General features: G+C 40.0%; 4 protein-coding genes across 5 annotated transcripts; 2 read left to right on the forward strand and 2 right to left on the reverse strand.

Annotated features, from left to right (window-relative positions):
* Positions 1–3,293: 3,293 nt before the first annotated feature.
* On the forward strand, positions 3,294–20,463 carry wfs1a (Wolfram syndrome 1a (wolframin)). Its single transcript, XM_036583698.1, has 11 exons — positions 3,294–3,413; positions 4,274–4,468; positions 5,822–6,040; positions 6,589–6,668; positions 11,599–11,743; positions 12,130–12,303; positions 13,871–13,942; positions 14,182–14,330; positions 16,307–16,444; positions 16,997–17,685; positions 17,987–20,463. The coding sequence occupies exons 2-11, from the start codon at positions 4,279–4,281 to the stop codon at positions 19,212–19,214; spliced, it is 3,084 nt and encodes a 1,027-aa protein (XP_036439591.1). The 5' UTR covers positions 3,294–3,413; positions 4,274–4,278; the 3' UTR covers positions 19,215–20,463.
* A 1,731-nt stretch (positions 20,464–22,194) lies between these two features.
* Positions 22,195–38,666, reverse strand: ppp2r2ca (protein phosphatase 2, regulatory subunit B, gamma a). 2 transcript variants are annotated; one of them, XM_036583699.1, is made up of 10 exons: positions 38,443–38,666; positions 34,307–34,404; positions 33,645–33,819; positions 33,177–33,289; positions 32,707–32,884; positions 29,991–30,155; positions 29,123–29,292; positions 27,278–27,369; positions 25,171–26,851; positions 22,195–22,451 (listed from the first exon to the last, which is right to left on the reverse strand). In XM_036583699.1, exons 1-9 carry the CDS (start codon positions 38,504–38,506, stop codon positions 26,551–26,553), a joined length of 1,356 nt encoding a protein of 451 aa, XP_036439592.1. In that variant the 5' UTR covers positions 38,507–38,666; the 3' UTR covers positions 22,195–22,451; positions 25,171–26,550. The 2 variants fall into 2 exon arrangements, with proteins under 2 accessions (XP_036439592.1, XP_036439594.1); XM_036583701.1 differs by having other exon boundaries at positions 25,167–26,851.
* A 7,123-nt stretch (positions 38,667–45,789) lies between these two features.
* Positions 45,790–61,805, forward strand: pde5aa (phosphodiesterase 5A, cGMP-specific, a). Its single transcript, XM_036582870.1, has 21 exons — positions 45,790–46,049; positions 47,390–47,975; positions 50,298–50,387; positions 51,283–51,351; positions 51,888–51,977; positions 52,783–52,920; positions 53,073–53,140; positions 54,060–54,159; positions 54,308–54,374; positions 54,464–54,639; positions 55,516–55,566; positions 56,823–56,969; positions 57,410–57,538; positions 57,936–58,030; positions 58,135–58,222; positions 58,392–58,492; positions 59,350–59,427; positions 60,186–60,249; positions 60,334–60,408; positions 61,454–61,537; positions 61,686–61,805. The coding sequence occupies exons 1-21, from the start codon at positions 45,790–45,792 to the stop codon at positions 61,803–61,805; spliced, it is 2,676 nt and encodes an 891-aa protein (XP_036438763.1).
* A 7,552-nt stretch (positions 61,806–69,357) lies between these two features.
* LOC118816469 (NACHT, LRR and PYD domains-containing protein 12-like) lies at positions 69,358–115,305 on the reverse strand. The gene is made up of 11 exons (XM_036582871.1): positions 115,145–115,305; positions 101,888–101,993; positions 100,837–101,751; positions 95,888–97,786; positions 94,301–94,474; positions 88,941–89,114; positions 73,164–73,337; positions 72,452–72,625; positions 71,098–71,271; positions 70,009–70,055; positions 69,358–69,899 (listed from the first exon to the last, which is right to left on the reverse strand). Exons 2-11 carry the CDS (start codon positions 101,932–101,934, stop codon positions 69,358–69,360), a joined length of 4,320 nt encoding a protein of 1,439 aa, XP_036438764.1. The 5' UTR covers positions 101,935–101,993; positions 115,145–115,305.
* Between the last annotated feature and the right edge of the window lie 28,874 nt (positions 115,306–144,179).

Below are 144,179 nucleotides of genomic sequence, written 5' to 3' on the forward strand. Positions count from 1 at the left end.
AACATTCAGTCTGATCTGTATATTCATGTTTTTATAGGTGTAATGTTCGGTCTGATCTGCATATTAATGTTTTATAGGTGTAATATTCGGTCTGATCTGTATATTCATGTTTTACAGGTTTAATATTCGGTCTGATCTGCATATTAATGTTTTTATAGGTGTGATATTCTGTCTGATCTGTATATTCATATTTTTATAGGTTTAATATTCGGTCTGATCTGCATATTAATGTTTTTATAGGTGTAATATTCTGTCTGATCTGTATATTCATATTTTTTAGGTTTAATAGTCGGTCTGATCTGTATATTAATGTGTTATAGGTTTAATAGTTGGTCTGATCTGTATATTCATATTTTTATGAGTAACTGTCAGATCAGATTGTAAACAGTAAACGATAATGAGGTTATATACCTGCCCGTTGGTGTCGCGCGCCTCCTCTGTGCGGGCGTGGTGACTGCGCGCGCGTGTGGATTGATCTCCGCTCGGCTCGCGCTCGCGGCTCCTGTCTCTGCTGGCTGCGTTCGAGCTGCCGCTATGCAGCTCGACGCTGGTGAAGTCTCGCGCTCCCTCCGCGCCGCTGCGCGTGCCGACGGGTTTGTGCTGGTGGGAGGTGATGGGATTGGCCAGATAAACCGGCAGCTCGTGCTCGCGGTTCCACAGCCGACAGCCGGACATCACTGCTGCTCGCGCGCCCGCTCAGTCCGTTCCACCGCAGTGACCGGACAGACCGGCTCCAGACGGGACGTCTCTGTAGTGGGGGGGGGAGGGCGTTGCAATCGACGGGCGTGGCTTATCTTTAGATCCTCGCGCGGCCTCTCCAGGCTCCGCCCACAAAAGTGTTCTTTCGTAGCTGCTGCTGGACAAACTTTACAGAACCATTAATGAGAAACTGTAGAACAGACTCAGTTTATACCACAATACCTACATTTAGAGTCGGTTATTCATTCAGCCTAATGAGAAACTGTAGAACAGACTCAGTTTATACCACAATACCTACATTTAGAGTCGGTTATTCATTCAGCCTAATGAGAAACTGTAGAACAAACTCAGTTTATATCACAATACCTACATTTAGAGTCAGTTATTCATTCAAAGATGAGTAGGGGTTCACCAATCTGTGAAAGACTGCATAGGAAAATAATGCAACAATTTAAGAATGTTTCTTCATGTACAATAACGAAGAACTTTGGGATTTCATCATCTACAGTACATAACGCCATAAAAAGATTCAGAGAAACCAGAGAAATCTCTGAATGCAAGGGACAAGGCCAAAAAGCAGTATTGGCTGGCCGTGATCTTTGAGCCCTCAGACAGAACTGCATTAAAAACAGACACAATTCTGTAGTAGAATCACTGCATGGGCTCAGAAACACTTGCAAAAACCACTGTCTGTGAACACAGTTTATCACTTCATCCACAAATGCAAGTTAAAACTCTAAAACGCAAAGAAAAAAACATATATAAACAGGATCCAGAAATGCTTCCACCTTCTCTGGGCCTGAGCTCATTTAAAATAGACTGAGACAAAGTGGAAAAGTGTCCTGTTTTTCAATGAATCAAAATTTTCAATTCTTAAAAGACAATCCTATAAAACTGGATTACGCCTGGACTTCACTTGGAATCATTCTGGGCTGTTAATTTACTTAACATAGCAAAACTTGAATGTACAGCTGTGCGACTTAACCATACTAAGCACATGACTCTTGAAACATGGCAAATTTTTGTGTTACGTATTTTGGATTTCCTGCAAGGTATACGTTGAATATGGACATTTCATCCATTATTTAATTTTGTGATGTTGTACCTATGATCATTGTTGCTGTCCTTGTCTCTTGTGTGTGTTTTTTTCTGGCTATCTGTTGCCCTTTATCCCCTTCTTGATCAGAAAAAAATGTTAAATTCTTTTTGGAAATCATGGACACTGTGTCCTCTGGGCTAAGGACTATCAGGCTTGTTGTCAGTGCACAATTCAAAATCCAGCATTTGTGATGGTGTGGGAGTGCATTAGTGCACATTGCATTGGTGACTCCCACATCTATGAAGGCACCATTAATGCTGAACCATATTTACAGGTTTTGGAGAACATATGCTGCCATCCAGATGACATCTTTTTCAGGAAAGGCCTTGATTATTTCAGCAAGACAATGTCAAGCCACATTCTGCATGTATTACAACAGCTTTATTCTGCTGTAAAAGAGTCCGGATGCTAAACTGACCTGCCTGCAGTCCAGACCGGTCACCACTGAAAACATTTGGTGCGTTATCAAACAAAAATACGATAAAGGAGACCCTGAACTGTTGAGCAGCTGAAATCCTGTATCAGACAAGAACAAGAAAACATTTCACTTTCTAAACTACAGCAGCGTCTCCTCAGTTCCCAAACACTTACAGAGTGTTGCTAAAAGAAGAGGTGATGAAACACAGTGGTAAACAGGCCCCGTCCCAACTTTTTTAAAACATGTTGCCGGCATCAAATTCAAAACTGTCAAGATAACAAGATTTCTCCGTTTCAACATTTGATATGTTGTCTTTGTACTATTTTCAAATAAATATAGAGTTTAAATGATTTGCGCATCGTTGCATTTTGTTTTGTTTACATTTCGCACAGCATCCCAACTGTTTTGGAAACTGTTTGTAATTCAGTTTAACTCAATTTAACTCAGGTTAACTCAGTTTAAATTTGTTTAGCTCAGGTTAACTTTGGTTTAACTTATTTTAACTCATTGTAACTCAGTTTAATTTAGTTTAATCTGGTTTACCTGAGTTTAATCTGGTTTGACTCAGTTTAGTTCTGGGCTAATATTAATCAGTTTAGATTTCAAGTTGGCAAATGTTTAATTCTAGCCAATCAGTGCAGGGGGCATCCTGTTTTTATTTACACTTTGCACAACATCCCATGTTTTTTGAAAACAGTGTTGTAAATTAGTTCAATTTTAAAATTCCATTAAACTCAGTTTAACTCAATTTAACTCAGTGTAATTTGGCTGAACTCAGTTTAATCTGGTTTAACCTAGTTTAATCTGGTTTAACTCATTTTAAATAATTTTAACTCTGTTTAGGTCAGTTTAAGTTGCTGTAAGTCACTTTAACTCTGGTTTAACTCTAATTCATTTTAGTTTAATCTGGTTTAGTTCAGTTTAATCTGGTTTAGCACAGTTTGATCTGGTTTAACTCTGGGCTAACAATCAGTTTAGATTTCCAGTTGGCTAATGATTTATCCTAGCCAATCACAGAGCAGAGGGGCGGGGTTTGTCTGAATAAGGGTGGAGTAGATCTCAGTGGTTCTCAGACTGGGGCTGTGGTCAGTGTGAGCAGTGTGGGGGGCTTGTGGGGGGGAGTGTGGTTTATTTTAGGATTCCTGCTGGAGGAGAAGTTTCAGATTCATGACTGACCGACTGACCGTTCACACTGCAGTGAGTAACTCTGAGCTCTGAGTTGTGTTTAGTTCTGTTTACTCTGTTTGTGCTTTTGTGCTTTAGTGAATCTGAGCTGCTGAACTTTAAAAACACCTCAACACACACACACACACACACACACACACACACACACTCACACTCACATACACCACACACACCCCTCTCACTGCGGTATTGTGTGTCATCTGGAACAGACTAGAGTGTGTGCGATTCTGCTTAAAACAACATTAAATCCTTCTGTTTTGTGTATTTAAATAATATGAATTATATTTATATTATTCTTATTAATAATTGAGCTTATTAGTAATGGAGCTATTTTACCTCAACTTTTTTTTAAGCCAATTAAAATGAAATGTAAATAGATCTAAATCCTTTGATCCTTTTTTCATTAGTATATTTCAGAAGAGGAATTAAAAACAAACAAATTATTATTATTGTTATTATTGTTATTCTTAGTAGTAGTACATCAAACACTGAGATGTCATGGTTTAGATGATATAAACATTAATAAATGAATTCTTCTTCATTTGCAATAGAGCTTAAACTTGGCATCAAGCCAAAATCCTCATAAAATGAGTCAGTAAATTAATGAAGATAATAAAATATTCTTTAAAAAAACTCTTTCATTATAATTACACAGTTAATAACTTAATAATAACTTAATAAATTACATTGTCAGTGCTGTTCTGTATGAACACGTCTGAGTCAAATTCAGATGGTAATAAAATATCTCCTCCTCTGCACACTGTGGGGGTCTGTAGTGAGGTTAAAGAGACTCGGGAGTCTCCAGGACCCCAAACAAAGTCTGCTTTAATGGAGGCTTGTTTATGTGTGTTTGTTTGTGTTTGTCTCTACAGGTGAGATGGACGTTAAGGCCCCTCCTCCATCGTCCCCGGTGACCCCGTTAGAAAATGAGCCGACCCCCAGTGACCCCACAGTCGCTCCTTTACCCAAACCCGGCCAAACCTCCCCTGGGCTCCACCCCCCAGCTCCAGCCATCCAGAAATCCACCCCCACTTCTTCCACTTCTCCCTCCATCAGGGCAGATCTGGGTTGGTTTAGCTTCATTCTTCATACGGTTTTATTTAATTTTATATATCTGGTATTTTCTCTCTTATATCCAGTAAGAGTGTTTGGGTGGAGCTAACTGCTATGTAACAAAATGTATTCTCATCTCTATTGTCTAAAATGAATTTACACTATGTGGTCAAAAATATGTGGACACATGTCCATCACACCTGTATGAGCTTGTTGGACATCCCAGTCCAGAACAATAGGCATTAATGCGGAGCTGCCCCCCTTTACAGCTATAACAGGCTTCACTCTTCTGGGAAGCTTTCTATAAGATTTTGGAGAGTGTCTGTGGGAATTTGTGCTCATTCAGTCAAAGGAGCATTCGTGAAGTCAGACACTGATGTTGGACGAGAGGGTCTGGCTCACAGTCGATGTTCCAGTTCATCCCAAAGGTGTTCAGTGGAGTTGAGGTCAGGGCTCTGTGCAGGACACTGGAGCTCCTCCACACCAAACTGGTCACTCCATGTCTTTATGGAGCTGCTTTGTGCACAGGGGCTCAGTCATGCTGGAACAGGACAGGGTCTTCCCCAAACTGTTCCCACTAAGCTGGTAGTGTATAATTGTGTAAAATGTCTTTATGTGTTGTAGCATTAACATCACCCTTCACTGGAACTAAGGGGCCTGAAAAACAGCCCCAGCTCATTATCCCTCCTCCACCAAACTTTACTGCTGGCACTGTGCGTAGGTAGCGTTTACCTGGCATCCACCAAACCCAGCTGCTCAGCCATGGAAACCCATTTCATGAAGCTCCTGACACACAGTTCTTGTACTGGTGTTACTTCCAGAGACAGTTTGGAACTTTGTAGTGAGTGATGAGCGCTTGGCGGCCCCGCTCTGTTAGTTTGCATGGTCTACCGCTTTGTAGCTGAGCTATTGTTGCTCCTAGATGCATCCATTACACAATAATAGCACTTACAGTTGTCTGGGGCAGATCCAGCAGGAAATCTCACAAACTGGCTTGTGGCAGAGGTGGCATCCTATGACAGAGCCATGTTTAAAGTTACTGAGCTCATAAGTACGACTCTCTACTGCCAGTGCTTGTCTACACAGATTGTGCTTGATTTTATACACCTGTTAGCAAAGGGTGTGTCTGAAACCCCTGAACCCAGTTATTAGGAGGGGTGTCCTGATACTTTTAGCTATATAGTGTATACTGTATAGTATTATATATATATATATATATATATATATATAGTCTGTATAGAATACTGTGTGATGACAGATGAGTGTTGGTAAAAAGGACAAGTACTGCAAGTTAGATTTTGATGACGCCACCTGCTGATTGGAGTTCCACCAACCTCGCTCTCCATTACTCTCTCTCTCTCCTACAGCGTCCACACTAACACCCCCAACGCTGACCTCTGACCCCTCCACCTCTCTTACCCCAACCCCAACCTCTGACCCCTCCACCCCTCCTCATCCCACCAGTCTGGTGCCCCCTGCTGGCCCTCCGTCTTGTCGGCCGGTGCGCAGGAGTTTTGCGGCGGTGGCAAGGCAGGTGGTGCTGGAGGGCCGGATGAGGAAAGAACAGGCCAAGGCCCAGGAGGAAGGTCAGACTTTTATTTTAATTTATTTTATTTAATTTCAATTAAAATAAAAGTCTGAGGGGGAAGGTCACACATTTCAATTTTATTTATTTAATTTTATTTTGTTTTGTTCTAGTTTATTTTATTTATGAACAGTCCAAAGTATATGAGGGTCACATTTTTATTTTATCTACCACAGTGCCCCCCAGGGTGCTTATATTTTGCCTTTTTAAAAAGGTTTTCACACTAATCCAGTACCCTATCCAGTACCTGATCTATCTATCTATCTATCTATCTATCTATCTATCTATCTATCTATCTATCTACCTGTTATTAACCCAATGGTAAATGTGCCTGTACTGGCAAGTTTGGCTCATTTTCAGTAAATGTGTTTAGTTGCTGACACTCATTCCAACACGTGATTATTCTTTCACATTAATCAGTGAAGAAGAGGGTGCTGATGGGAAATGTTGTGTTCATGGTAGGAAGTTTTAATTTTCTTCAGTGTCACTGCAGCTGATTTTATTGTTGGTTTGTTGTTTTGTGTGTTTTGCTCCCTGTGTGTGATTTAGAGGATGAACCTGATGAAGATCTGACATTTGAGGAGCTGCTGGAGAAAGCGAAAGGAGGAGATCCTAAAGCACAGAGCAATGTGAGCGCACACACATACACACACACACACACACACACACACACACACACACACAAACACACACACATACACAAACAGGCACAATAAAACACAGGGGACACACCCTTCTCATTACCGAAACATTCTCAAACAGGACTTTTCATAAATTTGATTTAGTTAGAATGTGTGTAACTCAGAGCGTGAGTCAGTGATTTAGGCTGTGGGTCAGTGATTTAGGCTGTGGGTCAGTGATTTAGGCTGTGAGTCAGTGATTTAGGCTGTGGGTCAGTGATTAGGCTGTGGGTCAGTGATTTAGGCTGTGAGTCAGTGATAAATGCTGTGGGTCAGTGATATAGGCTGTGTGTCAGTGATTTAGGCTGTGGGTCAGTGATATAGGCTGTGTCTCAGTGATTTAGGCTGTCTGGTCAGTGATATAGGTATTGGATCAGTTATTTAGGCTGTTTGTCAGTGATTTAGGCTGTTGGTCAGTGATTTAGGCTGTAGATCAGTGATGTAGGCTGTGGGTCAGTGATATAGGCTGTTTGTCAGTGATTTAGGCTGTTGGTCAGTGATAGAGGCTGCTGGTCAGTGATGTAGGCTGTGAGTCAGTGATATAGGCTGTGTGAGAGAGTGTGTGTGGTCTGAGTGTATGATTCTATTTTGAGCTGTGTGGAAGACGAGCCTTCACACTCAATATAGCACACACAGTCTCTGTCTCAGGGCTGTGTGTGTGTGTGTGTGTGTGTGTGCTGCAACTGTCTCTCAGTGCTGTTTGTGTGTGTGTGTGTGTGTGTGTGTTTGTGTGTGTGTGTGTGTGTGTGTGTGTGTGTGTGTGTGCTGTAAGTCTCTCTGATGTGTGTTCAGCTACTTTTTCAGACTGAGCTACACTCACATTTACATTTACATAGATATGTTCTAGACACGTTCTACAGCCTCTGCTCTGTTGATGTTTTGTGATGTTTCAATGTTTGTTGCATTGCTGTTTTGTGGTTTGCTAAGATCTGAGATTAGAAATCATCATTTGATCCTTCTTCTGGCTTAGAGCCTGGCCCAACCTTCTGGCTGTTAGCCAAAATTAACAATAGGGCTGATGGGTAAAGTAGTCTTTACATTAACCTGCTGCATCCAGTCCTTTCCCATGAGCTGATGGGTAATGTAGTCTTTATATTAATCTAGTGCATCTGGTCTTTTGCCATGGGCTGATGGGTAATGTAGTCTTTAGATTAACCTAGTGCACCCAGTCCTTTACCATGGGCTGATGGGTAATGTAGTCTTTACATAAACCTACTGCACCTAGTCTTTACCATGGGCTGATGGGTAATGTAGTCTTTGCATTAACCTAATGCATCTAGTCCTTTACCATGGGCTGATGGGTAATGTAGTCTTTACATTAACCTACTGCACCTTGTCCTTTACCATGGGCTGATGGGTAATGTAGTCTTTTTCTTAACTTTCTTATGTCAGTTGTATACAGGATCTTTTGAGAGTCATTAGCATTAGCAATAGCTCTGCTCATTTCAGAAGGATTACAAATAAAGAGAATAAAAAATAGAAACATAAATGCTTTTTGGAAAAATATATTTAGTCAGAAAAAGAAGGAAGATAAATTTGAATGGAAGTCTAGGGAAAAAATGGATCTTTGAGATGAGACTGCATTTAAACCTTTTGTCAGGCTTTATTAATATTCCTGTGTAAAGCACTTTCAGATTCAGATTATTATTATTATTAGATTTTTTTAATCATCTAACCCCTTTCCTAAGCTCAAGGTTGCTTTACAAATTAACAATAGAACATGTGGGAGGAACTAAAAGACATTAGAACAATGCATATTAGAATAAAACAACATGGAGTAGCTCAGAGGAAAAATGAGAAGTGAGATCATGAATTAATCTAAAGGTTAAAAGTAAAAAAAAAAAGTCTTTTGTATTGAATATATGCAATAATTGAAAATATGAATAAGTAATAAACGATATGTGACATGTAGGGGTGATGTGGGGATGATTCATGTGGTGACGTGAGTTGGTGATGCATGGGGGTGATGCATGGAGTGATGCATAGGGGTGATGTGTGGATGATGTGTTGGGATGATGTGTGGAGGTGATGTGTTTGGCTGATGTGTGGGGGTGATATGAGGAAGTGATATGTGGGGTTAAGGCATGGGGGAGATGCATGGTGAAGATGTGTGGGGGTAAGGTGTGGAGGTGATGCAAGGGGGTGATGTGTGAGTGTGATGCGTGGGGGTCTGAGAGCAGACACAATCTGAAAGCTGGCATCAAGCCTGCAAAAAAATGTGTATACTAAGCAAATTCAAGCTGACTTTGTCAACATCATTGAGTATCCAGGCAGTGTTGGTCTACAAGAGTAAAGTCTACAGCTCATCAGCCACAGATGCATCCCACCCTACTGAACTCAGCTCATTCTATGCCTGCTTTGAGATCAACCAAGCTCAGCTGACCAGTGAAGCCTCAGGTCCTTCTGCAGAAGAGACAGTACTAGCGCTGTGTACAGACAAAGTGAAAACAGCCCTGTCCAGAGTGCACACATACAAAGCCACCAGATCCTAAGGAATCCCTGAAAGTGTGGCTACGGCTTCCACAGACATCTTCAACCTCTCTTTGGCACAATCCCAGATGCTTCAACCACAATAATGATAGCCATATCAAAGAAACCCAACGCCACATGCCTCATTGCCCATAACCTAATTGCACTCACACCCATCCTTATGAACTGCTTTGAAAGACTGGTCCTGACTCGAGTTAAGAACTGTGTCCCCAGAATTCTGGATCCTCATCAATTTGCCTACTACACAAAGAGATTCACTGACGATGTGATCTACCTGGCTAAGCACACTGCATTGTACATATGACAGGCAAGAACATCTACATAAGAATGTTGTTCTTTGATTTTAATTCAGCATTCAACACAATTATCCCCTCTAGACTGGTCTACAAGCTCGAGACCCAAGGAATCAGTCTCAAAGTTTGCAGCTGGATTCTAGATCTTCTCACCAGCAGGTCTCAGTACATTAGGATGGAAGGCCACATTTCTCCCACCTCCACTCTCAGCACAGACTCTCCACAAGGCTGTGTTTTATCAGCCATGCTCTACACCCCGTACAACCACGACTGCATCGCCAAGCACAATTCCAACATCATTATGAAGTTCACTGACAAAACATTGGTAGTAGGCCTCATCACTAACAACAATAAGGTAGCATACAGAGTGGAAGTGAAACTTCTCACAGAATGGTGCACAGACAACAATCGTTCCCTCACTGTAAACAAAACCAAAAAGAAATTTTTACCAGGGGTTTCAGTGGGGTGGCACCAGGAATGTGCAAGCTGGGTGTGGGGAGTTGGAGAGAGGTTGGAGAAAGCAGGACAGATGTGAATGTGTGAGTGGTGTTGGAATGGGGAGGGGCTGGACAGTTGTTCCACCAGTCGCCGATAGCGAAACACCTCTCCTCTTAAAGGTGCAAACTCCTGCCCCTCACAGTGAGGTGGAAGCCAAAAGTGAAGCAGAAATTTTGAGGTGGCATATGGGGTGACCACTCAGGTTTTATTAATGCTGGGTAGCCAGTACCCATCTTCTAATGGCTATTTCCAGCATAAAAATGCACGTCACAAAGCAAAAGTCATTTCAAACTGCTTTCATGAACATAACAATTCAGTGTTCTTCAGTGGCCTTCCAAGTGACCGGACCTGAAACCAATAGAACACCTTTGGGATGTGGTAGAACAGGAGATTCGCAGCATGAAAGCGCAGCTGAAAAAATTGCAGCAATTGCATGATACAATTGGGTCAACTTGGAACAGACTCTCAAAGGAAGGTTTCCAACATCTTGTGGAATCCACGCCACAAAGAATCGAGGCTGTTTTGACAGCAAAGGGCGGCCCTACCCAGTATAAGTGTAATGTTCCTTTGTGACCATGAAGGAATGAACAAGTCAGCAACAATACTCAAAAAGGATGTGACATTCAAGCTATAATTGATTGGTGTTAATGGGCCCAAAGTATGCCAAGAAAACATTCCCCACATCATTACACCACCTCCACAAGCCTGGACTGCTGAGACAAGGCAGGTTGGGTCCATGGATTCATGCTGTTGGTGCTACCATCTGTGTACTTAAGCAGAAATTGAGATTCATCAGACCAGGCTACATCATTTCCAGTATCCATCTGTCCAGTTTTGGCGATCCTGCGCCCACTGCAGCCTCAGCTTTCTGTTCTTGCCTGACAGAAGTGGAACCCAATGTGGTCTTCTGCTGTTGTAGCCCATCCACCTCAAGGTTGGATGTTTGATGCTTTTCTGCTCACCACAATTGTAAGGAGTGGTTATCTGAGTTAGCGTAGTCTGGATCAGTCTGTCTATTCTCCACTGACCTCTCTCATCAACAAGGTGTTTCCATCCACAGAACTGCCACCGCCCAGATGTTTTTCTTTATTGATTCATTCTAAGTAACTCTAGAGACTGTGGTGTGAAAAAATCCCAGCAAATCAGCAGCTGTAGAAAGACTCAAACTAGCCCATCTGGCACCAGCAATCATGTCATGGTCAAAATTTCAATGAGATCACATTTCCCTCATTCAAATAGTTAAAGTGAACATTACCTGAAGCTCCTGCCCAATTTTGCATGATCTGCACTGTTGCCACATGATTGCCTGATTAGAGAATTGCATGAATGAGTAGGTGTATAGGTGTACATAAAGTGCTCGGTGGGCATACATATTGTTTGTGGACCTAGTACTTGCGTACTCATTACCTTGTCTTAGTGTTTATGCATCAGAGAACCAGAGCGTTTGGTTATACTGTACTCCCTTTATGTATAATGACAATAAAGATAAATTGAAATTAATGTAATCTCAACATTGTTCCGGTAATATTCTCCCATTGACAGCTTAAGAGGAGTGTATCTTCACTGACCTGTCTTTCTGTCTGTCTGTCTTTCTGTAGTTGGGTAAACATTATCTGAAGCTGGCTCTGGAGTCGGATGCTGATGTTAATAACTGCCAGGCTGTGGAGTGGCTGATGCGGGCGGCAAAACAGGGACGCAGAGATGCAGCTCGACTTCTGCAGCGCTGCTGGATTCAGAAGAAAGGTACAATTATCACAAAATGTATTATGACCAGCATAAAATATTCCCTTTTAGACTGTTCTTACTAAACTTTCCCGCTCATTCCTCCTCTTTGTTAGAACGATAACGATATAAGGACTGAGGCTTGAGTTTTACTTAAATTTCATTTAGTTTAAACTAATCAGTCAAAAGTCCTGTTGCTGCAACATAGATCATTTAGGTGTTTTTATTCTTTCAGCTGTATCAAAAAAAAGACTCTGAAATTTCTTATAAAAAGGAGTCCAACTTTCAGCTCTTGACTTAACAGACACATCTCTTAGATTACTTTGAGTGTAGGAAATGCAATAAATCCACTCATTTAAATATCAAATTATGTTTTTCAATGATTCAGTTGACCCTTGACCCTGCAGGAATAACTCAGGAGAATGAAGCAGAAGTGCGCAGGCTGTCGACAGAGAGCAAGTTTGAGCAGGCAGTCCGACGGGCGGCGATGATGATGTACTGGAAACTGAATCCGGACAGGAAGCAGAAAATGACAATGTCTGAAATGCTGAAGAATGTCAGTCAGGTCAACGCTGGGCCAGGTTAACCATCAGACACCTTTACACACATTATGGAGCACTTTTTAAATTAAACAGTAGAACCCATATCGCCCCCTACACTTCCTGTAGTGTATTACAGTCTGTCAGAGTGACTGTGTGGATCATATGAACATTATAGAGCTTTTTAAATTAAACAGTAGAAGCCATATCGCCCCCTACCCTTCCTGTAGTGTATTACAGTCTGTCAGAATGACTGTGTGGATCATATGAACATTATAGAGCTTTTTAAATGAAACAGTAGAACCCATATCGCCCCCTACACTTCCTGTAGTGTATTACAGTCTGTCAGAATGACTGTGTGGATCATATGAACATTATAGAGCTTTTCAAATGAAACAGTAGAACCCATATCGCTCCCTACACTTCCTGTAGTGTATTACAGTCTGTCAGAGTGACTGTGTGGATCATATGAACATTATAGAGCGCTTATTTTTATTATTATTCTAGAATCAACTCCAAAATCTTACTTGAAATAAAGATGCAATGAAACACAGGTAACAAGGCATCAGACAAGATTCAATGACATAGGTAAAGGCATCTGATGTTAGGCTCATGAAAAATTGGGTAGAAATGCATCACGCAAAAAAGGTTGAAGCCAGAAACACATCTAACAATAGGGCATTAGACAACAAGGCATCGAGCAAAAAGGTCTCAGGCAACGAGGCTGTAGCACAGCATGTGCTACCCTGGGCTCAAGGAGGACGCTGGAGGCAGGAGAAACATTTGCAGCAGCCATATTTTATTTTCTCCAGCAAACTCACACAAAATAAACTCAACAAAACCAATGCTACACTGGTCACTTTTCAGTGGCTTTCAACTAGCTAGACTTTTCAGTCTTTTTCTTACTCAAGCTTTTCAGCTCTTCAGTCAGTCTCTGTTGCTGCTGCTCGTCCCTCTCTCTCTCGTTCCCTCTCAGCTCGGGTGCTTTTTAAAAAGAGCTGAGAGGGAACGAGAGCTCACTGCTCTGCCTCCCCGTCACCGCTCGCAGCTCGGCTGCCCAGGTCGAACGTGAGGTGTAGTGAAGTGGCCTTGCTGCGTAACAGGGAGCGGGGCCTGGGTGGTGGAGCCCGGGACTCACTCCTTGCCCTTATGCCTCTTGTTGCCGGCACCGTCATCCTCCTCCTCGATGTTCAGCCCTGCCTTCCGGCAGGCTCTCGCAGCCGCCACTGGGGGATGGGTGCACACCACAGAGGCATCTCGAAAATATGCATCAGGCAAAAAGTTTGCACATAAAAAGAAATTAGACAACAAGACGTAGCAAAAGGTCTTGTGCAAAAAAGACATCTGGCAAAAAGAATGTATAACAAAGCATCAAACAACAAAGTAAATCAGTAAATAAGCATCAGTGGAAATTAGATCAGGCAAAAAGGCGTCTACTAAAAAGACATCACAATAAAGCACAATGAAAAAGTCACTAAACAAAACGGAGTCAGGCAAAATCAGGCTGAGGCATCAAGTACAAACGATTTCAGTCAAAAAGGCTTCAAATGTTTTGGGAACAGTATCGGCTGGTGGTTCTGCTGTATCAGTATATGATGTGATCACACAGGTGCTGTAAGCTGTGGAATGCCCAACGTCCAGACACAGAAGAAGGTGCTGGAAACCATGGTAGCCAGCGAATGTAAGCAAGGATGTGTGTGTTTATGAATAGTCAAACGTTTGTGAACTCGCAGTGTTGGTTAAGTCTCGTGTAAGCATATCTATAAACGCTGTAAACATTAGAGCTCCTCTTCGTGTATTTATATGAGTATAATCTGTTGCCACTGCAAGTCTGCGGTTTGCATAAGGATTCATAAAGTTTCTGTTTGAAGATTTTATATGTTTGACTATAATAATGACTGTGAGTCTATCTGTCTGCAGCCTCTCAGTATGTAGACGTCGAGGAGTTTGTGGAAATGACTAAAAACTATGCTCAGGGCATCACCCCTCCCACCACAGGGACAAAAAACGGTTCAGTCCAAAACAACAGCCTGGAGAACCAGCCTTCAGCTTCAGCACAACTAAACCAGGCAGGATCACCATGGCAACATCATTCACCGTTTTTCATTGAACAATACATGCTGTACCAACACTACACGCCACACCAACACTACACACCACACCAACACTACACACCACACCAACACTACACGCCACAGCAACACTACACACCACACCAACACTACACGCCACACCAACAGTACAGACCACACCAACACTACACGCCACACCAACACTACACACCACACCAATACTACACACCACACCAACACTACACACCACACCAACACTACACGCCACACCAACATTACAGACCACACCAACACTACACACCACACCAACAATACATGCCACACCAACAATACACACCACACCAACACTACACACCACACCAATACTACACACCACACCAACACTATACACCGCATCAACAATACACACCACACCAACAATACACACCACACCAACACTACACACCACACCAATACTACACACCACACCAACACTATACACCGCATCAACAATACACACCACACCAACAATACACACCACACCAACACTACACACCACACCAATACTACACACCACACCAACACTATACACCGCATCAACAATACACACCACACCAACAGTACACACCACACCAACACTACACACCACACCAATACTACACAACACACTAACACTATACACCGCATCAACAATACATGCCACACCAACACTACACACCACACCAACAATACACACCACACCAACAATACACGCCACACCAATACATGCCACACCAACACTACACACCACACCAACACTACACACCGCATCAACAATACATGCCACACCAACACTACACGCCACACCAACAGTACATGCCACACCAACACTACACACCACATCAACACTACACACCACACCAACAAAACACGCCACACCAACACTACATGCCACACCAACCGTACATGTCATACAAACACTACATGCTGTACCAACCCAACACGCTGCACCAACACCACACACCCTATCAACACTACACTCCGCACCAACATTACATGCTGCACCAACACCACACACCCTGCCAACACTACACACCGCACTAACACTCCAGGCCGTACCAACAATACACTTTGCACCAACGCTACATGCCAACACATGACACACCAACACCACACACCATACCAACACAACATGCCACATCAACACCACATGCCATACCAATACTACACGCCAAATCAACAGAACACGCTGTACCAACACTACAAGCCACATCAACACTACACACCAAACCAACACATGACACACCAACACCACACACCATACCAACACAACATGCCTCACCAGCACTACACACTGCACCAACACCTCATGCTGCACCAACACCGCACGCCGCACCAACACAACATGCTGTACCAACACTACACACCGCACCAACACTCCATGCCACACCAACACCACATGTTGCACCAACACTACACACCACATCAACACAACACACCTCAACACTACATGCCACACCAACACCACATGCTGTACCAAGACAACACACCATACCAATATTAAACACCACACCAACACTATACGCCCTACCAACACCACACATTGTATCAACACTACATGCCATACCAACACTACACGTCATACCAACATAACACATTGCACCAGCACTACACACCATACCAACACAACGCACCGCACCAACATAACACACCATACCAAAACTACACGCCACACCAATACTACACGTTGCACCAACACCATACACCATAACAACACAACATGCCGCACCAACATAATATGCCGAATCAACACCACACACCATACCAACACTACACGCCACATCAACACCACACACCATACCAACACTACACGGCACACCAACACTACCTGCTGTACCAGCACAACATGTCGTATGAAAACAACACACTGCATCAACACTATACACCATACTAACGCTAGTGAGTAACGTAGTGCAGAGTGAGTAATGATTGTGAATGATGTTGCATGTTTGTAGGAGCAGAAGGGAGTGTCCCCCATCTCTCATAGGCGCATGCTAAAGACCAGTTGGGGGATGGGGGGCACTGGGATGATGCTGGACACCAAACGCAGCGGTGCCATGAAGAGAGCCGTAGACATCAAAGCCCACTTCCTGGTAAAACCTCCCTCACTTCGAACCTGATCTTGCATTAACATGTGTTTCAAGTCTGGATCATATCTCAATTTATTTAGTTTACTGTCCTGAGTAAAAACATCAACACATAAACAAAACATTATTTCCATTTTATTTCCATTTACTTTTTTTCTCTGCTATGGTACAAATCAAAAAGCTTGGCTTGGATGCTTTCAACGGCCCAGAGTGCAAGAAAGTGTTTGGTTTGGAGAACTTAAGCCTCTCGCATTCTCCATCCTGCCTTTCCTTATTTATCTTTTCAGCTTACGTAACTTTATGATATACAAAATACATTTCAGTTACTCTTGTGTTGAATATAGAGCTCCGTTTCTCTGACTGTATCCAAACGTGGTTGTACTGATCTGATTGTAATTTGATCACAATGCATTCTGTTTATGTTTACTCCTGTCATTTCATACAGTCAAGAGAAGTAGGAATGTGAACTGATCACTGAAAATACATATTAATGCAAGGCATAAACAGTTGAAGCTTTAAACGGCCTCTTCTTGGTAAAACGTGTATCATCTTTTTCAGGGTCTGCAGTACCCCCTGCACCTGATCCTGGAGATGAAGGAGCATTTGGTGGACTGGGCGTCTCGCGCAGGTGTTCAGTGGCTCAGCACCATCATCCCCACTCAGCACGTTAACGCTCTGATCTTCTTCTTCATTATCTCGAACTTGAGTGTTGACCTGTTTGCCTTCATCATCCCACTGCTTGTCTTCTACCTGGCCTTCATCTCCATGGGCATCTGCACCCTCAGAGTGTTCCGCAGCAGTAAAGGCTGGGAGAACTTCAGTGCACTAACCGCACTGCTGACCCGCTTCGAGCCCGGGCTGGATGTGGAGCAGGCCGAGACGCACTTTGGCTGGAATAATCTGGAGCAGTATGTGTACTTCCTGGTATCTGTGTGCTTTGTGATCTTCAGCTTCCCCGTGGCGGATAAGCACTGGATCCCCTGCTCTGAGCTGTCCACGGTGGCCATATTCTTCACAGCTCTGAGCTATGTGTCTCTCAGCCCGTCTGCAGCGGCGTATGCACGCAGGGCCCTAGTCATCGAGGTGGCTTCCTCGCTCTGCGCGCTGACCACTCGCTTGCCCTCAGAAATGGAGGCCTTGAGGGTCTTGGGCCAAACCTTTTCTGTGGTGCCTCTGGGAGACAGCGTGGTGCTAACGCTCAGCCTGCCATGTCTGCTCTACGTCTACCTGTTCTACCTGTTCTTCAGGTCAGCACACACTAGCTTAGAGGCGAAGGGTTCTGCTCATTCTGCAGTCCTCCTGTCCTGTATATCGCAGTGTTTTCCTGCTCTAACCTGGTTCAACAGCTCATTAGAGCTCATTAGAGCCACAGTGGCCTCTGCTGGCCACCCTGCACCTGTCATTAAATAATGATCTTGAGTATTTTGTGGTTATTCTTTATGTCTAGAAACTTCTAGAAAAAACTGATGTGTTGTATATTTTAATCATTACAACTACATTTCATATATTTATGTCTGTAATTCTGTTTCTGTGTTTATATCCCTGCAGAATGGCACGCATGCGTGGCTTCAGGGGTACCTACTGCTTCCTGGTGCCATACCTGGTGTGCTTCATGTGGTGGGAGTTCTCTGTGGTTCTGCTGCAGAATTCTACCCCTATCGGCCTTATCCGCACCTGTGTCGCCTACTTCCTGCTCCTGTTCGCCCTGCCTGTTTTGGCCCTGGGCCTGTCTGTCATGCTGCTGATCCAGATGGCCAAGTGGTTCCTCGAGCTGGAGCTCACTAAGATGCTGGTGACTCTAGCGGTTTGCGCCGTTCCCGTCATGCTGAGACTCTGGACACGATTCAGCCTGTCCATCCTCACAATTCTGCACTCCATCACCCACCGTGGCCCAGTGAAGCTCATCCTACTGTGCCTCACCACCGTGGTGCTACTGTGCGCCACATACGTCTACAACACTGAGGGGATGAAGGTGTACAACTCCACTCTCACCTGGCAGGAATACGGGACGCTCTGTGGGCCACCGGCGTGGGCCAGACAGGGTATGGCTCAGACTCAGCTCTTCTGCAGCCATCTGGAAGGCCATCGTGTCACCTGGACAGGAAAGTTTCGCCACGTCCGTGTGGCAGAGATGGAAAACGGCGCTCAGTCGGTCATTAACCTGCTACCAGTGTTTATGGGAGACTGGCTGAGGTGCCTCTATGGAGAGGTGTATCCCAGCTGCGAGCCAAACAACACTAGTGCACCTGTGCAGAACACTAACGGACCCATGCAGAACATCAGTGCGCCTGTACAGAACACCAGCACTTACGTGCAGGACCCCATAACTGTAAATGCCTCTGTTCTCCTCCAACAGCAGGAAGAGGAACGGCTCTGCCACATCAAATCCGTAGCCAGATACCAGTGCCATGTCAAACGCTTCGATAGTTACCGCTTTGAAGTGACCATCGGTCGGCCGGTGGACGGGGTCACAGAAAAGGATGACCCCACCGGTGACATCATCCTGTCTGCAAGCCACGAGTTTAAGCAGGTCCTCCTGAACCTGGAACCTGGCAGCATGGTGGAATTTAGCACAAAGCTGGAGGGGAAACTGGGGACTAAGCTGCCCGTGTTTGAACTGAAGGCCATCCACTGCCTAGCCTGCAAATCCTCACTGCTGCCCGAGGGACGGCAGGTCAAGATTGAACGCAACTGGAGGAAGAGTGCTCAGGGAGCCATGAAATTCGCCTTTGACTTCTTCTTCTCCCCTTTCCTCTCAGCTAGGATCAGCGTGTGATGGACAGAGGGACAGAGATGGATAGAGAGAAGGAGAGAGAAGAGCAGAGTTGTTTCTAAATGTTTGAGATCACTAAGTGCTATCCTATTTGGGGTTTATGTGACTCACACAAAAATGCATTGGTGGAGAAAAAATGATGGAGAAATAAATCTCCAAGATAGGAACTGGAGACAAAACAGACCATCAATTGTTCACTGTGGAATAGATCTTCATCACTCCAGGGTTTAAGTTCAGCAGAAGCTAACTGTCAGGAACCCTGATGAAGGTCATTGGGCTTGCGATAGCTCTGCTTTCTTCATGTATTCAGATTGCGTTTTAAATTTTATGGCCATGGAGATTAGCCCATCTCAGTGCTGAAATCACCATTATGTGCTAGCATTATTAGCAATGTTGGCTTATTCACAGTGGTGGGCATCCAAAGAAAAAAGCCCCCCCAAAAAAGAGGCAAAAAGCTCCTTTAGCATACTGACCCAAAAAGGTTGCTGCTTTTTTGATAAAGTTCATCTGGATGGCTTCATTCAGAGGAGGACTGCAAGCCCAATATGCAGATTTCTTATTTTAGGGAATCAAGACTCGAAACAATTGAATGTATTAAAATTCAGTTGAGTTAGAGTTAAGAATGAAAATCAGAAGCACTTTCTTTAGTTACCTTTCTAGAAGCACTGCTGCTGCAGAGTGTAGCCACAGCATGACCTGTTTGTGTGTTTATATTGCTCATGCCCAGCTGTCTGAAGGGCAGGATGGTCAGTATAAAGGTGAGTTAACCCCCCCAAAGCTTTAGTTTAAAGAAAGTCTCAGTGTCAAAGGAATAAATGTGTTGCATTGGCTCTCTGTAGGACTGAATTAGAGAAAAATGTAAAAGCTAGCTCTAAGCTGAATTTCTGTAATATTTACTTACAAGTGTGAGATGTGACTGAAGAGTTTTTGCTGTGACTGCAGAAGAGTTTTTGTTGCGTTTCAGTGAGTTTCAGTCTCAGACAGAAGTGCTCAGACAGTCTGATGTAAACTGCATGCTAAAATCACCACAACTGTTGGAATTTTACTCCTCCAGATATAAAGTGGATCTGGATTTCTTCCATCGTTCATTCGTCCATAATGATTGTTAGCAAGCAGTTTCTACCCACCAGTAAGTCTGTCAGAGTGAGATATCGGCTGAGTCACTAAATCAGGAAATATTCTAATAAAATGAATGTCCAGAATAAAGTTCTATCTGCTGTTAACATGAACACAATAAAATAGATATATAGAGTTTTGTATAGTGTATCACCCAATGTCTTCTATTTTTTGCTAATTTGTCACATTCAAATGTTTCAGATCATCTAACTGTAATATAAGACAAACACAACATGAGAAAACATAAAATACACCTTTTAAATGATCATTAATGTTATTGAAGATAAAGATTTATTCAAAACCTATATCACACCTGTGAAAAAAGAAATTACCCCCCTATACCTAATAATTGGTTGTGCCACTCTTGGCAGTAAGAACTGCAATCAAACGTTTGCGATAACTTGCGATGAGTCTTTTACATCACGTCTTGGCGGACTTGCTTGTGTGCTTCGGATCATCGTTCTGCTGCATAACCCAAATGTGCTTGAGCTTCAGGTCACAAACTGCCTGGAGGACATTCTCCTTCAGGATTTTCTGATAGAGAGCAGAATTTATGGTTATATCAATTATGACAAGTCATCCAGGTCCTGCAGAAGCATAGCAGCCCCAGACCATCATACTAGCACCACCATGTTTGACTGTTGGTTTTTAAGGTGGAATGCAGTGTTAGCTTTACACCAGATGTAACGGGACCTATATCTCATAAAAAGTTTCCTTTGACCTAAAGAAAAGACCTTCGACTCAGTCCACGGAAGATCATCCCCAAAGCCTTGGGGGTCATCTAGATGTTTTTTGGCAAATGCAAGATGAGGCTTTGTGTTCTTCTTGGTAAGCAGTGTTTTTTGCACTTTGCACCTCTCTCATTGATGTCATTTTTGCCCAGTGTCTTTCTAATTGGGAAATTGTGTACATTGACCTAAACTGAGGCAAATGAGGCCTGCAATTCTTTAAATGTCCATTAGTGACCTCTTGGATGAGTTGTCAATGCGCTCCTGGTGAAATTTTGGTAGGCCGGCCACTCCTGTGAAGGTTCACCACTGTTCCAAGTTTTCTCCATTTGTGGATAATGGCTCCCACTGTGGATGGCTGGAGTCCCAGAGCTTACGGCTCTGTAACCCTTTCCAGGCAGGCAGATTTCAACGATTTTGTTTCGCATCTGTATTTGAATCTCTTTAGAACGTGGCATCATGTGCTGCTTTTTAGATTGCTTGCTTCACATCGCCAGACAGATTCTATTTAGGTGATGGTTAGACTCAACAGGTCTGGCAGTAATCATGTCTGGGTATGGCTCGTGATATTGAACCAAATAGTGAGTTGAATTTGGTTAACTGTTTGATTTAGTAGCGAAGGGGGCAATTACTTTTTTTTACATAGGGCCAGGTAGGGCCGAACAGCATTTTTCCTTCAATAATTGAAATCTTCATTCAAATACAGCGGTTTGTGATAACTTGGGTGATCTTTGTCATTAAAAGTAGGGTGATGGTCTAAAGCATTCAAGTGTGACAAATACACGAAAATAGAAGAAATTATGGAAGGGGGCAAATACTTTTTCACAGCACCGTGTATTATTGCAGGATCAGTGGTGAGAGCTTCCACTGATGTTTTCTGATCATGTTTGGATACTGCAGGGCAAACAAATGTACAAAAAGTGTTAAGTACATTCTTTTTTTTTTTAAACTTTGAGAAATTAAGAAATTAAAGTTTGTAACTTGCGATAATATGTCTGTGGTCTATCTATTTAAAGGCATTATAATGAACATTGACACTTGTGTTACAACATATAACAATATAACAATAATAATAATAATAATAATAATAATAATAATCCTGTTCAAAAATATAGAAATAACCAGACTCTCAGACAGGGTTATATTGTCTTATTTACACATTCCTCCTTTTATTTCTCCAGCTTGTGTGGTTAGAATATGTTTATGCTTTAATATACATACATGAGTAACACTGTTTAATGGTAAACATGCGAGTGCCCTGAAAAAGTCCAACTGAAAAACTCCAGCTTCTTCCGCCTGATTGCTTCACTGTGCCTGTGCGTGTGGAGCAGGAATTGTGGGACGGCAGAAGGCCCGTTGCCATGGTAACAGGATGTGCAGACAGTGCAGTGTTACTCTATGTGAGGAAACATGAGAGAGAGTAAGAGAGAATGAGGGAGGAGCCTCATCAGTGAGTTCAGAAAACAAAATAACAAATCTGAACAAATTGAATTTAATGTCCTAAATTTTTCATTGTCCGTCCTGCAGAATCTCCTGCACCACAGTGTGTCTGTCCAGGAGATGACAACGTGACCTTTAACCTTTACATCCAACACTCAATCATGAAAAATAACAGGTGACTGTCAAAACACACACACACACACACACACACACACACACACACACACACACACTCACACACACACACATATACACACACATATACACATTGCTTTTTTAATTTGCAATCACACATTAAACCACATTGTTTTCTCTGGATTAGTTTTGGTGTTTCATGTTGCTCTTTGTAGTTCACCTTCATCTGCTTCATCTTACTCTGTCATTACTCTACACACATGGCTCCACCCACACGGTTATTGTTGGTTATTCTTGTACTCACTCTAAAAGAGTTTATTAGTGAAGGTCACAAATGAGAGGTAAATAAAAAGATTAAGAGTTTAGTTTAGAGTTAGCATTAGGATAAGGTTAGTGTAGAGTTAGTATAGAGATAGTGTAGAGTTGATGTAGAGTTAATATGAAGTTAGAGTAGAGTTAGTGTAGATATAGTGTAGAGTTATTGTGGAGTTTATGTGGCATGAGTGTAGAGTTGGTATAGAGTTAGTGTATGGTTAATGTGGCGTTAGTGTAGAGTTGGTGTAGAGGTAATGTGGAGTTGGTGTAGACATAGTGTAGAGTTACTGTGGAGTAGAGATAGTGTAGAGTTCATGCAGAGTTAGCACGGAGATGTAGAGTTAGTGTAGGGTTGTAGTAAAGATGGTGAAGAGTCAGTGTACTTATTGTAGAGATATTGTAGAATTACTGTAGAGATAGTGAAAAGATGTGTAGTGTAGAGATAATGTGGAGTTAGCATAGAGTTACTGTAGTTATGTGAGTTATGTGGAGTTAGTGTAGAGTTGGTGTAGAGATGAAAAAATAGTGTAGATTTAATGTGGAGCTAGTGTAGAGTTATTGTGGTGTTAGTGTAGAGTGTGTAGTGTAGAGATAGTGTAGTTAGTGTGGCATTAGTGTAGAGATAGTGTAGAGTTAAAGTTATTTTAGAGATTGTGTAGTGTTAGTATATACGTAGTGTTGAGATAGTATGTACATAGTGTAGTGAAAAAAATAGTGTAGATTTAATGTAGAGTTAGTTTAAAGTTACTGTGGAGTTATTGTGGTGTTAGTGTAGAGTTAATGTAAAGTTATTTTAGAGATAGTGTAGAATTAGTATATACATAGTGTAGAGTTAGTGTAGAGGTAGTGTGGATTTAGTGTAGAGGTAGTGCAGAATTAGAGTAGAGTTATGTTAGAGATAGTGTAGAATTAAGGTATCGTTCAGGTAGAGATAGTGTAGTGTTAATGTGGAGTTAGTATAGAAATAGTGTAGAGATGGTGTAGTTAGTATAGAGATAGTGTAGAGTTAGTGTGAAGTTAGTGTAGAGTCTAAAGATTAGTTTAGATGTGAGGTCATGTGAGTATGGGGTCAGTGTTTATTAAGGATTAATATTAGTGAATGGTTGGGTTAGTTTTAGTATTAGGGTTATTTAAGAGTTAGTTTAGGGTTAGTGTTAGTTTAGGATTAGGACTACAATACCCAGTTAGTTTAGGGTTAGTTTAGGATTAGTATTAGTTTAGGGTTAGTGTTAGTTTAGGATTAGTGTAAATTTAGGTTTAGTGTTAGTTATGGATTAGTGTTCATTTAAGTTTAGTTTCAGTTTAAGATTAGAGTTTGGGATTAGTTAAAATGCCATTCTGGCATAAAACTGGTGTTTGTTATTTGTTGTGTTATGTAGTTCTCTGTGACACTTCTCTGTATCTATCAGCCTCATTTAACACTTTAATTTTAAATCATTTCCATGTTTTCATTCATTAATCTCATTTCACTACAATACCCAGCATGCATTATGCAAATATGTCACATATTCATTAGGAATCCCTACAGTACCAGTCAATCGTACCTACTATAGGCTAACAAATGCAGCGGTGTTGCTAGCCAGAATTAGCACTTTAGCCTTTGTCTCATTCAGTTTTTTCCAGGAAAAGATATCAAACAAACTGAAGTCAGCTGTCTAATTAGCTGAGTACTTGACTTGCTAACTTCATGGTTTAGCTTATTAGCAAAGTTCCAATTCCAATAAGATATTCAGCTTCTTAACAGAAACATTAGCTATCTAGCTCCCTCTACGATCGACCGCTGACATTAAGGAGAGGAAAATATTCGAACAGACTGCCCCAAGCGTCCACCTTTCAGTGGCTATAGTCTTTCAAAATGTACACTAACCCTAAATCATCATTTAAAGACTCAATGTAGATATGAATGTCCATTATTGAAGCACTGTATCAGTGTGTTCACAGCAGTTTTAGTGATGGGTGTATTTTATTTTGGCTGGAGTGTCCCTTCACTTAGTGTTACTGTTGGTTAGTGTTGAGGTTAGTGTGAGGTTAATTGGGTGATTGTTAGTTACATATTTGCCGAAATCTTTTAAGATCTGAAATGTTTGGTCACGTCGTGCGTCACTTTCTGAAAACTGCTGACCTGAGCACAAGACCCAATGTTTTTATCACAATTTAACATTAGTAAAATGAATGTGGTCCACACAAACACTCGCACACACACACACTCATACACACTCACTCACACTGGTGAGGATCCGTCCTGGTGGTGTGAAGTTCCCACTGTGGTGTAGACGTTGGTGATCAGGGATGAGCCGTCCAGTGCTTGTAGAATAACAGATGCATTGTGAGATATGTTTTAGGAAGCACACGATAGGAAGACTGCTTAACCATGTAACCATGACAACCGAGTAACTGCATCCAGTCCAGTCCCAGAGCAGCAGTTCACACTCCCGAACACAGGATCCACAAGGTCCAGCTGTCCTCTTGGTCCTGCACTGTTTTCCAGCCCAGAGTCCACTCAGCAGGTAGACAGCAGGTACAGACCGGTGGATTTTACACAGGGAAAACATTAAACTGCTGCTCCTGACTGCAGCCTTGATCCGTCCACCTACCCACGATGCACCACGCGCCTGCAGTATCTTTCCTTAGTAGGGATGCATTCATCCCCAACATGTGTCCACTCTAACTCTGCTTTATTCATTTTGCTTCTCTCTAATTAATGACCGCTACTCTAATTACTGTTTTAGTAGGTGGATAAAAGGAGTGAAATCATCAGACAACGCTGGACTCTGATGACCGCTGGCTTAGGGCGTTTGGTGGTTGGCTGAAAGCAGTCAGTATCTCAGGTCATTGGCTGACGGTGTGGTCAGTCACAAAGCAAAAAATGCACAACATTCTTGGCAGTAAAAGGGAACGGGCACTGATTATTAGCTGCGATTAGCAGTGATTAGCCGCGATTAGCCATGATTAGCCGTGAGTGTGTCTGTAGTTCCACAAAGTGTCGAACTGCATCTTCACAGGAACTTTTCTGTGAGTTTACATTGTTACTGTCATAAGAAAACCTCTAAATCTCTAAAACAGTATCTTTATGTGAGAAAGAGAAAAACGTATTCAGTTCAATGTACGATGGTGTAGCGAGATTATAATTAAAGTCATTTTGTACCATGTCTGTTGTTACATTCGTCAATAAAATAGTCATAAAAACATGTAGACACATCGAACTGAAGGTGGTGATTCGACTGCCTAGTTTATAAATGTTAACTTTGGCCATAATCACTTATAATTATATTCAAAACAAGTGCGGTAATCTAACATTGTCTTAATTTATTGTTTATGTTCCACTAATGTATAAATACTTTCTCCAGTTACATTTGTGTATTCAGTATTTTTAAAAATGGTTCTGAATCATACCACAATATCAAGTTCAGTCATAGAGAAATTTGAGATTTTATGACTGAATAATTTACTAAAGAACGTCAGAGAAGGTCAGAGATTTACATGTCTGTTATGAACTGTTCATAAAAAGAACAGGTGGCATTTTCAAATGGTGTAAAAAAAACAAATAAAAAGAGTGGAGAGTTTTTCTTATGACAGCGGCCGAGTGAGTGTAGAAGTTGTTCCTGTCACTGGTTTTCTGGGTTTTCCGAGTTCACTCTGTCCTGGAAGATGTAGAGGTTGTTTGTTGCTGCTATGGCGATGATGTTCTCTGCGGGATGCCAGGCCATGTGCAGGATTTTCTTAGTGAAGTCCAGGCTGTCCACCCCCACATCGCCACGGCGACGACGCCCCCCGGTGTAAACCCGGCGGGTCCGCAGCACGGCCCTGGGCTTACTGCTCTCCCTCCAGGCCTCCAGGGTGACCCCCCGACCTGTCTCCCGGTCAAACATCCGGAAAAAACTGTTATACGCTCCAGTCATGATCACACTGAGGGGCAAAGAGGGGAGAGATAGAAACACAGTGAGGGGATGGAGAACACTAACACAGGAGCAGGACGTACTGCTGGACAAGAAGAAAAAATGGACAAAAGCAAAGTGAATCCAGCCATCTGGAAGCATGAATATTATATGAAATAGTCATACAGAGACAGAAACTACACAGAGATTAAATAACAGCCAACATGGTTTGAGACAAATGTGTGATGATTTACACATGCGGTTAGCACCATGCTGATTGGTGGGGTATAAACTTCCATTACTTCTTAGCTATATTAGCCTCGTATCATATAAATCTAAAGCAGCAAACTTCAGACACCAAGCATGTCTGATGGATTGTATTTAGGGTAAGGGGGGAGGGACTATGGGAATCTGAGGTTTGGATGAACTATCGCTTGAAAGTGTAACATGATCTTACCTATCTGTGCTGTTCCACACACACTCAAACTTGTCAAAGATGCAGTCGTTCTCATATAGCGAGCAGAGTTTACTGCGCAGGTACTCGTGCACCTGAACACACAGTATAACAGGTTAAAGATTACAATGCCAGAGTCAGATATTATAACTGGTTACAGATTACAGCAAGGGTACAGATTTCATCTGATTAGAGATTACAGTAAATTCGAGATTACAACAGTGGTACAGATTTCATCTGATAAGAGATTACAATGAGATTAGAAATTACAGTGGATTAGAGACTATATCAGAACTACAGATTACAGTGAGGTTAGAGATTACAGTGGGGTTTGAGATTTCAGTGGTTTATAGATTACAGCAGGGTTAGAGATTGCGGTGAAGTTAGAGATTACAGCAGAGTTAGAAATTACAGTGGATTAGAGATTATAGGAGAACCACAGATTACAGTGAAGTTAGAGGTTACAGTGGGGTTTGAGATTTCAGTGGATTATAGATTACAATGGGGTTTGAGATTACAGCAGGGTTAGAGATTACACCGAAGTTAGAGATTACAGCAGGGTTAAAGGTTATAGTGGACTAGAGATAGCAGAGTTAGAGATTACAGCAGCGTTAGAGATTATAGCAGGTGACAGATTTCATTATAGCTGGGTTAGAGATTACAGTGGGGTTAGTGATTTTTGCAGGTAATACATTGCATTAGGGTTAGAAATTACAGTGGATTAGCAATTTTAGCAGGGTTGAAGATTTTAGCAGAGTGTGTTGGTACTCTTTAAAAATCAAAATCTCAAAGCCAATGAGAGGGAGCAACTTGGCTGGAGAACCTAAAGGAACTGTCTATTTGAATAAACCAACTAAATTTTGGTTTCAATGTGTGTAAATTAAAACAGGCTTGCACTCACACTGGTCTGTGTTTCTGGGTTCATATTTAGCTTTTGTCAGGGTGACTTGATCCCTTCCCTGGCTGATGTCACACTGGTGGAGAATGCAGGCATGCCTTTCTGGTAGCTGGGTGAATCCCAGGAGTTGCCTGCATGGGTGTACTATGAGCTATTTTTTTCTTACAGTTTTTTTATTGGAAAAATGCAGAGGAAAAGGTGAGGAAATCACCAAACCAGGGGTATCCACAGCAGTGCTGCTCTGCTTGACTAGCTGTTTTGGGCTTGTGCAAGTGAGCCCCACATTCACAGTGGGACTGAGCAGCCTAATCTGGGAGAAAAGAAAGAACCTGCATCTTGTAAAGCAAGCGGGGCCCTAACTGTGACTGCACAGTGCCTCACTACTGTTGTTGACTCCAGACAGAACCCCATGTGCTCTAGAGCCTGTGGCAACACCTACTATGACATTACCAAGATGAGCAGTGGCAACGGCTGCACCCCAGTGAGGGACCAAGCCTTCGTCTGATACAGCACCCACTGACCCCACTGAACTGCTCTAGTGCTGCTCAGCTGGTGCAGTGAGACCGACAGAACATAACCCTCTCTCTTAACAGACTGTTTGTGTATCCTCCTGCATCCTGCAAAGCCATTGCCAGGTCCACCGCTCCTGATCAGAATACTGCTGCCTGGGATGCCCAACAGGGAGGTGGACTTTGACTGGTCATGGCCCTCTCACTGCAATTGCCAGATACCTGCCAAAACACCCCTTTCCTCCTGTCCAAATCTGGCCCTGGTCCTGGTCATTTCTCACCTGGCAACAGGCCAGGTTCAAAAAGTAGGGTGAGGGGCCAGGTGTTTAAGGTTTTTGGCAGGAAGCTGAGGGATTTGTAATTCTTTTGAATACTTTCAAACACTAAAGATTGATTACTACTTCTGAAGTATTTTAGTGAGGAAATTAATCTCTTTCTCACCTGGTAGGTCTCTACAGGGCCTTTCTCCATGTTGAGGTCCCACACCTTCACAGTGAGGTAATCCCGCGTGAGCAGGTAGCGCCCACTGTGGCTGAACTTCACGTCCGAAACGGAGGAAATGATCTCTGAGAAAAAAGAGCGATTCCCCGGGTCCTCCGGCTCCTCGAAAACTACAAGAGAACAAGCACAGCTCCAAAATTTCAGCCTAAATTGTTAGGAGAAAAACCCAGAGACCTACAGGTCTGTTAAGGCTACATCAATTACATCTCATTACTTTAAAATAATTTAGAAAACAAGTGATCCCAATACTTAAAAAAATGATTACTGTATGGTACCCTGTTCCTCAACCCTCACTCTTCATATAAAGTGCTGCTCATAATTTTTCAGATAAAAACAGTTCTGTGTTAATTATTATTTGAGGAAAGTTCTCACAGTAATATTCCCAAGATGAAGGAGATCCTTACAAATAGAGGTCTGCACTCCTACGGGTTTCTGTGGGACCTGCCTTACTAATGGGTTGCGATGCAACTGATCACATGAACCACAAAACACCAAAAATAACCCTACTTTGTGTTTACTGGTAATAAATGGTGTTTGGTCAAATCACAGTGAACCTGATGACCATGACTGTTGTGTTATTTCAGCATAAAATAATGCATTTGTGAATAGACTGTGTCAGATATTGGATGTCAGTTCGCTTTGATGGAACTGTGTGGGTGGGAGCAGGACAAAACATTTCAGTTAGGGGCAGTAGCAGGACAATTGATTCCAATTTTCTGCAGGAGCGGGCGGGAGCAGGACTGAAAAAACAATCCCGTGCAGACCTCCACTTACAGATGCAGATGCAGGCATGTATGTGTGTTCTCACTCTTAGCGTGTCTGTCACACAGTGCCGATGCCCTCATGTCACAGAGTCTCAGAGTCCCTTTGCTGCTGCTGTAGATGAACAGGTGGCAGTGGTGGGGGTGGAATTCCGCCGCCGTTATCACCTCTGTCAGGTCCTCCATGTTCACTGGTTTAATGTCCACGATGTCTGAGGAGGGAGTCAAGGACACCAGGCTGCTCCTCGTTAGCATGCTAACCTACTCTAAGTAAGCACTTTGCAATGCAATTAAGTTAAAGCAAATGTTCACCCAATGCCTGTTTACGTTTAGCATCAGAACAATGTGCTGAAAATTCATGGAAGTTTGTATCCCATCAGCTTGAATAGTGCAAACGGATATTGTATTGTGTTACCATGTTACTATTGTATTGTGTTACTGAAATTGGCTTCCTATTTTCCTGTTTCTCATTCAAATTATGTTGCTGGCTCATTTAAGGTGGAACAGAAAATACGAATGCCAACTTAAGCTTCTTGCCTCAAAGTGTGTGGAGTTGTTCAGATTCTCTAATAGAGTTGATTGTGTGGTTTCTGACACTGTATGACTCACTGTTATCTATAAACATGGACTAAAGTATGTTAGCCTTGCTAAAAAATAGCAGCATTTGTCAATTTTCATAGATAGCAGTAAACAAATTTAAAGCAAATTGGTGAGATGCAACTAAAACTAAACAAGCAAACTTCAGACACCAAATATGACTTGATTGATTGACTACAATTAGGGTAAGGGTGACTCTGGAGGTAAGGGGCAATGGGGGGGCTCAGAGAATTGGGATTATTTTCAAAAGTATTGTTTTGATGAAGCACAACAGTGGTTGTGTCTTTCTGCACACAGTCACAGTGTGTTTTTAGAGGAGAGAATTTCTTTAATGAATTATTTAAATGTTTCCATCATGGTTTCATTTCTAGGTCAGAATTCATATAACACACACACAGATCTCTTTCCAGCAAATCAAATTGTTCAAATCCAACCGTTCAAAAAGACTTTTTCAGACGTGTCGCAATACTGTCCATCACACGTTTTACGTAACACAACACAGATTTATAAAATGTTCAGTTTTGTTTAAAAGATTTTATATAAAATTCTGTACGTGTGTAAAATCTGAATGGACGCTTGGGTGACTGTATTCTGGCTATAATATAAAAAAAGGACACTGGGGGCAGGAGGGCAGTACTGAGCAGACTGTACAAAGCAAATGTCAACATGAAAGCAAAGCCAAATTCATTTTAGGCAATCCAGAAATGCGCAGAAAAAAAGAAGACGTATGGTCACCCCATTCACCATTTTACTTTTTTTATTTTTAGTTATTTTCTTTCAATTTGATGCTACAACTAAATCAAATATCCGCCACTATTTCATCAGCTGTGATTTAACAAAAACACTAAAACTGATTTAACAAAAACACTGAACTCATTAAAACATGTTACAGATTTGTTGAATCTTTTGTATTGGATGTGAATCTGGATCGAAAGCCACCCAGATCTGGCACCTAATTTGTAATTTGTAAAATCTGTAATATTTTCTATTTAGAATTTGACATGCACAATAATTTAACCAAACAATAGTGCAATGCCACCTCACGCACTTTCACTTCAGTTGACGTTTAGCTGCAATGACAGAAACTGTAATGAAAACACCTTTGACACTGTTTATCACTCACACATGCACATACCAATCAGATTCACCCCTCGGATTCAGTCCTCCAGTTCATTCGGATTCAGATTAAGTCCTGCACTGGCACCAAAGCAGCCATTGAACATGGCAGTAAATAGTAATGAGCACATATAATTGATTTGGGGACGCATGCATTGAAAGTGCATGTCTATTAACTCTGATTGAGATGTGATTTTACTAGATTCAGTGATGAAAAGACACTTAAAAAAGTCCCATATGAGGTTATATTGCAGTACTGCTCCTCTCCACTAGGTGTCAGTAGTTCCTATTCTCTCCAAAATGTGTGCATCCCAGCACATGTTTGGTAATGTCCATGTGTGTTAGAATGTAAGGATACTGATGTTGTGGTCAGTAATGTCGAAGTTTGTTAGAGTGTAATGTACAGGTGTGTTAGATTGTAAAGATATTGAATCTGTGGTCAGTAATTTCCAGGAGTGTCAGAGAAAAAGGATACTGAAGCTGTGGTCAGTACTGTCCAGGTGTGTTAGAGTGTAACGTCCAGGTATGTTAGACTGTTAGGATACTGAAGCTGTGGTCAGTAATACCCAGTTGTATTTGAGTGTAATCTCCAGGTTTGTTAGAGTGTAAGCATACAGAAACTGTGGTCAGTTATTGTCCAGATATGTTAGAGCGTAAAGTCCAGGTGGTGTGTAATTTTCAGGCAATTTGGAGTGTAATGCCCAGGAGTGTTAGAGTGTAAAGATACTGAAACTGTGGTCAGTACTGTCCAAGTGTGTTAGAGTGTAAGGATACTATAGCTGTGGTCAGTAATGTCCAGGTGTGTAAGAGTGTAATGTCCAGGTTTGTTAGGGTGTAAGGTTACAGAAACTGTGGTCAATCATTGTCCAGATATGTTAGAGTGTAAGGATACTGTGGTCAGTAATGTCCAGGTGTGTTATAGTGTAAGGATACTGAAACTGTGGTCGGTACTGTCCAGGTATGTTAGAGTGGAAGGTTACTTAAGCTGTGGTCAGTACTGTCCAGGTGTGTTAAAGTGTAATGTCCAGGTGTGTTAGAGTGCAAGGATACTGAAGCTACGGTCAGTAATGTCCAGGTGCCACATGTTGATCCTCAGGTCGTCTGCAGAGAGGTACGTTTCCCCATCGCTGTTGACGGAAATGGAGTTAACATGGTACGTGTGACCGTTAGCAAACACACGGCGGGGACGGACCTCCACCATCAGATCTGTGGGCTTTAATACGGGAACCTACAACAAACACAGAATCCATCAGTACAAGTAAACACAGGCAAACACAAGTAAACAATCCAGCTTTTGTCCCCCACTAAGTGGTATGTAAACAGTGTGTGTTTGCCCAGCAGTAGACTACAGCTATTTCCATGATTGTGCTACACCCAATTTCATGGTGACACTACACTTGTTTCACTCTTGTACACTTGTACACTCGTTACACAGTTGTGCAGGTTGCACTTCACTCTAATCCAGTTTATTAGCCCAGTCTTATCAGAACCTTTCTGACCAATAGAAGGCAGTAGTGCACCTGTAGTGAGGTAACTGTGGAAATGTCTTTTAGCCGTCCCTCTTCGTCCTTCAGGTTGTAGCCCTCTGGCCGCCGGTCCCTCTCACTCACCTTCCACAGCTTTATGGTCTTATCTGTTTTAAAGATTAAAGGAAGTAGCAAAGGATGGAAATTGGATCAGGTTTCCTGATCAGATCAGACCTGTATTTTTCCCAGTTCCCATCTTGTTGTCTAAGACTCCCCCACCAGGTTGGGGGGGGGTAAAGGCTAAAGGGGAGTTCAGAGCTCAGATTAACACTGCTAGTCCTTTCAACTACAGGATTATTGCAGAAAACAGTTTGTTTAGCCTGAACCACGTTTGGAATGAGGCACATCGAAACAGAGGTCATCAACAAATAGATGTCTTAAAGGCAAAGTTTAATTGTAAAAGTGACCTTGCAGGTGGGCTTGGCCTGATCGAAAGAGACTTGGCCCTTTGGCCGTGCTCACCATTGGTGGAGAGGAGGAAGTGGGCAGCATTCTGCTGGGGCAGCCAGCGAATCTTATTGATTTTTTCCTCGATCTCCAGACTCTTTAGGTAATCAAAGTCCGGCTCGTGGCTCTGGAACGTGCTGTAGACATTGTACTCTCCTGCTTCCCCAAGCTCCTCCTCTTCTCCTTTAACCTGACACAAACAGACAAACACATACACATCTTTTTTTACCTTCAAAGGAAAAAACCTCCTGAGGAAAAACAGAAACAAATCAAAAGTACTCAAAATCATTAGTTGCACCTCCAGCAAGTCTCAGTGCCAGAAACTTTAATTTCCACATTTCTACCGTAGGATTAGCCTTAAATAAATTACAGCAACATTCTGCTAATCTTTAACAAGGATGCCAATAAATCTAGAGATGTGGAGGTGATGTAAGTAAGTAACTGGCAAATGCTTCAAATCCTTCAAAAAGAGGCATTTTACATCAATTTGGAATTTTCTTCATTAGCCTTACAGCCAGAGTGAAGCTCTAGATGATGAAGCAGTTAATATTTTAATTAAATAGCTTCGAACAACATTGTTGAATAATATATAAAAAAATATTTGGGTAAATAAAAATCAGCAAATAGACACAATCAGTTTTTGCTTATCCCCAACTGAATATTCACACTTCACTGACCTCGGGTTCCCTTCGGAAGATGACCACTCGCCCCCCCTTGTCCCCTGTGGCCAGAAGGTCCCCCGTCTGGTTAAACTCCACCGTAGAAATGACATCAGCTGGCGATACAGGACGTAATCATTAGACACAAGCAGAGGAGTTTTTATAAGGAAAGCGTTTTAGTAACAGTGTTGTTTAAGTAACAGATGTGTGTTAGTAACAGTGTTTTAGTAAAAGTCTTGTTTAAGTGACATAGGTATTTTAGTAACGGGATGTTACATAAGCAAAAAATCTAGCAGTTTAAAAAGAATGTTCCTCAGTGAGCAATCGCAAGGATTTCAGGTATTTCAGCCTCTACAGTGCACAATGAAATCAACAGATTCAGAGACTCCAGAGAAATCTCTCTCTGTGTGCAAAGGAAGAGGCTGAAAACCACACCTGAATGCCTGTGACCTTTGACCCCTCAGACAGTACAGCATTAAAAACTGGCATGTTTCTGTGATGGAGTTCCCCACATGGACAACCCATCGTCAATAAACACTGTCCATTGCTGCATCCACAAACGCAGGTTAAGAGTACTCTGCACAGTTGAAGTCACATATCAACAACATCCAAAAACTCCACCGACTTCTCTGGGCTCAAGCTCACCTGAAATGGTCTGACGCTCAGTGTTCTCTGACTAGTCCACCTTTCAGATTGTTTATGGGAATAAAGGATATTGTGTTCTCTGGGCCAAAGAAGAAAAGGACCATGGATTGCTACCAGCATAAAGTTCTAAATCAAGCGTCTGTCATGATGTGGGTTGGTATTAGTGGTTAACCTGCATCTGTGAAAGCACCATGAACACTCAACATATTTTGGAGCAACATATGCTGCCTTTTAACAAGGATATCCATGCCTATTTCAACATGACAACACCAAGTAACATTCTGCATGTGTTACAACAGCATGGCTGCATAATCTGAGAGTGCGGGTGCTAGACTGACCTGCTTGCAGTCCAGATCTGTCTCACACTGAAAACATGTCTTATTAAACTCAAAATAAGTTCCTGTACAGTTGCACAGCTGAGGGCAGGTATAATTAAGAAATGACAAAAAAATTCCAATTTCAAAACTGGATCAGTTTGTGTCTCCAAATGATCATTCTGATCAGTGCTGTTGAAGGAAAGCTGATGTAACACAGTGGCAGACATGCTCCTGTCCCAGCTTTTTTGGAACATGTTACAGGCATCAGATTTGGATCTGGACATTTACAAAATACAATAAAATTCATAGGGTAAAACATCAAATATTGTGTTTTTGTACCATTTTCAGTTTAACACAGGCAGATCAGAATGCACTAATCTCTGCTGTGTTCATTAGCATTTCACACACTGTCCCAACTTTTCTGGAAATGGGGTTATGACATCATAATAACAGAGGTGTTTTAATGATGGATTAATGATTTTAATAAGGGGGTGTTTAGTAATGGAAGTGTTTAGTAACAATGTTATTTTAAAAATGGAAGTGTTTAATAGTAGAGATGTTTTAGTAATAGTGTTGTAATAATGAAGATGTTTTAGTAATGAAGGTGACGAGTAAAGGTGTTGTTTTTAGAATGGAGGTGTTTTAAAAATGTAACGGAGATGTTTTTGTAACAGAGATGTTAAGTATTGGTGACATAATAGTGTTTTTGGAATAGTGTTTTAGTAGCCAAGGTGTTTAGTAATGCTGTTGCTGTAATAAAGTAGGTGTTTTAGTAAAAGTGTTTTAATAATAGAGGTGCTTTAGTAACAGAGATGTTTACTACTGGTGGTTTAATGATGAAGATGTTTTATTATTACAGTTTTTCTGGGTGAGTATTGCAGGTGAGCAGTGTTGCTGACTCAGTAGAGTGAGTGATGGAGAGTTACTGCATGTTCTGAAGGTGACTGAGCTCAGATTACTGTTCTGCATGTGAATCTGTGCGTGGACCACAGACAGAATTTTGTGGGCTACATTCAGGTTCAGACAGAATTTTGTGGGGCTACAGTCGGGTTCAGACAGAATTTTTTGGGACTACATTCGAGTTCAGACAGAATTTTTTGGGACTACATTCGAGTTCAGACAGAATTTTGTGGGGCTACATTCGAGTTCAGACAGAATATTGTGGGGCTACAGTCGGTTCAGACAGAATTTTGTGGGGCTACATTCAGATTCAGACAGAATTTTGTGGGACTACATTCGAGTTCAGACAGAATTTTGTGGAGCTACAGTCGAGTTCAGACAGAATTTTGTGGGGCTACAGTCGGTTCAGACAGAATTTTGTGGGGCTACATTCAGATTCAGACAGAATTTTGTGGAGCTACATTCAAGTTCAGACAGAATTTTGTGGGGCTACAGTCGGTTCAGACAGAATTTTGTGGGGCTACATTCAGATTCAGACAAATTTTTGTGGGGCTACATTCAGATTCAGACAGAATTTTGTGGAGCTACATTCGAGTTCAGACAGAATTTTGTGGGGCTACAGTCAGTTCAGACAGAATTTTGTGGGGCTACATTCAGATTCAGACAGAATTTTGTGGGACTACGTTCAAGTCCAGACAGAATTTTGTGGGCTACAGTCAAGTTCAGACAGAATTTTGTGGGACTACATTCAAGTCCAGACAGAATTTTGTGGGCTACAGTCGAGTTCAGACAGAATTTTGTGGGCTACATTCGAGTCCAGACAGAATTTCGTGGTACTACATCTGAGTTCAGACAGAATTTTGTGGGGCTACAGTTGAGTTCAGACAGAATTTTGTGGGGCTACAGTCGGGTTAAGACAGAATTGTGTTGGCTACAGTCAGATTCAGACAGAATTTTGTGGGACTACATTCGAGTCCAGACAGAATTTTGTGGGCTACAGTCGAGTCCAGACAGAATTTTGTGAGACTGCATTCGAGTTCAGACTGAATTTTGTGGGCTACAGTTGAGTTCAGACAGAATTTTGTGAGACTGCATTCGAGTGCAGACAGAATGTTGTGGGCTACAGTCGAGTTCAGACAGAATTTTGTGAGACTGCATTCGAGTGCAGACAGAATGTTGTGGGCTACAGTTGAGTTCAGACAGAATTTGTGGGCTACAGTCGGGTTCAGACAGAATTTTGTGGGAATGCAGTCAGATTCAGACAGAATTTTGTGGGACTACATTCGGATTTGGACAGAATTTTATGGGGCTTCAGTCGGGTTCAGACAGAATTTTGTGGGCTACAGTCGAGTTCAGACAGAATTCTGTGGGGCTACAGTCGGGCTCAGAGAGAATTTTGTGGGCTACAGTTGGGCTCAGAGAGAATTTTGTGGGCTACAATTGGGTATAGACAGAATTTTGTGGGCTACAGTCGGGTTAAGACAGAATTTTGTGGGCTACAATCTGGTTCAGACAGAATTTTGTGGGCTACATTTGGGTTCAGACAGAATTTTGTGAGACTGCATTTGAGTTCAGACAGAATTTTGTGGGGCTACAGTCGGGTTCAGACAGAATTTTGTGGGCTACATTTGGGTTCAGACAAAATTTTGTGGGGCTACAGTCGGGTTCAGACAGAATTTTGTGGGCTACAGTTGAGTTCAGACAGAATTTTGTGGGCTACAGTCGGGTTCAGACAGAATATTGTGGGTTACAGACAGGTTCAGAGAGAATTCTGTGGGGCTACAGTCGAGTTCAGACAGAATTTTGTGGGCTACAGTCGGGTTCAGAAAGAATTTAGTTGGCTACAATCAAGTTCAGGAAGAATTTCGTGGCTACAGTTGAATTCAGACAGAATTTTGTGGGCTACAGTCGAGTTCAGACAGTTTTGTGGGCTACAGTCGAGTCCAGACAGATTTTGTGGGCTACAGTCGAGTTCAGACAGAATTTTGTGGGCTACAGTCGAGTCCAGACAGATTTTGTGGGCTACAGTAGAGTTCAGACAGAATTTTGTGGGCTACAGTCGAGTTCAGACAGAATTTTGTGGGCTACAGTCGAGTTCAGACAGAATTTTGTGGACTAGGATTCTGACATGTAAATATATATGTTTGTATACATATACAAGCACACATATATACTTTATATACTAGCTATACTTTAGCCAACAAAATATTTGTATATCTGTACTTGGTGCTGTGTATAAGTTCCAGGTTGAAGCTGTAGTCAGGGTGTACATGACTATGTGAGCGTACGTACCCTCAGTGACGTAGTCTCGGAGGAAGCTGTGGTTGAGTTTGGGACTCTCTCCGTCCTCACCCATGAGCAGCAGCGGGGTGTGTGTGTATGTGTGTGTGTGTGCCCGTCCGGTCCGTCGCGTCCCGCCGTCCTGAGGCTCCGCCCATGCTGCCGCGGCCTAGCAGAGTGGCCTGCTGCACGGCATGCTGGGATACAGGAGGCCTTTGGTAGAAGGAAGAGGAAGAGCGTCCTGGAGACAAATCACCACCGACCTAAAACAACGAGAGTGTGTGTGTAAGGATGAGTGTGTACACTGCTACTGTCAGACACACACGCACACTCTCTCACACACACACACACTCACACACCTACCTATGCCTCCACTGATGCTCCTCCAGCTCATCTCCCGGCAACAACACTGTTGTTGTGTGTGTATGTGTGTGTGTGTGTGTGTGTGTGTGTGTGTGTTTGTGTGTGTGTGGTTGTTCCTGGTCGCGGTGGTGTGGTCACTCTTCCTCTCTTTCCGTCTTCGTGTGAAGGCTGCAGATGTTCCTGGGTGCGGTGGAGTCGTAGAGTCCTTGAAGGAGAAGACGACAGCCACAGAGGAATGAAGGATGAAAGATCAAAAAAGGAGAGCAAGACGTTCTTTTCCCACTCGATAAACGACAGGAAGGCCTGAGCGTGTGTGTGTGTGTCCTGTTCGTTTTGCTGCAGTGTGACAGAGTATGTGTGTGTGTATATGTGTGTGTATGTATGTGTATGTGTGTGTGTGGGAAAGAGAGAGGTGGATAAGGGGAGAGAGAGAGAAAAAGAGAGAGAGAGAGAGAGAGAGAAAGAGAGAGAGAGAGAGAGGATACTGCTGAGCATCTGTACAGCATCACTATGCAACTGCAGCCTCCTCCCCAAACAGCCAATCACAGCCCAGCTCCACACTGAAGCTCCTCCCACTGCAGGTGACAAGAGGAATGAGCTGATAGGGAGGGAGCGAGAGAGTGAGTGAGGGAGGGAGTGAGGGGTGGGGGATGGGTGGAAGGATAAAGGTAGAACGTACACAAGCTAATAGCACAAGAGGAGGAAGAAAAGGAGAATGAAGGAGAGAAGACTGAGAGAATGAAAGATGAAGTGAGGGCTGAGACAGATGAATAAGAGACAGAAGAAAGCCTGGAATAGATCATAAACAGGGAGAGAAAAGAAACAAGCATTCTCAGAAATGTGGTTAAAATGCTCCTGTAGCTCCCTCTAGTGTCCATGAGGTGATAACGCAGCATGTAGAAATACTACCACTACCACCACTGCTGCCACTACTATCAAAAAAATAAAAATATTAATAATATTACTTAAGAAAGAAAAAGAAGAAGAAGAATAGATAGAAGCACAGGTGTTCATTGCCTGCAAGGTATTTCTGCCTGTGGCACCTTTGCTGGTGCCAGTGGGCTGCAGGGTCATCAGTTGGGAGCCACCCTTCCCAGGTGTTTTGCCCCTTTAATCCCAGAGCATCTCTGGGTGGTGGGGCAGCAGTAGGGACACCATCCTACCGCTCCCTCTGGCTGGCCCTAAACCCTTCCCAGCATGTGAAAATACTACCACCACTGCTACCACTACTACTAACAATACTAATAATACAAATAATAATAATAATAATAATAATAATAATAAGAAATGTTTATTTTATGTAAATCCTGGTCCTTAACCCCTTACATGGTCTAAGAATAGTTCAGCCTGTTTGTATTGAAGTCCCTGTAGTTACTGAATAAAAAGCCTTAGTATGTAAAAGCCTGGGATTTTAAGGGGTTAATGAAACTCTACTGAAAAGGCCTCAGGCCACCTCTCATGTATGAAGCATCTCACAAAAGATCTTACACTTCAGTACCTGGAACCCCAGGGCTTTGGGTGTATACACAGTCACCAATAAATCATATTAGACTAGTGATAGAGTTATTCAGCATGTTTGACCCAGCAAACTGCCCCAGCTCAGGCGCCAGCAATGTCTGAGCCTATCCAAACAGTTGAGGATTACGGAAGGTTAATGAATTTGCACAGTAAAAATGAATTTTTACAGAAAATTAAGTGGTGAGGAAGCAAAAGTGTTTCCACTAAGATTCCACTGAGGTTCCACTTTGGTTGCACTGAGGTTCCAGAGTCTCATAAGGAAGTAAAGAGCTCAGGAACTGTCCAGAACAAGAACTGCACTGTTCCATCACACTGCAGGAATCAGTGTAAACACATAGACAATTTCTGTACAGCCAATCTGAGTGATGACACCCTTCGACTTTTTCATTCCTGGAACTACCGTCTCTCTGAAGCCTGTGGTCCTCTGGTCCTCTCTCAGCCTCCTCTCTGTTCATTTTTTGGAAATCCCTGACCTCTCAGATCCTCTCTGAATTGCTGTGTGATCAGCGTTTGTCATGTTTCTGATTCTCTCAACTACATGAAAAAGTCTGAAGAGTCAGTTTCACATGTCCCTCACTTACTCAATCTCAATGCAGAAAAACAGAGAGACTCTCTGTTATTCTGTTTCTGAACCGTGGAGCTCAGATTACCTTTTATTCGACAGTCAAGCTCAGTGCTCACTTTTAATAAACATATGAAAACGCAGCTCTTTAACTCAGCGCTGCTTTAAAATTCTTCATCTCTTTAGTGTTTATCTTTAATCTGATCTCTGTTATTGTCCTATATGATTTTTAATTAACAGTCATAGTTTCTTCTATTATTGGTAGAATAGGCTCCAACAAGTGTGCAAAATACCTCCTGGTATCTGCAGGGTCTAATGTCGGGTGGCTACTCCAGCGTTTGCCAGCTGCTAACTCACTCCCCATAGATGCTTCAATGGCAACAAAATGTTTGTTCTTCTGTAAAGTCTCTGTTCTAGTGTGGTTCTGTGCTCTTCCTCAGATCTTCCTCATCTCCTCTTCTGTCTTCAGTGTGAGAAATGAGGAACAATCACTCTTCACTCCAAACTCTTGGGAAACTGGGCAAGTTTTCAGATTTACAGATCTGCTGCAGCTCATTGTAAAGTTTTTCAGAGGAATCCGGGCAGAGTTACAGTTTCTAGACTGTAAAGGACCAACTGGGTGAACCGGTCTGCTACAGCAGTGTGATCAGTGTTTGTCATGTTTCTGATTCTCCCAGTTACATGAAAAAGTCTGAAGGGTCAGTTTCATGTGTCCCTCACTTACTCAGTCTTTACTAGAATACTTCTTTCCACAAGTTTAATGTTTTCTTCTAGATGTCTTAGTCTTGAATAGCCTGCTGACTCTTCTTTAAGTACCAGCATGAGTAGCTCACTCTGGACGGGGATCTTGCTCTGATCCCCGTCCAGTGCAGGCCAGGAGGGGGCTCATTGTTCCACAGTTGCATGTTCAGTATGGGGACGTTCCTCTAAAAGCATGAAAGAGAACCACTGAGAGGAACCAATACTCAAAAGATGAACCCGTCCTTCTCTGAGCCACTCAGTAAAGTCAAGATAGAAGAGTTCATGTTTGTCAAGTGTGTTTGACAGAGGAAACTCAAACAGAGTAAAGACTCCTGAGACTAGATGATGGTTAGTGTTAGAAGAATCTCCTGTAGAGTGTTTCTGTGGTCTGTGTGATTTGTTAAGATGTGAAGAATGTTTGAAAGCACAGGCAACTTTGATAGTAGAACACTGTAGAAATAGTAGCACTGCCAATCTGACTGTAACAGAGACATTTGACCACAGCATCAAAAACAAGCTCCAGGATTTCCACATGCTGCTAGACAGGCTAAACATCTGTGCTGTTTACTCAGTCACTGATCTGAAGAAGGTTCTTTTTGTGTGGAGCAGAAGCAAAGGCACCTAGACTTCTGAAGCTGACGACTTGTGGCCACATGCCACTGCTGAGGAACCATCTGACTCTAACAGGGAGAACTATGACAGGACATCAGAATGTTCTGCTATTCAATCCTTTCATTAGTTTATATAATGCAGTTTTTGATACCATTGATCACAAGATTCTAATCCAACATCTTGAATGGGTTGGCCTCTCAGGCACAGTTTTAGAATGGTTTAAATCATATTTAGTTAATAGATAGTTTTTGGTTTCACTGGGAAATCAATAAACAAAAACATTTAACATTTATTGTGTCCCATAAGGTTCAATTTTAGGGCCTTTGCTTTTCTTTTTACACATGTTACTTCTAAGTCATATCATTAGGAAACACATCAATTTTCATAGCTGTACTGACAATACACAATTGTATTTTTCCATTCCTTTTGATGATCAAGACCCTGTCAACAGGCTGACCAGTTGTGTGTCCAATATGTTTTAGTTAATGTTACAAAATTGTGGCGCAGGGGGTGGCGCTATCGCTTCGCAGCAAGAAGGGCCTGTGTCCAATTCCCCGGCCGGGCGAGTGGGGTCCTTTCTGTGTGGAGTTTGCATGTTCTCCCTGTGTCTGCATGGGTTTCCTCCCACAGTCCAAAGACATGCAGTCAGGCCGATTGGACACGCTGAATTGCCCCTAGGTGTGAATGTATATGTTTGTCTGCCCTGCAATGGTGATCTCTCCAGGGTGTATCCTGCCTTCCACCCAATGACTGCTGGGATAGGCTCCAGCTCCTCCCATGACCCAGAAGGATAAGTGGCTTAGAAGGTGTGTGTGAGATCATTGGTACTAAAGCCTTGCTCTTTAGCTTCATGTACAAAACCTGGGTGTGATCTTAGACTCTGAGCTGCATTACATCCTGCATGCAAACACAGTCACTAAAGTAGCTTTCTATCATTTGAGAAATATCAGTAAAGTTCCTCGGAGTTTTCTCAGAGCGACGCAGAGAAACTTGTTGATGCGTTTCTTCCAGCAGAGTTGATCACTGTAATGATCTTCTTACTGGAGAAAACAATCCATCCTCTACAACTCATACAGAAGGCTTTAAAGCTCTGCTGCTGGTTTTTAAAGCTCTAAATGACCTTAAAGCTCCTGCATGTCTGTCTGTTTATGATCTTAGATCCACAGATACTGACCTTCTGCAAACACCTTCCATAAAATACAGAAATCATGGAGCTCGGTCCACTTTTTATTAGACAGTCAAAGTTTAGAGCTCACTTTTAATAAACATCTGAAAATGCAGCTCTTTAACTCAGTGCTTCATTAAAACTCTATGTCTCTTTGGTGTTTATCTTTTTAATCTGATCTGTGTTATTGTCTTATATCATATTAAATTAATATTCATAGTTTCTTTTGTAGTTTTATCACCTTTCTGTAAAGCACTCTGAGCTGCCATCTTCTGGACAAGTCTTTGTTGTTATGCCACCTGGAGGGAAGACATAACAGAAGTCACCTCATCTCAATCATCACTTTGGTAGCGAGTTAGCATTTGGGTTGGTGGGGAGTTAGTATTTGCATTTGGTTGGGAGGTAGCATTTGAATTTTTGTAAGGAGTTTATGTTTGGTAGCATGTTTCTGTTTGGGTTTGTAGGGAGTTAGCATTTGATTTGGTAGGAAGTCAGTGTTTTGGTTTGGTAAAATGTTACTGTTTGGATTTGGGAGGAAGTTAGCATTCGATTTGGTAGGACGTTAGTGTTCCTGTTTAGGTTTGGTTGGAAGTTAGCATTTGGGTTTTCATAAGGAGTTAGTGTTTGGGTTTGGTAGGGAGTTAGCATGTGGGTTTTGTAGCATGTTAGCATTTGGGTTTGGTTGGAAGTTTGTGTTTGGGTTTGGTAGCATGGTACTGTTTGCTTAGTAGTTTGGTTGGAAGTTAGCATTTGGGTTTTTGTAAGTAGTTAGCACTTGGTAGGAACTTAGTGTTTGGGTTTGGTAGGGAGTTAGCATTTGAGTTTGGAGTTTGATGAGGAATTATCATTTGGGTTTAGTAGCATGCTACAGTTCAGGATTGGTAGGAAATTAAGTGTTTTTGTTTGGTAGGGAGTTAGTGTTTGGGTTTGATGGGAAGTTAGTATTTGGGTTTGGTAGAGAGTTAGTGTTTGGGTTTAGTGGGGAGTTAACATTTAGATTTGTTAGGAGGTTAGATTTTGGTGGGAAGTCTTTCCTCGGTTTGCTTAGTAGTTAAGGTTTGATTGAAAGTTAGCATTTGGGTTTTTTTAAGGAGTTAGCATTTGGGTTTATTAGGAACTTACTGTTTGGATTTGGTAGGGAGTTAGCATTTGAGTTTGGAGTTTGATGAAGAGTTTTAATTGGGTTTAGTAGCATGTTACTGTTTGGGATTGGGCAGGAGTAAGTGTTTGGGTTGGGTAGGGAGTTAGTGTTTGGGTTGGGTAGGGAGTTAGCGTTTGGGTTTGGTGGGTGATTAGCATTTGGGTTTAGTGAGGAGTTGTTTGTGTTTGCTCTGGAAAAGCACGATTAAGAGATCCTTTTTATTTTGTATTTGATGTAGGGTCAAACTGTGACTTTCAGGTTTGTATGAAATTTATTTATTGTAGTCAAACATGAAGTCCAAAGTGATGTTAGCACTTTCATTTGTGCATAATACACTCAATTTTTATCATTTTTTTACACACACACCGGTCAGTTACAGTCTGACCTGAGACCAAGTCATAACATGAATACACTGTACACCTGTAGAGTTCACTGACTGAAGGACTGTCTGGATCCAGTATATTTTCTAATTGCACATAGAAAGAAACTCATTTCTGCAGTTAGCACAGATTTAAACACGTGCAGAAACAGCATGCTCAGTAGATCCTCTCAGATCTCCATGAGATTCAGTGAGGACAAAAAACTGCAGATAGATCCTCCAATTTCAGAACTGAGGTCGATGACAAAAACTATGCAGTTCTTTTCTCACATTCTTATTTTCCTCAATAGCATGCATGAATTTGTTTTGCTAATGCTTGATTTTATTAATTTGCATTTTTATCAATTAACTTCTTAAATGAAACAATATGAATATAAGGCAAGTAAGACAAGTAAACTGACCGTTTAACACTTTGTCAGGTTTTAACAAATAATTACAGTATTATTTATACAGCTAATCTGCTGTTGTCCTAGTTCCTTGATTTATCTTTGTCCATCTGTCTGTGAGTGTTTTTGGAACCTGGAGTGAGTCCCAGAGAGACAGAGAGAGAGAGAGAAAGAGAGACGGCGGTCATTAGCAGAGCGCTGCACCATAATCCACTTCTCTGAACGGACAAAATAACCTTTGGCTGCAGTGATGCAGATTCGCTCTGACGGATTAACTTCATGCAGCAGATTAGTGGACCTGGTGTGACTCTGTGGAGTGAAGAGGTGGGTAGAGCTTTAGTTAAATATTTCATTCTGCTCTTCATTCTGCTCTTCATCCTGCACCTCGTCCTCCCTTTCCGTCTGCTTTCCTCTCGTTACGGATTGTGTGTTTTGTCCTGAGTGGTGTATAGAGCTGGTCTGTTTTTCTCATCATCATTCTAAGGGGATATCATGCCGTGCCTACACACAGAAAACCAGGTCAGGAGCCCTGTGGACCCCAAGACCCCCCCACACCCTTCCCCAGAGACTACACAGAGGAGTAAGAAGAAGAAGAAGGAAGACAGGCAGAGTGGAAAGGTTCTCCCTCCTCTGTGGAGCTTACAAGCTAAAACTGGGCAGTGGGGCTTCCGAAAGGCCCTGGAGGGGCCAGTGGAGATACAGGAGTCATGGTCAGAAGACCACTCAGAGACTATCAACAGTCCAAGGTACAAGTCACTTACAGACATCTACACTGTAGCAAGGGAGCATTACTGTACAGTGAGTTCAGTACAATAATGTATTTGCCATTACAGTACAGTACAATACTGTACTGGTCAACACAGTACAGTCAGTATAATACTGTATGGGGTCTATACTGCACAGAACAATATAGTACAGTACAATACTGTATTGGTCATAACAGTACAGTCATTACAGTAGAATTCTGTATGAGGCCACTCCAGTAGTCAGTACAGTACAATACTGTATTGGTCATTACAGTACAGTCAGTATAATACTGTATGGGGTCTATACTGTACAGAACAATATAGTACAGTGCAATAGTATATTGGTCATTATAGTACAGTCATTACAGTATAATTCTGTATAAGGCCACTCCAGTACAGTCAGTACTGTACAATACTGTATTGGTTGTTACAGTATAATTCTGTATGAGGCCATTACAGTACAGTCAGTACAGTACAATACTGTATTGGTCATTACAGTACAGTCATTACAGTACAATATTGTACAGTAGTCAGGATAGTTAAATATTCTACGGGTATACACAGCAGTACAGTACTGTATTGGGCAATTACAATACAGTTAGTACAGTACAATACTGTATGTGCATGTTACAGTAGAATACTGTATGGGGTCATTAAAGTACAGTCAGTACAGTACAATGCAGTATTGGGTAATTACAGTACAGTCCGTACAGCACAATAATGTATGGGCACATTACAGTACAATACTATATGGGGTCATTAAAGTACGGTCGATACAGTACAATACTATATGGGGTCATTAGAGTATAGTCATTACAGTAGAGTCATTACAGTACAATACTGTATGGGGTCATTACAATACAGTACTCTGGGTCATTACAGTAGAATACTGTATAGGTCTTTATGGCACAGTCAGTACAGTACAATGCTGTATGGGGTCATTACAGTACAGTACTCTGGGTCATAACAGTATAATACTGTATGGGTTTCTACAGTACAGTAAGTACAGTACAATACTGTATGGGGTCATTACAGTATAGTCACTACATTACAGTCATTACGGTATGATACCGAAGGGGGTCATTACAGTACAGTCAGTACAATACAATACTGTATGGGGTCATTACAGTACAGTCAGCACAATACAATACTGTATGGGGTCATTACAGTATAGTCACTACATTACAGTCATTACGGTATGATACCGTATGGGGTCATTACAGTACAGTCAGTACAATACAATACTGTATGGGGTCATTACAGTACAGTCAGCACAATACAGTACTGTATGGGGTCATTACAGTGCAGTCAGTTTTTTGCTGACAATCTTATTTCTTTTCCGTTAGGAGGTCCTGCGGGGAGAACCTTCGTTTTGTAAAGATGTCTGGCTGGGTTCGGATGCACCCCGAGTTGAGCATGCTTCTACAAGGCAGGCGCAGGGACTCCCACCCTCCATGCGGATCCTCCTGTAGACTTGTGCCCCCTGCAGCACTGGAGAGACCATGGTTGTGTTTATCTCTAAATCATTTTGAAGACAGCAGTGGGGGTCATTTAGTGAGATCACTGCTGTTTCCAGAATCTTCCATCACACATCAGTACCACCAACCACGACCAGGAAGATCGCCATGCTCTGCTGGGCCTTGTGGGTTAGGCAAGTGCTGTGACTGGATGATGGGGCTGTTGGGAGGCAGAGCCAGTCATCTGAAGTGCCAGGAAATCTGTAACAAGGTCTTGGTGCACATCTGTGATATTGTTGCAGCTGAACGCTGCTGCCTTGCCATGACAACCACAGATGAGGCTGGTGGTCGAGTTCTGGGACCTTTCTTCCAAACAAAAAAGACCCAAAACCACACACACCCAGACTGGGAGAGAAGCATAATGGGATATGTAGTCAGCACAGGGTGGCCTTTGAATATTTCAGATGCTTATGAGGTAATCATCGACAAATGCATAAGCAGCACACCTGCAATAAAGACTATTTCTACTTTAGATCTGTTCAAATAAAGTCCATCTACATAATGAAAATCTTGCAGTTGACAAGATTTGAATTGTCTGGTTAGAGTCTCATTGCTAGTCTCGTTAGGGTCTTGGTGATGGCCTGGCTATGGTCTTATTGCTGATTTGGTTATGGTCTCATTGCTGGTGTAGTTAGAATCTCATTGCTAGTCTGGTTACAGTCTATTTGCTGCCTTGAACAATGCACAGTAAGTTATACCATCGTACAACACAGTGTTTGTGTTTCAAGCAACATATTACACAATTAGAATTAGAGATTTGCAAATTGATTTACAAAACCAAACCTTATATTACTTGTTTATGTTTTATAGATATTTTATAGATTTCTTAGCTTTTAAAAGTTTGTTTAGATTAGTAGAGCTTGTAGGAAAAAGTATGTGGACAAAAGGTCAGACAAGGGGAGTGTGAAAGGTAAAAAGTAAGATCATGGGATAGCTAGAGGGGAATCCTTCATTGATCTACATTTAGCCTCTAATCCCAGTTTCTGCCAGACAGCCAACTGAGATATGTTTAGTCTGGATAAAGGATGGAGGTGTCTGTGGAAAAGATCTTAACTTTTATCTCTCACACAGAAAGAACATGACATTACACGACCTCAGCAGTTCATGTCAGGTTCCAGTTTTCCTGTCCTAGCCCTGGTCTAATCTAAACCCACCTTAACTATCTACCCTTAAATATAACCTATACTCCACCTTATGCAATAATTCTCCTATAAAATAAAACATCCTTGCAGTAACCCCAAATGTACCTACTTTAACCATAGACATAATGTACCATAACCCCACCCTGGCCTCCTGACCAACCTTAACCTCACCCTTCCCCAACATTAGGCTAACCCTAACCCTACCCCCAGCTCTAATGTAACCTCACATAAGCAGCCAGTTTTAACGTAGCCTTTTCTTACCCTCATTCTACATTAGCACTATTATTAATATTATTATTATTATTATTATTATTATTATTCAGTGTCATCAAGTTGGTTCTGACTCCTAGTGACCATACAGATAATATTTCTCCAGAATGTCTTGTCTTCTGTTTGGGTCTTCAGCCTTGGCTGGTAGTCTCCATCCATCTCAGAGCTGGTGGTCTTCTTGCTGTTTTACCGTAATATATCTAAAATAAGAGCATCAGCTTGAATATCTGGGCTTGAAGTTAGCAGTTCAGCCTGATTTAGCCAACAATTGTTTTCTTGCCTTTCAAAGTCCTCTCAAAAGTCTAAAGAATGGTGGAAAAGTCCATGGCTTGGACTCTTATGATATTTGTTTGAAAAGAAACATCATTGTTCTACCAAGTGTCTGTGTCGTATTTCTTGACTGCTGGATCTTCTGTTGTTAATGGTTGACCCAAGTAAGCAAAAGCTGCCCTCCACTTCTACAAAAAGTACAGTTTTCTACAGGAAATTTAGCGCTCTTTCCTGTTGTTAAAACCTTTGTTTTCTTCAGACTGAGCTAAAGTCATATCGTTTCACTTTGTTCCTTAATGTTCTTCACAAGAACATTCTTTATAATATTTTCAGTATGAGTGCCACCCGCATATCAAAGGCTACTGATGTTTGTTCCACTAATCTTGAAACCTTGATTATCTTCTTTCAGCCTTGCATCTCAAATTATATGTTCTGCATAGAGGTAGAACAAGTATGGGATAGTTGGCAGCCTTGTCTCGTTGCTTTGCCGATGTAGAACTAGTCTTGTTTGTCTTGTTTGTGACAATGGCTCGTTTATCAGCATATAGATTCCTCATTTCAACAATGCACAATGGCATTCACCATTAGAATTACTGTAGTACATGCAGACATTCAGTCAGTACTTGGTAATGCCTTCTCTGGCAGTAATGACACCTTCCTTAATTGGTTCCTGGGATCAACTTGACAAATGTTTTGTTTATGACATACAGTGGAGATTTCACTCTAGTCCAGTTTTATCCCTGCACTTAAAATAGTATTAGAAGTAATAGTAGTTTTATTTATGTGATTTAGATATGTCATCTTACAACTACACTAAAGTTTATTTCTTTTGGCAAGAATTGTTTGATGTAACATGATTTTTATGGGATAGTTTTTGAAGAATGTAGGTCCTGAGTGGTGCATCAAGGTCAACATTTCAGAATTTTTCAAATCAACTCCTTTTCCTTTTCTAATCAACCAAGACTTTTGAGTAGAACACTGCACAGTAATATTCATAAGTCTTGTTTGACTGTTTTGCTTTGTTTGCTAAGAAAATTTGTGTTTGTATTGCATAGGACACGCGATATCACATAGGAGTGGATGAACCAGCAGCCTGCAGACCTAAGAGCATCCTGAGTGTACCCATCAAAAACCAGCATGCTGAGGTCAGCAGATCACACTAAACCTAATGTTAGCACTAGCATCTAAAGTTGGCCTAATCCAAACTAGAATGGTGAGGTCAGCAGGTCATACTAACTGTAATGTTAACATGAATGTTTAGATCTAGATATTCTGCAGAAAATTTCAAAACACATAAGGATCAGTCTTAAACTTCTGGGGTCTGAGGTCACATTCTTGATTTGTGCATATTTTCTTAAATCTTCCTTTGAAGGATCTTAATACAACACAATAGTCATATGTTTCAAATCAAAATGCTCCGTTATCTTCATCACTACTTTTTCAAAACCGCTGCAGCAACTTCAGCAGCTGTAAACTCTCTGGACTCCATTTCACATGAGTCTCTGATGTGGATTTCCTGAGTGTCTATTGGTTAGTTTCACACAGAATGTAGACGGATCCACCAGTTCCACACAGTGAGAGGCAGATGATGTGTATCTCAGCCCCTCTTCATAGGCTCATAACTCCAGATGTGAGTCGCGTATGATCTCGTGATAAGATGGAATGGAAAGGGCGACTCTACAGATTCAGGAAATGTTTGAAGGGTATTTCTGCGCTGGATCATATCATCATATGATATTATCATAATCTTATCATAAAGAAACAGATATAGAAACATCGAATATAACACAGGAGTGAGAATCTGTGGTTAATAATAAAAAATAATAGTAAATAAATATTAAACACACACACACGCACATTATCTAGGCCGTATATCCTTCAGGGTCACAGGGGATGCTGGAGCCCAGTGATCATTGGGCGGAAGACAGGAAACACTGTGGACGGGTTGTCAGTCCATCACAGGGCTAAATATTAAATATTACATATTAAATGATATGGTTATTATGCTATGTTGGCTTAAATGTGATTTTTTTCCGGCAGGTTATTGGTGTTGTCATGGCAGTGAACAAGACGGGAACAGCCTGTTTTTTCTCAAAGCAAGATGAGAAGGTGTGTTTGCCCTCAGACTGTACAAGTACACACATTATCACAGCGCTGGAAATCCTGCCAATAAAGCACTGATAATCACTGCTGTTAATTTATGTTTTTTCAGTAAGTGTTGCTAATAAGTTTCTCTTGTAAGAAACAGCTAATATAGCAGACACTGTGCAACTTTTAAATAGTTATAACTCAAGTCACAGTGATTAGCATCATGGGTAACAATTTGGGCTTAAATGATGGAAGTTGAGGTTCAAATCGCTGCTCAAGCAATAACCTTAGCATTATAGTTTTAACACCAGCTTTTACATTGTCTCTCACAAGAGTGTTTGCAATATGCTGTAAATTGAATCAAAATTAATTAATGTCCAGGTTGCCCTTTTTACTCTTGAGCCCCCCAAAATGCCTGTGCATGAGCCTGATGATCACAGTGTTCCTCAGCAGAGTAATGAGTATGTCTATGATACTGTGGCTATTTAATTTTTGTGCATTTGCTTTTTTTTAACAAATCAATGTTGTGTTGGTGCTGTTTTTTTGTTGTTGGTTAGGTCCTGTCATCACACTTGGCTTTGTTAGGAGTGATTTTGGAAAATAAACAGCTCACTGAAAGGTTTGAACAGGAGCGCCACCACAACCAGGTAAACTACTACTTAACATGTAAACTTAACCTGTTTTCTGACCTAACTTCAAACCCGCCAGAGTCGCCACAAAGGCTGTGTTAGTTTGATTTGTTGAGTTGGGCTTGATTGACTGTGTTGATTTGATTGGTTGTGTTGGGTTTGATTGGTTGTGTTGGTTTGATTGGATGTGTTGGGTTTGATTGGTTGTGTTGGTTTGATTGGATGTGTTGGGTGTGATTGGCTGTGTTGAGTTTGACTAGCTGTGTTGGTTTGATTGGTTGAGTTGGGTTTGGCTGGCTGTGTTGGATTTTATTGGCTGTGTTGGTTTGGTTGAGTTGGGTTTGATTGGCTGCATTGGGTTTGATTGGCTGTGTTGGTTTGATTGGTTGAGTTAGGTTTGATTGACTGTGTTGGGTTAGATTGGCTGTGTTGAGTTTGACTAGCTGTGTTGGTTTGATTGGTTGAGTTGGGTTTGGCTGGCTGTGTTGGATTTTATTGGCTGTGTTGGTTTGATTGGATGAGTTGGATTTGATTGGCAGTGTTGGGTTTGATTGGCTGTGTTGGTTTGATTGGTTGAGTTTGGTTTGATTGCCTGTGTTGTTTGATTTAATGTCTTAAATCTGATTGGTCATGTTGTGTTTGACTGGCTGTGTTGGATTTGATTGTGTTTAATTTGATTGGATATGTTGGATTTGAATGGTTATGTTGGACTTGACTGGTCATGTTGGGTTTCTTTGACAGTGTTGGGTTTGATTGGCTGTGTTGTGTTTTTCTTTGGCTGTGTTGTGTTTAATTGAATGTGTTGGATTGGTTTGATTGACAGGTCTTGTTGGAACTGGTCCGGCTGCTGACCGAACATCATCAATGTTTGGAGACTCTACTCAGTAAACTGTCTGCTGTCATCCTGCAGGCTTCTAAAGCGAAACTCTGTAAAATCTTCATTTCAGATCAGAGTGACAGGGTAATGCTTCTAAATCTTCTCTCAGATTTTTCAGTGGGCTCTGTTTGTGATTAAGATGGTGGGAATGACTGAAACGTTTATGCTTTAAAGGCAGTCTTGACTGTGTTTGTGTGTGTGTGTGTGTGTGTGTGTGTGTGTGTGTGTGTGTGCAGGAGTGTTTCTCGTGGATGGTGTGTGAAGAGCGTGTTGACCACGGTCGCTCAACACACCACTCCAAAAGGTCAGTAAATCCAGTTGAATTAACCATGAAAAGAGTTCTAATAGTGCCACCTTGTGGAAATTTCAGCCTGCTAACAGTCAGTCAGTTGGTGAGTCAGTCAGTTAATCTGTCAGTGAGTCAGTCAATCAGTGAGTCTGTCAGTGAATTTTTCAGACAGCCAGGCAGTCAGTGAGTCAATCAGGCTGAGTCTGTCAGTGAGTTTGTCAGTCAGGCAACTAATGAGTCAGTCAGTGAGTGAGTCAGTCAGTGTGAGTCACTCAGTGAGTCAGTCAGTCAGTGAGTCTGTGAAGCGAGTCAAAGAGTCAGTCAGTGAGTCAGTCAATCAGTCAGTCAGTGAACCAGTCACTGAGTCAGGTGAGTCACTGAGTCAGTCATTCAGTCAGTCAGTCAGTGAATTTGTCAGTTAGTCAGTCAGTGAGTCAGTCAGTGAATTTCACAGCCAGCCAGTCGGTGAGTCCTTCAATTCGTCTGTCAGACAGTCAGTCAGCTAGTGAATCAGTCATTGAATGTCAGACAGTCAGGCAGTGAGTCAATGAGTCAGTCAGTGAGTGAGTCAGTGACTCAGTCAGTGAGTTACTGAGTCAGTCAGTTCAATGAGGTGCTTCACATAATGTCATTTCTCAAGATATTATGGAAACAAAGTGATCCAAATAAATTCCTGAACACTCAGACTCAAAAAGCACAAAATACAAATGTAAATATTTGTTAATTACATTCTTGTGTTTTTAGATAAAAACTAAGTTTTTGCTCATTTTTACTGTACATATACAGTAGTTTCCATAAGTATTTGGACTGTTGTTGAATCTCTGATTTGAAAATAGTGACTTTGTTTTTTTTCCAGACTGCACAGTGTTTGAGTTTGTTTATGTCGGTAGTGCTGTGTTTGCATTGAATTTCATAACCTCTAATACATTTTTAGGGAATTTGATGTGAATGATGTCTCCTACATGTATGCTGTGAGAGTCCGTAACTCCAATGAAATGCTGAATATCTCTAACGTCAAGAGTGTGACTCAACCGGTCAGTTCAATAAACTAATAAACAATAAATCAGTAAATAAATACTTATAAATAAATGACTTCACATTTCATCCACAAATACTTTTACAGTCTGTTTATAAAGTGATGTTGATATGTTTAGTTTAAACTGAAGCTCTTTCTGTTTTCAGACGGCTGCAGGTGTTCAGAGTTTGATCTGTGCTCCAATCAGAGACTCTCAGAGGAACCTGGTCTTAGGTATAAAACTGTCTTTGCACGTTTAAATGAACTATTGCTTTAAGTTACCTGTAATTCTGTATGTGTTCCTGACTATGGTGTGTTTGTAGGTGTGTGTGAGCTGCTGAATAAGGTCAGTACAGACTCTGATGAAGGGAGTGGTTTCAGCAGGGCAGATGAGCGCCTCCTGCAGACCTTTGTAGAGTGCTGTGCTCTGGCTTTACACACTTACACTGTCCAGCAAGAAGCCGAGAAAAACTTCACCAAACTGACCATCACTGAGGAGGTAAAAACTTAGATCCAATTCCAATCACTGACACTTTCTCTCAAATAATTCAACATTGTATCATAAATAAGTCCTTAAAATAATTTTGACAACTTTTATTTTTAAATTCCAGTGTGGATGCTCACCTTGTCTCTAACATCTCCAATATAACTGAACTCCAAATAGAATCCTACAGATTCCATTCAATCTAATACCTAATCCTAAACCTGCCTAACCCTAAAGCCTGATCTTTAATCCTTGACATAATCCTAGCCTTACTTACTAAACTATGATCTAACCATAAACTCAAACCCAACCCTAAGACCTTGGCAACACCATAGACCCTAAACTTTAATCCTAAACTCAATCCTAGCCTTAACTTCAATCTAAACTAATCCTAATCCTTACCCTAATTTTAATTTTAACCCGAACCCTAACTTTTAATCCTAGATCTAATCCTAGGCTTAATTTGTCTGCCTAAAACCTAATCTTTAATCCGAAACCTAAACCTAATTTTAATTTTAATCTAAACCATGATCTTTAATCTTGAATCTAACTCTAATTTTACGTTCAAACTAAACCCTAATCATGAATCGTAAACATAACCATAATTTAAAGTTCAACTTTAACCCAAACCTTTAATCCTAAACCTAACCCAAACTGTAACAGTGTTAATCACCTGTTTTAGAACACAGTTTGTGAGGATGTGATCATCTATAATTAATTTATAAAGGACTCTCAGAATAACCCATCGTAGCTGAACTGACGATGAGTAAAAGAATATGGACTTCAACTCCCAGAAACCTTTGGGTTAAACTTGTCTACTAGCAACCTTGTACAGACTATCACTGATACTCGCAGCCGCCTTTATCTGTGTGTCTGTTTTTTCATCCGTAGGTTCTTTCTTACCACATTTCTGCTCCTGTGGATGAGGCTGAGGCTCTGGAGGTGATTGATTTGGTCTCCTTTTCAGAAATGTCTATTAGTGTAAAACTGTTCTCCTCCTAATCTAAGACCAACAGAAGATCTGTGGACATTCCTGAAATATATACCCCCATGGCCCTGGTCCTGGAGAGTTCAAAACATCTGAGGCTGGTTGCACCAGCGTGTCTTAACTATAACAGTTCTAAGACTACGTTCCCATTGCAAGCCTCATTTTCTGCAAATCCAATCTCTCTCACACGATGTTTCACACACACACAAACCCTAACTTCAAGATCTTAGCTATATTACCAAGGTTGAAGTGGCACAAATCTGATTTTTTAACCTAATGTGATGTTTTCAGAGCTGCGTGGGCACGCAAATCTGATCTTCTCAAATCCCACCTGAGCCACTTTCATATAGGACGAGGACTGATAGATAAGATGGCTGGCAAACAAGTGGGGAAAACCTGCAAAAATGTTTTACCCAAAAAAAAAATTCAACAATAAGCCACTTTAGTTTTAACTAGATATTAAAAATACATGGGAATATTTGCAGACTTCCAACAGTTTCTTCTACTCATTCTGTGATGTCTCTGTAATGTCTTCTGGGTTTCTCAAACGCTAGAGGGCGCTCCTGAGCGAGTCCAAAATGAATGGGTTTATAGGGAACGTGAGCATAATCATAATTTATAAATGCTTAAACATTTTTAATGTAAAAGAATGCAATCATATCCTGAACATCTGGCATTTTGCAGTCCTATTCTTGATACAACGGGGGAAATAGGAAGTGGTCAGGCTCCTCATAAACCAGCTCTGGTGTTAGTAATTAGTGAAGTTAGCTGTTTAAGTGGCTTGAGCAGCAACAGAAAATGAAACTATCATGGTGTGCAGCAGCACTTTGATGACCCAAGTAATATCTTGTTTAAAGGGGTTATATTAGCCTGACTTTAGGTGTAAAAGTTACATCTGGTCTTGGTGAAAATTTGGCTTATGACCAGTTGGTGCAACGGTCTTAAAGTTACAGCCAGAAAGTTACGACTGACTTAGCTTACAATCAGGCATAAGCCCTGTTGGTGGAACCAGAACCTGGATCTATCAAATACTCCTAAAGCCCTTTATTAGCTGGATCAGTCATGTTAGATTAGGATTGGAACTGAACTCTGCAGGGTGGTAGATCTCCAGGATCAGGATTGGGCACTCCGAGAATGAACCTGGCCTTCTTTCTGTGTGAAATTGTAAATGGTGTGCATTTTTAAACATTTCTCTCTCTCTCTCTTGTAGAAGTGTACAGTTCCTTCAGCGCACTCTCTAGGGCTGATGGAATTTAGCTTCAGCGAGGCTGGCTTGTCTTTGGCTGCTAGCGCTCAGGCTGCTGTGCGCATGTTCCTGGACCTTGACCTGCTGCAGAACTTCAACATAGAGTATAAGGTTCAGTCTAAACACACTGCACAAGAAATAACTATAGATGTCTGGGTTAAAGTGATGTTTCACCAAAAATGGGAGCTTAAACTCCACCAATTAGCACCAATCTACAACCCAAATTTTAAACCTGACCAGCTAGCTCTGGTTTAAGCTGATTATTTGAAATAATTTAACAGCTCAACACCATTTGAGGGAAGTGTGTAATGACTTAGGCATGCAGTTAGCACCATGCTAATTGGTGAGGTGTAAGTTCCCATTACTTCTTAGCTACTTTAGCCTTGTAGCTCCAGTGTCGATCTTATGCTGTATTCAGGTAAACTCATTAACTGGTTAGTGTTTACTGTGAAGTGAAAGATTATGAGCACTGAACACCCCAGTACTGCCGTAACAGAGGGACTCTGAACACAGCGCTGATCTGCACTCAGCTCTGTTCTGTCCTTTTCTAGACTCTGTGTCGGTGGGTGTTGAGCGTAAGGAGGGGCTACAGGAGTAACATAGCCTATCACAACTGGAGCCATGCCTTAAGCACCGCGCACTGCATGTTCGCCATTATCAGAAGAACAGAGCAGCTTCAGGTTAGTGACATTTTAAAGTGATGCTTTGAACAGATCTGTGTCCTCTGTGTTTTGTTAACACAGTAATTTGAGCAGTTTGTTTATTTCTTTACAGAGTAATTTGAGCAGTTTGTTTATTTGTTTGCAGAGTAATTTGAGCAGTTTGTTTATTTGTTTGCAGAGTAATTTGAGCAGTTTGTTTATTTCTTTACAGAGTAATTTGAGCAGATCGTTTTGTTTAGAGTCATTTTAGCAGTTTGTTTGTTTGCAGAGAATTTGAGCAGGTTGTTTTGTTTACAGAGTAATTTAAGCCATTTGTTTATTTGTGTACAGAGTAATTTGAGTAGTTTGTTTTGTATACAGAGTCATTTAAAAAGTTTATTTTTGTTTACAGATTTATTTGTTTGTTTGTTTACAGAGTAATTTAAGCAGTTTGGAGATTTTGGCTCTGATGGTTTCAGCTTTGAGTCATGATCTCGATCACAGAGGTGTCAATAACTCCTACATACACAGGTACACACACACAAACACACATAGAGATGGACACATCAGTGATCTATAACAGATATCATCACTGTGTGTGTGTGTGTGTGTTTTTGTTGGTGTGTGTGTTTCAGAACGCAGCACCCATTATCTCGACTCTACACACACTCCACTCTGGAACACCATCATGTTAACATCTGTCTGCTCATCCTCAACAACCCTGTAAGAACATCTGTCCACTTGTCCACCTGTGTGTCAATCCATCAGCTCCAGTCTGGTGTACTCATTTAACAATCTATTTAACATCACTCACATAAACACCAAATTTCTCTCTCTCTCTCTCTCTCTCTCTATCTCTCTATATGTCTGTCTCTCTCTATCTCTCTCTCAGGACAGTAGAATTCTCTGTAATCTCGCAGCTGAAGATTATAAAGCCTGTATTGGGATGATTGAGAAGAACATTCTGGCTACAGACCTGACAGTTCACACACAGTGAGTAACTACACAGTGTATGGACAATAACTGGACAGTGATCAAATGAGGAGATTGGAGTGAGAGGATGGAAAAAGAGAGGGAGAGGATGGTAAAAGAAGAGTGAGAGGATGGAGAGATGAGAGTTAGAGGATGGTAAAAGGAGAGTGAGAGGATGGTAAAAGAAGAGTGAGAGAATGGTGGGATAAGAGTGAGAGGATGGTAAAAGGAGAGCAATAGGATGGTAAAAGGAGAGCAATAGGATGGTAAAAGGAGAGTGAGAGGATGGAGAGATGAGAGTGAGAGGATGGTAAAAGGAGAGCAATAGGATGGTAAAAGGAGAGTGAGAGAATGGAGAGATGAGAGTGAGAGTATGGTAAAAGGAGAGCAATAGGATGGTAAAAGAAGAGTGAGAGGATGGAAAGAGGAGAGTGAGAGGGTGGTAAAAGAAGTGTGATAGGATGGTAAAAGAAGAGTGAGAGGATGGTGGGAAGAGAGTGAGAGGATGGTACAAGGAGACTGAGGATGGTACAAAAAGACTGAGAGGATGGAGAGAGGAGAGTAAGAGGGTGGTAAAAGAAGAGTGATAGGATGGTAAAAGAAGGGTGAGAGGATTGTGGGAGGAGAGTGATGTGATGGTACCAGAAGAGTGAGATGATGGTGGAAGGAGAGAGAGTGGATGGTAAAAGGAGAGTGAGAGGATAGAGAGGAGAGTGAGAGAAAGGGTGGAGGGAGTGGAGTGAGAGGATAGTGAGAGAATGCTAAAGAGAGTGTCTGTTTTTTTTGTTTTTTAGGAGATGTTTGATGTGTTTTTCTGATGATTTCTGTGTGTGTGTGTGTGTGTGTGTGTGTGTGTGTGTGTGTGTGTGTGTTTTCAGGAGAAGATCTGAGTTCTTTCATTTGGTTGATAATAAGACTCTGCGGTGGGAGAACAAGGAGCACAGAGATCTGCTGAGGTAAACACAGTGTGAACAGTAAACAGAGTGAGGCCGACACCACTTATCAGTTTGTCAGTAATTATCGATTACAGCCATCAAATCAATGAGTGGGATGTATTTATATCTATTTGTATGTGTGAGCATCTGCGCTCCAGTCCAGGTGTTTGAAACTCCAGTTCTGGTTTTAATACTTTCATACTTACTGTTAGCTCCCTGTGAAGCATGTGGTGTGATCTCACTTCCACACAGAGCTGACGGAGGCTCTTCAGAGCTGATCCAAAGAGCTGATGAAGGCTCTTCATTGCTGGTCTACAGAGCTGATTCATGGAGCTAATGAAGGCTCTTCACAGCTGATCTACAGAGCTGATTCACAGAGTCATTGAAGGCTCTTTAAGACTGATCTACAGATCTAATGAAGGCTCTACAGCAGTGCTGAGTGGAGTTCGGGGCTCTGATTCAACCCCAAAATATAACATTTTTTAAAAATATTTTCCTGTAAAATTCTGTTTTAGTGTTTCCCTGTAAGACTCTGTGAAAACGCTGCAAGGTTTTGTCGCCCCTCCTTGTGGAACTAGAAACTGAACATGTGTCTTAAATATAAAATATATAACATGTTTAATGTAAAACAATGACAATATTTCTAAGTAAATTTGTCCAGGTTTGTCAAATTTGTTTATTGTCACAGCCGAACAAGAGAGCTATATGTGTTTTACAGCAGCTTTCAGTTTTCAGCAGAAAAAAAATGAATAAACGTTGTGTGTGTGTGTGTGTAACAGGTCGGTGTTGATGACGGCCTGTGATGTGTGTGCAATCACCAAACCCTGGAAAGAACAAAAACGAGTAAGATACACACACAAACTCACACACACACACATATACACACACACATACACACATTTACATATGTTTGTGATTCGTTGACAGATTGCAAGGCTGGTTGCAGAAGAATTCTTTGCACAAGGAGACCGAGAGAAACGTGAATTCAACATTCAGCCAGACGTAAGTTTGAACTGTGCATGATGTCAGTCTTAACACCACTAACTTTAGTAATGTTCAGCCAGTCGTGTGAACTGTTCATGATCCCAGACTGAACCCGACTGATGCCAGTAACGCTCAGCCAATCATAAGCGTAAACTGTTCCCAAACTCAGACTAAACACAATTAATGGCAATAATGTTCAGCTTGTCATAAGTGTGAACTTTTCACAATCTTAGACTAAACACTATTAACTCCAGTAATGTTCAGCCAGTTGTAAGTGTGAAATGTTCACAATCTGAAACTAAACACGTCTAACTTCAGTAATGTTCAGTCAGTCGTAAGCCTGAACTGTTCATGATCTCAGACTGAAATCGGCCAATGTCAGTAAGTTAAGCCAGTCGTGTGAACTGTTCATGATCCCAGACTGAACCCGACTGATGCCAGTCACGCTCAGCCAATCATAAGCGTAAACTGTTCCCAAACTCAGACTAAACACAATTAATGGCAATAATGTTCAGCTTGTTGTAAGTGTGAAATGTTCACAATCTGAAACTAAACACGTCTAACTTCAACTGTCTGAATTGTTCATGATCTCAGACTGAAATCGGCCAATGTCAGTAAGTTAAGCCAGTTGTGTGAACTGTTCATGATTCAACATGATTCAATGTTCAACGCCAGCAATGCTCAGCAAGTAAAAAGCGTAGACTGTTCACAATCTCAGACAAAACACAATTAACATAGGTAAAGTTCGTTATCTCAGACTGAAAACAACTACTTCAAGTAACATTCGGCCAGACGTAAGTGTGAACTGTTTACAATCTCAGACTAAACACAATTAACTTCAAGTAACGTTCAGCCAGTCATAAACATGAGTTCATGATTTGAAACTAAACATGTCTAACTTCAGCAACGTTCAGCTAGTTGTATGTGTGAAATGTTCACGATCTTAGACTAAACACAATTAACTTCAGTAACGTTCAGCCAGTCGTAAGCATGAACAGGTTATGATCTGAAACTAAACACGACTAACTTCTGTAACGTTCAATCTGTTGGTGTTTTTTGTCAGGCTGTGATGGACAGAGTGAACAGCACTCGTTTAGCTGAGTTGCAGGTCCAGTACATCGACTCTGTCTGTTCACCGCTGTATGGGGTGAGACTCTCTTTCAGCACAAGACACATTAAAAGCTTTTATTTTTTTATTATCACCATCTTTCAGTAATCACTTTCTCTCTTACATTACCTTTATATCTCTCTCTCCCACTGTATTTTCTCTCTCGGTCTGTCTCTCTCTCTTATAGGCCCTGTCCAGTCTGTTTGAATCTTGTTCTCCTTTAAAGGATGGTTGTACAAAAAATAGAGAGAAGTGGCAGATGCTGGTGGAAAAAGGAAAACAAAAGAGGGATGCAGTAAAAGAATGAAAGATCGAGCTACAGTTCAGTCCATAAAGACATTTAGTTTCTTTCTCATCATATCAGTGTCTCACTGTAGATGTAGAAATGCAATATTTGTTCTGGATTCATTCATCCATCCATCTTTGTATAGATGTATTAACAATCTGTTAAATGTTATGTTTATTAATGTGCATGTTGTGATATAATAACATGTTCTAAGTGTGTCAGAATGTGAATGAATGTGTTTCATTGTGCCGAGGATGGTTATTTTCCTTTCTTTTGTCTTAAATTGAATTAAAAAAAATCATCTCTGTACTTTACTGCTAGATCTGGCCTTTATTTAGACTTTACAATTGTGTATTTATTTTTTAAAATAAATACAGTTTCAGTAAATATGTGTACATTTTGAATAAACAATGCTAATAATTTTATTCTCTGCACTTAAGTGTCAATAGCTGATGTCTTTCTTTTTAACCATAAACTAGCAGGTGGAATTAGAGAGATCGTTTGGACTTTTATTCTAAAACATCCCCAGGGCAGAGTAGATTTAGAGCTGCTGTTCATGTGTTTAACCAGCAGGTGTCATTATTGTGCACTGGCTTCAAACGCTTCACGTAATTAATTCTTGAAGCACACACACAATGTTTTGTTAATTTATTTCATAGTTTCAGAGTGACGTGTACTTGAGAACAGTTTGTCTTCATTTTGATCTTTCGATAATTAAGTTCAGTTATTAAAGTTCTGCAAAAGTACAGCTTCAATATGAAACATCCCCTCACTGTCTGTTTGGTGACTTTAGTACTCATTAAATGGGTCACTGCTTGCTCTGCCACTCTGACCTATTACAGCATATATTTATGCGTATAAATACGATGTAATTGTAAAACGTTGCACACTGTTTTGCTTTGGTTTCCGGGTTGAACAACATGTTTTGTAACAATGGTTTAAAATGGTGTGCAGCGGGCTTTGAGGTATATTTTCTCTGGTTTGATGGGCGTGTCAGAGGTGTTACAAAATCAGCAGTGATGTGTAAATAAATTGTAACCCATTTAAACTTTTGGTTACTAGGAAGTTTAAATTTAAATTCATTTTGAATGGCTGTGTTCTTTGAACAAACTAAAGCTACATGTGCACTCTGTGAAAAATCCAATTCATTAGCATTTATAAGCGTATTGCCTACTCTGCTTACTGTTCCCTCTCTTTTGAGCCTAGATAGAGCTAGTGTGTTGCTTAACTGTAGTAAATCTGACTTAAAGTAACCCACTACAAAACCGTGCCGTATTAAAAAGGCAGTGGACACAATGGATCCTGATAAGCTCCAGCTTGGTGTACGCAACTGTTGAAGATGTTAGAAGTATATGTTTTTGAAGTATTAAACCTGTTTCATCAAGCTCTGAAAATTCTTCAATAAGAATGACAAGAATTGCCTCCGCAACTCCCATCATCGCAACACTTATATAACACAACGGAATGTTCAACACACCACCGTTTCCATTTAAATAAACTTTTTGCTATGTTTTGTTGGGGCTGAACGCAGCCCTATTGAAAGAGCTCTGGTTATAGGTGATTCCATTTTACAGCACATGAACATAGCTTCTCCTTCAGGGGTGCCAGTAGCAGTTAGCTGTATACTCAGAGCCAAGGCACCGAACATTAGAGGGAACCTGAAGCTGTTAGCTAGCCATAGGTATTTGAGGATAGTCATTCATGTAGATACTAAAGATGTTCATCTGCAGCAGTCTGAAATAAGTAATGCTAATATTAAAGATACATGTGAATTAGCACAGACAACGTCCAATGCCATAATATGCTCTGGCCCTATCCCACTTTGATATGGCACCAAAATCTACAGCAGGTTATGGCCACTGAGCTGCTGGTTTTCCAAGTGGTGCACAGAAAACAAAATGGGCTTTGTAGATAATTGGTCTACCTTTAAGGGCAAGCCTGGTCAGGATCCACCCCTCTTTTCTTTTAGCATAGCATATAGTTTCTTAGATAGCCACCAGTGTGAGACAGTCAGTTGCTGACAAACCAGGTGTTGGGGACCAGCCCCGGGCTGGGCCACATGTGGTAACCTGGCCAGCCATGTCCACCCTTCATAAGCCAAGCTCACCCAGAGTCTTGTGCTCAGTCCTGGTGTTTCAGAGTTCTGGCAGCAGGCTGGCTGGTAATTTTGGTAGAGGCTCCTTGAGTTTAGTCTCAGATCTCTTTCTTGAGTCCTCTGTATGTTGTGCCCTGCACTTGAGTCCCACCCTTGTTCTCCAGTGGTGGCTCACTGAGTTTACACTAGCCTCCTCCACAAGGAGGTCTGAGTTTGATCCTGTCTCAGAATGACCATGTTACACCAGGACCGTGGCCAGGCAGCAGACAGACAGACAGGCTAAACCAACTATCTGCTGTCTGCCTTGAGATGCCACAGACGCTCCTTGCAATTGAGACTGTGTCTGTTTCCTGAATCAAACAAAATTTCAGAAAACCTTTTCTACTAATCAATATCAGACGAGTTAAACCAATTTGCAATGATAGCACCTTTGGGCTAAAACTTCTTAAGACAAGACCTCTCACATCTAAGGCGGTCATTGTAAATTAACTTATTACTGATCATGATTTTGATGCTCTGTGCCTCACAGAAACGTGGTATAGACCTGACGAAAACTTTGCTCTAAATGAAGCCACCCCCACAGGCTACAATAATGTTCATAGCCCTCACTTAAGCGGCTGGTGTGGAGGTATAGCAATCATTTATACAAATGATTTAGACATTACTCAGAAAGTGGGCTACAAATTCTCTTCTTCTGACATTCTTTTTCTTAAAACAAGTGATCTTGGGACAAATAAGAATTCACTTTCACTAATTACAATCTACAGACCACAGGGGGTACTCTGAGTACTTACAGGAATTTGCTGACTTTCTATCAAGTTTAATGACATTCTCAAATAAAGTAATTATTGTTGTTGGAGATTTTAATATCCACTTGGATAAACCACAGGATCCACTAAGTAAGGCATTTGTGTCTATCCAGGGGCTGTTAGTTTCACTGAAAATGTTATATAGTTCTGTCATTATTGCGAACACACTCTTGACTTAATTTTGACCTTTGGTGTAAACGTAGATCATTTAGCCATTATCCTCCAGAGCAAATCTATCTCAGATTATTACCTAATGTCATATGAAATTAATTTACTTGTCTGTCAGCATCTATCAGCTGTCCTCTGAACCTACCAAATTAGATAGGATGACTGAATGCTTAGAGGATACTTTTCATTCTTGCCCCATGGTACAATAAACATACTCAAACGTTAAAACAGACTGTCAGACAATTAGGGCAAAAATCATGCGTGACTAAACTAGAAGTGTTCCAGTCCGCCTGGAGGGATAGCCTTATAGACTATAGAAGAGCAATTACTGCAGCACGCTATCTCTTTAATTGAAAATAATAAGATTAATCCTAATTTATTATTTACCACAATTTCTAAATTGACTAAAAACCAAACAGCTACTGAACCCCAGATGCCATCAGCCAAGAGCAGCAATGATTTTATGAATTTCTTCAATAAAAATTGAAAGAATCAAGCATAAAATTCAAAACACACAGTTAAGCTCCACAAACCTGGTGCCCTACAAAGCTAATTCAGAAACTGAGTACATTGTAACCACTGCAGAGAGGCCGGGTATTTTTTACCTTACTTCTACAAACGTAACTGTTATAATTAATTTCTCCTACTTGCATATCACAACCCCACTTCCAAAAAAGTTGTGATGCTGTGAAAAATGTAAATAAAAACACAATGCAATTATGTGCAAATATTTAAATCCTATATTTAATTCAAAATAATACAAAGACAACACATCAAATGTTGAAACTGAGAAATTATATATATATGCCCGTTTTGAATTTGATGCCAGCATGTTCCAAAAAAGTTGCAACGCTGCATGTTCACTGCTGTGTTGTGTCACCTCCTCTTCTAACAACACTCTGTAAGCATTTGGCAACTGAGGAGACACTGCTATAGTTTTAAAAGTGAAATGTTTTCTCATACTTGCTTAATATAGGCGGTAGGCACATCACGAAGTCCAAGGAGATGTGAGACCATGAAGGTGCTGGAATCAGCAAATCAGTCCTGGGGGTAGGAACCCAGCTAATGCGGAAAAAAGAGGAAGTGGAAGTGACCAAAAAAGAAAGCCCACTGGGCCATCAGGGGTTCTGTCGCTTGGCCTGTTGTATGTAGAGCAGGTTTGGCCCCCTCCAGCCAGTGACTCCAGTTCCTTGTCCCCAATGCTGTAGTTCTGCTCTACTGGGGAAAATGCACAGGGATGGATTTTTTTTGTTCAGCCCTTGGTGTTAGGAGAGCAGTACTTTTTTGCCCATGTCAGATGCTTATTTATAGATGCTGTTTATTTCTGAGTGATTGAATTATGCTGTAATTTTGTAGTTCTATAATTTAAGACAGTACATGAGCATGTGACACACACACTGCAATTTCACTTAAACTGATTTTTCTCTCCTCTCAGTTTCTTATCCACTTCATTGAAACGCGTGACAGTCAGATGATAATGTGGTGATTCTGACCAACTTTACCCATGACTCAGTGCAAACACTCAAGCTAGTTTGCCTGCTAAATAGTGAGCTATCAGGTTACGGAGCTTATTTGTTCATCCAGAGAGCAGTGCGGGAATAAGGATGGATATCAGAACGAGGGTAAGAAAAACAAAACACTGTAGAGACCCCCACTGAGGATCCCTGTAAAACATCATAAATAACCTCACTCAGATTTGTGTGTTACTTTACTATTTTTTAAGTTACTGATACAAATCTAGTAACACATTATTCCTCGTCTAATCCTGAGTTTCTGAGTTAATCTAGTTACTCTGACTAATTAAAGATTAATCAGAGTGTGAAAGTAGAGACAGCAGCTCAGTGGACTCTGGATCACTGGATATCACTGGAGATCAAAGGAACTATAACTCATATATAAAGTTATTTAAGCTCCAACTTGTTCAGTAACTGTACTGAATTGTTTGGAGGTAATAAATCTGCATGATCTGTACAGTAAAGTGAACTAATTTTAGTGGATAGTAGAGTAACCCCAGCAGCAGAGTCATTCAGAGTGATTTAGTGTGAAATGCTCCATTTTAGACAAACTTACTGAAGTCCACCTCTAAAAGCTCCCTCACAGAAAGTTATTACATGAAATGGTTATGAATTGACTACCTGATGTCTGAGACATTGTTTTACGATGGCTCTGATGTGATCACTTGGCCTAAAATATAGTTTAAACTCCATTCATAGTGGAGGGATAAATGCAGGGTAGGCAAAATAGTCCCCAAAGAAAATATATTATTTCAGATTTTCCACTTTTTACCATCATCAACATTCTATGTAAAAGCTCAGAAGACACGTGTAGGTTCACTGATGGTTTTGGATTGTAAATAAAATAGCTGCAATTGTGTGGAAGTCATGGTGACGCACGGTTCCTATCACCACCACTGTAAAGAAATCTGAACCCTTTCACATCAAACCACTCTGAATCACTCTGTTTACATCTGACACATTGAATTATGGGGGAGTTTTGAAAAAATGGGTGGAATTCTCCTTTAGTGGACTCTCATGTACAGAAATGTGTAAACAGTAGTTATTGTGTGTGTGTTGTGATAAATATGAAATACTGATCTAATAGCTATAATACAAAATGATTAACTAATATATTAACTAATTATAATATTATACTAATTAGTATTTATTTAATTTGGTTGTGTCTCATGCTTTACCCCAAACTGCAGCTGACAGCATGTTTAATCTATAAATTGTCATCAGCTTTATCAGTCTGCGTTTCTTCTCACAGGTTTCTCTTTAGATCTTTATTAATAAAGAATAAACACATCTCAATCTGTATTAATAAAGAATAAAAACATGTCTTTATTAACAAGGAATAAAAAATTATCTTCTCAATCTATATGAATAAAGAAATACATTCTCAGTCTTTATTAAAAAAATAAACACATCTCCATGTTTATTAATAAAGAATAAATAACTTCTCAATCTGTATTAGCAAAGAATAAACACATCTTCTAAATCTTTAATATAAAATAAAAATGTCAATCTGTTTTAAGACTGCGTTGTGCTATTCAGATGCTTCTTTGCTTAGCTCTGCTATCTTTCAGTGTTTGATCTTGTTAAATATATAGAAAGGTCAAGAGTACTATGTAGCCAAAAGCAGATATTTTTCTTGTTTTTGACCAGCATGGCTCCAAAGGACTCTAGCTGTTCCTGCTGCTCAAACTGCCACAGACATCTTCAGAAAACTGTCAAACTCGAAACCAGAATTCTCAATGTGTTTCCAGAACTCTTGGCAAATCAAGACCATGCAGCTGTGTAGCGGTGAGTCAAACAACTTAAACAGGGCAGCAGCATGTGCTAGCTATAGCACATACAGTGGACCTTAAACAGAACCACCGTACAGAGCCTTTACACCAGAAACAGCCACCAGCAGTCTCAACCAAATGTTCTACAGTAGAGACAAAGCTCAAATCCAAATGGAGCGTTTCCCTAAAATTGACATTAGCTTCGTCAATTCCAGTAAATGCTACAGGACGCTGCCAGCTTACTGAGATTACGTTTTTACATCTGCTGGCACTGAATACATGGTTTCAGAGAACCTGTAGCTTAAAGGGGCTGAGCTACATAGACAACTTTAACCTGTTTTGGGGGCACAGGATTTTTTCTCTCTAGACACAGCATTCACCCAAACAGACTCAAGGTAAAACTACTAGGAAAATCTTAGTTTCTCCCTTTAACATCTGTTTGTTCCCTCTCCTGAAGTCAACACACAGGAATCCAGTCTCATCCAGGATGACTGGGCTATTTCGTCTCAGCCCTATGAGAACACCCACATGACACTCAACATGGAAAAAGATTGATATGCCACAACCTCAGCCATCTGAAACCCATGATGAACTTCCCTATTCATCACCCCAAGAGGACTCCCAGCAGCTGTGCCATTAGCAACCCTCAGAGGAAAAAACAGTTCAGCCTTCTCCACGTACGGATACTAGACGGCTCATACTATGCTGACAAAAGACCTGAGGATGAACACTGTATGGAGCTGACAAAATGTGATGACCTAAATCACATTCATGACTCAGCCTCTTCCTCAACCATCTCATTCTCACCCTATCTGGGCTTTTCTGCAAAGACAGAGGAACTTGTGTGTGTTGGGACTAGGCTTTCTCTCTCTGTTTCAGCCAGCCCTAAAGCCTCACCTAAAAAATGACCAGCTCTTCTACCCCCATCTGCCAGCACACCAACTCACCCTCCACGGCCTTGTTCACCAACTGATAAAGTTCTGAGACTACTGCCCCAGCAACAAGCCCAGCAGTCCTCACTTGTCATCAGTGGAAAATTGACACAAGATCTTTGAGACCGAAGTGTCCAAACTCAAATTTATATGCAGTATAAGCCAGGATCCACCCCATCAAGAATCTCTGTTGTGACTGGTAGCACAAAAGCAAGGCCACTCAAAAAATTCTCTCTCTGTCTCTCTCTCTCGCTCTCTGTCGCTCTCTCTCTCTCTGTAGAGATTATTCTATCTCACAAAGACTCACTGAGGAATGAGTATAATAAACTCCAAACCCAGCGTAGAGTGGCTCAGTGAATGTGGTGGTGAATGTGTGTAGGTGGGTTAGTGTGTGTGTGTTAGGGGAGATGGTGTAGAAGGACAGAGTGCCAGACTCCCAGTCCAGATACACTCCTAATCTGTTAGAGGGGGAGGGGAGGGCAGGTAGGTCAGTTCTTTTTTTATTGTGCCAGACAGAGTAACTGTTTGTGATGCAGTTCAGACTCCATGACTGATTATTAAATCCAAACCCACAGTCATCTCTGCCTCCTTTCCTCCTGATTCCTCTGTATGATACTGATATTTCAACTCCTTCACTCCACTGAACCTCCCAGTAATAGCGTCCAGTCAGACTCTCCACACTCAGAACCTGAGACCAGACATCAAATCTGTCTGGATGACCTGGATAACGCTGATCCTTCCATACCCACTCCACCTTTTTGTTACTCTTATATAGATAGAGTTCACTGTTCACTGTGTTTGGATCCAGAGTGAGATCACACACATCTGTAAACACACAAACACACACACACACAGATCACAGAAAACATAGAGAGAATTTTAATTTATGCAGTGTGTGTGTGTGTGTGTGTGTGTGTGTGTGTGTGTGTTTTACATTTCTTTAGTCCTGGTTTCATCCTGATCTTCCCTCCATGATCCACCCTAAGAACAATCACACACATTTCATACACATTTATACACTTCAGGCCTTACAGTCCAGATAAAACTAAACTAAAATAAAGAATAAAACAGATCATTATGATATAAAACACTCCTCAGACCTTACGGTACAGATAAAACTAAACTAAAATAAAGAATAAAACAGATCATTACGTATAAAACACAAACACACACAGCTCAACTGAATACAAAATACAGCTGAGAGAAATTAGTGCTCTCGGTTTTTATAGAATTCTTCAGTGCTGGGTTTGTGTCCAAAACAACTCAGCCAGATCTGGCTGACTACGACAGCTGCCACTCAGCTGGAGCTGTTATTGGTTGCCATATTCTTTAATTACGGTCACAACAGATGGGTTCATCACAAGGTCACAAAGCCTGTTTAAAAAACTATTCTAACAAGCTTCCTAATAGTAAATGCAAAACTAACAAGAAAAAAAAAACTAACAATTAGTGATTTAATATAATTTTCAATATTACCATCACCATCGTGGCAATGTAAGGTTGTGCAGGGACGAACTAATCGTTATACTGCCCAAGCCTAGTACACAAATTATCACAGTGAATTACTGAGATGTGTCATTTTCTAAGAGCTTAAAGTTTTGTCCAATATGTACATATAATAAAATATATTCTGGTTAATAATTAGACAACTGATATGACACTGTAATCCCTGATAAGAGATGTGTGTCAAATATGTATTGTTTATTTCTAGATGTTTATAAAGTAGGCAGTTAAGTCTATGACCAAACCACAACTGTTCTGAGGTCAGCTGAGAACCAGTCACTGCTGATTGTGCAGTCTCATCACTTTATTTACATTAAATCTCATAAACGGTTTCAAAACTACTGAGCTCCAGACCTCAGTGTCCTCATGCTAGTTATAGTCATGTTCAGAAAAACATTTCAAATTCACCACCTTATCATAAAGACAAACACATATACAGTAAAATATTATGGTCAGTAATGTGTATAATATGTATACTTACAGTCAGTCTTTGTATAGAGGCAGTAAGTCAATAACTCACTGTAGTTTCTCCAGTGTGTAGTGTGGATCCTCCAGTAGATCACAGAGAAGCTTCACTCCAGACTCTCTTGGGTGATTATAGGTCAGATCCAGTTCTCTCAGGTGAGAGGGGTTTGATTTCAGAGCTGAAGCCAAAGAAGAACAGCCTTCTTCTGTAATCATACAACCAGACAATCTGCAGGAAGGAAGGAAAAAGAGTAAGAGATGGCATTTACATACTATTTTAAGGCTGGATGGTGCTCAGCTAAGCTGGACTGGAATTAAAAAATGATAGGACAACCTTCTTTTTGCTCTTCACCCCCATGACTCCAAAAGAATGACAACAATGGTTACCATAGTTATGTAGATGATACACAGCTATTCCTCACTCTCTCACCATATCATTACAGTCCAACAGACTCTCTCTGCCAATATATGGGGCACATCATTTTCCTCAGTTAAATAAGGACAAAACAGAGATTAAAATTCTCAACATTATTTTGGCTCTCAGTTCACTCAGGCTCAGCCTGCTTCAGTTGCTTCAGCTCACTGCTGCTCCCATAGTCCAACTACCATCTCATGAACTAAGCAAACAATTCACGATATCTCCATAACAAAATCTAAAAAGTATAAAAGTGAGAACAGTATTTGTAAAGCTGTTTTTAAAATTGTGCTATAGATAGTCTTTATATAGTATAGTTAGATTTAAAGATAGTATAAAGATTAGTATTTATATAAATTTAGTTTAAGTATTTTAAAAGTATTCACCCACAATTTTAAAGGTAACTGTTTTCTGAATACTGCATTTACAAAATGTAACTTCAGATGATCATATGTACTTAATTTCTGTAATTTTCAGATGTATTCCCAACACTTGTATTCCGTTACATAACAACGTTGCATATCCATTGCACTTTACACTGTCCTGACTCATCTTTAAAAACAGGGTACAAACATCAGAATGTTATGTTATTCATCAACTACAGCTCTGCTTTTAATACTGTGATCCCCAGCAAGATATCCTCCAAACTATATAACCAAGGTTTGAGCTCTGGACTTTCTACCAGACTGCCCACAGATGGTACCCACCTTTCCTTTACAATAGCACTGAGCACTGGCACACCACAGGAGTCCCATCTTCTACTCCCTTTACCCACACAACTGTGTACTTGCACATGATACTTAAACCATCATAAAAATTACAAATGACAAAATATTGATTGAGCTAATCTCAGACAGAAATCAGTCAGCCCACGTAGCAGAGGTACAAAACCTAGTTAGAAATTCATTCCTGAAAATACATTCCTGAAAAACAGTCATATAATAAATGTAAGCTTATTATTTATTATTAAAGACCTAATATACAGAAAGCTCACCTGAGTATCTCCAGTTTACAGTGTGAACTCTTCAGTCCAGCAGACAGCAGCTCCACTCCTGAATCTTGCAGGTCATTGTTACTGAGGTCCAGTTCTTTAAGGGAGGAGTTTACTTTTTGTAGAGCTGATGACAGTTTTTTACAGGATGTTGTGGTGAGATTACATATAGCAAGTCTGCATAGACAGAGTAAATACAGAACATGGTGCATTTAAATCAGGAGAATGGACAGACATTACTTTCCTTGTGTTCCTTTATTTAGAAATAAATACAGCAGATGATAAAACCCTGATAGTTCTTCAAGAGTTTCATTTAAAGTTGCTTAACAATTACAATTCCTTAGAAATTACATTCATCATGCTGCTGATGTATTATTGGTATGATGTGTGCAGAACACTTAGTGTATGTAAGAATCTTAGCAACTGAACTTTGAATAAGAGGAGTCTATTGATACTGCAAAAATATTTTGTCAGATCAACCTAAACATGTACTTTCTCTGCTAACAAGCAGTTTGACATATTTTAAATCTCACAAAACACTTTAAATTAACTTCTACCCTGTTCCACTTTTACAGTGTAGTGTATTTATCATCCAAAATGGCAAATTTCGCCAAAAGCTGACAACTTTGAATGTATGAATGCTCGTTTCTGAAAAACATTTTAAATGTAAGTGCTTAACATTTATCATTAAAGATCCACTTTGCAGAAAACTCACCTGAGTCTCTCCAGTTTACAGTGTGAACTCTTCAGTCCAGCAGACAGCAGCTCCACTCCTGAATCCTGCAGGTCATTGTTACTGAGGTCCAGCTCTTTAAGGGAGGAATTAACTAAATGTAGAGCTGATGACAGTTTTTCACAGGACATTGCAGTGAGATTACAATCAGCTAGTCTGTAAAGGCAGAGTAAATACAGTACATAGTACAGTTTAAATAAGGGGAATAAAAATGGAGTGGGATTACTCTTCATGTTACATTTTCTTTTTATCTAGATATAAGTACACAGATGTTGTAGCCAAATATTTCTTTCTCATATTCAAAGTTGTTTTTCCTTTACTACAATTAAAAAATATTTAATCATTTTGCTGATGGACAATTGGTGTGATGTGTGCAGAATGCTTAGTAATATTATTCAGCAGCTGAATAATATGGATAATATGAATAGTCATTTCAACCCCAAAAATATCTTTTGTGTGTAGTAGATTAAAAAAATAAAAATCTTGGATAGATGCGGTTAATGTTATTTAGAATGGATAATATTTTATTTACAATAAGATATTATACATAAAACTTTGGACACCAAACATGCCTTGATTTATAGACCCCTGGTAAACATAGGCTGTAAAAAGATTTTGTTTCACTGGTGTACAAACATGAAGAGATACACAGGTCAGATTCTCTTAATTATCCATCACCAGAGAATACAGCAATGATATGTGACAAAACATTTTTGAGCTGCATAAATTAGGAAATGGCTAAAAAAAATGGCTAAACCATTACTAAAATGCCCATTTCCACTATCAGGGCAATAATTGACAAGTTTAAAGCAGATGAATATGTAGGAATCTACTGGGAAACGTTTGAGTGACCAAAGAATTTCCAAGGATCACAGCTAGAGAATTGCAGAATATAATCAGATGACACATGCATAGCCAGAAGCTGTTTGGGAGGGTTGCCAAAATACAGCCTCTGCTATTAAACACCAACAATCTCAAATGCCTACAGACATTACTGGAATTTTCATATGAGAATCATTCATTTAATATAGCAGATACCTAATCCAGTGAATGTACTTGGATTTGCTCTGATCTTGATTCTGTAGTGAGGCAGCAAGGACCATGATGCATATTTTTAATACAACAAAATAACAGCATCCTTTAAATAGCAACTTAATTATTACATGGTAGTTAGTTTTAAATATGTAAATTAACCATAACACCTTTTCTTTTGCATATATACATGCTGCCATTTTAATTATTAACTATTACTTAGTGAGTAATAACTAGAGCATTGTAAATGTATTGATATTAAATGTGGATCTTAAACAGTCTATACTGATATAGCTCTCCTCTGATAATCTAATTTTTGCCAGCACCGCAATCAGAATGGCAACATTTGCGTGGCTTCATGCTATCATTGGCTTTTTAACACTATAACCCTTGTTTTGTATAGCTCTTGTAAAACGTAATACCTCTAAAATAGTGAAACTTTTAAAAATGCATGACTAAAATCAGACTAAATATTTTAGAAATTTAATTGAGTTACACTAGACTGAAATTTCCATTGACTAAAACTAGACTAAAACCAAAACCATAATTATCTGATTAAAATGATTAAAATGTCATGACTGACTGAAGGTGCTGCAGTCAGAGAGGACTTTGGGACAATTTTATTCTGTTTTTCTTTGTTGGACTCGTGGATGGCATTGGACTCTGCATTTAATTTTTTTTTTAAATATGTTTCTTATGCATAATTGTGATAATACATTTTTTGTTCATTTTTTTTAAATCTATTACTGGCAATTCACCTGAACCCCAGAGGTATTGTTTGTTAAACTGAAGCTAATGGGAGATCCCCTCCCCACCTGTGATAACTGTTCTTATGTCATTAAATTAACCGAGTGATATAATTAAGTGATGATAATTCCACATCAATTGTAAGTGTTTACGTAGCAATGTGAGTTTTATTCTTAATGTATGTACACAGATCATATTGCAGAGGATCTAACATTAAAGGCAGCATGTACCTTTTCTTTTTATACAGTGATAGGAATCAAGACAGCTCATAGAAAGCTACAATTCCATATGCTGATCCAGTTTTTTAGTATTATCATGTATGGAAGCATCAAGTGCAATCATATTTTATTATTTATATCCTTTTTTGTTCTGTATGTTTCTTTTAGTTTACATTGGAGTGAGGTTCCAAGAATTGCCTCATACCTTTCTCTCAAAACACCACTCCAAAATGGGGAGGAAAATAGTTTAATATTTAGGTACAAACTTTAAGTTAAGTGACCCTTATTAGGAAATCTATGCAGTGAAACACCACATACACACTAGTGAGCATGCACACGCACACACACACACACACACACACACACACACACACACACACACACACTAGGGGCAGTGTGCACACTTGCCCAGAGTGGTGGGCAGCTCTATCCACGGCGCCCAGGGAGCAGTTGGGGGTTAGGTGCCTTGCTCCAGAGCATTTCAGTCATGTACTGTCAGCTCAGGTGATCAAACCAGCAACCTGGTCACAAGGCTGGTTCCCTCTGGCCCACGACTGCCCCTTTACAGCTACTAGATAATTTTGTCCAGGAGTGGCACTCTTATAATGCTGGTATAAAGTTTAAATATGGCTTTTGCCCTCTCTTCTCTTCTTTTCTTACAGAAAAGTCACACATATTTCACAGGTGAAGTATGCAACAGACACATATTTCCAAGTAAATCAACTATTCTGAGTTGAAGGTAACACTACCAAAAGCTTGGAATGAATCACTGACTAGATTTTTGTTTTCATAGGGTTAAAACTAAAGAACAAGTTGAAACAAGGAACAACACAACAGGGAAAATGCAAGAACTAACGATATAAAAGGCAGGACTGTTCACACAACTTAATAATACTCAGTAAACAAAATTAAGAGGTTAGCAATAACAATCATTACAACTTGTTAGATAGGCTCCAACAATGGAGGAACACTGAGGCTTTACTCCCCCGCATTCAACAGTCTGAAACATATGTGATGGCAAGGAATAGACTGAAGCCACAGATTTTAAATATGTAGAGATGGCTACATTTATCAAAAAATTCTATCATGCCGGTATTGACTTACCACAGCAAAAAAGGGTATACCAGTGAGGTATTACTGACTATGCTCATAAAGTTCCAAGAGACTAGAGCAAGAGCAGAGTGACTGCATCAAATTAGCTTTATCATCTTAGTTTTTCTGATTCTTCTGATGATCTTAGTTTGTCAACACTTGAATGATTTTATTTGTTGTTTATTTTTTATTTCTGCAGTTTCAATGTTCAAGAAACTATGTATGGCCTCTGAATCCATCCCTAAAAAAATCAATGCTTAAAATCCCTTTTGTATTGCTGTTAGTAAACATCAGTGAGGTAAAGCTGCACCTAATATTGTGCTCTTCATTAGCATAAAATTGAACAGTGCACCAACCACAAAAGCAGGCTCCAGGAAAATGCTGAACTAGAATTAGTCAAAATACCCTCTCAATGTTTAACCCAAGTCGGCGCCCATGGAGTGGTTACAAACATAATAAGCAGGCCGAGCAAAGATTATAAGGAGACAAGAGAGAAGAGGCAGAAACAGTAAAGTGCAGATCCTAGCCCAGGAAACCATGACAGATCCTTCAGATTGGATCAAAAAATGTCTCTGACTTATTAACTTGGACAGTAACATGAAAATATCATGAAAAGAAAGAGAAATCAATACATATAAAAGTAGAATCCATTGATCCCAATTTACATTGAAAAAACAATGTGGTACTCACAAAGCTTTTTTTGATGTTTTGACCACTGGCAGCAGCCTCAGAAGACATTTTTCAGATGGATCATATTTCCTCAGGTCAAACTCATCCAGTTCCTCTTCTGAATTCAGCATCACAAACGCTACAGCTGACCACTCAGCAGGAGAGAGTTTAGTTCCACTTAGACCACTGGAACCTCCTCTGTTCAGGTATGATTGGACTTCCTGAACCAGAGAATGATCATTCAGTTCATTCAGACAGTGGAACAGACTGATTGTTTTCTCTGGAGAGGGATTCTCCCTGATCTTCTCCTTGATGTGCTGGACTATTTCCTCTTTGCTGTGAGAGCTGCTTCCTGTCTGTGTGAGCAGGCCTTGTAAAAGAATCTGACTGGACTCCAGTGAGAGGCCCAGAAGGAAGCGGAGGAAAAGGTCCAGGTGTCCATTCTCACGCTGTAAGGCCTTGTCCACTGCAGACTTGAGGAAGTCTGACATTTTGGATTCTTTTAAAATACTAGAGAGGTCAGTGGTCAGCTGTTTTGCTCCATCTCTGCTGATGAAAGAGAGAAATGCAAATAAAGCAGCGAAAAACTCCTGAACACTCAGGTGCACAAAGCTGAACACCTTCCCTAGGTGCAGCCCAAACTCCTCTCTGAAGATCTGTGTACAAACTCCTGAGTACACTGACACTTCTCTGACATCAATGCCACACTGTCTCAGGTCTTCCTCATAGAAGATCAGGTTTCCTTTTTCCAGCTGTTGGAAAGCCAGTTCTCCCAGTGCCAGAATAGTCTCTCTGGTCTGCTGAGGATCAATATCACAGTTTTCATGGTACTTTTGGACCTTGTGTTTTATCTGAAAGATCAGAAAGTGGGTGAACATTTGAGTCAGAGTCTTGGGGATCACTCCTGTCTCTGCTTCACCCAACAGTCTCTCTAGAACAGTGAAAAATCTGACTAGTCTGGCAAAGAAAAAAATTAATGTATTATTTATTAAATAGAGTACAAAAACCTGACACAAACCAGGTAAAAGATTGTCTTTTTACTGTCATTGATACTCATGAAGCAACTTTTTAGCCTACTTCTTTTTTGAAGCCCCAAACAAATTGCTTTTACTGGCGTAGGTTCGGTGAAGGACTACTTAAAGTGACAGGACAACATCTAGAGGATATACTCCATACCAAAGATAGAAATCAAACACATAAACATCAAAAACCATTTCTAAAGAAAACACACTGATAAAATCTAGCTTTCTTTATAAAAACAATTGAGACTGAGATCCTCATCCATACCATTTAAAGAACTAAGACAAAAGTTCACAAATCCAGAAGGCCTCCCTCTGTAATAATCTCTTTTCCTGATCTCTCCCTCTTCTCTACAACAAAACCCTCTCAATGTGAAGGAAACGAAAATCTGAAAGAAATGTTTAGCTGATTGAAAATGAGGTATTTGATATATTTGATTTCTGTCTTTGCTGTGGAGTAGGGGTGCGGGAAAAAATCGATTCTTGGATGCATCGCGATACAGACGTGAACGATTCTGAATGGATTCACAAATGTCAAAAATCGATTTTCAAAATATTTAATTTATAACGTAATGTTGACGGAACGCAGGGCGGAACTTGGAAGTGGGTAAGTGCAGCGCCCAGACAGTCTGTGGCAGCAGATAACAAAAACACACCTGGATGACCGAGAAATCCAACCGGCTGCCTCTGCATTAAAAGCTAGGTTAGGTCAGGAGTCACAACACAAATGTTAAGAAGAGACATTTTGTCCTTTCAATAAAAATCAAACCAACTTGGGAGCCACAACTTTTAATGTCCAGCATGTCTCAGTATGTGCTAATGTCCTATTATAGGCTAAACAATATAAACGAAAACGCGGACTTACTCTGCTCTGCTTTTAAGCTTTAGCTATAGCCGCTTTCCTCCACCAGAAAACTTTTCCTCAAAAGGTGAATAGTTTCTTGTAAAATGTCTTTGAGCTTTCCATTGTTTTACGAGGCTGAAGTCGCTTCTCATTCTCCAGCTTCTTGCTGAACTTCCCAGTTTCACCTTAAATTCTGACTGAGATGCCGAATGTAATTGCGGCACCATTTAAGGTGGAACAGGAAAATTAGAAAGAGAAGCGACTTCATCTTCGCAACTTTTTAGTGTGTGACAGTCTCTCGTTGCAGATTTAATGTACCAGGAAACCAAGTGCGCTGCTTATAAATGCGAATAAGTCCGTTCATCTCCACATGTTCTTCTGTCTTTCTCTTTTCGTTTTTCGTTCGCTACTAGGCAGGCGAAACCTCGTTGCTACATGACCTGCAGTCTTTCGCGCTCCACATCACAAGACCAAAACCGAAGTTACGAAATCACTAAAGAATATATAATGTGCTGCGTGGTCATCCATTACCACTGGACCTTATTTCATCGTAACAGCGCATTTTATCGCAGATGAGTGGCAGCAGCGTCTCATGTGCTCCAAACCAGAGCAGTGAATGAGAGCCTTCTAGTTCACTTGCCACATCACTTCCATTTGATTTATTAATAAAAGATATTGGACGTAAATGCAATATGGATCATTACAAATACTTTTTTTTAAAACTACCAAGTCCTCAGACAGTAAGAAAATAGAAATCATGTATAGAAAAAAAAAGATGCATCGTGATGCATCGATAATCGTTTTATAATCGCATCGCAGCCCTCTGAATCGTAATCGAATTGAATCGTGAGGTGCCTAAAGATTCCCACCCCTACTATGGAGTATAATTCCTCTAGTTGTTGTACTGTCATTTTAAGTCCCTACACAAGTGAGGGCAATTTGTTTGGGTCCTCAAAAAAGGAGCAGGTTGAGAGAGTTGCTGGATGTTATAAATGTTCCACTCACTCGTCACTCACACATTCACACCACAAATATGGCATTAGCTTTAGATTAAACTCAGCTCTTAGCAGTTTCAAAAAAGGAACTCAATCAGGAGTGTAAACATCAAACGTCAGATTTTTTTTTTATGTACTCCCATCATCACTTGAAGAACCCCTAGGAGAACATGTACCACAGTTTGGGGACCACTGACATAATATGTAAATACTCTTATTCTACATGCAGAGTTACATCACACAGAATGACGTACCTCAGGCAGTAAAACAGTTTTCTGTGCTTTCCTTATTTTGATATCTCTCAGAAACTACAAGTTCTCAATCCATTTACTCTTCAAGATCACTGGAGTTCACATCATTCTTACCTGAGTTTAATAGAACTGGTATACCTTCTGAACTGTGTGTCTTTGTCCATTGAGTGCTCACTCTTCATGGACACACTGCTGGGTTCAGGTGAGTCAGATCTCTGACCCTGATCCAGTCTAAAACACAACCAATATCAGACGTCATCTACAAACGTCCCTGCGTGTTGGTGTAGATGAGAACATACAGTCTTTACATCAGATCACATGATTCTCTCACCTCTCAGCTTTCTGTGAGTGCTGTTCTTCAGAGAAGCTCATTTTGGAGGTCATGGCTCTGCCTTTTGATTATACCTAATCCTGTAAACACACACACACAAGTAGTGAAGTGCTCTGAAATGTAGTTCTGTCTCTGTTTATGATGTTCTCTTTACCGGACAGATGCTGCTGAAGGTTTTACTTTCACTGTAAACCTTTTTGGATTGGATTAGTTCTCCACCACAAAGGAAGTCCTGGAAGGTGTTTTACAGGGTGAAGAGGGTGGAGTGAGGTTTTACTGGACCAATCACAGCGCTCTCCTGAGCTTCCTGGCTGAACAGGTGTGATTAGGAGATGAGCAAATCCAAACAGTCTGTTCTAAGTGAAAACTGGAAACTCAGCGTGTGAAAGTCCACTGATGCATAGTGATGACTCACTGTTCTTCTGTTTCACACAAAGTGTAAGTGTCCAGATTCTTCCAAAAGAGTGTCCTTTGTATGATCTACTGTTCTAAGTATTTCATTACACATGATTCACTTCCACTGTATCTATAATAAACTGACCCCAAGTGCATGATATCCCACAGCACTCGGTTAAAATACCATATGATGTAAAAACACTTTCTTCTTAACGAATCCTCACCCCTTTTTTCATGTACAACCTTTGACCCCTGACACTCCCTCACACTAAAACCACAATCTTTTCATTAGTCTGAGCTGTTCTTTAATTGTAGCCTAAATTGTTCAAGAATACTAAAACAAACTCAGTCAAACTTTGAAAAAGGTGGTCAACAAAAATGAAGCAATCAAGTCCTTCTTTAAAAGACTCATCTCCTGGATCAACATCCAGACAATATTCCAAGCAACCTGAACAAAACATCGACTTTCTTCCTCTCTCTCTCTCTCTCTCTGCGTCATGCTTCCTGGCTCTAATTCGGACTCTCATGCCATTATGGACTACACTTCTCAGAATTTTTCTGTCAGTCACATGACTCCACCAGCCAATCACAAGCCACCCAGCAGATCACTGTCACCTGAACCCTGATTATCATCACCTGTATTTCCCTGTATATAAACCTGTCTGTTTGAACCTTGTCTTTGCGAAGTATTGCCTGTGATTTGTCAGTGCATACCATACCGTTCTTTCATCTGATTTTTGTTCTGTTCATCACCTTGCGTTGTTTCCCCATTACTGGTTCTTGTATCTTCTTTTGGCTTAATCTATCTGTGCATGTTTGCTTTTTGGTTACAACCCTCTCTGGTTTATTCGACTCTGTTATCATCTTCACCCATGTATTGTTTGGTTTACCTGGTTGTTGACCTGGTCTGGTGTCAACCCTGGTACTTCAGTTCATTCTTCTTTTGATGAACCTTATGGTTTATCTTTTATCCATGAGTGTCTAATACCTCAACCCAGTACTACAGAATAATTCGCCAACATGCAGACAGCGAATATTAAGGAAATCATGTCAGCTGTAAGTAATCAGGGTGCTATTTTAAGTTAACACCATCAGCTATTCAAGTCTGTTACTCATTCTGTAGGCTCCCTTACACAACAGCAGAGTGAGCAACAACAGTTAACTTCTGTAGCTCACAATTTGAAAAAGATCAGCACTCGATTAGAGAATGAATACTGGTGAGTCTACCACTGCTAGTTGTTTCCTGTTAGCAAGCCAGATAAGTATGATGGTACACCAGACCAGTGTTGCAGGTTTTTGTTGCAATGTTTGATTTTTTTTTCAGTAACTCAGCCCCCAGTTCTGAAACCGCTTGCATTTCCTTTCTGATCTCACTGCCTGTGACTTTGTGATGCCTAAATTCTGTCTATGTATGTTCAGCTCTAATCAACTCTGATCCACAAGTCCCTTTTGGAGCAACTCCAGCTTCCAGTAGAGACCATTCAGGCATTTCTTTGTTTATCAGCTGTGGATGGAGACCCAATTGGAGAGGGAATCATCGATATGCTCACTCAACCTGTCACCATGTATGCCAGCGCTCCTCACAGGGAACAGATCAGCTTTTTTTCGGAACACTTCTCCATATTCAGTTATTTTAGGCCTGCCCTGGCTATATAAACATAATCCCAACATTTCCTAGTCAGACCATGAGATCCTTAGTTGGTCCTCTTTTTGTCCTGAACAATGTCTTGAACTTCCCAGACTAGCTATAAACTCTACATCCATTGAAAATCCTAATAATTTGAGGTCTTAAAAGAAGTCTTTAGTAAAAACAAGGCTACTGAACTTTCTCCTCACCATGAGTATGATTGCTGCATTGACCTTATTGAGGGTGCTGTTCCCCCAAAATCTAGAGTTTACCCCTTTTCTCAGGAGGAGAACAGAGACATGGAGGATTATATTCAGAAAAGCTTGGCTCAAGGGTTCATCTGTCCTTCTACTTAACCCACTGGGTTCTTTTTTGTGAAGAAGAAGGAAGGAGGACTAAGACCGTATGTTGACTATAGAGGACTCAACCAAGTTACCAAGACTTACCTGTATCCTTGCCTCTAGTGCTGGCAGCTTTGGAACAGCTTAGAGGAGCCACTATTTTCACTAAGGTAGTTCTACAAAGTACCTACAGTGTCATCAGAATTAAAGAAGGTGATGAATGAAAAACCGCTGTCATCACCACCAGGGGGCACTATGAGTACTTAGTTATGCCAGTCTTTTGAACGCTCCTTCTATCTTCCAGGCCTTCATTAACGATGTACTTAGAGACGTGTTAGGCAAATTTGTCATTGCCTACATTGATTGATATCTTAATCAGTCATGTCTGTCAGGTCTTAGCCAGATTGTTGGAGAACCACTTGTATGTTAAAGGCAAGAAATGTGAATTTCATTTAGTAAACATTGTTTTTTAGAGTACATAATCAGTTCTGGGGGAATAATTATGGGTGACTCAAATTGACGCTGTTCTGCATTGGCCAATACTCACTTCCATCAAGGGCTTACAGCATTTTCTTGGATTTACAAATTTTTACTGTAGATTTACTCGTGGGTACAGCTCTATTGCTGCACCATTAACAACACTTCTTAAGGGTAATGCTAAACAGCTAGTCTGGAACCCCCAAGCTGAGAAGGCTTTTGACTTGTTAAAGTCTGCGTTTATGTCTGCTACAGTTATAAAACACCCAGACCCTACCCAGCCTTTTGTAATTGAGGTGGATGTCTCAGATATTGGCGTCGGAGCTGTTCTTTCTCAGCGTGTGGGTTAAGTTACATCCTGTAGCATTTTATTGCCATAAGCTCACTCCAATGGAATGCAATTACAGCATTGGAGATTATTTACTAGTCATGAAACTGGCAATTGAGGAGTGGCATCACTGGTTGGAGGGGGCTAAACATCCATTCCTCATGTTTGCAGATCACAAGAATTTGGAATGTCTCCAGTCAGCTAAGAGACTAAATCATAAATTTGATTATTTGTGTTTTATTCTAATGTTATAGTGTTTTTACTGTATTTGTTTATTTGTGCTCATTTTAATGTTATCATCATCATCATGATAATAATTATCATTGTTAGTGCTTATTCTGAAGTTATTGAGTTTTTACTGTATTTATGATAATTTGCAATTATTGTAATGTTAGTGTTTTTACTGTATGATGATTTGTGGTTATTGTAATGTTATAGAGCTTTTACTGTATTTATGTTTACTTGTTTTCTAAGTTATATATAGGTTTTACTATATTGATGTTTGCATTTATTCTAACCTTATAGAGCTTTTATTAAACTGAAAGCACTGTTACCTTTTCTGAGGTTTGTCTAGACGTCTTCAGTGAGAAAATCCAAGTCCATCTTCATCTGTGTTCATTTACAGCAGATCTACAGAAGAAAACATCACTTCATCTTCATTTCAGAGTATCTTCTCCCACTGGAGCATTTTACAGCATTACAGAGCTGAACTCACTCTGTCTCAGTCCGGACTGAACCACAATATGGCTGAACTTTTTATTATTCTTTAGAAAGAGAGAAATCGGTTGGAGCTCATTTCAGTCTCATTACATCATCAGTGGATCTAAAAATACACTCTGCTGCAGATCTCTTACTGTTTGTACATGACCAGCAATGCAGTGAATAATAGTGATTTTTGTCTCCAGTTAAAGTTCTGACTAAAAATTTTCTCTCTCTACCAGGTGAGCTACAAGACTCCACACGGAGCGTTCACTACCATTCCTAATTAGCTGTGCAACCGAAAATTATATTGATTCAATTAAAAAAGCAGCTCCTTCATAAACACAACACACACACACAGAACAGCGTGTTACAAACACAATGTCAAGTAACTAAGAGACTCGACAGAGAACGTGAAAATAGTTACTTATTTAACTTCGAGTGAATCAGTTCCCATTTTCTTACACATAAAATATGTATGGCAGCAATATTGTGTAACAAGTTGGCATATAATTTACAATTCTATCTTGATTTTTTTCCTCTGTTGTAGTGTGATGTCATTGACATCAGGAGGGATTGCATCATAAAAAGCCTGGTCATCTATTTGAATGAAAACCAGAGTCTTTTTTCAAGCAATATTTGGTACGTTTATTACAATTTACATGTACAACATGTGTCAAGATATTAGGCAAATCTAGATATTCAAGATGTTATCTCAAAAAATAAGATACAAGTGAAAATTACGTGTTATTTACAAATTGGTGGTCAAAAGTATTGCATGTCATGAAATTGGAGAGATTAATCATTTAACAAAATATGCACTTTACCTAAATCTGTGCAATAACAGTGAAAGCAGTAGTTTCATGGAGGTGGTGCTGTACAAACTTTTGAACTGACAGAATGATGTTAGGATTCCTGTAATGATTAAGCGCTTATTCACAGATGTAACTGCCATGATTAGATATAACCAAGAAGAGTCTTTGATTTATTTATTTGGTTATACTCTGATCTCTGCAGGTAAAATACATATTGCTGATGTTGAAATAGCATCTCAAGTTTATCCTAGGAAGAAAACTGATGTCTAATTGATGTATAAACGAGCCATAATTGCGTAGCTTAATGAAGCTCTGTGGCTTTTCATAGGGACTCGGACACGGTTGACATGCCAGAACTTGATGAAATTTTGTTTCAAAAATGATGTATGATAAATGTGTGTGTTTGTTTCTGTAACAGCAAATCTGAAATGTATCTCATATGGTCACATGGTCATGTGTCTCTGTTTTGTTCAGTGAATCTTGATCTGAACTCACAAGAGTTTACTTTTATTCTCTTTTATTTGTTTTGAATAATTTAACCAATGAAAGGTTTGATTTGTCTTATACTTACAGGTTGAGATCAAACTGAAACAACCAACACATTTTTAACAGTCTCCTCTTTCTCTCTGTCTGTCTGTCTCTCTTTGTCTCTGCCTCTCTCTCTCTCTCTTTCTCTCTGTCTCTCTCTCTCTCTCTCTCTCTCTCTGTGTGTAGAGGTTATTCGAGATCACACAGACTCACTGAGGATTTATATAAAAGTCTAAATCCAGCGTGGAGCGGTTCAGCAAATGTGGTGGTGAATGTGTGTAGGTGGGTCAGTGTGTGTGTGTCTGGGGAGATGGTGTAGAAGGACAGGACCCCGGACACCCAGTCCAGATACACTCCTACTCTGTTAGAGGGGGAGGGAGGGGCAGGTAGGACAGTTTCCTGTTTATTGTGTCTGACAGAGTATCTGTTATTAGTGCAGTACAGACTCCAGGAGTGATTATTGTTTCCAAACTCACAGTCAGTACTGAGTCCTTTCCTCCTGATTCCTTTATATGATACTGATATGCCAATGTTTCCACTCCACTGAACCTCCCAGTAACAACGTCCAGTTAGACTCTCCACACTCAGAACCTGCAGCCAGCAATCAAATCTCTCTGGATGATCTGGATAACGCTGACCCTGCAAGACCCACTCCACCTTTCTGTTCCTCCCAGACAGAGAGAGGAATCTATTCACTGTGTTTGGATCCAGAGTGAGATCACACACATCTGTAAAAACACACACACAAACAAATTAGAGAGGTCACAGAGAGAATTTTAATCAATATGTGTGTGTGTGTGTGTGTGTGTGTGTGCGTGTTACATTTCTGTGGTCCTGGTTTCATCCTGATCTTCCCTCCATAATCCACCCTGAAGAACAAACACACACATTTATACATTCGTTAAAATTAATATTAAATCAAAAATAAAATAAATCAAATCAAATAAATCAAAACTGAAATAAAGAATAAAACAGATCATTACAGTATAAAACACTCTTCAGACCTTACAGTTCACATAAAAGTAAAATAAAATAAATAATAAAAAAAATCATCATAGTATGAAACACTTCAGACTTTATTATTTATTATTATTATTATTATTATTATTATTATTAACACTGACATGACACTGCTAGTGCTTTAGCTCCATTACCAATTTACGGAACACTCCCATTAATCACACTTTTAGTTAGCTCACAGTCGCACTGCTAGGCTAGTTAGCACTAAACCACACTGATAGGCTAGTTAGCTCTAAATCACACTGATAAGTTAATTAGCACTATATTATCCTGATAAGTTAGCACTACCTCACAATGCTAGACTAGTAAGCTCTGGCTCACACTGCTAGGCTAGTTATCATGACATCACACTGCTAAGCTAGTTGGCTCTAGATTATTGCTAGGTTAATAAGCACTACATCACACTGCTAGGCTGGTTAGCTCTTGATCACGCTGCTAGTCTAGTTAGCTTCTTTTACTCCAAGTGAGACTTTTATATATGTTTGAGTTATTATTATTGTAATGGTCTGTTTAAATCATTTAAACCCTATATTTCATTTAAAATAGTACAAAGACAACATATCAAATGTTGAAACTGAGAAATTTAATTGGTTTTTGAAAAATATATGCCTATTTAGACTTTGATGGCAATAACCAAAAAAAATGTTCCAAAAAAGTCAGGATGGGGCAATAAAAGGCTGGAAAAAAAGTTGTGTGATGCCAAAAAACACCTGGTGGTTAATTGGCAACAGATTAGTAACATGATTGGGTATGAAAAAGCATTCCAGAGAGGCTGAGTCTTTCAGAAGTAAAGATGGTAGTTGGTAGAAGGAACTCCTGATAACAGTTAATTTGTTTATCAAACTTGATTAGGGTAAAATATTACCCCAAGGTTTTTTACCTTAGGTTTCGCATATTCCAACAGTCTACAAAGATTATTTATTAAAAGATTGATATGCCTGGGGGAGCCACAGAGGGTTACTTCATTTTTATCTTCATTTATTTGGAGAAAAATGCCCTCCAATTAACAATTAATTTCATATAGACATTCATTCAGCCATTTGAGTGAACATGGGTCTTTATGCTGCAAGGGGAGATACAGCTGTGTGTCATCGGCATAACAATGGAATTGAATATCATACTTTCCAGTGATCTTTTGCAATGGAATCATGTATAATGAAAACAGCACTGGACCTAAAATGGATCCTTGAGGAACTCCACAACTGATGGTAGAAGTAAAGGAATGGAAATTACCAACATGTACTGTAAAAGTCCTATCAAAAAGATAGGACTTAAAACAGCTTAGCACTGTCCCTATAAGTTGTGGTTGACAATATCGAAAGCAGCTGTAAGTTCCAGCAAAACCAGTATAGCACACTTTTGTGTATTAACAGCAAGTGGCAGGTCACTGCTATAAGTGTGTTTACTCTGTAGAGATTTAGACATATAAATGGAAGTTAACATTCAGTGAGCTGATGGACAGCAGGACTGTCACTAAAAATCACATTATTAATCTACGTTATTTTGACACAATTAAGTAAGCTTTTCTTAAAGGCCAAACCAAAAGAATGCATGTTATTTAATGTAAGCCTCATTTTGTTACACAGTTCACAGAAAGATGTGTAAATGTGCACTAGCAGAACATACTGTGATCAGTTTTAGAGCTCATAACCTTTTTTTTCATGTCATATGTTTTCTTTACTTTTTTTTCCTGAACAGATTATTTCCATTGATATAAGAAAGTCATCTCAGAAATATTTTCAGGTTGTGATTGCAGAAATACAAAAAGTTACTTAATTATTTAAGTACTTTTCCAGTAAACAATTTATTTACTCTTACTTGATTAATTTTCTTTACTAATATATTTACTGGTATTAATTTATCACTACAGTAACAGTACTTGTACTTAAGTAAAATGTTCACACCAGTGGTCATAACATGTTCTAAACAACATTGATGTGTCTGTGTGAAATAAATGAAAATCTGCATGTTTTTAAACATATTGAGAGATTTTTTTGGGCTTGTATTTCTAGTGATGAGTTTGGTGACAACTCCTGTTGTAAACTAAATAAGCACATGTCAGATACCAAACGTCTGCATCTTGGGTAAGTGATATATCATGTTAATTTCATTTATTGCCAAAGTATTCCTGTCTGTGACCAAAACACAGCTGTTCTAAGATCAGCTGAGTCACTACTGATTGGGTAGCATTGTCACTGGTTCCACACAGGTCTGTCATATTCAAAAGAACAACCATTCAATAGCAAACATATGTGCAGTAAAACATTACAGTCAGTAATGTGTATAACTACAGTCAGTCTGTGTATAGAGATAGTAAGGCAGTTACTCACCGTAGTTTCTCCAGTTTACAGTGTGGATCCTCCAGTAGATCAGACAGCAGCTTCACTCCAGACTCTCCTGGATGATTATAGGTCAGATCCAGTTCTCTCAGGTGGGAGGGGTTTGATTTCAGAGCTAAAGCCAAAGAAGAACAGCCTTCATCTGTAATCATACAACCAGACAGTCTGTAGAATGGAAGGAAAAACAGGAACAGAAGACATTTACAAACAGCAGAACTGCAGTAAGAAAAATAACACAATGAGCACCAGATTCTGTAAATATACACCAATCCCCAAAAACACAGTAAACAGACTCAGAATTGTCACAACAGTAATTACAAGATGATGAAAAAAAAAATCATTCTAATTCAGGTCTCCAGAAGACATGATTAGGAACAGAATTTAAGAAGAACCAAGACTCCAAAGCAGAAAACATTTTTCTACTGGAAGTATTATAGAGTGAAGTTACAGATGAATTGCCACGGAGGATGTTAACAAACACTGTCATAGTGAATGGAATTTGAATCAGAAAGAAACATTAGCTCTGACCTCATCACAAAATCAATAGATATCTGAAACAACATTTAGATAAAACAGGCATTTTGGAATGAAATGCTCTTTGCTGATGAATGATGAAAAATGGAACTCTATGGCCACCAGTGTTAGGATTACAACTTGGTATTACAAGTTGCTAATCAATTCTCTCAAAATGAAAATGGGATTACATTAAATATTACTACCTGGAAAAAGTCATCTTACTACACTTTATATACTTTATACTGTACTCTTTCTGCTTCTCCATTATGGTGCTTTTCGAACCTGTAGTTCCACAGTTTGAATCCATCTCAGAGTGACCCAGAGTTTTTGTTTCAGTCTTTTAAGCTTGTTTATATACCTTCTCTGTTAGTTAGGTTGTCCCTTCATTTACTGAAATATTTCATTTTTGAATTCAGCTCTGCACTTGAGTTTGTCTTTGTCTACAGCAGATGATTTTGCCTTGTTGCATGTTAGTCTCTAGTATTAATAAAGTTCCTGTTTGGTTAAGCTAAATTCAAATACTGTCTCGATCACTTCCTTTAATCAAGAAGAAATGTCTTTGTCCTCTTCTCACCCCACCTATTTCCCTGTTCCTCAGCTCTGTCAGTCCTACCACTGTTTATCAGGAATGGTGGGCTTCTGCTCAAAGAAGAGAAGCAGGGCTGAATCCCCTCCTCCTCCCAATCTGATGTCCTATAAATTCACATCCTCACTTTCCATTCTCATGATGAAATGTTTGCAGTTGTGTGATGCTACCAGCCACTCTGGTACAGACATCTGTTCTCTCTTCTGAATTCCCTTTGGCTGTCTGCCTGCTCCTTCTGCAGATACAGTCCAGTCCACATCCCAATGAAATCCATTTTCATCATACCTGCTGCTCTGGCTAGCGAGCCCTTGATCTAAGATCTTGAAGCCTCAGTGGCTCAACTTCCTCCGCTCCTGCCCTTGCCCTTCGTGAGCTTTGTCCAAACTGCACCCTTCTCTGGACCGCAATTGTGCACCAATGTGCCCTGATAGACGAATCGCATCTCCCATGCTGATGTATTCTACTCTGTCTTGGCTCTGGACGGAGGTAATCAAACCTGCTCTTTGCTGCCATTGTTTGACCGTCAGCTCACGCACTGCCGCGTGACAGATCATGTGACAATGCCACACTCGCCCTATGCTGCATGACGTCTTCACCCCTTCACGCCATTCCAATCTGATCCACAAGCCACCACTTCTCCTCTCTCTTGCCCTTGTCTCTTTCCCCTTCCCTCATCATCACAGCCTCTCTCTCTGTCTCTCTCACGCCTTTTTCATCCTGCATCCTCCCCCTACCCTTTTCATCCATCTCAAGCCTCCATCCAATTTCAGCTCCATCTCTATCCGGATCCATCTCAGCCCACTCCATCTCGGATCAGCCCCGGCAACTCAGCTCTGCTACTCCCTTCTGACTCTACATGGCTCCATCTCAACCCAACTCCATCTCAGCCCACTCCACCTAAGATCAGCTCCTGCAACCCAGCTCTGCAACTCCCTTTTGACTCAACATGTTTCTATTTCAGCCCGCTCCATCTTTGATCAGCTCCTGCAACTCCTGTCTGACTCCTCCTGGCTCTGTCTCATCCCGGCTTCATCTCAAGTTCAACTTGAGTTCAGCTCTGATGTGTCTCAGCTCTGCGACTCCTCACTCCACTCGGCTCCATCTCAAATTGGCTCCATCTCATCCCACTCCATCTCTGATCGACTCCTGCCACCCAGTTCTGCAACTCCTTTCTGACTCTTCATGGCTCCATCTCATCATGGCGCCATTTCAAGTTCAACTCCTTCTGGTTGAGCTCCAATGTGTATCGGCTCTGCAACTCCTCACTTCACTCAGTTTCATCTTCGACTGGCTCCAGGACAACTCAGCTCTGCAACTTATTTCTGTCTCAGCTCTGCTCCATGTTGGATCAGCTCCAGTACAGTCAGCTTTGCAGCTTGTTTCGGATTCCACTTGACTCCATCTCAGATCAGCTCCAATGTAGCTCGGCCCTGCAGCTCATTTCTGGCTTCACTCAACTCCATCTCAGATCAGCTCATACATTCCTTGGTTCTGCAACTCATTTCTGACTCTCCTTTGCTCTATCTCAGATTAGCTCTAATACAAACAGCTCTACCACCAATTTCTGGCTCCACTCAGCTTCATCTTGGATCGGCTCCTATGCGCCTCCTTTGAAACTCCTTTCTGATTCAGTTTGGCTCCATGTCAGATCAGTCCCATCTTGGATCTGCTCCATCTGATATCAGCTCCATCTAGGTTCGGATCCAACACAATCAGATCCACAACTCATCGCTGTCTTACCTTGGCTTCACCTCAGACCAGCTCCACCTTGGATGAGCTTTATTTCGACTCCATTTCTTCATTTTTTCCTCTGACTGAACTACTATTGGTTAGTTTGTGAAAATGCTGCCTGTAACCTGCTGCTCTTCTAGTCACTTTGGCTGTTCTTCGGCCACCGCTGATTTGACTCCCCTCGTGCTGTTGCCTTCACTCTCTCATGCCATTCAGCTCTCAGTCCTGGGAGCCATGTCCTTTTGCCATTGTCAGTCTTCTGGGGGATTAAACTCTAAGCAAGTGATCAAGTGATTCTCATCCAATGTCATAACTGAACAACAGTACTGTTACAGTACAGTACAGTTGTACTGTTACAGTACTGCTAACAGGATTTTCCATGCCAAACTACCTCCCGCAGTGGCCAGAGAATCATCCAGTTGCCTCAGTAAGCCTATCAACCATCAAAAATAGAGTCTACTACTGTTATTTTTGGAGTTATAAAATGTGACTGAATGTTAGTGATTTTGGTATTAAAAAATAATACACAATTACATTTCGATGTTGAAGCCTCAGTGAGATAATCATTGGTTAATTTAGGATTTAACAGGCGATCGATTATTGAAAATAAAACTCTTGGGTTGTGTCTGTCATTTAATAAGTTTTGAGTAGTATTTCTGTCTCTCTGTTCATACTGCATTGTTATGAATATTAATACATTTTTAAGAACTTCATAGTGAAGAGTTAGTCTAGTTTTCTTCCATTTCCATATTGCTTTGGGGCATGCCCCTTTTCAACTGGTTTATCTGTTAATTTTTCAGTGGCATTTTTGTGGTCAAGGATTTCTTTCTAGTTTTTTCTGGTGCAACAGTATCTAAAATAGATCTTAGCTTACAGTTAAAATTGCAGGCCATATTATGCACTGTTGAGTTAACATGTAGAGGAAGCTTGCAATGCATAATGTTACTAAAAGCAGACGCAGAGATAGTGACATCAAGGTTTTCACTTCTGTTAATAAATAAACCTTGTGAGAGGACTAAATCTAAAGTGTGACCATGTTTATGTGCTGAGTACAATCAAATGTGTGTAAAAGCATGAATTCAGTAGCTTTTTTGTCTGAGGCTTTGTCAACATTTAAAATTAAAATCACCAGTTCAGAAGAATCCTATCATGATTAGTTACACAGATAGACAGTATTTCAGACAATAATGGTAAGAGGGAAGGTGTGTATTTGGGTGGACAATAAACAATCACTAGCAAGACTGGTTCCTTACCTTACAGCAAGATATTCAAAAGAAGAAACTATTCCACATGAAATGTTTATGCAACTAAATATGCTGGAAAAACAACAACTACACCACTTCCCGTCTTACCTTCTTCTACAATATGAATACAATCCTAATTCTGTGGAGCAGTTTCAATCAAGGAAGCTGCCCCATCTGAACTAAGCCAGGTTTCAGTAAGTATCATATAATCCAGGTTCTGTTCAGAAATAAGATTTGACAGTGTTGGTTTTGTTAGTTAGTGCTCTTACATTCAGCAGTGCCATTCTTAAATTTCTATCTGTCTTTGTTGTGGTGCAATATGTAAGCTTACAAACTGCAACTAACTTGAAGTAATTATTGTATTCATGTAGTATGTACTGCATTGCGATTGCTTATAAAGTTTGAATAGAGAAGTAACCATTAGTGCCAGATGAGTTGCTGTTTGTGTCATTTATTCTCGTAGTTTGAAGATAAAACACGTAGATCTGTGGCAACTTAGGTTGAGTCTGTCTCGGTGATAAAGAGAAGGTCTTTCCCAAAAAGTCCACCTTGTCAGCCATTCGTTTAGTGCATAGAGTCCACTAAGAATTTCTTCTTCCTCTTCACCTTCCTCTTCCTCTTTTTTTCCTCTGTTGGCGGAAGGCCAGAAACTAAACATTGGTTGTTTGTTCCTGTATGCTACGCAATAGTATTATAACTTCACTCTTTCAATCTCGTGTGTTGTTTACTCTTGCATGCACAATGGCAGTACCAATATCCTTATGCTTATTAAAAACAGAGGGCAGTGTTTTTGCGATATCCATGACTCTTACTAAAATGTTTGGTGGTGAGTTCAGGCTCAGAGAGTGGTGAGGATCCATGCTGTCTGGCATTCCCAGACTCCACTTTCAACAGGTTTGGAGGTTACCATGAGAGTCCCCAGCGTAAGTTTCAGAGGTCTGGCCTGGTGCCCTGTTTCTTAGCACACCACATTTCTCATGACCATCCATAGGTCTGGGAAACTGGCCACTCCAGCTAGACAGGAGGCCTCTGAGGCACCATAAGGCAAGTTTTCTGAACATGGAGTTGAGTCTGACATTCCAGCAGTGCCTTAATCTCATCCTCCAATGATTTTTGTATGTTTCAAGGATGGCTAAGAAATGAGGATTAGCAGAATTCTAAAACCATGTGAAATTAATAGTTCCAATATACATAATACATTTATTCTGAGAATACAGTTTATAATTGTTTGTCATTTCTTTTTTTAATTAAAAATGAATTTACTGAAAGTTCACCTGAGTATCTCCAGGTTACAGTGGAAGTTCTTCAGTCCTGCTGAGAGCTGCTTTACTCCTGAATCCTGCAGGTCATTGTTACTAAGGTCCAGATCTTTCAGAGAGGAGTTCACAGATTGTAGAGTTGAACAGAGAGCTTCACATGAGTCCTTATTGATATAACAGCCATTTAATCTGCAAAAAACATTTTTATGCCATTTTTAAAAAATAGTTTGCTGCAGAGGCTGTTCATTTAACTTAGCATGACATCTCCCCTAACACTGTAATGCTGTAAAACTAGAGCCATATTTGGCATGACCCCTCCACTGACACTGTAATGCTATAATACTAGAGCCATACTTAGCATGACCCCCCCCCAACATTATTATAGTATAAAAACTAGAGCCATACTTAGCATGACCCCTCCCCTAACATTATTATAGTATAAAAACTAGAGCCATACTTAGCATGACCCCCTCCCCTAATGCTGTATTGGTATAAAAACTAGAGACATACTGAGATTGAACACTCATCCAACACTACATTTTAAAAACTAAATATATATGTAGCATGACCCCTCCCCTAACACTATAACATTATAAAATCTAGAGCCATACTTAGCATGACCACTCCCCTAACACTATAATGCTACTACACTAGAGCAGTACGTAGCATGACCTCTCTCCTATTGCTATAACGGTACAAAAACTAGAAAAACTTCAGAAATAATGATGTTTTTAATAAAAAGTGTTCTGAGTATTCTGTGTATGTTCTGGCCCCAGTCTGAACAGAATTTTAGACACAGGCTTTATATTCTAAATCTCCCCACCCCTAAGACAGAGACATGAATCCCGTCATAAACGGGACAGAGTCGGCTTCCTCAGGGACTCAGATCCTACTGTAAATACAGTAGTGTCGTAAACTGAGTGTTCTTTTCTGGGAAGGCCTTAGTGGGTGTTGTAAAGGCTATTTGCTGTTATTGGTCAAACCATGAGGACAGAATATAGTTGACTTCTCAACATTAACATGCTTAGCAAAGAAGAACAACTTAAAACAAAGGAAAAAGACCAGAGAATTAGAAAATGAAACAATTTCCAACAGCATAACCCCTCCCATAACACTATAACGGTATAAAAACTAGAGACATACTTAGCATGACCCGTCCCCTAACAATTTAATGCTAAGAAACTGGAACCATCCTTAGCATGACCCCCCCCCTAACATTTTAATGGTATAAAAACTAGAGACATACTTAGCATGACCCTCTTTACATGTAATTTTATGAAAATGTTAAATTATTTACAATGTAAGTTATAAGTAATAAATTGATGCTTAAATTAAGAACTATATCATAGTATGTTAATATCATATTATACCAATATTGACAATGTTTCAATTCAGTTCAGTCCTAACTTTTAAATTAGGGGTTTCTAATAAAGTGGTCAAGCAGTGTACCTGCAGCACTTCATAATAACTAAAACTATAAGAACTAAAACCTAATTTTAATTGTCTAAATGAAGATCTACTGAAGATCTAATGTGGTCAACCCTAATCAATCATCAGTGTTCAAATATTAATCTGTTGTATTAATGTAGATATAACACTCACCGAGCTTTTCTGCAGACAGTCAGAGCTGGGATCAGTCTCCTATAACCCTCCTCTGATGTGTTGTATTTCTTCAGGTCCAGCTCATCCAGAGCCTCCTCTGAGGTCAGAAACATGCAGGCTAGTGCTGAACACTGTCCAGGAGAGAGTTTCACCACTGAGAGTTTCTCTGATTTTAGATACTCCTGAATCTCTGTGGAGAGAGACTGGTCATTCATTTCAGACAGACAGAGGAACAGATTGATGGATCTATCAGTGGAGACGGGATATTGTTTATCATCTTTGATTAAACTCTTGATGTGCTCGCTGGTTCTCTCTGAGCTGCTCTGTGTTGTTGTCAGTAGACCCTGTATGAGTCTCTGATTGGACTCCACTGAGATGCCCAGCAGGAAACGGATGAAAAGATCCAGGTGTCCATTCTGACTCTTTATAGCTTTATTAATTGCTGCCATTAGCAGTTCATCCAGAGGAACATTATTATGCAACCATCTGTACTGTGGGATAAAGCATTGCAGTTCCTCCATGTTTCTGCTCTCATAGCAGAGAAACACATAAACAGCAGCCAGGAATTCCTGAAAGCTCAGATGAACAAAGCAGTAGACCTTTCTCTGGTAAAGCATGCATTCCTCCCTAAAGATCTCAGTGAAAATTCCAGAAAACACTGAGGCCTCGGTGACATCAATGCTGCTCTCTTTCAGGTCCTCTTCATAGAACATCACATTGCCCTTCATCAGCTGTTTGAAAGCCAGTTCAGCCAGTTTCAGAAGAACGGTTCTGTTGAATTCCAGCAGATTCTTTGGGTCGCTCTCATCTTTCTCCTCATACTTCTTGTTCTTCATGTTGGTCTGAGTGATCAGGAAGTGTGAGTACATTTCAGTCAGAGTTTTAGGGATTTCTGTATTACGCTGTTTCATGATTTGCTGAAGAACAGTGGCTGAGATCCAGCAGAAGACTGGAATGTGACACATGATGTGGAGGCTCCTCACTGTCTTAATGTGGGAGATGATTCTCTCGGCTTGGTCTTCATCACTGATTCTCTTCCTGAGGTACTCCTCCTTCTGTGGGTCACTGAATCCCTGAATTTCTGTGACACGGTTGATGTATTTAGGAGGGATCTGATTGGCTGCTGCTGGTCGAGAGGTTATCCAGATTAGAGCAGAGGGAAGCAGCTCTCCTTTGAAGAGGCTCGTCATCAACACACCCACTGATGATGTCATGGTGATGTTAGATACTTTCTCACACTGTTCAAAGTTCAGCTGAATTCTGCTTTCATCCAGACCATCAAATATAAACACAGCTTTGAGCTGATCATAAGTCTTTGGGTCCAGATCTTTGAGCTCAGGATGGAAGTCACACAGAAGTCCATGAAGACTGTATCGATCATCTTTAATCAAGTTCAGTTCCCGGAACGGAAGCACAAACATGAAATCTACATCCTGATTGGCTTTTCCTTCAGACCAGTCCAGAATGAACTTTTGCACAGAGACAGTTTTTCCAATTCCAGCGATGCCTTTAGTCAGCACACTTCTGAGCTCTGTCACTTTTGGTCTGTTATCTTCTTTTCCTTCTTTCTGTTTGTGAGCTTTACTCATCTCAGCTATAATGCTCTCTTCTTGTGTTTCTCCTTCAGGACCTTGTAGAGGTTTAAAGATGTCTAAGCAGTTGATTGGGGAGTCGTGTAAATGTTTCCTGGATATTTTCACCATCTGTAAAACCTCATGTTCTTCATTCACTCCTTCACTCTCTCCCTCTATGATGTAGAGTTGTGTGTAAATCCCGTTCAGCAGGGTTTTATTCTTTTCTGTTTTTATTCCTTCAAATAAGTTCTCATTCTTGTTTTTTATGCAGGTTTTGTGTCTCTTCAAGACTCTGTGAAGGACATCATCCACTGTGGAGTGCTGGCTAATAGGGGTCAATCACCATGACAAACATCAATAATACAAATGACCATAATAATCTTGTGATCATTTATCACATTACATTAGAGCTATTTCATTTATTAGACATTTCTTTTGGTTTACCTCTGGCTTCCAAGATGAACTCAATGTTACTTGTAATAATAATAGTTAAAACTTTGATTTAAATATTGTACATATGGCAATCACTGGTCATTTATGGTTAAAGGCTGACAAACACATTGCTTACTTTACACTTCCCATACTTTTCACATTTTTTTCCAATGTTCACAAGTAAGCATATGTGACATAAAGTGAGCAATATCTGGTCACATGACAAAATTGCATAGCGTATAAGCTTAATATCCTAAATTGCATATAAGCACATGTTTTCATAGGTGACCCCAAGTACTCCTGTGGAACTATTTGATTAGTTGTGAGAACTGTAATACATGATTACATGTGATAACAGGAGGCTGGAGGGATTTGTCTTGTGGTGCAGGAAGACTACCTGCAGCTTAACATCAGCAAGACAAAATGAGTGGTCATGGACTTCTGGTGTGTGCCATGGTGAACCAATCATAATCTGCAGGAGAAGATGTGCAGATGGTTCAATGCTGCATGTACCTGGGGACTATCTGAACGACAAACTGGACTGGACACGTCTGCTAAGTTTGTCTGGTTCGCCCACACAAAGCTCAAGTGCCAACCCAGGAAAAGGTCTAGGTCTTCCCTGGTTAGAACCATACAATCCATGGATTTCTTAGTCTGATAAGAACATTATCTCATGGTCTGAATATTTCTACTCTCATTGCCTCCAGTTCCCCTGTGTCTGTGTTAGTTCTACTTCTGTTAAGAGCCCTGATGTTTAAGCCCAGTTACAAGTCCCTGATGTACATTCTGACATATTAGAGGTTTTTAAACTAATCATGATTGTATCCACTCACTCAGGAAGAAGAGAGAGCCATGGAAAGTTATATTTTAGAGGCCTTATAAAAGGGCTTTATATGGCCTTTCACTTGTTCTGCTGCTTCAGGCTTTTTCTTTGTCAAAAAAAAGGATAGTGGTCTACGTCCTTGTATAGATTATAGGGGTCTCAATGAGGTAACTAAGACGTTCCCTTACCCATTGCCACTCATACCAGTAGCTTTAGAACAACTGTGAGGATCCAAGATTTTTACAAAACTTGATCTTAGAAGCACTTATGGCCTGGCCATTTGGCCTGGCCAGTGCTCTTCTATATTTCAGTCATTCATCAATGACGTGCTAAAAGATATGACTGGTCATTTCGTGGTAGCTTACATAGATGATATTTTGATTTATTCCCCCGATCTTGATACACGTTAGACACAACTGTCAGGTCCTCCAGGACCTCCTCCAAAATCAGCTCTATGTCAAAAGTGAGAAGTGTGAATTTCATCTCTCGAAAGTGTCCTTTTTGGGTTACATAGTGAAAATGGTGAAAATGGCATCTTAATGGACGACCACAAAGTGGAGGCTGTGGTTAACTGGCCAAATCCTACTTAAATCAAAGACTTGCAAAAGTTCCTTGGCTTTGCCAGTTTTTATCGCCACTCCATATGTAATTATAGCTTCATTGCAGCCCTCCTGATGGCTCTGCTGAACGGTGCAGCTAAGAAATTAGCATGGTCACCTTGAGTAGAGGATGCCCTCAAAGCAGTTAAGGCTACGTTCACAACAGCCATCATACTTAAACATCCACCAAATGCAACTATGGGATTGGTAACAGAAAGTTATTAGCTGTCAAACTGGCATTGGAAGAGTCAAGGCACTGGTTAGAGGGTGCTAATCATCCTTTCTTATATAAACAGATCATAAAAATCTTAAGTATCTGCGCACTGCCAAGCGCTTTAATCCAAGACAAGCCTGTTGGTCCCTGTATTTCTCTCCCTTTTGCTTTAACATTTCTTACCGCCCTGGGTCCTGCAACACTAAGACTGACGTTTTGTCTAGAATCCATCAGAAAGAAATGGATGCTTCCTCCTTCAGTACAAGTAGTATCTATTCGTTGGGAAATAGATAAAGAGATTGCCAGGGCTCTAGAAAACATTACTGTTCCTCACAATTACCCCACCAGCAAAACATACGTGCCTGAACCATTTTGTGTTTGCTGATTTAATACTGCGGCGTCAGCGTAGGCACATGGAGCCTGTGGCACTGTTCATAAAAGTAAGGTAGGACTTGTCTCAGTTATAGGTCAAGCATGGTCTATGTTGTTTTATTGAAGAGTCAACCAGTGAAAGTTCCTGTATTTTTAAAGTAATTCTTAGTGATTTTTTCCAAATAAATCTACTCTGGCCCTCCAAACATTGTTTGTTTTTTAAGACATCACCTAGCACACAACACAACTGGTACCTTTGAAGGACCTGCAACCTGGCCTAGTCTAATAATAAAAGGCTGTTAATGAGTCCAGTGATAAAAGGTCACTAATGAGTATCTATAAACAGTATTTAGTGTTGGTTTAGGGAACTTTAAACACTGTTCTTTTATATTTCTACAGAAAAAACTGAATAATTATTTGGTACAGTATAAACTGTTGCACTTCATTCAAACAGGGAGGGAGGAGATGAAAGATGGAATTGTTGTTAATATTGTTATCTAAAATTAGTCTTTATTATTTAATAAATAACTTGCTTCAATAAAGAGACTTTTAGTAAACCTAAAAAACACCCGTCTGCAGTGCCATTGAGTAAATATATGTATATATATATATATATATATATATATATATATATATGTGTGTGTGTGTGTATATATATATATATGTATATATATATATATATATATATATATATACACTGAAAAGGTAAAGTCCTTAATGTTTCTCTCATTGTGTGTGCCAAGACTGAAGGTTCAAACTATCACTCTTTATAGACACCCAGCTGGACACTGAAGAAACTGCTCTTTGGGTTTCTGTCCTGCTAAAACCTAAACTCTAACCTTTACAAACTGATCTACAACATGTAGCCCAGAGCTCAAAAAACATTTGAAATGTTTCACTGTCAGAACTGTTGTTTACTAGTAGCAGTTATTTACCATGAGTCAGAGGTTCCTCTCCCTCTACTGGACTGTGCTGGTAACATCATGGACCGGTCACTCTTCATAGACACACAGCTGGGTTCGCCTTCTCCTTTGCTGAAATTAGGAAAGTCTCTTATGGACCGCTCACTCTTCATAGACACACAGCTGGGTTCTTCTTCGCCTTCTCTGCTGAAATTAGGAAAGTCTCTTATGGACCGGTCACTCTTCATAGACACACAGCTGGGTTCTTCTTCACCTTCTCTGCTGAAATTAGGAAAGTCTCTTATGGACCGGTCACTCTTCATAGACACACAGCTGGGTTCTCCTTCTCCTTTGCTGAAATTAGGAAAGTCTCTTATGGACCGCTCACTCTTCATAGACACACAGCTGGGTTCTCCTTCTCCTTTGCTGAAATTAGGAAAGTCTCTCATGGACCGCTCACTTTTCATAGACACACAGCTGGGTTCTTCTTCGCCTTCTCTGCTGAAATTAGGAAAGTCTCTTATGGACTGGTCACTCTTCATAGACACACAGCTGGGTTCTTCTTCGCCTTCTCTGCTGAAATTAGGAAAGTCTCTTATGGACCGGTCACTCTTCATAGACACACAGCTGGGTTCTTCTTCGCCTTCTCTGCTGAAATTAGGAAAGTCTCTTATGGACCGGTCACTCTTCATAGACACACAGCTGGGTTCTCCTTCTCCTTTGCTGAAATTAGGAAAGTCTCTTATGGACCGCTCACTCTTCATAGACACACAGCTGGGTTCTCCTTCTCCTTTGCTGAAATTAGGAAAGTCTCTTATGGACCGGTCACTCTTCATAGACACACAGCTGGGTTCTCCTCCTTCTCTGCTGAAATTAGGAAAGTCTCTCATGGACCGCTCACTCTTCATAGACTCACGGCTGGGTTTTGGAGATCCTGCATGCTTCATTCTGAGAAATGTTCATTCACAGTAAGATTTAAGTGCTGAGTAATTATGTTCTTTAGTAAGTCTCATTTAGTCTGATCATAAGTCATGATTTCCTCTCTCTTTTTAATCAGATTAAGAGCTGACATGAAGTTACTCACTTTGAATCAGAGGTTCTTCCTCCACTGCTGGAGCGATGAAGCTCCATCACTGTAGTTTTACTCTCCACACACAGCTGGACACTGGAAATGCTGCTCTCTGTGAACACTTCATTCATAAAAATGTGAATAGTATGCAGAAAAAATCTAAAATAAAAATGTAAATCTAAAAAATCATAAATAATGAGCTTGTTATCTTAGCATGAAATAATTAACTTGGCATGAAAAAATAATTGTTTGGGGTAATTTTTCTTGATAAAAATAATCCAACACTATCTACTACTAGAGATGAAGTTGAAGCAGATACATGAACAGGCTGTAGATCAGCTGGCACATCTTCAGCTGTTCCACATTCTTTACTTATCATAATCAGCCATTTTATGATACTAATCTGCTGTCAGTGAATGCTGATAAAGTCTATTAATACAGATGAAGTGTGATACAGAGTGATGGAAACAGAGTTTTGAATAAACAATGAGGTAGTGGAGACTAATCCCCTATTTCAGCTTCATCTGAGCACCATAATAATAAAAATGTCTTTGTGTAATATTGTCCCAGAACTGTGCTGTCAATCTCAGGTGGACGGTGTTGGAGTGGAACAGTAATTTGATCTCTCAGTAAATGGTCCATCACTCTGATCATCTGATCCATCTCTCATCATTCAGCCATGTATAGATGACCACTCTACTCAGAGCTAATATAGGCTCAGTTCTCTCCATTAGACTACAGTTAGGCTATCTTTAGTTTACACTGGACTAATCCTGTTATATCATCTTCAGTATTTTCAAAAGTCTGCCGAACTCGTGATGGACGGTTAGGCATCAATTTTTCTACACCTTTTAAAACTGGGAGTAAATTTGAGTTAATGTCTTAAGTCACGTTGTTCAGAAACTACATTTAACAATGTCAGCTAATGTCAGAAGTGAGCCCTGAACATGACCTAAAAGAATATTTATGAAGAACTTTATTTATTAACTCTGCAATCTCTTCATCTCTGAACTTTCAGTTTCTGTTTAGTCTTGAGTTTGTTAACAGCTCCACAATTTTTACAACCCAGAGCCTCACAAGTGAGCAGCTAGTAGGCAGACAGATGTGGAAAGTTAAGAATTACATATACTCTCATTACAGTACTTGAGTACATTTTTCCCTATAAAGGTACTTTTTGGAGTACAATTAAATCACAGTACTTTTACTTGAGTTAATTTCCAATAAAGTGTTTTTACTTTTAATAACATTACATTACTGATGAGTTCAGAGACGTGAAGTTTAAAGAAGACAGATAGAGGAGAATGTTACTAGCACTCACAAGGATTACACTTTATCCACTTCATCTTCAATCATTTTTAAATGAACCAAAGAAAATGGCTTACTGGACTAAACAGTAATCTGATCAGACAGTGGGTGGATTATGAAACTGTTCTGTTGTGCAGATGCAATGCACAGACTGATCTGAGATTATCTCACATCCATAAACAGCTATTAGTGACTCTCTCTTTTAAAATGCAGCCTCTCTCTGATCTATCAGTTCATTATTAAAAACGGTATTTACTGATAGAATCTCAGTATAAACAGACAGTAGAACCGATCACCTCTATAATCCTGATAATCATTATCAATATTGTTACTGTCTCTCTCTGATCTCAGTTCATTATTAATAAACTGTATTTACTGATAGAATCTCAGTATAAACAGATAGTAGAACTGATCACCTCTATAATCCTGATAATCATTATCAATAACATTACTGTCTTTTTCTGATCTATCAGTTCATTATTAATAAACTGTATTTACTGATAGAATCTCAGTACAGTATAAACAGACAGTAGAACTGATCATCTCTATCATCCTGATAATCATTATCAATAACATTACTGTCTTTTTCTGATCTATCAGTTCATTATTAATAAACTGTATTTACTGATAGAGTCTCAGTACAGTATAAACAGACAGTAGAATTGATCATCTCTATAATTATAAATAATCATTATCAATAATTTTGATGAGGTCTGATGTTATCTAGATGAAAGAAGTTCCAAGTGTGGAACTAAAGCTCCTCTCTCCATGTTCTGTAGAACCACAGCACTGAGCAGAGTAAACTGTGCAGTGCTGTGGTTCTACAGAACATGGAGAGAGGATCTTTAGTACAAATTTGCTGATAGAATCTCAGTACAGTATAAACAGACAGTAGAACTGATCACCTCTATAATCCTGATAATCATTATTCAGTGGAAATGCTGGTTTTGTGTGAACAGGTTTGTACAAATTTTTTTGTTATTTAAACTTTGATCTGAAAACTGTAAGCTAGCTAGGCCTTCTTTCTTCATAGCTAACACGCCACTCAGTAATGTTATAAATCTGTGCATTTAAAACACAGTAAGAGAATGAATCAGCCCCCATTGAATCATTGGACTTAAGCAATTCATTCACTTCTTTTCTTTAACTCTCGTCAGTCTTTCTACAGAGGATCTCTGAATTCTTACTGAATCTTTTTGTACAGTCAATCGCACAACTGAGTGCAAAATTTCCCATTTTAGATGTAGTGATGGGCCGATCCACATTTTTTCAGCTCCAAACTAATTCCGATACAAAACTGCCAATACTGGCACAGATTCTGAAACAAGAGCTGTATTTACTTTAATATGATTATTATTATTGTTGGTATTGTGTTTAAGGTTACCTCATGAGGCTGAAATAGACCACACGGCACTTCTTCTACATCGAACTGCGCCACTAACATTGATGACACTCGGTTGTTCATTTCCGGTATAACATTAAGAGTCTCTGTAATGTATTTTCGATTTTTTTGTTTGGCTGTTCACATTCTCTTTTAAATGTGATCTGTATGCGACATCAGTCTGAACAGATCAGCTCCTAAACTGACCCGCATGCGCAAAAGAACAGTGCTTCATGTGGCCATCCAGAGGTTAACAGAGGTTAACAGTCATGACGGCCAGCGAACGCCAGTCACTCCCGCAGCTTTCAGTTTCGTCTTCGCCAGCATCACAGGAGCGATTCTAAAGTTCCAGTGGTTGACAGCTGGACTAATCACCCACAGTGTGTTCGAGTTCGCCATAAAAAGGGCTCGTTATTATTAACTGTTTTCTGACGCTGCAGCCTCGGTCTCCTCCGGCCGCGTTTGGCCGTTTCGTTTGAATACGGAGCGGCTTCGATAAATCTCTTCTAATGTTTTTTGTACAGAAACATCAGCCTAAATATTTATTATTGACTCTCAGCAGCGCGAAATTATGACGAATGCCGAGTTGTACTGACGTAAAAGTCGCATGAATTCCGATTTGGCCGTGTCCGCTCTGCGGCAATGCGACTCTGTCTGAACAGCCAGATCGGAATTCATGCAACTTTTACGTCAGTACAACTCGACATTCGTCATAATTTCGCGCTGCTGAGACTCAAACATTTAGTCTGATGTTTCTGTACCAAAAAATTAGAAGAGACTCATTAAAACGCTCCGTGTTTGAAGAGTTTTTGAACAAACCGGCCGAATGCGGCCGGAGGAGGCCGAGGCTGCAGCGTCAGAGAACAGTTTAAAGAATCCGAGGGCTCGAACCAAAGAAGTGGCCGTGGTCGAATAATGAGCCCTTTTTTACGGCGAACTCGAACGCACTGTGGGTGATGAGCCCAGCTGTCAACCACTGGAACTTTAGAATCGCTCCTGTGATGCTGGCGAAGATGAAACTGAAGCTGCGGGAGCGACTGGCGTTCGCTGGCCGTCATGACTGTTTACCTCTGGACGAGCCGCCACGTGAAGCACTGTTCTTTCTGTTCTGCAGGTCGGTTTAGGAGCTGATCTGTTCAGACTGATGTCGCATACAGGTCACATTTAAAAGAGAATGTGAACAGCCAAACAAAAAAATCGGATTTGGTAAGAAAATCAGATTTGGGCCACTTTTACCTGCTGTGTAAACATAGCCTAAGTGCTCCAACAGGCTGCGAAATGTTCTACAGATTGCGGTTGGTCATCGAGTATAATGAAGTTGAGCAACTTCTCTGTAATCCTTTTAGCCTTTGGGTTGTCTGCTGGAAGTTTAATGCGTTTCTAGAAAGCATCAGCAACAGTCTGTAGCCTGGTAGTGTCCTCCTGTCTGTTAGCTAGCATGAACTCCTGGTACTCTTTAATGTGAAACTTCTGCAGGTGGTTAAATCGGTTGTTTTGTACGACGCAGCCGTACTTCCACCCCTCGGCATGCTGTCTTGTTTTTCAGCGTTTCCAGACTAAAATATCTGCCAACAAACTAACAGCTAATGCTATTTGCTCACTCAGTTACAGACTGAAGTTGCCGTGGGTTCATAGTAAGATGTGGAAAATGGAAAAAACTTTATGATAAAATTCTTACGACAAGCATCTTATAAAGTATTTAACCGTTGTGCACACCAAGCTGCATGCCCCTGTGTAGAGGACTTTATTAGAATCCATTGTGTACTCTGCCGTTTTGAGATTGAAGGTGCTTCAGGCAGGGAGGGCGTGTGCTGGAGAGCATGAACACCAGCTTTGTGACTAGCTTCTGACTGACAGCGAGCTAGCACTTTTTGCCATTACTGCCATACTGAATTCTCTTCCAAAATAGCTGTTTGTTTGATTTTTTACACCACAAACTAAAAGACTTGCCATTCTCCCCAGTTTCGAAGAGCCAAGACCATCACCATTTATTTTTGACAGTTTTATTGATCTCTGACACATTGGAGCCTTTGCTCAGTAAAAGCGTGTCCATGCTGGCTAACCTGAAAGAAAAATAGCTGCTCTTAAAATGCGGCGATGCACCAACTACTATGAACCAGCCATGAATAGCTAACATAACAGGGCTCGCGATAAGAACAAATGCCGCATAACCCTCATTGTGCATTGACACATACTCAACCACAAATTCAATAACCAACACAGTATTTCACAGTTCAGAACTCCCTCTTTCTCCCTTTGAGTCTCCAACCATAACCCTGCCACAGCAGGCCAGACTGAAACGCTGTACTGACCTTCCTTCTGCACAAGGCAGAGTGAACTGGGTTTTGACTTGAAGAAGTTTATAATGTCATCTTAATCCAATGTGTTAGTTCTTTCTCTCTTTCATCCTCCAGATGTTGTTTTGATAGGCAATGATAGCTGTTCAGGCATAGCTGCACTTAACAATTTCCAAGCAGCTGCTCCACAAAACTCAGACAGACCTAACTTTCAGGCGCGAGTTAAGGTTAACATAAAGTAGGCTAATTTAGGCTAAAGTCAGTCAAGTCAGCACATAACCAACCAATAGCACAACTCCACTGATGTCAGCTGCATGACACAACTGAGCAGGTAACGGCTGGCTATGAATTATGTACAGTACGGTGCCCCCACACTATAGGCTACATACAATTACTGAAATCCCACTTAATTGTATGTCTGAACAAATCAGTTACCCTTAACCTGGTAGTGCGATTCCTGTAATATCTGAATAGTTGAATATTCAGGTCCAGACCTAAAATTTTTTAAAGAGCAGCACAAACAGCCTTTTAGCCCCACCTCCCTTCTCTGCAGTCCTTTGGGGTTCTGGAGTAACAGCTGCTGGTCATCGTGACGTAATCATGAATAGGTCATTTAATGAAGCATCAGTGATTTAATAATCCACTAACTGCAGAAAATCAGATTTAGTCAGTAAACCGATCAATGCGTTTACATGCAATCTTGTGATCAGATAATTGGGAAACCCCAAGTCAGGCAGTAATCTGTTTTCTTCTTTGCAACCGGACAATAAACTCACAGAAAAAGATGTAACGTAAACCCAAATGTCATGCTGTGGCTTTTTTTAAAAATCATTGAGCCACTTTACCTGAAAATATGAACATACATCATTTAGAAATGAAGAACATTTAAATCCTTCCTTTTGTCAAGCATGTATTTGGTTTCAGTGTCGCTCCAAGAGTGTTTAGCTGCATCTCACGGCAACGGTGCTTGTTTATTTCCAGTACCGCAGTCCATTTTCACACATGCGCAGACTGAGAAACCCGAAAGAAATCCATTTGAATAATCAGATAACTGCAGAAATCCGATTATGATTGGATTATTGAGTGCATGTAAACACAGTGTGATAATGAAAAAAAAAGGTATCATTTTATAGATATTATCAATATTGTTTGTTCATATTAAAGTAAGCTATACATTTGATGTATAACCTAACTTATGTTGCAAAATATTGTACTTAAAATTTCATATTTTTTTAATCAAAACTTGCTGCTGTTCCTGTTAAGCTCATTTACATTGAACGTCCATGTAAATATCTAAACAAACAGGCTTTAAATATTCACTAGTTAATCTTTTAAAAAATATATTATGCTAATACATTTTTAATATAGATTATTTAATTCAGGTTATAGCCTCTCCAAAATGGCAACTTTATAAAAAAAAGGTGAAAACATTCTTAACTTTTAATGCAAGTTAAGATTCCAAATAATTTATTTAATTGTTTAATTATAACCTAATTCCTGTAACCAGTCAGCAAGGTTCAAACGTGTGCGGATAAAAGTGAAAGGGAAATTCTTATTTGAAACACAAATCATCTGATTGTTCATTTTAAAATAATAAAAACACTTTCCACACAAACTAAAACACACACCCTTAAATATCCAGAGCTTCTAGCCTAGTTTATAAGGTTCTGGGACGAGCCAGATAAATTAAATGTTTAATTAATTTGATTTTAAAGGTTTAGAATTTGTTACTGTAAAAACGGTTTTAAAATGTGTTTATACCTAGTTAATAATGACAATTATTTTGAATAAACATTTTTAAAAACATATTAGCTTATTTGGAACAGGGTTGTGTTCAAAAGGTACAAAATACACTCATTATTGTATATCTTTATTATAAATTACAAAAGTATCTAAGTTAAATAGAATTGTATGAGAGATTAATAATTGATTTTAACATCACCAATCCTGCAAAAATCAATGTCTTGTGGCATAAAAATGTCTCATTGTAAATTTTTGTGAGCTAAACAGGCATGTTTACCCTACTTCTCCTGTACATTTAAGCTGGAAAACAGCTTGTTTTAAAAGGTAAAATGTCATGTCAGTCGATCAGTAGTGGTGCTATCACAGCACACCTCAACACAATGCTGAGATCTTATTCCAATTTTCTGTTCCACCCTAAATGGAGCAGCAGTTTCATCCTGGGGCCCGTGAGGTGTTTGTGAAGTTAGTTAGCTGCTTCCAAAAGTGATAAATCCAGTACGTGTTACTGAACGTTTAATTTCATTAGATCTGTACGGTCAGAATATAAGATGAGTGAAAGGAAATTCTGTGGATTTCCTTAAAAGAAGAATCTGTGGTTTTCTGTTTCTTTCACACCTCAGCTCATCTGCATTTTGTTCTTAGAAATCTTGTTTATCTCTGTACTGGCCAACTGCCTGCCATGTCTGCTTCTAAGTGTATAAAGAGGCCCTTCTGTTCCAAAAATAAGAGTGTCTGAACACTGATGCGTCTGTGTGTGTCTCTTGTTCTAGCGCCCTACCAGAGCTCCGACAGAGAGCAACCAGATAGAGAGAGGTCAAGATGGGATCAGACAAAGGGCCAACGGAAACAATTTCTTACAATCTGGTGTCAGGAAGTGGGATCATTGTCGAGGGTGAGTGTTGATTTTCCTTACTCATTCTCCTTGACGGTGAATTTTGCAGAGGTGTCCCTTCCCTGTGGCCAAAGGGGCTATATTGAACAGATAAGGGGTGTGAATTCTAGGGGGAATTTACAAAGTCCTTGAAAGATAGGATATACTAATCTGTTTGGGTTATCCATTACTCATCCAGCAAGTAACAAAGACTGATCCAACCTCCATTCAGTTTGTTCTCCAAATAAAAATGGGGTGGGTAAGATTATAAAAGCTGGGGAAAGCCCATGGGACTGGATGGACAGGAATAATTGAGGTAAGTGCACCGTCCTGTGGATTGAAGGATCTCGTTCATTTATTAGAGGTGGTGTAGGGGATTCCAAATGGGATTATGAATATATGGATTGTTGTCTGGTGATATGGAGTAAAGTAAAAATTGAATGGGACAAATATGTCACCCCTAAAGGGCAACGAAGGTTAACAAAAAGACCAAGTCAGGTATTAATTTACTAACTTCAAAGAATTCAACTTCCCTGGCCCCTTCGGCTCCTCTTCTGGCATATGAGACTGCTAATGACATGATTCATGTTACTGAAAACACCTTGTCGATTAACTCGCTGAGTAAAACCAACACTAATTCTTCTGCTACTACTTATCATGACTCTGATTCTGATTCTGATATAGCGGATGTGACGGCCTATAATATACCTTTTTCCGTTACTGGCAATGTGGTAAAAATCACAGCGCCTGATCTTACTGTGATAAAACAGATTGTTTCCAGTCTTCCATCCCCACACCAACCACACAAATTCAATGATTTACTGTTGAAAATTACTCGTTACTCCCAGCTCTCAGGTCCAGATTATAGAATGATCCTATCTCAGGTACTAGGGTCAAATAATCAGCAGAAGAGGCAAGGGGCATGTCATTATTGTGGAAAAGAGGGGCATTGGATCAGAGAATGTAGAAAGAAGCTCTCTGATGAAAGTCAATCTCAAAAACCATTTCAGACTCAGACGGAGGGCCCTAAAACACACACCGGACAACCTGTTGTCTGGAAACCGATGAATGCACAGGGCTGACCACAGAATGCACCCCAAGCTGTTGAAGATGCACCTAATTTGGCAGTGCTTTCTAAGACATTAACACTTGTTTCTGGTGATTTGCCACTTATGGAACTGTATGTAGATGGCAAAAGGTTAAATTTTCTTGTGGAAACTGGAGCAACATTTTCTTCAATTAGTAGTAATGAATATAATGGGCCAGTGTCAGATGCCACAATTGATTCTGTGGGAGTGAGTGTGGTGCTAATTTCATGTTCAAAAACACCTCAGCTGTCAGTAACCTGTCCAAATGTTCAAGGAATCTCCTTTTTACACAGGTTTGTCATTATTCCAGTGTTGTGATGTTATGGCCAAATTGCGTTTATCCACTTCTTTTAATGGAGGAAAAATGATTGTGTCCAATGAGCGTAACTATGCCCTTCCTGTTGATGAGGGACCAATTAGAACATCATTGAAAATCCCAAAATATCTGCAAGACATCCCTAAATCATTATGGGCAGAATACAAGGACCAAGTAGGTCTATTAAATCGTAAACAATATAAAGCTCAATTGTCAACACAATAACCAGTGTGCTGCAAGCAATACACTTTGTCGAAACAAAAGGAGGAAGGAATTGAGGGGGTAGTACAGTCACTGATGACACATGATCGTCTCCATATAACACACCAATAAATCCTGTTCACAAGGTGGGTGGTAGAGTTTAGAGATTTACACATGATTTACAGCGGGTAAAATAAGTTGTCATCCCTTGTGTGCCAATTGTACCGGATGTGGCTGCCGTTGTTAACAGAATTCACTGTTGTAGCCTTGCATTCAGCCTTTTTCTGCATCCCAGTCGATGACGATTTTTGCTTTCAGTTTCAAAGAAAAACAATACACATGGCAGCATCTCCCAGATGTGTGAATTCTCCCGCTGTTTTTGCTCGATTCCCTGGATACCTTACCTTTTGCCTGACAACTGTACTGTGTTGCAGTATGCTGATGACATGCTACTGATGAGCGCATGTGCAAGGCTGGCTCTTTGTGTCTGCTTCAGCGTTTAGCTGCGTGTGGTTTCAAAATTGCGTTTGACAAGCTGCAGGACTGTCAAACCACAGTTTCCTATCTCAGTTAAAGGGAAGCTGTAGACTCTCAAAAGACAGAGGCCTCTAACCACAAAGAAAAGCATGATGTCTTTTCTGGGATTGATCAATTACTGTTGTGCATGGATTCCTGACTGCTCTTATTATGACAAGATTTTGAGACTGTGTTGGAAGTCAAACACTCCTGACCAGATTGAATGGACCACAGAGACCTTCTCAGCACTGAAACATTCCCTGTGCTCTGCTCCAGACCTGGGCCTGCCTGACTACACACAGTCTTCTCTAAATGCATGAACATTACGGGGTCGCTGCATGTGTGCTGGCTCAGCAGCATGGGGGCCACATGAGACCTGTTGCATAATTGATTCCGAATTTCTGCCTAAGGCTCACGACTGTTGTGCTGACATCATAGAAAAGTCTGCCAGTCATGCTGATTTGTTGTGATCACCATTGGAGCGTTGTGAAAAGGTTTTTTGTAGATGGCTCATGCTCGAAGCCCTGTGATGGTGTATTTTTATGTGGTTATGCTGTGTGTCAGTTCTAATTAGGTAATTAGGCACACTCACTTCCTTATCAGTCAGCACAGGCGGCAAAACTTGTGGCCCTCATTAGGGCATGTATTCTGTTTCAAGATAGTGACGTCAGCATCCTCACCAACAGCAGGTATAGCTGGGGCGGGCTCATGATTACAGCTGCATCTGTTCCCAGTGCAGGTTTCTTACAGCTGACGGGAAACCAATATCTCACTCCACACTGATTTCTGATTTATTACATGCTTGTACAGGAAGATTCACTCGAAAGAGGCCCCGAATATTCTGCTGTAACTCCCGTTAGGATGAAGCAATCTGAACCAAAAATAAGCTATATACCTGGACGTATGTGTAATCGATTGCATTACATGTGATGCTGGAAGTGATCTCCGTTTACTGCCAGACACATTAAGGGGTACAGGGGTATGCACCTGGAAGTTGCAAACGGAGGTTAAACATTGTGACAGCTGTCCGCCGCCTACCTCAACGCTCCGGAAGCAGGTGGTAATTTTCTGGCAGACTCTGTTGCGGAATACACTGCGAAAAATGGCCCACCATGTGGCCACCATACATTAGACAACATAATTGTTCTCCATTTTTTCTCATCCATTGTCTACTCATCCTAGCCTTATTGACATTGCCATACTACAAAAAAAAAATAGATAGTTATCATTCTGATCTTGTTTGCCTTTCCTCGAGCAACATTTTCGTGGCATTTAACATGTCGCACAAAGAGGAGTGATTGATAATATTAACAAGAGATACTGTGTTCTAGAAGTGACAAAAACAGCAAAGTTGATTTTAGATGCATGCCTGATATGTGCATAGAACCATTGACTCCTTTTGAGGTTTTGGTGGGATGACTGTTCCCAACACCGTGGGTGCGAGGTAAACCTGCTGATCAGTGGTGACATGGACACAATTGAGTCAGATTACACAGCCGCCCTGATTGACAAGTTAACCAGCATACAAGCTAATGTTGCTGTTTCTCTCACTCCACCCACAGACCAACTAATGCACCTGTTTAAACCAGGAGAAAAGATAGTAATTAAACGTTTGCTTTCCAGGAAAGATGGTGAACTACTCTATGAACCACCATGCACTGCCATTGCAGTAACCAGAACAGCTGTTTTGACTGATGCACAACCACAACACATACATGCTAGTAGAATAAAAGATAGACTGAGTTGTAAATATTTGGTTGTGTCTTTTTGTTATTTTTCTCCTCTTCTCTCCTGTTTCTCAGGAGCTGTGGACCCTATCTGATGAAGACTGCAGTCCAAATAGATTATCACCTCTATCCCCAATGGACAGGACCTATCAAGATGAGCTACTGATGACATTACGGGACCGTCCACATAATTAACTTTGCTTTTTGCTTATGTTTGAGTTGTGTTATACCTTGCTCTCGATCTTTAATCCAACGCGCTGTTGAAAGATCTTTTACCCTTGTCATGCCATACTTTATCTTGTATGCTGCATGCTGATGCATTTTTCACTAGTCACAAATTACTTGATTTGTGGAGTAAATGCCTGAGCATGCTCAAATTCACCTAGGAGTGTGAATATCTTAGGCCAAATTTGGGTAGGTTGGGACTTTTCCTGTACTAATTGGGCCTTGTTGCAGGTTTTTCACCCAGCCCTGGTTGTGGACACTCCTTTTTAGGAGTGTTGTTACTAGGGAACAAAAGAAGGGAATGAAAGGAAAGTGTGTGACTTTCCTTAAAAGGAGAATGTATTCTGTGCAAATCATCATATGTCTGTATGTCAGGACAGAATGTCTTGACCTGCAAGTACATTTCTTGCCAGCCAGGTCTTGTTTAGACCAGAGTTTAACCAGAGTGGCATCTGATTACCTGATTAAACCTTCCTTCCTGATCTGTTTTTCTTGATTTTGATCTGATCTGTGATCTGTTGGTCATGTAGACCCACATGCTAGTCAGCTCTGCAAATGGAGTGAGACCATAAGATTACAGATCAGCCAAAATCAAAGAAATTATGTAGAAAGTGTTTTTCAGCTGTTCCAAACCAGCCTACACTGACAAACCCGGCCATGGATGACCCATAAAGCACTGCCTTATGACATCACGTTCCCACCCTACATGTATGTGAGGGTAAATTCAGGCATGTGGTTTGATGAAATGTGAATCAGGAATGGGTGCGTGCTCAAAACTAGATATTTTATGGCAGTTTCACGAATCAGATGCAGAGTTCGTACATCATTCAGCTCCGATCTGTGATCTTATAAAATAAGACAGGCAGATTCCCCAAATTCTTCCTGATCTCCAGATCATCACTACTTCCTGAAAACAGATGATCTTAGTAGTCATGTGCTGGTTTCCCCGAGTTTCTCTCTCTAACGCCCTCTGGTGGAGCTTTGCTCCACGCCAGCATCTCTAGTCCCTGATAGCAAGAGGATAGTGCACCACTGTTGGCCCGCTGATAGAAAATCTGTCAATTCACTGGCATTTTGCTTAGCGTTTTTTGGGCAGTCCATTGGTGTTTAAGCATAGTATTAGACATAATTTCATTTATAATTGCTAATTTTTCACTCACAGTCTAATTTACTCATTTGTCCTTCCTTCTTTATATAACTTCTTTAGTTATACTTTGCAAATTAGTTTAGTAAATCATTTAATGCAGCACTGTGTCAGCTACAACATTTTTAACAAAATTATTTTGTATTAGGCTTTTTCTTTCTCTCAGCTGTTTGTAATATTTGTCTACTTTATTTTCTAAAATAAAAGTGTGTACATTTAAAAACTGTTTAAAGGAAAATACAAACAAAGATACTTTCACCAGTTCAGAAGATGTAGCGTTAGAAACAAAGGCTTTATGATTTTAATGTAAACACAAGGAGATTTGGTTTAACACCTGAAACGGTTGGTTTAGCGCCTCCGAATGAACTGAACAGAACTTTACAGAAGCTACAAAAGACACAGAAACACAACTTGGCTCATTTCTTATAACAGGTGTACATCATCTTAGTGTCACATACCTCACTCCAGTGTTTGACGAAGCCTCAAGGATTTTCTCTTTCCGCTTGTCCTTCAGCCTTCAGCCGCTATGTGAATGAGAGCAGAGTAAAAACAGTGAGGAGAGTCTCCAGCTGACCTCTCTATGGAGAAAGTCTTTTACAGAGACACACACAAAAGAACATCACTGACCCCAAAACAAAGAAAAAAGAAGGAGAGCACTTGAAAAACTGAACTAAGGCCCCGAAGTGAAAGAAGAACTCTGTCTGGGTTCCTCTTTTACTTGGGGGCAGTGATTAAAGCAAAAAAAGAAAAAAATCTTCTGACTGAATGTTTTTCAGGTCATGTTTCCAGCTACAGTTTGTAAAACTGGTTACAGAAGAATCCCTCATTAGGAGCTCAGTTATGTTATTATTTTATGTTGTTAAAGTTATGCTGAAATTGGATATTCAGCAGAAGAGAAGAGGGAAGAGGACAGATGAGGACTGAATCTCTCATCATAAATCATAAGTTTATTTTATCTATCTGCACATATAGGTAGACACCTTACTGTACATATTGCACTTTCTGCACACCTTATCACACATCTTGCACATCTGGACACTCCACACCTGGACACTTTATTTCAGTACCAATATCTGCACATATTTATTCAGTATTGACTACTGTGACAGAGTCGTTTGAGATACAGACTGAAAATCACTTGTAGTGAACATGTCACAAAACTAACACAACCCTTAGTTTCTTAAATTTATTCATTAATTGATTTTTTTTTCTTACAAATGCTTCAACCACCTCTCTAGCAGTGTTGGATTATTTTAGTAATTATTTTTAATAAAAACTTCCATTGCCCAAAACAATTTGTTATCTAACAGACTCATAACACTGTAGTTTCATATCCTGTAGTTATATTAAAAAGTGTGGGCAGCAGCAAATGAGAGAGAGGCAGATTCCTGTGTCTGCTTCAACATCATCTCTACTACTAGACTGTATCGGATTGTTTTAATTAAAAACAGCCATTGCCCAAAACAACTGATCTTAACCAGCTCATTGCTTTACAAAGTCTTATGTACATTTGTATTGTCAAACTCTGCAGAGAGAGAAACATCTCCAGTGTCCAGCTGTGTGTGGAGAGTAAAACCTCAGTGATGGAGCTTCAGTGATGAAGCACTCCAGCAGTGGAGGAAGAACCTCTGATTCAAAGTAAGTAACTTTATATCAGCTTTTAATCTGATTAAAATGAAAGAGGAAATTGTGACTTATGATCAGAATAAATGTGCCTTAGTAAAAAAAATAATTACTCAGCATCTCATTGTGGATGAACTTTTCTCAGAGTGAAGCGTGCAGGATCTCCAGATCCCAACTGTGTGTCTATGAAGAGTGACCAGTCTATAAGAGACTTTCCTAATTTCAGCAGAGAAGGAGGAGAATCCAGCTGTGTGTCTATGAAGAGTGACCGGTCCGTAAGAGACTTTCCTAATTTCAGCGAAGGAGAAGGAGAACCCAGCTGTGTGTCTATGAAGAGTGACCGGTCCATAAGAAACTTTCCTAATTTGAGTGACCGGTCCATGTTGGAGCTAGCATAGTCCAGTGGAGGGAGAGGAACCTCTGACTCATGGTAACTAACTGCTACCAGTAAACTACACATAATGAAGCTTTATAAACATGCTTCTGAGTTGTGGGTTATATGTTGTAGATCAGTTTGTAAAGGCTAAAGTTTCTCACATATTTAATATATGCAGGACTAAAACCCAAAGAGCAATTTCTCCAGTGTCCAGATCTTTGTGTAAGAAGAGTGATGGTCCATGCCTGAACATTTGGTCCTGTGATCCACAAAGAGTAAACATTAAGGACTCTTATTTACCTTCTGAATTTATATACCCAGGGGTGCTGTAAGAGAGAGACTTTTAGGATCACTGAAAGAATCTTTATTGAAACACTTTATATAATGTTTGTTTAATATTGATAAACCACATTACATCCTCTATCTTTATTTCTCTTCCCCCTTTTCTTATTTGGTTTCCGTTCATGACCTAAACTCACTGTCAGTGGCTTTGCTGGGAGAAAGGGGTGGGACCTGTGGGGGGTTGGGGGGTATGCGAGCAAGAAGGTTCCACATTGATTCTGTTGCAAATAGAACAACCACAGTTTTGCAATTGTGTTATCAGTCGACATCATGAAAATAGCTGTGATGCTGTGATACAAGGAAAGTGATGGTAATGTCTTGTAATTACTTGTACTTAAAGCAGATTAACCAGCAAGTTCGACACTCACTGATCTGCCTGCTAGCCCAGCTCAGGCTAGCAGCCAGCAGCTTTGTAGCAGCTAACTTCGCTAAACAACACTGGATGGACACCTAGATGAACACAGCATAGTTCAGATTCTGAAATGCAGTGATACATATATATATATATATATATATATATATATATATATATATATATATATATATATATGGTGTGTTCATGTAGGCATCATGTGACGCAAAATAAACAAATAAATAAAATAGCATGATTTCTTTCTGATTAAGAATGACTTGGTGCATAATAATCATTGCTTTATTAGCTAACACAAACATATTACTACAGGTTTATTGTTACTGTGATACAGACTGAAGAATGGTCTATATAATTATTGTGGAGACAAATACAGCTAATGGACAACATATATGTGAATGTAATCAAAACCCAATACTCTAGAAAAGAAGGAAACATACAGGTAAGTTTTCTTAGTTTTTACAATTACAAGACGTTACTATCACTTTCCTTGCATCACAGTTATGTAATGATATCGAGCTGATAATATGCCTGTAAAAACTGCAATTGTTCCGTTTGCAACAGAATCAATGTGGAACCTTCCCATTCTCATACTTTTTTTTTTCTCTCCCCCCTCCCCAGTCCTGCCCCTTTTTCACTGGCAAAGCCCCTGACAGTGAGTTTAGGTCATGAATTGAAACCAAATTAGAAAAAGGGGAAAAGAAATAAAGACAGAGGATGTAACATAGCTTACCAATATTAAAAAAAAACTTATATCAACAATTTAAAGGAACAAAACCTCTATCACTCATTATTCAGCAGGGCTACAGTAATGTAATTTAATGTATCAACACTGGCTTAGAGTGTGAGTGAGAGTGTGTGTGCATGGGCCCACTGAACAGTTTGGGTGTAATGGCCTCATTTCCAAAGCTATACCTTTTGAGTTTAAATCCTTTTGTGCAGTGTTGTGAATTAGTAAGATATTGCTGAAATACACAAATTTTATATTAATTCACCTTTTCATTTTTATTTATTAAATTTAATAGACCTCCTATGTTTGAGTATTTTAAATTTATTATATTTCATCAGAAGTGGGTACTAGCATAGTTACTGTCCACCTAATTTGATTGGAGGCACCACCAATGCATACGTCTTGCAATCATTAACTTAAGAATACTCAATAAATAAGCAATAAGATTATTCAGAGCTATAAAAACAAATCTGCGTAACCCAGGACACCCTAACAGGACATTTTGCTGTGCATACATTTATCATAACCTGGTGTAGGGGTGCTACATTAAAGTTTTTTTTACATACAACAGCAGTTCCATCTTCCATCTCCCCCTCCCAGTTTGTACTTAGAATTAATGTTTTTTTTATTCAAAGGAAGAAAAAATGAGAGAGAAAGGAAAAAGAAGAACAGAAAAATTCTATAAATTAATACTATAACATTGTACAGTTACTCAATGTAAATATAACATGTTTAACTCGTGACAGGCAGTGTTTAGGCAGTAGGAGATGGCAGGGAGGCTCTTGGCGGCATACACCTCTGCGGCAGAAATCGGCTCTTTGTACGTGGAATGTAACCTCACTGGGGGGAAGGAGCTGGAGCTTGTGCGGGAGGTTGAGAGGCACCAACTAGACAGAGTTGGGCTCACGTCCACCCACAGTGTCGGCTCTGGAACCAAACTCCTTGATAGGGGGTTGGTCCTTCTCCTTACACAGGGTGAGAGGTGCCAGGAGGGTGTGGGGATACTCACAAGTCCCCGGCTGGCTGCCATGCAGTTGGAGTTTGTCCCAGTGGATGAGAGGGTCGCCTCAATGCGAATTAAATCGCAGAGAGGAAAAGTCTGACCATTGTGTGTGCTTATGCACCAAACAAGAGGTTGGAGTATTCGGCCTTCTTGGAGTGAGTAGGCGGGGTTCTAGAAAGGGCCCTGCCTTCAGACTCCATAGTCTTTCTGGGAGACTTCAATGCTCATGTTGGCAATGATTGGGAGACCTGGAGAGGTGTGAAGAACGGACTGCCCAATCTAAACTCGAATGGTGAATTGTTATTGGATTTCTGTGCCAGGCATGGATTGTCCATAACAAACACCAAGTTTGAACACAAGGATGTTCATAAGTGTACATGGTACTAGAGCTCCTTGGGTCAAAGGTCAATGATCGACTTTGTTGTCATTTCATCTGACTTGAGACCACATGTTCTGGACACTCAGGTGAAGAGAGGTGCTGAGCTGTCAACCAATCACCATCTGGTGGTGAGTCAGATCAGAGGGCAGCGAGGGTGTGCTGGGAACGACTGTCAGGGGCCCCTGTTCGGAATGATTTTAATTTCCACCTCCAGAAGAGCTTTTCTCATGTTCCGGAGGAGGTAGGGGACATGGGCTCTGAATAGACCCTGTTCAAAACCTCCACAGTGGAAGCTGGACTGGATGGCCCGGAAGGTGGCAGTGGCAATGGTGGCAGAAGCTAAATCCAGGGCATACAAGGAGTTTGGTTAGGCCATGGAAAAAGACTTTCAATCGGCCTCAAGGAGGTTCTGGACAACTGTCCGGCAACTCAGGAGCGGTCGGGGTGGCTTTGCCCAAGCTGTATTCTGCAGGGGTGGAGAAACTCTGACTTCTGATGAAGATATTGTTGGTTGTTGGAAGGAGCACTTTGAGGAACTCCTTAATCTGTGAGATATGCCTCCCTCACGGGAATCAGGGGCAGAGGCTTCTGGTGTGTCAGGCTCCATTTCCCTGGTGGAAGTCAGTGAGGTAGTTTGCAAGATCCTCAGTGGCAAGGCACCAGGGGTGAATGAGAGTCATCCGGAAATGCTTAAGGCTCTGAATGTGTTGAGGCTGTCGTGGCTGACATGCCTCTGCAATATTACATGGACCTTGGGAACAGTACCCAAGGGCTGCTCGTGGCACTGAATGGTAGCACTTCCTCTCAGTGCAGGTCCCTCCAGATGAAGCAGAGGAGGGGCCTGTTCTCAGACCACAGCATTCCTCGTATGTCTCCACTAACAGCAGCTTGATACTGTCTGAATCATAGGAGCACCCCTAGCAGCGATGGGCCCAGCGCAGGCCCTGGCAGGAGTTATTTGTTCAGAGACATGCCTTGAGACTTGAAGGAGCAGTTAAATACTAATCTTTGTTTGTTGTTGTGATACACTAAGTGATGGAAGAGATACCACATCTCATCAGCCTGCTCTACCTCCTCAGGCGGTAACTTGATGACGTGTCCTGTTTGAACAAGCTTATTTATTTCTGCCGTGGCATAGCGCTGAACTCCCCCAACTTGTTCTGTCCTTTCCTCAAGAAGTTTCATGGCTTCCTGATCCTCCTAAAAACAACCACCAGCTTCTCGTTATGATAGGGCAGAATGTCAAAGTTGTCACAGCCTTTCCACCTGTCGTCGGAGGAGGTCATCAGAGTTAACTGTAGAGAGCAGAAGACATTGGTGCACTAATGTCTGTTCGTGGATGCCTGATTCAGACCCTTGGAGAGCCTATCCAAGAGCAGTGTGGATAGCTATAGGACCACCTTTGTTCCTTCTGCATACTGGATCCAATGAGGTTAGTAATGTCAGATCGCACAGTGCAGTGGGCTAGTGTCTCACTCTCACCTTCCAGCTGTAGCTGTTGAACAGCAGCGGACAGGATCATAGTCCGCTGTGCTCCATCATTCAAGACTGCAAAAGTTTCTAATGTCTTGGATTTACTATGGAGCTGGACAGTTACCACTTTTAAAAGTACCCTACTGATGCAACAGTGGGTGTCAGGTTAATACGACTCTCTGAGGTGTCTGGCCTATGATTATGAGCATCCTTGGGACAGGCCATGAAGAACCTGGAAGTGAATGCCGCCACAGTCACTGCAGGGTTTCTTATGATTGCATGTTTCAGGTGAATGAGAACGAGCACACTTCCAGCAGCGTTTTCCCTCTGCATTCCACTTAGTTGGGTCTCCTACAGACAGTTCTTTAAAGTTATTGCCGTAGCTAATGTAGTGTTCCTTGCTATCACAGAAGAGACAGTGCACAGTGGGCTGCTTCTTTTTCTTGGACTGGGAGGCAAACACAGCCTTAGTCTCTGCACGTTCAGTGCCATGGTATACGGCAACGCTTTGACCTCTTTGTTTAGGTATGGTCTTCTCCTTCCCATTGCTCAGAAATCTCTTCTGTTGGTACTATTGTACTAATCAACTTAAAAGATGCTGTTGTTGTTCCTTGACTTGTAGCCATCCAGCAAAGTCCTGTAGATTGCAGGGGCTGAGGCTTGGGCAGTTGAGTTTCCTTTGAGGTTGAAGGAACTTAGTAAACCCACCTCGCGTAGAGTACTTGGGTAGTTTGCTAAGGAAGCGATCTACATGTGAGCAACAGTTGAGCTAGGTACCATGGGGGCCTTCTAGGGAAATCAGCATGTTAACTAAAAGGTTTACATGCAATGCAAAGCTCTGGAAACTGCATGCATCATTAGGTTTTACAGGAGTGGTGAGGATTGCTGCTATTTCGCTTTGAGCTAGCTGATGTGGCTGTCCATACTGCAGCTGAAGTTCTTGCATAGCTGCTGAGTATGGGTATGGGTGGTGACAGCAAGACTGACCAATCATCTGAGCCTCATGTAGCTTGAGATGCTCTAGTAGTTCATGATACTTGTACCTTTCTGATAGCTCTGGGTGAGGCTCAAGGAAGTTATTTAAAGCCAGTTTCAAGTTTCAAGCAAATTCTGTCTCGCTATCAGTGGAGAAATCAGGGATTTTAGGTTTCAGCACACTGTATAGTGGATGTTGAGTCATGCCCAAATCTGTTGGTGCCCTTGTGAAAGTGGAGGTGCTGGAACTGGGCCTCTTCCCCCTGTTGCAGAGAACAGGTTTTGAGGTGGTGCCATCCACTGACCAGTAGAAGCATAATGTGGCGGAGCATAGCTGGGAGAAAATGCTACTGAGGCTGACACTGGCAATGTATGTGGCACTGAAGTATACAGTCATATAAAAAAATTAGGACACGCTATGAAAGCCTGTGTGTTTTTTTTAACATATCTGGATTATTTTTAAAACTTTCTGTAAAGTGTAAATTAAACAAAATGCAATTTCTGTTGAGAAATAAATTAGGACACCCCCACATTTATTCCCACTTAAAATGGCTAAAATCACACACAGTTGTGTCACATCAGGCGCTCATGATTAGAACATCGTTACTCAGCATTTTGAAGGAGACTTGCCTTTTTTAAATCTAAGACATTTAGTTTGGTATGCTCCTGACTGTTGAAGTGAACACCATAGTGAGATCGAAAGAGCTGTCTGAGGCCATCAGAAATAAGATGTAGCAGCTTATGAGTCTAGTAAGGGATTTAAAAAGATCTCAAAAGAATTTGAAATCAGCCATTCCACTGTCCGGAAAATAGTCTACTATCTAAGTGGAGGACATTCAAAACAACGGCCAACATGCCCAGGTCTGGCTGTCCAAGCAAGTTCAATCCGAGAGCAGACTGCAAGATGCTCAAAGAAGTCTCAAAAAACCTGAAAATGCATGCCTCTACAATCAGAGAATCAGAGACTCTAAGAGAAACATGAAGCCCAGACTGAAGTTTGCCATAGAGAATATAGACAAAGACCAGAACTTCTGGAATGTTCTTTGGACAGATGAGTCTAACATTGAATTATTTGGACACCATAACAGAAGGCATGTTTGGCATGTTAAATCAAATACAACATTCCAGGAAAAGAACCTCATACCAACTGTGAAAAATGGAGGTGGAAGTGTCATGGTTTGGGGATGCTTTGCTGCAGCAGGACCTGGTTAGCTCACCATCATAGAATCCACCTTGAATTCTACCAGGTATCAGAGGGTGCTTGAGGAACATGTGCGACCATCTGTAAAAAAATTAAAGGTGAAGCAAAACTGGACCCTGCAACATGACAATGACCCAAAACATACCAGTACATCCACCAAGGACTGGCTGAAGACTAAGAAATGGAGAGTCCTGGAATGGCCGAGTCAAAGCCCAGATCTTAATTCCACTGAGATGCTGTGGGGTGACTTGAAACAGGCTGTACATGCAAGAAACCCCTCAAACATCTCAGAGCTGAAAGAATGCTGCGTTGAGGAGTGGGGCAAACTTTCCTCAGACTAATGTCAGAGACTGGTAGATGGCTATAAGAAGCATCTCACTTAAGTTATTCCAGGTTATTTCACCCTCTAGCTATTAGAGGGAAGGGTGTCCTAAATTTTTCCTCAGTTAGAATATACATTTTTGTTAATATTTTTTGTTTAATGAGTAAAACAAGATTAATTTTTGTTGTTTACCTGCAATTAAATCACTTTCTTTTCTAAATCATAAAAACAAGATTAGACATCAATATGTGAACATTTCTTAATAAAGAACTGAATATTTAATGGGGTGTGCTAATTTTTTCACATGACCCTAGGTGCTAGGCATAACAGAGTGCAGAGACCTGTCCAGTCCAGTTTGTTGTTCAGATAGTCCCCAGGTACATGTAGCATTGAACCTTCTGCACATCTTCTCCTGTAGATTATAAATGGGTTTACTGTGCCACATGCCAGAAATCCATGACCACTTCCTTTGTCTTGCTGATGTTAAGCTGCAGGTGGTTTTCCTGCATTACAAGACAAAGCCTCCACCAGCCTCATGTCCTCTAACTCATCTCCATTTTTAATGAATCCAACAATGGAGGAGACATCAGAGAACTTCTGCTGATGGCATGAGCTGGGGTTGTACTGGAAATCTGAGGAGTACTGGGTGAAGCGGACAGGAGACTGGTCAGGTCTCTGGGGTGCTCCAGTGCTGCTCACCAGCAAACTGTAGCCTGTTGTTGAAGTAGTCCATGATGCCCTTTAGAACTGGAATTTTTATGGGAAATGTAGACTGCGGGTGTATGGTGTTTGTTTTGTGCTCTTTTTTTTTTTCTTGTAATCATTTTTCCCCTAGGTTTGGTGTCTGGAGAGCTCTGATTGAGTACAGCAGGGGCCGGTACTTACAGGCCGGTGAGGCACTGCAGAAGGAGAGGGGTTGTTCCAGTGTTTGCACCTATGCCATCAGCCTCCACCTGACCAGATCAAGCACCCGAAGCTTTTGTTTGTGAACTCGTGTTACTGTTGTATGAGTTTGCCTAAATACCTGCTCTCTCTTTGTAAGTAAAGGGGTGAGTTCCTTTTTTTTTTTTGTATATTGTTTTCTCCTGCTTTGGGACAGGGAGGTAGCCTTAACATTGTAATTTTGTTTTGAGTTAGATTACTTCAGTTATCTTTTTGTTTCTAGTTTGTTTTTGGCATTATCTCACCCCCTGAAGTTTATCTTTTCTATAAGCTCACCTGCACTTGACCAGTTTAAAGCTAGACTTACCAGATTTTACAAGATGGTGCCTTTAACGTGTACAAGTTAAAAGAAATAAATGCTGACAATTATTTGTAGTTGGTGGTGTCTTTGTCTGGCAGATGGATGACGTTGGCTCATTTTTTTTATGTACAGCCTTAAATATTCCCATACACATTGGAGAACGTAACAAGAAAGCAGTACACAATGTTTGTGGTAATTGTATTATCCACACAAAAATGTATGTACTCTTTAGCACAGTGTTTAGACAGTGTTCATCCTGGTTTGTCCACTTTCTCAGAGTCTTGGTAGTAACAAGCAGCCAGTGAAGTACAGGTTATCACTTATTGCTCACAACATCACATGCTCACCTTTGATTGTTGAAAAAAAAATGTAAAATGCACGTTTTTTTGTTTGTTTTTTGTTTGGTGTAAAGAAAACTGTGTGTTTGTCAATGTTTAACCATGAATGCCCATATGTACAATATTTAAATCAAAGTTTTAACTCTTAGTGGTATATTGCAGTTATATTGTGTATATATATATATATATATATATATATATATATATATGTATTATATATTGTATTAGTATTCTGTATTGACAGGAGAAATCAAAAGTGCAACACATCCAACAATAAGTTTATCTTGGAAGACTGAGATAAACCAAAAGCAACATGTATGAAATTAAACAGCTCAAATATAACGCAATACATGATCAGAAGATTATTATTGTTATTTGTATTATTGATGTTTGTTGTTGTGTTTGACCCCTATTAGCCAGCGCTCCACAGTGGATGATGTCCTTCACAGAGTCTTGAAGAGACACAAAAGCAGTATGAAGAACAAGTACGAGGGCTTATTTGAAGGAATCAAAACAGAAGAGAATAAAAACCCTCCTGAACAGGATTTACACAGAGCTCTACATCATAGAGGGAGAGAGTGAAGGAGTGAATGAAGAACATGAGGTTTTACAGATGGAGAAAACACCCAGGAGACACTTACAAGACTCTCCAATTAACTGCTTAGACATTTTTAAACCTCTACAAGGTCCTGAAGAACACAAGAGAACATTATAGCTGAGATGAGTAAAGCTCTCAAATAGAAAGAACGAAAAGAAGATAACAGACCAAAAGTGCCAGAGCTCAGACGTGTGCTGACTAAAGGCATTGCTGGAATTGGAAAAACTGTCTCTGTGCAGAAGTTCATTCTGGGCTGGGCTGAAGGAAAAGCCAATCAGGATGTAGAGTCCATGATTGTGCTTCTGTTCCGAGAGCTGAACTTGATTAAAGATAATCGATACAGTCTTCATGGATTTCTGTGTGGCTTTCATCCTGAGCTAAATGATCTGGACCCAAAGATTTATGATCAACTCAAAGCTGTGTTTATATTTCATGGTCTGGATGAAAGCAGAATTCAGCTGAACTTTGAACAGAGTGAGAAAGTATCTGACATCACCATGACATCATCAGTGGGTGTGTTGATGACAAACCTCATCAAAGGAGAGCTGCTTCCCCTAAAATGTGTTCTGAGTTTGGAATGCACAGAAAAATGTGTTATTAACCAGCCATCCATATCTGAATGATTAAAAAAATGACACAGTGTATAAAATTAAAATAAGCAGTATTATTTGCTCTGAAATGCTGGGGGTGTGTCCTCTGAAGAAGCTGAAACCACGTCTACTTGCAGGAAAGGAGCAGCCTCTTTTCGGCTTTATGGTCACCAGAATGTAACTGCTGCAGCACTTAAGGTGGAACTACGAAATTCGAACATGAAGCTGGCAAATAGGAAGCCAACTTCAGCTTTGTACTAATGTTAGCATATTCGGAATGAAGCTGCTAGCAACGCTGTACAGCTTTGGACTGTACAGCTTTACATGTTTGAGCCACCAGAGCCAGAATCCAATTCAGAGCCAGAGGACCCTGACATACCCGAGAATCATCCTCATTCCTCTCAGTCTGCATCAGAATGGTCATTTTTTTCTCCTATGTATGCAAGTTAGCAACAGGTATTACTGACTAGTATAACCTAAGCAAATAAATTAGGCTAATGCAACCACTGTTGCTAATGCACTCTAGTTTTTATACCGTTATAGTGTTAGGGGACAAGTCACGCTAAGTATGGCTCTAGTTTTTATACACTTAGAGGGTTAGGGGAGGAGTCATGTTAAATATGGCTCTAGTTTTATACCGTGCTAATGTTAGGGAAGGGGTCACACCAAGTATGGCTCTAGTTTTACACCGTTATAGTGTTACAGGAGGGGTCACGCCAAGTATGGCCCTAGTTTTATACCATTATAATGTTAGGGGAGGGGTCACACCAAGTATGGCTCTAGTTTTATACCATTGTAGTGTTACAGGAGAGGTCACGCCAAGTATGGCTCTAGTTTTACACCTTTATAGTGTTACAGGAAGGGTCACGCCAAGTATGGCTCTAGTTTTACACCGTTATAGTGTTACAGGAGGGGTCACGCCAAGTATGGCTCTAGTTTTATACCATTATAATGTTAGGGGAGGGGTCACACCAAGTATGGCTCTAGATTTTATACCGTTATAGTGTTACAGGAGGGGTCACGCCAAGTATGACTCTAGTTTTATACCGTTATAATATTAGGGGAGGGGTCACACCAAGTATGGCTCTAGTTTTATACCATTGTAGTGTTACAGGAGGGGTCACGCCAAGTATGACTCTAGTTTTATACCGTTATAATATTAGGGGAGGGGTCACACCAAGTATGGCTCTAGTTTTATACCGATATAATGTTAGGGGAGGGGTCACGCGAAGTATGGCTCTAGATTTTATACTGTTGTAGTGTTAGGGGAGGGGTCATGCTAAGTTTGGCTCTAGTTGTTATATAATTTTAGTGTTACAGGAGGGGTGATGGCTCATCAACCATGATTTCAGACCTGCCCACACAACGGTCTAACTTTATAGAAGGTTCAATCAAATGTAGGGAACAATATTTATTTGGCATAGATGTTATTTGGATATCTGTGAAATTCTTATTTGTAAAATCCTCGCTGAACAAGTGATTTAGCAGAAACGCAGCCAACAAGTAGAATCAGTCCTTGAGTAGGTGTAAATCTAATGATGCTCAAGCAATTTGGGGAGGGGGGGGGGTAAATGATGCTCACTGTCCCACAAGGTCACAAGGACCAGCAGTAATCACGCTTCAGATCTAACTTATGCATCAGCATGCAAAAGAAAAAAGGATGGACAGATGCTGTATTGTTATTTTAGACACCCAGCCTACACAACCACTCTTTCAAAATAAGAGTCTTCTGTAACTCACTGATAAAGTGAAGTAAGTACGGCAAACACTAAACATGGATTATGTGTGGCGGCAGGTTTTCGTTTCCACCAAGCAGGAGCACAACTGATTTTACTTTTTGTTTCTGCTTTGCTCTATTTGTTTTAGTCTTCAAACATCTGATCATGAGGCTATTTCACAAAGCAGAATTTCTCAGCTTGCCAACTTAAACTCTAAGCACAGTTCAATCAAAGGAGAGCTAAGGGACTACTGGACAGTTCTCACATTGGGCTTGAGTTAAGGGGTGATCCTGCTGATCTACAGCTACACTGGCCCTTTGTAGATAGGACTTAAAATCCCTACTGTAAATCTAAGCTAAACTGAAGTTCAATCTGGTCACTTAAAGCTTTGATGTCTGTATGCAAGCTTTTATTAGTTATTGTGTAAAAAAATAATAAATTTGGTGTGAATAGTCATTGTTAGGAAAATAATGTTTATTTGTTTGTTTTGATATTGTGGTGAAAATAGTCTCAAATATCACAATCATTTAAATTATTGTATCAAAATTTATAAATCCAAAATTGTGACAGAACTCTGGGAATTCATGCACCATAAGTGGCAGTCTTATATGTCTCATTTCAGCAGTGCTCTGGATTATTTTAAATTGAACTGTGCTGTAATGGTACTATCTGTACAAAAAAGTTGTACGCAAAAGTCTGGGCACCCCTGGCCAAATTACAAACCCAATTCCATCAAAAGTTGGGACAGAGAGTGAAATACCAATAAAAAAAAAAAATCAATTCTTTTTGAACTTTGAGCTGTTCAATTGAAAACAAAACATGGTATTTGATGTTTTACCTTAACCCTTTAATGTTCTGCTCAACCATTTGGTAGAGCACATTTTGAGTCACTATATATGCCACAAAGTGCCATCTCAACCGTTTGGTAGACATAAATATTTTTAAAATTGTGGGGTCAAAAAAACGAAAAAAAAAAAGCACCAATTGTTTTTTTATTATTGCCCCAAACAAATAAAAAAATACAAAATATGAAAGTCCATAGCTTTTTTCTTGATGAGGACATTAAAGGGTTAAACATTTTTTATTAAATATACACTAATTCTGAACATGATGCCTGCAGCATTTTACAAAAATGTGGGGCACAAGCAGGTTTATCACAGTATTACATCACCCTTCCTTTTAACAGCACTTAATAATCATTTTGGGACTAAACACACAAACTGATCCTGTTTTAAAGGTGGATTTTTTGCCATTCTTCTTTCACACCAGTCTTCAGCTGTGCGGTCTATGGGGCCTTTATTGTTGTATTTTGCCCTTCATAATGCCCCACACATTATTAATAAGAAATAGGCAGGCCATTCTAGCACCCTCACTCTCTGATCACACAGTCATGGTGTTCTAACACATACAGCATGTTTTGGCCTTGCTTTTAAGGAATGAGATTTTTCTGGATTTTCTGAATCTTTTAATAATATTACACACCATAGTAGGGTAAGAAGCTAAAATCCAGTTTTTAAACAGTTGGGATATTTGCTGATGCATTTTTGGCAGCATAGTGAACCTTGACCCATTCTTGCTCATACAGGACTAGGCATGACTAGGCCTGTCCTGAATGCTCCCCTTATACTGAGGCTGATTACGTCTCCTCTTTTAAAATGTTTTCACAAGATTTAACCCTTTCATAGCATTATTTTGCCCTCTCCCAAAAATGTTTTAAATGTCAAAACAAGCTTATATTTACAAAAGACAATAAAGTTGATAAGATAAATTGTTAAAAGGGAAGCAGTAAAAAGACAAGACATTTAAATATAGGCCAAAGTGAGTTTACAAATCACTGTTTTCTTTATATCTTCAATTTGCATTCTGTCACAACTTTTTTGGAAGTGGGTTTGAACATATTTTGTTGATATTTGAAGTGAATAGACGTAAACAATCTCTGTGGAAAACTATTTTTTAAATACTATTTGTCTGCCAACATAAATAGGCAGATACTCTGTATATATACATATAGCTGTGGACTAATGAAGTAAAAATAGACCTGTTTGGCTACAATCTCTCAAAGTTGTGAAAGCAGCATTTGATAAAAAGAACGCCTTGTTAACTGTTACATATAGGGGTGGATCTAGTATCCTTTAGGGTTGTATGGCAGCCAGTGGCACAAGAAACATTGCACAGTCAATGGAAGAATGAATTCCATTGAACATTGGTAAATTTCAGAAGCTAATGTGACAGTCAGTCATGACATGAAAGCTGAAAAGAGGCTGGTGGCTGGTGCTGGCTTGTACAATAGGACAGTCATCCAAAACATACCTTACAATCAATTATTAACTACTTTAAAAAACTGTAGCTGAATCTTTTTGGAATGGCCCTCACAGTCCTAACTCAAACATAATTTAAAATCTGTGGGTAGATTTTAAACATGCAGTGCATGCAAGAATATCACAGAACTAGAAGTGTCCTGCAAGGAAGAGTGGGTGAAAATTCCTGAAAAATTAACAGAAAGACTCCTTGCTGGACAAAAAAAACTGATATCTGCCAAAAGGGATGACACTAAGTACTGACTTAGTATAGCATCCAAACATTCCATATTTACTATTTTCTTTCTTCTATGTTTAGTGTTAGTCAAATATAAAGTATCTGTGCATTAGCAATATATTTTAAATAGTTGCTGTAGAGGTACACTGCAGTGTTTAGTGTGCAGTGTTTAAGGCTGTTGAAGTTACTGTGAAGCATAAACATTCTATTTGTTTTTTGTTTAGTCTTTCCATTTGAGACTTTTTCCTAATTTCTCTAGGAAAAGAGGTCCTATATGCTTGAGATTTGTTGGGAAAAAAATAGCGACATCCTTGCAGAAAAGGCTGATTCCACAGGAGTGATATTAAATTGTATTAATTTGAGTTACTAGATAGAGTATTTCTGTTTCACTCTCAAATTAGGCAAATATCTGATCAGTATACATTCTGATAGGTACATAATTGGGTATATGAGAATATAATCTGTTCATGTCTAAGTGAGAAGAAATTAGTGCAACATATGGGTTGAAAAAACTTTGACACTTACGTTTTAATGTTCAATTTGCTGAAAACAAAATATTTAGAATAAGAACAAAAGCCTATCCACTAGTGTGTTTTTTGTAAGGGCTCATTTGATTCATTAGGCCTTAATGCAACTAAGGCATAGACAATTCCATAGCATACTAAATTTTGCAACCCTTTAAAAATCCGAGGATCTGAAGCTAAAGATTATTGACACGTATATAGCAAGAGAAGAGTATAAAAGATACCTAACACTCATATTCTAATATAACAATACACAAATAAAATATTTGTTGTATGTTATCTAAACAATGAGATATGCCTATTTATTTTAACCTATTCATAAATCCTTCTTTGAATACATTGTAATGCCTGTAGTCTTGGTGCAAAAGCTTGTGAAAATCTGGGATCAGGTCTACAGTCACCAAACTCCTCCCTGAAAGAGCTGGACCTCAGTAATAATGACATGCATGATTCAGGAGTGAAGCTGCTCTCTGCTAGACTGAAAAGTTCATATTGTAAACTGGAGACACTCAGGTGAGCTTTCTGTGGATTCAATCCTGAATGAAAAAAAGATTTTGCTTTATTTTCTTTATTTGTTTTACTTTGCTCTTTTTCCTTAAGATTAGCTGACCAGCATTCATTCACGACAGTCTAAATAGCATTTTACTACCCACCCAAGGACAGGATTTAGGCTTTCCCGGGACAGAACACAAAGTGTATAACACAAGCATTTGCAACAGGATCCAAGTCCTTCAGAAAGCAACTGTGTTTGTTTTACAACAGGATCCAGGATTAGAACACTGTCTTTGGCCTTTTACTGGAACTACTGTATTCGGGGTGGACTGGCCACAGTATAAGAATCTGTTTTTAAACTGCTGTTTTCAGACAGGTTTCAGACATGTTCAGTGCATGTTGACAATAAATTTGAATTATCTGCAAACATTTTTTTGGCTCTCTTCTATGACAAAAGAAAAGATTAGCGTCAGTGGTCAAGACACTGGATATTCAGATTTTGAGTTTAATCTATGTTAATCTTTATGGCACAGCTTGGTCATCAATTTGTGACAAGGTTTAAGTAGAGATACTGAGGGTCAGGGGAGCAAATAGGGAGGAGAAGAGGTTGAAAGGAGGGAGAATCAAAAGTTCAGGGAGAAAGTGAAGGGGATGGTGAAGGGGTCAAGGTTAAAAGTGGCAATGCCCTCACCTCAGGAGGGTCAAAAACAAAAGGGCATACAACTGTATGTAAATAAAGCTGACACAAGAAAGGGGGAACACATATTGGAGCGTAGAAGAAAACATGTGAAAGGACATATACTTTCTCTCAATAGCAAACCCAGACTATGACTCTACGTAAAATCATATGAACACACGTGTACATTGAAACAGTACTGTAACTGATGGAAAAAACCTAGTGACTCAAAGGGACAGCAGTTGGTAACACTGTTTATCTTCACTGTGTAGTTTTGAGCTGTGGACGGAATAAGAAATTTGTTGGAGCAGCTAACCAATGATAATCCACTGTGTTGCTCTCACAAACTCATAGCCTAATTGTATATATATATATATATATATATATATATATATATATATATATATATATATATATATATATATATAAAATAAAATATGGATAGGCCTCAGCTTTAAACTGTGGATAAAATTATAACGTATAGGGTGTGGCATATGTTTCGAGGCTTGTGGGTGCATAGATATGTACATAGTTTTGTAGTGAAATGTCTTGATGGGATAGATAAAAAACAAAAAACTTCTGATCACAAAAAGATGAACAGGCCTGGCTTAATAACATTTTTCAGGGCCACAGGGGACACTGAATGATTTAAATGTAATGGGATTTTTTCAGCTCCTCAGCAATTGCAGAAAATATTCAGCCCTTTTAACCGAATGTGACTGGATCAGCTGTCATATTCTTACAGTTTTTACTAAGCTGAGAAAATTTGCTTTTAGTTTCAGTGCTCCAGTGAGTTGGAATGAGTTGGAATACATTCCAGAAAACTCTTGCTGGCTGGTGTCACTCCACCATTTTAAACTCTTTTGAACTCTAACCATGTCCACTCCGCCTGCAACTATTGACATGATCTTATTTCTTTTACTTCTGAGTTTAATTTTATTGTTACATAACACTTTATTTGGATAGCCCACTTTAGATATCCTTAATAAGATCAGATGTTGAACACAGATTTTTAATCTAAAAATAAAATATTGATGGATTAGCTCTGATCCAAATAAAGAAAAGGGCCTCATTCATTAAGTCTTTGTAAATACATGAGCAAACCACAAGTAAATTAAGAATCCAAAAACATGTTTTTGTTAATAAAACTAGGTTTGTAATTTGGGTGTATACATGGTTCTTTCCCTAAGCATATCATTAAAATCACCCACACTCATTTACAAATTACAAATGATCACCCTAGAAGGAATCCATTAGACTCTCTGACAAAGCTGTGTACTAAATCTTTAACGTTTGTGCAAAATAAGTTTAAAAAAGGAAATTATTAGAAATGTCTTTGGTGGTATACACCCCAGTTCACTGTGAAATTATTTGTTTTGACTCACATTAGAAAGGCTGCCCTAGACTGAGATTTTATTACATTTCTATTAAAAAGCTAACAGGATCTAAAATACAAAGAATTGTTCTGTTAACTCGCAATTTGAGATTCAACACACTCAAAAAGGTAGGCACGCTACTTACTTTTTAATATTATGGGAAACACCATTTTTACAGAATGATACTGGACAGATCTCTAAAGTGCATTCATTCAATTTGCTATATTTCACCACTTTGTTGCACCTAAGCTCTGCTCAAGCCTTTAATTTAATATGTATTGACTATCAATATAATACGAACACAAAGCATTTACAAATGTACAGTGCTGTAAAAAAAAGTGTTTTTTGATTTCCTCAATTTTGCATATTTGTCACACAAAATGTTTTAGTTAATCTTACAAAAAGTAACATAAAACATAGGGAACATGATTAAACATAAAATTCTGAATTAGCATATCCTTTAATGAATATGTACACCCATGAAATAAAGGAATAACAGTTACCAGATTCAGTAAACTAGGTATTAATAACTCATTTACCTAAGCCTGGGAAGGCCCAGACTATAAGATCTTTGCAAAAATTATTTTATTATTTAATGATTCAGATGGATCAAACAGGCTTTATTCAGAAGCGTTCCTTCTTTGATAATGTCTGCAGACTTTTAAACATCATACATTCTGCTGGACCATTTGAGCTTCCAGTTGTAGCCTTATTTCTAGATGCCATAAAGGCCTTTGACCGTGTCAAATAATCCTACCTTTTCTTGGAAATTTTGGCCCCAAATTCTTAAATTTGATAAAAAATGCTATACCATAGCCCAGCAGCAGCAGTATAAAGCAACACTGAAATATCTTAGAAGTTTTTGTTATCGAGAGGTACTAGACAAAGTTGTGCTGTCTTACCCCTTCTGTTTGACCCAGCTATTGAGCCTTTAGATATAGCTATTAGATCACATCCCTCCCACATGGCTTTACAGTCCTTCACTCCTAACATACTATTTCAATACACACAGATGATGTAATATCTAACTAATTTATATTCATCCCTACCAGCTTTAATTACTTTGCTACAGGACTATAGGGTAGTATCTGGTTATAAATTAAACATGAGCAAGACTGTAAGTATGCCTCTTAACTCTATTGCTACACAAATTCGGCTAAACAATATTCCCTATTTTTGGAGTCTAGGCTTGCAAATACCAAACAACCTTGCACAAGTTTATAATTTAAATCATGCTCCACTATTTAAAAAGGGGGAGAAAGACTTGGACAGATGGAAATTACTTTGTGTTTCATTGATCGGTCGGGTAAATTGCATTAAAATGAATGTACTACCAAAATGTTTGTATTTATTTCAAACACCATAGCATTACCAAAATCATTTCTTAATAACTGAAAAAGTAATGGACAGATTTTTATGGAATGGGAAAGTGTCTAGAATTAAATTAAAATCTATGTTTAGAGCATATGATAAATGAGGGTTGCCGCATCCTGATTTTTTTCTTTCTTCTTCTTTATTGTGCAGCCCAAGCTAGGGCCATATGGATATGGCAATCACAATTAGACCACCTGCCTGCATGGCATCAAATCAAAGAATTTCATTGTAGCATCATAGCTTTAGCAGCCACACCATTTATCCCCCTGAGTCACATACAAAAGACAATTATCAAAACTTCTGGTGACCTGTATGAGGAGAGTATCCTTGTGCTGTTTGACCTATTGCAGCACAAATTCCCTATTCCTGCTAAAAATTTGTTTAAATACCTGCAGGTGCGACATTACATGCGCAAGGTGGCCGACTTTCGCCTTTCCTCTCTCTTCCTCTAGATGATATGACAAAACACAAGCAGGATTGTAGGGGTTTCATCTCTTTTGTGTATAGAAACCTATCTGAATTTCTAGAAGGTGCAGCCTCTGCTGTTAAATTGTGTGGGGGACAATTTGTGAAAATGCACAAACTTTCTTCTGTAATATCCACCATAAATTAATTCAGTTCGATATTATTCATCAGATATGCTTCACTCCTGAAGGGTTACATCACATGAACAATGACAACTAGGAGATGAATCTGTGTTACAAGAACATATAGGGGTAAACTAGTGGTTTAGACAGAGGTAATAGTGGTTTAAAAGACTAATAATCACACTGGTTAATGAAACAAAAACATAAAACTGATTTTAAATGATCTAATTTATTGAGGGAAAACAGTTATCCATTAAATGGCTATGTGTGGAAAAAGTAATAATCACTTAGTTACTCAGTAAGTCAATTAATGATATTTATTTGATATTTGGGATCAATTAAAATAGACACACCCAAGCTTGATTACTCCCAGCCCTGTTGAATTTAAACATCATTTAAATAGAAACCCTCCAGCAATATGATGTAGGCTAAAATATTTTAACAAGCAGCACACTCTGCCACAATCAAAATAAATTCCAAAAAAGATGAGAAACAAACTTATTGAAACCATCTGGAAAGCGTTACAAAGCCATTTCTAAGACTCTGGGACTCTAGTGAACTAAAGTGAGAGCCCTTATCTCCAAATGGAGAAAAACTGGAACTCAGGTCAGTCTTCATAGAAAGTGGTCTGCCAACCAAAATTCCGAATCTAGACAAACATATAAGAAACTGCAGGCCTTGCTCACCTCAGATAATGTCAGCATACATGACTCAACCCTTACAGACAGACTGGAGAAAAATTGTATAAATGGGAGAGCTGCAAGGCAAAAACCATGGCTAACCAAGAGGAATATACAGGCTTGTGTCACACTTGCCAAAAACCACCTTAATGAACCCCAAGCCTTTTGAAATAATGTTCTGTAAATGAGTCAACACTGGAACATTTTGGAAAACAGGGGTTCCAACAGGGGTTACATCTGGTGCAAAGCTAAGTAAGCATTCCACTATAAGAAAATCATACCATAGGTAAACATGGAGGTGGTAGTGTGATGGTGTGGGGGTGCGTTGCTGCTTCAGGGCCTCGCTGATTTGCCATAATCGATGGAACAATGTCTTAATCCTATTAAAGCAAAAAAGAGTGGACCAAATTACTTGAGTGTTTGGTTACAGTTGTTGTTGCCAAAGTAGCACAATCAGTTTTTGAGTTAATGGGGCAGTTAATTTTTTAAATGATCATTTGAAAACTTTTTTGTGTTTCCTTACGTTTTCCTTGTCTTATTACATTTTACATGAGTGTCCCAAACAATTTAGTGTGAGAAACATGCAAAATCAGTGGCAATCAGGAGGGGTCAAATATTTTTTACTGTGCTATGTACTATATCATTTAACAGACCAACAGTGTTCTCTTCCTCCCCCATTATCACCTGGGTTGAAGATAAACTGAAATGGTTAAACTAACAGGGAAAGTTAGAGAAGAGAAATTAACAAACTTAAAACACTGCACAAAAATAGGAACTTGGTCACTCTGAGGCTGATTTGAACTGTGGAACTTGAAAGCTGTCATGACACAGGGTGAACTAAAGGGAGGGTGAGAAAGGGTACGGAGTAACATACAAGTGAAGTATTGTGAGATTACTTTTTCAGGTAATAATAAATCATGTAAGCACATTTAATTTTGAGAGTAATTAGCAACTTTTAAATTTGGTTTACTTTAGTAGTGTTTGTGTAATTTTCTGGATGCATATTTATCTATATCGTCACTCTGTGAAGCCCCCGGGAGGAGTCTTGGTTCTTCACAAAGGCTATATTCACAAAGCAGGTAAAAGCGGCCCAAATCCACAGTGTGAACAGCAAAAAAACACATTGAATCTGACATTTTCAATTCTGGTTTGTGACCCTTTCATATGTGGTACTGAAATCCGATACGTATCTGATCTGTGACAATGCGGAATTCATGCAAATTTAACATCAATCCAACTTGACATTCGTCATCATTTCACACTGCTGAGACCTCATAAACATTTCTAATAAGGTTTCTGTACTAAAAAAATAGAAGAGACTTATCTGCTCCATGTTCGAAGAGATTTTGAAATAAATGCCGTTCGTGGATGCAGGAGAATGAGGCTGCAGCTCAAAGAACATTTAAAATATATATACTTTCTTTCTGCATTTATATTTAAATATTGCCTTTTTTATTTCTTTTTTTATTTTCTGCATAGTATATGTAAGTTTATGTGAAATTATGTGTCTTGCTACTGAAACACTGCGATTTCCTTTTGGGATCAATAAAGTTCTTACTATCTATCTATCTATCTATCTATGTGCATTTTTCGATCATTAATAACTTGATTAACTTAATAACTCAATTTTCACTCTAAGATAGCAAAATTAATGGGAAAGAACCTCCACATGCTATATTCTGTACAATATATTGCATATTCCTGTGTAAAATGTGCATTTGATGTAGTGACAATTTTGCCAAAATACGTAAGGCTACCTTCATGTGCGGTTTTGACCGTTCAAAAATTCTCTTAATTTTCACTCTAAGACACCAAAATTAGTGGGAAAATGCCTCCATATGATGTATTTTGTCCAAAATTGTTCAAATTCCTTCATAAAACGTACATTAGCCTCTTCAACTCCTTGAGACCACTGGTGGTTCCACAACTCACTTCATCATATTCTTCATAACTTTAATATTGAATTTAATTTTAATATTTCAATCCAAGGCATCAAAAATTGATGGGAAATGCCTCCACATGATGTATTTTGTACAACACACTACATACTGTTGTATATAAAATGTACATTTCATATAGTGCCAAATTTACCAAAATACGTATGACTATAGTCTTACCTTTATGTGTGTGTTTTTGGCCGTTCATAACATCTCATAATTTTTACGCGAAGACACCAAAATTAGTGAGAAAATGCATCTACATTATGTATTTTGTACAATATGTTGCATATTCCTACGTAAAATGTACATTTGATATAATGCCAAATTTACCAAAATACGTAAGGCTATTGTTTATACCCGTTCTAGGTCAGGCCGTCACAATATGAACAGAGTGATTATTAAATGTGATGTGGGTGAAGAGAAGAAAGACCAGACATAACTATTAAGTTCAAAGACTGTATTATGTGACTGATATGAGTACAAACAGTATTCTCACACCAGCAACAACGTCAGGAATGGCCTAGGCCAAAACAACAAACAAACTCACACTTACCTTTGACACAAATCCTATGTACCCTACATACAAACAAATGAAATAAAAGACAGTATACTAACCTACCTCCCTGACTAACCATACACACAGACAACCCTGTTCCCAAACAAAATGGCAGCCACTCCCTACAGCCGGTTCACACTGACTGTTTACAAATATATACAATATATATACAGTTATTAGGAGACAGGCTAAGTCAAAGTCAAAACAAGCAAGGTCAGTAACAAGCGAATCAGGGATTATGAAATGTGCACAAAAGCAACAGCAATACAATGAGGAAGTCTCCTCCTCACCAAGCTATCAGGGCCTCTTTAAGTAGGTGGGAGGAGATGAAACCACGGAATGGATCACAGCAGTGTCCGGGAGCGGGAAGGGTAAAGTTGCAGGATGGAATCTGGAATGAATACAAGAACATACAAGACTAGGCAAAAACACAAGGCATAACATTACCTTCATGTATGTTTTTTGACCGTTCATAAATTCTCTTAATTTTCACTCCAAGGCATCAAACATTGGTGAAAAATGCCTCCACATAATGTATTTTGTCCAAAATTATTCACATTCCTTCATAAAATGTGCCAAATTTGCCAAAATACGTAAATATTTGACGCTACATTCTTACCTTCATGCGCACCAAAGACACCAAAATTAGTGGAAAATGTCCCTACATTATGTATTTCATACAACATATTGTATATTCCTTTCTAAAATGCACATTTGATGTAGTGCCAAATTTACCAAAAAACATAAGTCTATGTAGTCTTACCTTCTTGTGCGTTTTTTGACCGTTCATACATTCTCGTAATCTTCACTCAAAGACATCAAACATCGATGGAAAATGCCTCCACACAATGTATTTTGTCGAATTATTCAAATTCCTTCATAAAATGTACATTAGATAAAACGCCAAATTTACCAATATATGTAAGGCTATAGTCTTTCCTTGATCTACGTTTTTCGACCGTTCTTAAACTCCCTTAAATTTCACGCCAAACCACCACAATTAGTGGGAAAATGTCTACACATGATGCATTTTGTCCAAAGTTATTTAAATTCCTTCATGAAAATGTAAATTTGATATAGCACCAGATTTGCCAAAATACGTAAATATGTCTTACATTCATGTGCGTTTTTTGGCCGTTCATAAATTGGGAAAATGTCTACACATGATGTATTTTGTCCAAGATTTTTCAAATTCCTTCATAAAATATACATTAGATATAGCACCAAATTTACCCAAATACGTAAGGCTATAGTTTTACCTTCATGTGCGTTTTTTGATTGTTCATAAATTCTCGCAATTTTCATGCCAAACGACCTTCATAAATTGGGAAAATGTCTACACATGATGTATTTTGTCCAAAATTATTCAAATTCCTTCAGAAAATATACATTAGATATAGCACCAAATTTACCCAAATACGTAAGGCTATAGTTTTACCTTCATGTGCGTTTTTTGATTGTTCAAAAATTCTCATAATTTTCATGCCAAACAACAACAATTAGTGGGAAAATGTCTCCACATGATGTATTTTGTCCAAAATTATTCAAATTCCTTCATGAAATGTACATTTGATATAGCGCCAAATTTGCCAAAATAAGTAAGGTTATTTACTTTTTTACTCCCTGTGGGCAGTAATTCCTTACTCTACTTGGTAAGTTCTGCATTACTGAGATACATTGTTGCGTAATTGCCAGTCAAACCTGACATATGCCCACCTATCAGCACAGACCCCCATCCTAATCAGGAGGACAAGAATGATTTCTTTTGTTTATGGCTCAGGATCATCCTCATGATTGCCCATGATTGTGCACTCATATGCCACATCACCAATGATAGACCTGAACGTAAATACAAACACATAATCACTGACCGGTCAGAGAGGTAGACAAGCAGAAGTCTGTCTTTTCAAGGGTTGTGAAAAACACAACTGTAGCTCAGCTCTTCACCAACATTAGCTCAAATTCAGTCAGACTCAGATGTTTGCTGCGGTTAATGTTGTGTCAGTAATATTAGGAATATTATAGTGCTTATTTACTGATATAATTACCGTGATTAGATTTAACTGTCCTTGATCTTCGACTCGGTTAGATTCCGAATCAGCTGCAGGTAGAATTCATACTGCTGATGTTGAAGTAACATCTCAGGGTTGAAGGACACTCCCTCAGACGATCATTTTTGAAGGACTTTCATAAAGTCCTGGTATGTTAACCTTGTCCAATCCCTCTGAAAACCTATAGATCTTCTTGAACACCTCTAGAACGTTTATGGCTCTAGACATCAGTTTTCTTCCAAGAATGAACTTGAGATGCTATTTCAACATCACCAATATGTTTTCTACCTGCAGAGATCAGAATCTAACCAAATCAATAAATCAAAGACTCATCTTGGTTATATCTAATCATATCTGTCAATAAGCACTTAATCATTGCAGGAATCATATCAGCATTCTGTCAGTTCTAAAGTTTGTACAGCACCACCTTCATGAAACTGCTGCTTTCATTGCTATTGCACAGATTTAATGAAAGTGCATATTTTGTTAAATGATTAATCTCTTCAGTTACATAACACAACAATTTTGACTACTTATTTATAAATAACAGGTGGTGTAAATAGTGATTAGGTATTGCAAAGTAATGTGCAAAGCTATTGTTATCCAGTTTATATTCTTTTTCTTCCTTTTTCCTTATTTTCTGCTGGATTTTTTGCCCGCTAATTAATCCCACAGTTTTCTAGATATCAACACTGTTCCAACTCCTGAATCTAGATTATGATTATAATTTAGATTGTGATTTTTTTTACCCAAAGGAACGAATGGGGTAAAAAGTTCTATGTCCATATACTGTACAGCTGAAATACTCCATTTTGCATATACTATCTCAGGGCAGGCCCCCGAGCATAAATTCAATGTTGTTCTGATCCGCATTCTAATTCATCTGTTTGTCTTTTCTTTTTCATTCTTCACCTTCTCCCACAGCCACCAAACTGCATGTACTCACTCGGGTCAGGACCTCAAACTGTACTGCACAAGCATACTGAACTGCACTCCTCAATGTGTAATTTTCTCATCCCTCACTCCTCCCATTTACGTCCATTCATTTTGCCCACAAGCAGGCCGTATACTTTCATTTGGCTGACAGCCACCAAACTGCATACACTCACTCAGGCCAGATCTCTAAGCTATAATCCACAGCCACACTGACCCACTCTCCTCTATGTGTTGTTTTGTCATCTCTCCTTCCTCTCATAGACTCCCATTCATTTTCAACAACACATAGCTACCACTTGACAGCTCCCTGTGAACAACTTAACAAACACCTTATACACCATGACAAATTGTGATGATGTCAAGGCGCCAGACACATCACCAATGAGGTTTACATCTGTTCTACACCTTTAGTAATATAAGATGCTTCTAAATTGGATTAAGCTAGCTTGAGAACACACATACACACCGATGAGAAATTATATTGTTGGGCATAGTGGTACTTACCTGGTTGATATCCTCAAGAGGGGGGTGTCCTCTGTTAGCAGTTCCTGTAGAGAGAGAAGGGAGAAATCGACCATTGGATTACGCTGTAGATTTATGATATGTATGCAGAGAAATCTACGTTAATTGTGTCTTTGTTGACTGATGTATATTATGTACTGGTTTTAATGCTTCTCTTGTTGGGAACCCCCTTAGGATGGTATGTTCCAAGGAAGGGGAGGTATTAAGGCAGCAGTGCATGTGAGAGAGGTACGACAGCTTGGAGCAGACGTGTCGTCTGCTAAGGGTGGCAGGGCCTAGCCGGAGGGCTCGTAGACATGGGGATAGTTCAGAGGCTGGGAGAAGCCCGGTGACTGTTTTTAATACATTTTCTTTTTCCTTTGTTGTATTTTTTTCCCTACTTTTTTTGTAAACTTTAATAAATCGACAAGAATTGATGGATCCTCACCTTTGCGTCCTCCCGAAGTCTCCCTCTCATCCACCACACACGGTCACATAACCACAAATGGTGGCAGCGGAAAACAGTGTGAAGCCACGGCCTCGCCAGAGGGGGCAGTAACTATTCAGTGAGCCATTCAAAGCCGCCACAAAGGAAGATGTGCCTCACGAGGTAAAGAGGGGAACGTTTGAAGGAGAGTGTGAAAAAGTTCTGAGGATGCCTCCAAAAAGAATAACAGCAGCACCTTTTCGTGAGGTGGAACAATGTGATGAGGAGTTAAGCGAATCTCAACCTTTATCCCCTCAAGCCTGGAGCAGTATGGCAGGTAGTGTCAATCAGCTCAGTGAGTTGCTTCAGAGTTTTATGAAAACACAAAATGACAGAGAGAAAGTTCAGGAACAGAGGTGGAAGACCCTACAACACCAGTTTGGACTTTTGCACAGTCAAGTAAGGCAGAATCAGAATTGGGCATTACATCTGGTGCCACTGTTGGATATCAAAGCGCGCCGCGTATGTGGCCATGGATAGTGATAATGCAAGTGAGTATGATGCCGTGAAAGAGGCCATTCTAAGGAAATATGAAATTAATAGGGAAACGTGCAGAAGGAGATTCCGATTCAATAAAGGTCAACCAGGTGAAACACCACATGAGCTCTATGTGAGACTGAAAGGGCTTTATGAGAAGTGGATGGCACCTGTGGAAAAATCTAAAGAGGAAATAGGAGACGCAATCGTGCTGGAACAATATCTCCAGATCCTGAATGTCGAGCTAAGAAGTTGGATCATTGAACGCAGTCCTGCATCAAAGATTCAAGCGGTTGAACTAGCTGAAGCATTTGTCGCAGCAAGAGCGACTGAGGCAGACTTCCAATTAGGAGCCATTACTGAGAGTGAATGGCCATCTCTGCAGCCCGGTAAGTCTGGGGGAATTGGTGGTAGTTGTAAAGCGCCCTGGGTACCTAATGTTCAGCGTCGGCAAAAATTTGCTACTATTAGTGTAGATAAGCGAAGGGATTTTAATACTAGGAGTGAGAAAGTACTGATTAAGTGCTTTAGTTGTGGCCAATCAGTCACAAAAGCAGAGTCTGTCCCAGTATACTCACTAGTTCAAATCAGCTGGGTTATTCACCAAAGTTAAATGCATCCATGGTGACAAGCAAATTTACCCTACGGCAGATATCAACATCAGTATCTTAAATCAAGACTACCTAGTAAGTGTGGGTATAGTGCAAAAGGCACCACATGCAGTAATACTGGGCAGAGATATTCCTATTTTGGTAGATCTGTTGAATCTAGATCCAAAACTAGCCTAAGTTAATGTAATTACAAGGGGGCAGAGTGCTAGAAATAAAATGACTGATGCAGAGGTGAAAGCATTCAGGGAACTTCCTTTTGCACAGGAACCTAAAAGAAAGAAAAGTAAAGTCGAAAAACGACAGGAGAAAGTAAAAGGCTCAAGAATTCAGGAAGGGAGCCAAAAACCTGTTGTAGAAACAGCAGTAGAAGAGATTGCTTTACCATCTAATTTTGCTGTGCTACAGAAAC

This window comes from Colossoma macropomum, unplaced genomic scaffold (genome assembly GCF_904425465.1).
Source record: "Colossoma macropomum unplaced genomic scaffold, Colossoma_macropomum, whole genome shotgun sequence".
Taxonomy (NCBI): Eukaryota; Metazoa; Chordata; class Actinopteri; order Characiformes; family Serrasalmidae; genus Colossoma; species Colossoma macropomum.

Bases quoted from the DNA above. Each gene is read 5' to 3' on its own strand.
- ppp2r2ca (XM_036583699.1), bottom strand. From the start codon at position 38,506: ATGGGTGAGGACGGAGAGAGTCCCAAACTCAACCACAGCTTCCTCCGA. The intron at 33,820-34,306 runs GTCAGTGAAGTG...TGTTTGTGTCAG, and splicing joins TCTTCCGAAGGGAACCCGAG to GTTAAAGGAGAAGAGGAGGA. The intron at 32,885-33,176 runs GTGCACTACTGC...TGTTTGTTGTAG, and splicing joins CCACAGTTACCTCACTACAG to GTTCCCGTATTAAAGCCCAC.
- LOC118816469 (XM_036582871.1), bottom strand. From the start codon at position 101,934: ATGGAGCTTCATCGCTCCAGCAGTGGAGGAAGAACCTCTGATTCAAA. The intron at 97,787-100,836 runs GTAAATAACTGC...GACCCCTATTAG, and splicing joins AGAGGAACCTCTGACTCATG to CCAGCACTCCACAGTGGATG. The intron at 72,626-73,163 runs GTGAGTTTTCTG...CTGTCTATGCAG, and splicing joins TGTAAACTGGAGAGACTCAG to ACTTGCTATATGTAATCTCA.
- pde5aa (XM_036582870.1), top strand. From the start codon at position 45,790: ATGCCGTGCCTACACACAGAAAACCAGGTCAGGAGCCCTGTGGACCCC. The intron at 47,976-50,297 runs GTAATCATCGAC...TGTATTGCATAG, and splicing joins ATATTTCAGATGCTTATGAG to GACACGCGATATCACATAGG. The intron at 58,031-58,134 runs GTACACACACAC...TGTGTGTTTCAG, and splicing joins AATAACTCCTACATACACAG to AACGCAGCACCCATTATCTC.
- wfs1a (XM_036583698.1), top strand. From the start codon at position 4,279: ATGGACGTTAAGGCCCCTCCTCCATCGTCCCCGGTGACCCCGTTAGAA. The intron at 6,669-11,598 runs GTGAGCGCACAC...GTCTTTCTGTAG, and splicing joins ATCCTAAAGCACAGAGCAAT to TTGGGTAAACATTATCTGAA. The intron at 16,445-16,996 runs GTAAAACCTCCC...CATCTTTTTCAG, and splicing joins ACATCAAAGCCCACTTCCTG to GGTCTGCAGTACCCCCTGCA.